The 135,006-nt window shown below is 54.7% G+C and overlaps 11 protein-coding genes and 1 long non-coding RNA gene across 23 annotated transcripts; 7 read left to right on the top strand and 5 right to left on the bottom strand.

Moving 5' to 3' along the window:
* Positions 1–3,669: 3,669 nt before the first annotated feature.
* Positions 3,670–9,077, top strand: vps45 (vacuolar protein sorting 45 homolog). The gene is made up of 15 exons (XM_030121145.1): positions 3,670–3,950; positions 4,118–4,252; positions 4,379–4,439; positions 4,542–4,621; positions 4,703–4,771; positions 4,921–5,058; positions 5,289–5,399; positions 5,490–5,624; positions 5,705–5,818; positions 6,023–6,349; positions 6,431–6,538; positions 6,642–6,763; positions 8,319–8,450; positions 8,886–9,000; positions 9,031–9,077. Exons 1-14 carry the CDS (start codon positions 3,858–3,860, stop codon positions 8,962–8,964), a joined length of 1,704 nt encoding a protein of 567 aa, XP_029977005.1. The 5' UTR covers positions 3,670–3,857; the 3' UTR covers positions 8,965–9,000; positions 9,031–9,077.
* A 505-nt stretch (positions 9,078–9,582) lies between these two features.
* On the top strand, positions 9,583–10,554 carry LOC115409705 (early nodulin-75-like). The gene has a single exon (XM_030120978.1). The coding sequence runs from the start codon at positions 9,583–9,585 to the stop codon at positions 10,552–10,554; it is 972 nt and encodes a 323-aa protein (XP_029976838.1).
* A 4,827-nt stretch (positions 10,555–15,381) lies between these two features.
* plekho1a (pleckstrin homology domain containing, family O member 1a) lies at positions 15,382–26,296 on the top strand. Its single transcript, XM_030120977.1, has 11 exons — positions 15,382–15,563; positions 16,865–17,014; positions 19,409–19,549; positions 22,269–22,373; positions 22,464–22,565; positions 22,637–22,914; positions 23,366–23,461; positions 24,513–24,678; positions 24,792–24,904; positions 25,501–25,921; positions 26,015–26,296. The coding sequence occupies exons 1-11, from the start codon at positions 15,537–15,539 to the stop codon at positions 26,294–26,296; spliced, it is 1,881 nt and encodes a 626-aa protein (XP_029976837.1). The 5' UTR covers positions 15,382–15,536.
* Positions 26,297–35,957: 9,661 nt separating this feature from the next.
* anp32e (acidic (leucine-rich) nuclear phosphoprotein 32 family, member E) lies at positions 35,958–41,491 on the bottom strand. 2 transcript variants are annotated; one of them, XM_030120608.1, is made up of 6 exons: positions 41,279–41,491; positions 40,078–40,227; positions 37,760–38,045; positions 37,573–37,685; positions 37,285–37,327; positions 35,958–37,200 (listed from the first exon to the last, which is right to left on the bottom strand). In XM_030120608.1, the coding sequence occupies exons 1-6, from the start codon at positions 41,330–41,332 to the stop codon at positions 37,115–37,117; spliced, it is 732 nt and encodes a 243-aa protein (XP_029976468.1). In that variant the 5' UTR covers positions 41,333–41,491; the 3' UTR covers positions 35,958–37,114. The 2 variants fall into 2 exon arrangements, with proteins under 2 accessions (XP_029976468.1, XP_029976469.1); XM_030120609.1 differs by having other exon boundaries at positions 37,609–37,685; positions 41,279–41,490.
* Positions 41,492–42,374: 883 nt separating this feature from the next.
* gabpb2a (GA binding protein transcription factor subunit beta 2a) lies at positions 42,375–47,052 on the bottom strand. Its single transcript, XM_030120607.1, has 8 exons — positions 46,837–47,052; positions 45,652–45,759; positions 45,383–45,550; positions 44,496–44,690; positions 44,237–44,390; positions 43,974–44,150; positions 43,056–43,174; positions 42,375–42,959 (listed from the first exon to the last, which is right to left on the bottom strand). Exons 2-8 carry the CDS (start codon positions 45,757–45,759, stop codon positions 42,642–42,644), a joined length of 1,239 nt encoding a protein of 412 aa, XP_029976467.1. The 5' UTR covers positions 46,837–47,052; the 3' UTR covers positions 42,375–42,641.
* Positions 47,053–47,768: 716 nt separating this feature from the next.
* On the bottom strand, positions 47,769–52,600 carry mllt11 (MLLT11 transcription factor 7 cofactor). Of its 2 annotated transcripts, none has more exons than XM_030121132.1 (3): positions 52,439–52,600; positions 51,143–51,327; positions 47,769–48,339 (listed from the first exon to the last, which is right to left on the bottom strand). In XM_030121132.1, exons 2-3 carry the CDS (start codon positions 51,314–51,316, stop codon positions 48,247–48,249), a joined length of 267 nt encoding a protein of 88 aa, XP_029976992.1. In that variant the 5' UTR covers positions 51,317–51,327; positions 52,439–52,600; the 3' UTR covers positions 47,769–48,246. The 2 variants fall into 2 exon arrangements, with proteins under 2 accessions (XP_029976992.1, XP_029976991.1); XM_030121131.1 differs by lacking the exon at positions 52,439–52,600 and adding an exon at positions 52,108–52,199.
* Positions 52,601–52,679: 79 nt separating this feature from the next.
* Positions 52,680–70,398, top strand: cdc42se1 (CDC42 small effector 1). Of its 2 annotated transcripts, none has more exons than XM_030121133.1 (5): positions 52,680–52,753; positions 53,248–53,474; positions 57,731–57,835; positions 58,295–58,355; positions 69,924–70,398. In XM_030121133.1, coding segments are annotated over exons 2-5 (222 nt in total). In that variant the 5' UTR covers positions 52,680–52,753; positions 53,248–53,420; the 3' UTR covers positions 69,926–70,398. The 2 variants fall into 2 exon arrangements, with proteins under 2 accessions (XP_029976993.1, XP_029976994.1); XM_030121134.1 differs by lacking the exon at positions 52,680–52,753 and adding an exon at positions 52,760–53,016.
* Positions 70,399–82,712: 12,314 nt separating this feature from the next.
* Positions 82,713–86,381, bottom strand: LOC115409850 (uncharacterized). Its single transcript, XR_003934025.1, has 4 exons — positions 86,244–86,381; positions 85,277–85,434; positions 84,982–85,103; positions 82,713–82,772 (listed from the first exon to the last, which is right to left on the bottom strand). It is a non-coding gene; the product is annotated as an uncharacterized LOC115409850 (long non-coding RNA).
* A 2,627-nt stretch (positions 86,382–89,008) lies between these two features.
* Positions 89,009–96,420, top strand: LOC115409424 (gastrula zinc finger protein XlCGF57.1-like). 9 transcript variants are annotated; one of them, XR_003933947.1, is made up of 4 exons: positions 89,009–89,098; positions 89,576–89,752; positions 94,357–95,681; positions 95,806–96,420. XR_003933947.1 is itself a non-coding variant. In XM_030120600.1 (4 exons), the coding sequence occupies exons 2-3, from the start codon at positions 89,578–89,580 to the stop codon at positions 95,628–95,630; spliced, it is 1,449 nt and encodes a 482-aa protein (XP_029976460.1). In that variant the 5' UTR covers positions 89,009–89,098; positions 89,576–89,577; the 3' UTR covers positions 95,631–95,640; positions 95,765–96,420. The 9 variants fall into 9 exon arrangements, 8 of the variants coding, with proteins under 8 accessions (XP_029976460.1, XP_029976461.1, XP_029976459.1 ...); XM_030120600.1 differs by having other exon boundaries at positions 94,357–95,640; positions 95,765–96,420; XM_030120601.1 differs by having other exon boundaries at positions 94,357–95,671; positions 95,855–96,420.
* A 1,556-nt stretch (positions 96,421–97,976) lies between these two features.
* Positions 97,977–101,667, top strand: LOC115409422 (zinc finger protein 316-like). Its single transcript, XM_030120596.1, has 2 exons — positions 97,977–98,111; positions 98,906–101,667. The coding sequence occupies exons 1-2, from the start codon at positions 98,069–98,071 to the stop codon at positions 101,293–101,295; spliced, it is 2,433 nt and encodes an 810-aa protein (XP_029976456.1). The 5' UTR covers positions 97,977–98,068; the 3' UTR covers positions 101,296–101,667.
* Positions 101,668–104,441: 2,774 nt separating this feature from the next.
* Positions 104,442–124,771, top strand: LOC115409423 (zinc finger protein 316-like). Its single transcript, XM_030120598.1, has 2 exons — positions 104,442–104,861; positions 123,314–124,771. Exons 1-2 carry the CDS (start codon positions 104,576–104,578, stop codon positions 124,657–124,659), a joined length of 1,632 nt encoding a protein of 543 aa, XP_029976458.1. The 5' UTR covers positions 104,442–104,575; the 3' UTR covers positions 124,660–124,771.
* Positions 124,772–125,281: 510 nt separating this feature from the next.
* Positions 125,282–126,223, bottom strand: LOC115409703 (vegetative cell wall protein gp1-like). The gene has a single exon (XM_030120976.1). It carries the CDS (start codon positions 126,221–126,223, stop codon positions 125,282–125,284), a length of 942 nt encoding a protein of 313 aa, XP_029976836.1.
* Positions 126,224–135,006: the final 8,783 nt, after the last annotated feature.

Here is a 135,006-nt window from a genome sequence, read left to right as displayed (position 1 = left end):
ACATGGCGTCTGGGCGTAGTGATTTCAACAGAAAAAGTAGTTCCCAGTATTTGCTTTACAGTATTATTTGTTGGTGTTCCACAGCGTAGTGAGTGTGTGGATTATAACGTGTCACCAAAGTGTTTTGGGGTTGTTGGATTGTGTATTTGATGAGTTTGACGAGGGGGAACAAAAATACCGTCCACTTCCATTGTGTCCGTCCTGAAAACCTTCCTGACTCACCTCTGAATAAACAACAGCTCAACCTCAGAAACAGTCAGTCTGCTGCTCTGATGACTGAGGAGTTGAGCTCAATGGGCCAATTTGCCACAATGTTGAAGTATGGCTTTAAACTGATGACAGGGTTTGTTTACATCTGTTTACTGATATTTATATCTGGTGTTCTTATTGTTGTTGACTGATTTCACCTGTGGCGGAGGTCTGCGCTCTCTGAGTGCCAAATTCTACTTCTTCTTTTTTCTACTATTACAGTGTATACAGAGTTCTATTGTTACCTCCGCCAGGAGGTTATGTAATCATGTCGGTTGGTTTGTTGGTTTGTTGGTTTGTTAGCAAGATCCCGGAAAAAGTGATGGACGGATTGCAATAAAACTTAGTGGAAAGGAGGGTCTTGGGCTAACTTAGAATTGATTAAATTTTGGTGAAGATCCGGATCACTGTCTGGATCCAGGAGTTGTTTAAAGGATTCTTTATCATTGAGAGATGGGGAGTCTTTCACATGGTTGGGCAGCCCGCCGACAGGGGGGACAAACGCCTGGTTCACAGGACGCGCCGCGCACCGACTGTCAGGTCGGCGCCCTGTTAACCTCTCTGATGGTTCATACATGAGGGTCGCGGCTCGCGCTGTGGACCGCCGGCTGTACAGCTGGACAGAGCAGATCGCTCCAGACAGGAAGTCGGGAACGGAAAATACGAGAGAATCCGGTCAATTTTCAAATTAAAATGAAGTAAAATAACATAAATTATGTTGCTTTTCGGTTTTCCTTTTCAGATAAACACACACACACACACACACACACACACACACACACACAGGGAGAGAGGGCGACAGGGCGAGAGACAGAGGCCCCGCACGCTGCAGCGCTCCGCTCCGATCACACCCGATCACAGTGTTTGATTATATCTGGTGTTCTTCTGGTTGTTGGCGACTGATTTGAGCTGTGGCGGAGCTCTGCCTCTCTGAGAGCCAATTTCTAGTTTTTAATTTGGTTTTCCTTTCGTTCTTGTGAAGCGACACCGCCTGCCGGGTACAAATCCTTGTATGTCTTGAACGTACTTGGCGAATAAAGAAGATTCTGAAAAACTGGCCATCAGAGGAAAACCCAGAGACCGGAGGAAGAAACGTCCAGAGACGGAGCTCCGATCAGCTGGTCACAGCAGGGGCCCCGGGGCTCCTGCATCTGTGGCCTGAAGCAACAGGCGAAGAACAACAGTCACACAAGACAGAGACAGAGAGGACGGACAGCCAGGGGCCACAGGGGCCACAGGGCCAGAGAGCCAGAGAGCCAGGGGCCACAGGGGCCACAGCAGGGCCAGAGAGCGCTCCTCTAATTCCTCCAGTGGAGCTGAGATCAGCCAATCAGCTCAGAGTCACCTGACCACACCCTCCTGATAAACCCCCTGATTGGCTGAACAGCTCCGCCTCTCCAGGTGTCGATGCTGCTGCTCTGAAGATCCTCTCAGCCAGCAGGGGGCGCCAGAGAGCAGAGAGCAGCTCCTCCTGGATCAGCTGGTTTCCCTCCATTCAGACCCGACTCCACCTGCTCCGCCCGACTCCACCTGCTCCACCTGCTCCACCCGACTCCACCTGCTCCACCCGACTCCACCTGCTCCGCCTGCTCCACCCGACTCCACCTGCTCCACCCGACTCCACCTGCTCCGCCTGCTCCACCCGACTCCACCTGCTCCACCCGACTCCACCTGCTCCACCTGCTCCACCCGACTCCACCTGCTCCACCTGCTCCACCCTGACTCCACCCTGACTCCACCTGCTCCACCTGCTCCACCCTGACTCCACCTGCTCCACCTGCTCCACCCTGACTCCACCTGCTCCACCCTGACTCCACCTGCTCCACCTGCTCCACCCGACTCCACCTGCTCCACCCTGACTCCACCTGCTCCACCCTGACTCCACCCTGCTCCACCCTGACTCCACCTGCTCCACCTACTCCACCCTGACTCCACCTGCTCCACCCGACTCCACCTGCTCCACCTGCTCCACCCGACTCCACCTGCTCCACCTGCTCCACCCGACTCCACCTGCTCCGCCCGACTCCACCTGCTCCACCTGCTCCACCCGACTCCACCTGCTCCACCTGCTCCACCCGACTCCACCTGCTCCGCCCGACTCCACCTGCTCCGCCTGCTCCACCCGACTCCACCTGCTCCACCCTGACTCCACCTGCTCCACCTGCTCCACCCGACTCCACCTGCTCCACCCTGACTCCACCTGCTCCACCTGCTCCACCCGACTCCACCTGCTCCACCCGACTCCACCTGCTCCGCCTGCTCCACCCGACTCCACCTGCTCCACCCGACTCCACCTGCTCCACCTGCTCCACCCGACTCCACCTGCTCCACCCGACTCCACCCGACTCCACCTGCTCCACCTGCTCCGCCTGCTCCACCCGACTCCACCTGCTCCACCTGCTCCACCTGCTCCACCCGACTCCACCTGCTCCGCCTGCTCCACCTGCTCCACCCGACTCCACCTGCTCCACCTGCTCCGCCTGACTCCACCTCTCCTTCTGGAATCCCAATGTTGTAATTCATTCCATCATTAACTACCATGGAAGAATGTAAAAATAATAAATAAATAAATAAATAAATAAATAAATAAATAAATAAATAAATAACTGCTCAAAGCCACGTCTGCGTCCCGGAAGACCTGGAACCATCTGTCTTCTCGTGTCTTCCATACGGTGGCCGACCGGTGCAAACGGCAAAAAACGCTGCAAACAGAAATGATCCAAAACTCACTGATAAAACACACAAGAAAAACTGCTGCAAATATATAAAAACACACAAAACCCAAAACAACAACAAGAGAAACGCTGCAAATTCAGTCCACAACAGGAGAGCTCCAGACACGAAGAGGAGAAGGAATCGTGAGATCTGATATATATGATGAGTATAAATGATGTCTATGGAATTGTGCGCCTTCTTCTTCTTCCTTCTTCCTCTTCTTCTTCTCCTCCCTCTCCTGTTCGGTCTGGACCTCCCGCTGTGGACTGAATTTGCAGAGTTTCTCTTGCAGTTGTGTGTTTATATGTCTGCAGTGTTCTTTGTGTTTTGTGATTTTGCGGGTCTTTGTTTCTCCTGTGTGTGTTCGATGTGTGTGTGAGTTTGGGGTTTTCCATCACTCCTGTGGTTGCAGCGTCTGAACCTGTCGGCCGCCGTACTTCTCGTGCGTCTCTGACTCGGGGGAGACTGGCTGGACCCGGACGGACCTGGCTGGACCCGGACGGACCTGGCTGGACCCGGACGGACCTGGCTGGACCCGGACGGACCTGGCTGGACCCGGTCCTCACAGCGCGGGCCTGACGGTGCGGTTCTACCACTCCGGCTCGACAGGCGGCGCTGCCCCGCAGCATCACAACACACACACACACACACACACACACACAGCGCTGTCTCTCTCTACGTAACAACGCTTGACGTGTTGACGTCACACACCCGGAAGTCAGACAGCGAGCGGAGCTGCTGTTTTCACATCATCGGGAGAGAAAGAAGCCCGACAGGAGACAGGAGACAGGGGACAGGAGACAGGGGACAGGGGACAGGGGACAGGACGCAGGACGCCCGGCTGGCTGCCTGTTTGTTTGTTTGTTTGTTTGTTTACTCTCTGCGCCGCAGCCATGAACGTGACGCTCGCGGTGAAACAGTACATCTCCAAGATGATTGAGAACAGCGGACCCGGGATGAAGGTTCTGCTGATGGACAAGGAGACGGTACACACACACACACACACACACACACACACACACACACACACACACACACACACACACACTGACCTGCAGCCAAACGCTTTACCGCAGCTATTTTTTAAAATGATGCTGTCTGTTGATTTTGGTTTTGTGTGTGTGTGTGTGTGTGTGTGTGTGTGTGTGTGCAGACCAGCATCGTCAGCGTTGTGTACACTCAGTCTGAGATCCTCCAGAAAGAGGTTTATCTGTTTGAGCGGATCGACTCTCAGAACCGAGACAGTATGAAGCACCTGAAGGCCATCTGCTTCCTGAGGCCCAGCAAGGTGACACACACACACACACACACACACACACACACACACACACACACACACACAGATCATCCCCAGGGAACACCAGGGTCCACTGCTGGTTTGTGTGTGTGTGTGTGTGTGTGCACGCACTCGCAGGAGAACGTGGAGCACCTGATCCAGGAACTCCGGAGGCCCAAGTACAGCGTCTACTTCATCTGTGAGTTACCATGGCAACCGTAGACACACCCGCCGTAGATGCGCGGGACTGGGACTGAACTGTGTGTGTGTGTGTGCGTGTGCGTGCGTGCGCGCCGTCCAGACTTCAGTAACGTCATCAGTAAGAGTGAGATCAAGGCGCTGGCGGAGGCCGACGAGCAGGAAGTGGTGGCTGAGGTCCAGGTGAGGCTGAGGCTCCGGTCGTCATGGCAACGCAGCGTTGATCCCAGCACGGCCGCTCAGCAGTGTGTTCGATTCCCGCAGGAATTCTACGGAGATTTCATCGCTGTGAATCCTCACTTGTTCTCCCTCAACCTCCAGGGAGTCACACGGGTACGGGAGTCTGTGTGTGTGTGTGTGTGTGTGTGTGTGTGTGTGTGTGTGTGTGTGTGTGTGTGTGTGTGTGTGTGTGTGTGTGTGTGTGTGTGTGTGTGTGTGTGTGTGTGTGCGCGCTGCTCATGTGTGTGACGTCTGTGTTTCAGGGCCGGGGCTGGGAGCCCGCCCTGCTGTCCCGCTGCACTCAGGGTTTGACCTCCGTCCTCCTGGCTCTGAAGAAGTGTCCCATCATTCGCTACCAGCTGTCCTCCGACGCGTCCAGGCGTCTCGCCGAGAGCGTCAAGGTTTCCACGGCAACGCCTCACTCCCATCAGTAGAGCAGGAGACACATCGTCCAATCAGCTCACAGGAAGCCCAGACCCCTCCTCAAAGCACTCTAACCTGTGTGTGTGTGTGTGTGTGTGTGTGTGTGTGTGTGTGTGTGTGTGTGTGTGTGTGTGTGTGTGTGTGTGTGTGTGTGTGTGTGTGTGTGTGTGTGTGTGTGTGTGTGTGTGTGTGTGTGTGTGCGCTGCAGCAAATCATCACTAAGGAGTACGAGCTGTTTGACTTCAGGAAGACGGAGGTTCCTCCCCTCCTCCTGATCCTGGACCGCAGCGACGACGCCATCACGCCGCTGCTCAACCAGGTGACCAATGACGGCTCTGCGTCGCCGTGACATCACGGCAGCCTCGCTAACGCGCCGTCTCGCTAACGCGCCGCCTGGCCTGTGTTTCAGTGGACGTACCAGGCCATGGTCCACGAGCTGCTGGGACTCAACAACAACCGCATCGACCTGTCCAGAGTCCCCGGCATCAGCAAGGACCTGAGAGAGGTGGTGCTGTCCGCCGAGAACGACGAGTTCTACGCCAACGTGAGCCTGATGGTGGGGGGATGGGGGACGGAGGACGGACCGTCAGACACACATAACACCGTCTCCGATTGTTTCTACAGAACTTGTACCTGAACTTTGGTGAAATTGGAACCAACATCAAGAACCTGATGGAGGACTTCCAGAAGAAGAAGCCTAAAGGACAGCAGAAGCTGGAGTCCATCTCCGACATGAAGGTCAGGGTCCTCCGCGTCAGGACCCGTCGCCGTGGCGACGGACGGCGCTGTAACGAGCCGTCACCGCGGCGATGGGGCTGTACCGACCTGTTACCCTTGAGTGAAGAGGGAGGAGGAGGGAGGGGGAGGAGGAGGGGGGAGTTGAAGTTGTCTGGAAGTGGGCGGAGCTACAGACTGAGCGTCCGGTGTTGCTGCCCCCTGCAGGCCTTTGTGGATAACTACCCCCAGTTTAAGAAGATGTCTGGCACCGTGTCCAAACACGTGACGGTGGTGGGGGAGCTGTCCCGGCTGGTGGCGGAGCGGCAGCTGATGGAGGTGTCGGAGGTGGAGCAGGAGCTGGCCTGTCAGAACGACCACTCCAGCGCCCAGCAGAGCGTGCGGCGCCTGCTGCAGAACCCCCGCCTGTCGGAGCTGGACGCCGTGCGCCTGGTCATGCTCTACGCCCTGCGGTACGAGCGCCACAGCAGCAGCGTCCTGCCGTCCCTGATGGACGAGCTGAGCCGCAGGGGCGTGTCCGAGCGCCACCGCAGGGTAAACGACCCCGCCCGTCCCCGCCCGTCCCCGCCCGTCCCTGCCGTCCGTCCTCCGGTTGACGCCTGCGCTCTGCTTCAGATGGTGCAGGCGGTGGTGGAGTACGGAGGGAAGAGGGTCCGAGGAAGCGACCTCATCACGCCGACGGACGCCGTCGCCATCACCAAACAGTTCTTCAAAGGCCTGAAGGTACGAAGACGCCGTTCAGGACGGCCCGGAGCCGAGTGACCACATCAGAGAGTGTGTGTGTGTGTGTGTGTGTGTGTGTGTGTGTGTGTGTGTCTCCACTTAGGGGGTGGAGAACGTCTACACTCAGCACCAACCGCTCCTCCATGACACCCTGGACCAGCTGATCAAAGGACGACTCAAAGACAGTCAGTTCCCCTACCTGGGAGCAAGCAGCCTCCGAGACAGGTAACACACCTGAGAGAGGGTAACACACCTGAGAGAGCAGTAACACACCTGAGAGAGCAGTAACACACCTGAGAGAGCGGTAACACACCTGAGAGAGCGGTAACACACCTGAGAGAGCGGTAACACACCTGAGAGAGCGGTAACACACCTGAGAGAGCGGTAACACACCTGAGAGAGGGGTAACACACCTGAGAGAGCGGTAACACACCTGAGAGAGCAGTAACACACCTGAGAGAGCGGTAACACACCTGAGAGAGCGGTAACACACCTGAGAGAGCGGTAACACACCTGAGAGAGCGGTAACACACCTGAGAGAGGGTAACACACCTGAGAGAGGGTAACACACACGAGAGAGGGTAACACACACGAGAGAGGGTAACACACACGAGAGAGGGTAACACACGAGAGAGCGGTAACACACCTGAGAGAGGGTAACACACACCTGAAAGAGGGTAAGGCCCAGTCCCATTTCTCTTTCTCGCCCTCCCCCTTGGCCTCCCCCTATGAAGCGGAGTGCTGAGGGGTGGGGCAGAAAGTAAACCCTCCGAATTGGAACACCCCTCCGACAATCGCGTACGTCATCAGTAGTCGCCGCTGCCGATGACGCAGCAGATGCGACAGTTGTTTGCCGAAGAAGAATGTTTTTCTTACATTTTAAAACTTTATTAATTGACAAAATACTGACATTTATGAACTTCTTTCGTAGCGGACGCCGCCATCTTGCTGTTCTTGGAAGGCTTTCTGAGAAATCTGTCATCCAGTGACGGCCGGTGGCGAGGGGCGCTTGTTTTGGTCGCCTGGACCGTCAGTAGCGGACGGGGCCAGTTCACTTCCGCATTGGCAGGAGCGCTCGTTTCCCACCCGCGCATTCCAGGCGGGCGGTGTTGAAGAAACCAGTTTATTGAAAATAATCGTCTATCTGTTGTGTTTGGAATGCGCCTGGAATGCGCAGGTGTGGAAACGAGCGCCCCCACCAATGCGGAAGTGAATTAACCCCGCCCGCCAGTCATGGTCTACGGTGACAGAACAGGCGCCCCTCGCCATCGGCCGATACCCCTCCGTTTGGAGTGTGCCTCTTGAGAATCTCCTTTTGGAGGGGTGACTGGCCCTCTTTCTTGGCCCTACCCCTCCGTCATCATGACAGTCGGGACACTCCTACCCTCCACGTGAACGCGCAAAACGAGGGGGAGGGTCAGGGGTGAAATGGGATTCAGCCCAACACACCTGAGAGAGGGGTAACACACCTGAGAGAGGGGTAACACACCTGAGAGAGGGTAACACACACCTGAGAGAGGGTAACACACACCTGAGAGAGGGTAACACACACCTGAGAGAGCAGTAACACACCTGAGAGAGCAGTAACACACCTGAGAGAGCAGTAACACACCTGAGAGAGGGTAACACACCTGAGAGAGGGTAACACACACCTGAGAGAGGGTAACACACACCTGAGAGAGCAGTAACACACCTGAGAGAGCAGTAACACACCTGAGAGAGAATGGTAACCTATGGTGCGTGCGTGCGTGTGTGTGTGTGTGTGTGTGTCGGTCCTCAGGCCTCAGGACATCCTGGTCTTTGTCATCGGTGGAGCCACATATGAAGAAGCTCTGACGGTCTACAACCTGAACCGCAGCACTCCGGGGGTCCGCATCGTGTTGGGGGGCAGCAGCATCCACAACACCAAGAGGTGGGACTGTGACCCCAGGGCCCAGACTAGGGCCAGGGCCAGGGCCAGGCCTAGGACCAGGGCCAGGCCTAGGACCAGGGCCAGGCCTGAGACCAGGGCCAGGCCTAGGACCAGGGCCAGGCCTGAGACCAGGGCCAGGCCTAGGACCAGGGCCAGGCCTAGGACCAGGGCCAGGCCTGAGACCAGGGCCAGGCCTGAGACCAGGGCCAGGCCTGAGACCAGGGCCAGGCCTAGGACCAGGGCCAGGCCTAGGACCAGGGCCAGGCCTTGGGACCAGGGCCAGGCCTGAGACCAGGGCCAGGCCTAGGACCAGGGCCAGGCCTTGGGACCAGGGCCAGGCCTAGGACCAGGGCCAGGCCTAGGACCAGGGCCAGGCCTAGGACCAGGGCCAGAGGACATCAGGACGTCTCTGGATTCATGTTTCTGCTCTTTCAGTTTCCTGGAGGAAGTGATGTCATCAACGGGCCAGAGTGGCGGCGACAGGTCCCACGGTCGCCACGGCAACCGGCGTTGAACCACACACTCCCCGCCTCAGTACCATTCCCTGTGTGTGTGTGTGTGTGTGTGTGTGTGTGTGTGTGTGTGTGTGTGTGTGTGTGTGAGATAATAAAGCTGACCCTGATTCCATCCTGTTCAGTTCTTGTTTTCTTTCAACCGTTTCTCCGGGTGTCCTGCAGAACCAGACCTGGTCGGATCAGTCGGTTCAGGATCAGTCCTCCGGTGACAGGCGTTCAGTCCGCTGTCGTCTCATGACGTTTCACCAACACACACACACACACACACACACACCATCAGGGGACAGCTCTCCACCAGCAGGGGAGAACATGCAAACTCCAGACAGACAGGTCCAGGGCCCAAGAACCCAAGAACCCCAACCCCACTCAAGCAGAGGGCCATGACGGCCCCCCCATGGCGGCTCTGCGCCCCAGGCCAGCGCCCCCTAGAGCCACGGACCCCTACCCCGAGGTCCAGGGCATCACAGACCCCTGAAGGAGTTCCACGGCGGGGAAACGAGCCGGCAGCCGTCCCTCCAAAGCACAGGGAGAACATGGAGGTTCAGAGGAACTCAGTAAGACGGGGTCCCGTTTCAGACCGTGTTATGAAGACGGGACCGGGACCAGGACCGGGACACATGGAGGACGCTGCTGAGGACTTGGCTGAGCTGGACCAGCAGGGAGGGACGACTTGCAGAGACACGTCCAGCTCTGCAAAGCTGCAAAGAGACGGTCCGGCCGTCCAGAAGACCCCCCGCCACCGGAAGACCACCGCCACCGGAAGACCCCCCGCCACCGGAAGACCCCCCGCCACCGGAAGACCACCGCCACCGGAAGACCCCCCTCCACCGGAAGACCCCCCGCCACCGGAAGACCCCCCACCACCGGAAGACCACCGCCACCGGAAGACCCCCCCGCCACCGGAAGACCACCGCCACCGGAAGACCCCCCCGCCACCGGAAGACCCCCCGCCACCGGAAGACCACCGCCACCGGAAGACCCCCCGCCACCGGAAGACCCCCCGCCACCGGAAGACCACCGCCACCAGAAGACCCCCCGCCACCGGAAGACCCCCCGCCACCGGAAGACCCCCCGCCCCTGGAAGACCACCCGCCACCGGAAGACCACCGCCACCGGAAGACCCCCCGCCCCTGGAAGACCACCGCCACCGGAAGACCACCGCCACCGGAAGACCCCCCGCCCCTGGAAGACCACCCGCCACCGGAAGACCCCCCGCCCCCGGAAGACCACCCGCCACCGGAAGACCCCCCGCCCCCGGAAGACCCGCCACCGGAAGACCACCGCCACCGGAAGACCACCGCCACCGGAAGACCCCCCGCCCCCGGAAGACCCGCCACCGGAAGACCACCGCCACCGGAAGACTACCGCCACCGGAAGACCCCCCGCCCCCGGAAGACCACCCGCCACCGGAAGACCACCCGCCCCCGGAAGACCCGCCACCGGAAGACCCCCCGCCACCGGAAGACCACCGCCACCAGAAGACCCCCAGCCACCAGAAGACCACCGCCACCAGAAGACCACCGCTACCAGAAGACCCCTTTGTATCTTCCTCCTGGAGCAGGGGAGGGAGCCCCCTGCTGGAGGACTGAGGAGCGCATCAGGTGGTGGAGAGCTGGACTTTTTGGTTTGATGCCTGAGAGACAAGTTGTGTGTTCTTTCCTTTTCCAGTTAAACAATAAAAGAAAAGCGTTGAGCTGACGGTTGTTGGAGTGTTTCTTACGGTGCGTTCACACCGGACGCGTCGCAAGCGTCGTGAGCGGCGCTTTTCTATGCAAAGTCTATGGTGGACGAGTGTCGTGGAGCGGTGGGGCGGCACGTCAGGAGCGTCAGTAGCGTCAGTAGCGTCGCTTTTCGAGCGTTTCGAGCGTCGACGCCCACTACGCGTATCCCCGGCGTCAGGAGCGCCGTGAGCGTCGCTTTTTGAGAGTTGGGAAAACTGAACTTTCGACGCGCTGCCGCTGGGCGTCAACCAATCAGAGACGATCCCTCCGCTGCTACGTCACTACGAGTGATCCGAGCACCGATGCGGGCCGGCCAGTGTTGCTAACTTGACGACTTTTTCACTAAATCTGGCGACTTTCCAAAGCCTCTTGGAGACTTTTTATTTGTCAAAGGCGACTAGCGACAAACCTAGCGGCCGTTTCTGGTGCTGTGGAGACGTGACAGGACGTCTCGCTGCTGTCGTCAACGAGCAGCGGGTGCTGCGTGAGCCCCTCCCCCGTCCCAAAGCTCTCACAGCGGTCAGTCTCAGCAGCGCCCCCTGCTGCAGGCAGAGCAGAGAGGAGCAGAGCAGCCAATAGCCACTTTTCCGGCGACGACGTGGTCTAGCTTTATTTAACAAATAAAGCCGAGCCGCTCTGCTGATGCGATCCGCCAGAGCTGGAAACAGAAATCAGCCTCCGGCGCGCCAATAACCTGACGTGCGTCGCGAGCTTTGTGACCACCTGGTGTCAAGCGTCTTGCTTGAAGCGTCACAAGCGTCAGCTTCGAGGCGTCCCGAGCGTCGACGACGCCCGCGACGCGTCCGGTGTGAACGCACCATAGTCTTTCAATCTTTTCGGAATGTTTCCTAATTTGTGTCGTTTGGATTTTTGCATATTGTGTTTATTTTGTTTAGATTTATTATTTGTTTATTTGCCATGTTTGTTTTGGGTAAATGACTCATTATTTTACCAGCATGCACCGGGGTGGGCCGTGGGACCAGCATGCACCAGGGTGGGCCGTGGGACCAGCATGCACCGGGGTGGGCCGTTGGACCAGCATGCACCAGGGTGAGCCGTGGGACCAGCATGCACCAGGGTGGGCCGTGGGACCAGCATGCACCAGGGTGAGCCGTGGGACCAGCATGCACCAGGGTGGGCCGTGGGACCAGCATGCACCGGGGTGGGCCGTGGGACCAGCATGCACCAGGGTGAGCCGTGGGACCAGCATGCACCAGGGTGGGCCGTGGGACCAGCATGCACCGGGGTGGGCCGTTGGACCAGCATGCACCAGGGTGAGCCGTGGGACCAGCATGCACCGGGGTGAGCCGTGGGACCAGCATGCACCGGGGTGGGCCGTGGGACCAGCATGCACCGGGGTGAGCCGATGGTTTTTCACCAGTGCAGAGAGGCAGCAGGAAGTGAAGACCAGTTAGTTTGTTTGCTTCGGAAAAAAACCAAGATGAAAACTGACTGGAATTTTGTGGACATTGCTTTTCTTGACCGTGTAAACCTCTACCCATGATGCATCAGTGGCAATTTGAAGCTTAGAGCTCGTGTCCGGAGTTTTGAAAGAGAGAGGTTTTTTTAATCCAACGTCTTGAGGTTCCCCTCCCTCTGCGTTCATGAGCGACCAAGCCACGCCCCTTTAATTGTCCATGCGCGGAAGCCATTACCTGTGGGGTGAAAATGAGAGCCTCCAGTCCTGCAGCATCCTCCATGTTGAGCTGTTTCCTGGATGTTCAGCAGACGGTGGATATATCTGCTGTAGCTAACTCTCCTCTGCTGGGCGAGCGACGTGCTCTCTGGCTGCTCCACACTTTGACTGACAGCAGGACAAGGCGGAAGCTCGAAGCCTATTGGCTGATGCTGACCGGCGCTTTTTCGGATAACATGGGGGTCTATGAGACGAAGGCGGGGCTCATAAATACATCTTTATATTGCTTTATGCTGATATTATATTGTAGTATGAACCAGACTGACACACTGAAGCTCTGTTGAAAAATGATTCATACGTTGGAAACGAACGGAAACTCCGGACACCAGCTTTAAGTTAAGTTTAGATTTTTGTTGTTTGTTCAAGACAGAAAGCCACGACAATGGTTAAAAAAAAAACACCTGACAGCATTCCTTCATTTTCAGTCATTAGCTGTTAGCAGTCAGCAGTTAGCAGTTAGCATGGCGCCTGTACGGTCGAGTCATGCTAACAGTAAAATGTGTTCTGTTGTCTGTTGTAAATTGATAAAGCAGCGAACTGGTGGATTCATGTGACCAGAGCGCTGGGGAGTGAGACGCCTGCAGACTCACTGCTGGTCGATGGTCAGGGTTCTCACCTGGTGGTCAGGGTTCTCACCGGGTGGTCAGGGTTCTCACCGGGTGGTCAGGGTTCTCACCTGGTGGTCAGGGTTCTCACCTGGTGGTCAGGGTTCTCACCTGGTGGTCAGGGTTCCTGGTGGTCAGGGTTCTCACCTGGTGGTCAGGGTTCTCACCTGGTGGTCAGGGTTCCTGGTGGTCAGGGTTCTCACCTGGTGGTCAGGGTTCTCACCTGGTGGTCAGGGTTCTCACCGGGTGGTCAGGGTTCCTGGTGGTCAGGGTTCTCACCGGGTGGTCAGGGTTCTCACCGGGTGGTCAGGGTTCCTGGTGGTCAGGGTTCTCACCTGGTGGTCAGGGTTCCTGGTGGTCAGGGTTCTCACCGGGTGGTCAGGGTTCTCACCGGGTGGTCAGGGTTCTCACCTGGTGGTCAGGGTTCTCACCTGGTGGTCAGGGTTCCTGGTGGTCAGGGTTCTCACCTGGTGGTCAGGGTTCTCACCGGGTGGTCAGGGTTCCTGGTGGTCAGGGTTCTCACCGGGTGGTCAGGGTTCTCACCGGGTGGTCAGGGTTCTCACCTGGTGGTCAGGGTTCTCACCTGGTGGTCAGGGTTCTCACCTGGTGGTCAGGGTTCCTGGTGGTCAGGGTTCTCACCGGGTGGTCAGGGTTCTCACCTGGTGGTCAGGGTTCCTGGTGGTCAGGGTTCTCACCGGGTGGTCAGGGTTCTCACCTGGTGGTCAGGGTTCTCACCTGATGGTCAGGGTTCTCACCTGGTGGTCAGGGTTCCTGGTGGTCAGGGTTCTCACCTGGTGGTCAGGGTTCCTGGTGGTCAGGGTTCTCACCTGGTGGTCAGGGTTCCTGGTGGTCAGGGTTCTCACCGGGTGGTCAGGGTTCTCACCTGGTGGTCAGGGTTCTCACCTGGTGGTCAGGGTTCCTGGTGGTCAGGGTTCTCACCTGGTGGTCAGGGTTCTCACCTGGTGGTCAGGGTTCTCACCTGGTGGTCAGGGTTCTCACCTGGTGGTCAGGGTTCCTGGTGGTCAGGGTTCTCACCTGGTGGTCAGGGTTCTCACCGGGTGGTCAGGGTTCCTGGTGGTCAGGGTTCTCACCTGGTGGTCAGGGTTCTCACCTGGTGGTCAGGGTTCTCACCGGGTGGTCAGGGTTCTCACCTGGTGGTCAGGGTTCTCACCGGGTGGTCAGGGTTCTCACCTGGTGGTCAGGGTTCTCACCTGATGGTCAGGGTTCTCACCTGGTGGTCAGGGTTCTCACCTGGTGGTCAGGGTTCTCACCGGGTGGTCAGGGTTCTCACCGGGTGGTCAGGGTTCCTGGTGGTCAGGGTTCTCACCTGGTGGTCAGGGTTCTCACCTGGTGGTCAGGGTTCTCACCTGGTGGTCAGGGTTCTCACCGGGTGGTCAGGGTTCCTGGTGGTCAGGGTTCTCACCTGGTGGTCAGGGTTCTCACCTGGTGGTCAGGGTTCTCACCGGGTGGTCAGGGTTCTCACCTGGTGGTCAGGGTTCTCACCGGGTGGTCAGGGTTCTCACCTGGTGGTCAGGGTTCTCACCTGGTGGTCAGGGTTCTCACCTGGTGGTCAGGGTTCTCACCTGGTGGTCAGGGTTCCTGGTGGTCAGGGTTCTCACCGGGTGGTCAGGGTTCTCACCTCGACGGTTCTCCGTTCCTCCGGAGTCTCAGCAGCAGGGCGGCGCCTCCAGACCGGAGAGCAGGGAAGCGAGCACTGCTCCCATTTAAACCACGAACGTTCTCTCCATCATGCAGCCATAAACATGTTTCTTCACTGTGGCAGTTCTGCGTTTCTGCAGCTCAACAGAAGTTGTTGTTCTGATGATGATGATGATACTGATGCTCTCTGCTCTCATTATTCATCAGTGTGCAGAGTGAGAACAGCTCTGAAGGAGCAGCTGCCCGCAGCAAGATGGCCGCTCCGCTGGCACACCTTCGCTTTTATGTATGGCCCGAGTGCTGACGTCACGTTAGCCCCGCCCATCTTTCCATATCCAGTCAGTGAACAGTAACTTTAAATTATTAACAATCAGCTTCACCGGGACTTCTCCACCCTCCTCTCTCCTCCTCCCTCCATCCTCCCACCATCCTCCCCTCCCCTCTCCTCCCCTCTCCTCCCCTCTCCTCCTCTCTCCTCCTCCCTCCCACCATCCTCCCCTCCCCTCTCCTCCCCTCTCCTCCTCTCTCCTCCTCTCTCCTCCTCCCTCCCGCCATCCTCCCCTCCCCTCCCCTCTCCTCCTCTCTCCTCCTCCCTCCATCCTCCCTCCATCCTCTTTCCTCGCCAGTCCCCGTTCCGTCCACCGGGCGGCACTGTCGGGCTTCTCTTTCATATGTAGGCTACCGTGCGTGTCCGCGTGAGCGAACGCGTGCGCGGAGCGGGAGAGCATCCGCCTCCGAGCGGTCGTGCACGCGCAGAGACGATGCAGCCTCGGCGGAGACAAGAGAGGAAGCAGAAGAAGAACCGGAGGACCGACACCGACCCGACGCTGCTGCCGCCGCCGGCCCTCGAGGCGTCCTCCCCGGCCTGACAGAGCGAGGAGCCCCGCAGGATGAAGCGGAGCAGCCACAGCAGGCGGGTGGGTGACGAGCTCCACCCGGCGAGGAGCGGACGGTGCTGCCGCTGCTCCGCTGGGGTTCAGCCCCCATCACCTCCTCCATCCTCCCCCATCACCTCCATCACCTCCTCCATCCTCCTCCACCCTCCATCACCTCCACCCTCCCCCATCACCTCCTCCATCCTCCATCACCTCCTCCATCCTCCTCCACCCTCCCCCATCACCTCCATCACCTCCTCTACCCTCCTCCACCCTCCCCCATCACCTCCATCACCTCTAGCAGATGACGGCTGTCTGTAAGCTCTGTGGTGGTCTATGGGGGTCTATGGGGGTCTGTGGTGGTCTGTGGTGGTCTGTGGGGTCTATGGGGTTCTATGAGGGTCTGTGGGGTCTATGGGGGTCTATGGGGGTCTGTGGTGGTCTGTGGTGGTCTGTGGGGTCTATGGGGTTCTCTGAGGGTCTGTGGGGTCTATGGGGGTCTATGGGGGTCTGTGGTGGTCTGTGGTGGTCTGTGGGGTCTATGGGGTTCTATGAGGGTCTGTGGGGTCTATGGGGGTCTGTGTGGTCTGTGGTGGTCTGTGGGGTCTGTGGGGTCTATGGGGGTCTGTGGTGGTCTGTGGGGTCTATGGGGGTCTGTGGGGGTCTGTGGGGTCTATGGGGGTCTGTGGTGGTCTGTGGGGTCTATGGGGGTCTGTGGGGGTCTGTGGGGGTCTGTGGTGGTCTATGGGGTTCTATGAGGGTCTGTGGTGGTCTGTGGGGTCTATGGGGGTCTATGGGGGTCTGTGGGGGTCTGTGGGGTCTATGGGGGCCTGTGGGGGTCTGTGGTGGTCTGTGGGGTCTATGGGGGTCTGTGGGGGTTTGTGGGGTCTATGGGGATTTGTGGGGGTCTATGGGGGTCTGTGGTGGTCTTTGAGGTCGGTTGAGGCCTCTGGGGTTCTGTGAGGTTTTGCAGGGTTAATGGGGGTCTGTAAGGTCTGTGAGGGTCTGTGGTCATCTGTGGGCATCTGTAGGGTCTATGGGGTCTGTAAGCTCTGTGGGAGTCTGTGGTGGTCTATGAGTTTCTGTGGGGATCTGTAACCCCTTAGGCGGTCTCTGGTGGTCTGTATGGTTAGTGCGGGTCTTTGCGGTCTGTGGTCTTGTGGGTCTGGTCCATGATTCACCAGTCCTGTTCCTTCACCGGTTCTCTGGAGGAAGGTTCTAGAGCAGAGGTCTTCGTCGTGGTTCTGCTCCTGGAGGAAGGATCTGGGACTCTGTCCTGGTTCCCCATGTCTCTATGGTCCACTGTCATGACTCCTGGTTGTCGGTTCTCTGCCGGGTTCCAGGGCCTCCAGGACTCCAACCCGCCCGCCTCGCTGCCGCCGGACAAGGTGGGCTGGATCCGCAGGTTCTGCGGCCGCGGGATCTTCAGGGAGCTGTGGAGGAACCGGTTCGTGATGCTGAGAGGAGAACGTCTGTATATCTCCGAGAAGGAGGTGAGTGTGAGTGTGAGTGTGAGTGTGAGTGTGAGCGTGTGAATGTTGTTGCTAACTTCCATCCGACAGACACTCTGCTCTCTGATTGGCTGGCAGTGTTGAGTGTAACCATGGAAACGAGTGTGTTTGGGAGCTGCCGTGTGTGTGATGACATCAGCAGTGTGTTGTGTGATGATGTCAGCAGTGTGTTGTGTGATGATGTCAGCAGTGTGTTGTGTGATGACATCAGCAGTGTGTTGTGTGATGACATCAGCAGTGTGTTGTGTGATGACGTCAGCAGTGTGTTGTGTGATGATGTCAGCAGTGTGTTGTGTGATGACGTCAGCAGTGTGTTGTGTGATGACATCAGCAGTGTGTTGTGTGATGATGTCAGCAGTGTGTTGTGTGATGACATCAGCAGTGTGTTGTGTGATGACGTCAGCAGTGTGTTGTGTGATGACGTCAGCAGGTGTGTTGTGTGATGACATCAGCAGTGTGTTGTGTGATGACATCAGCAGTGTGTTGCGTGATGACGTCAGCAGTGTGTTGTGTGATGATGTCAGCAGTGTGTTGTGTGATGATGTCAGCAGTGTGTTGTGTGATGACGTCAGCAGTGTGTTGTGTGATGATGTCAGCAGTGTGTTGTGTGATGACATCAGCAGTGTGTTGTGTGATGACGTCAGCAGTGTGTTGTGTGATGACGTCAGCAGGTGTGTTGTGTGATGATGTCAGCAGTGTGTTGTGTGATGATGTAAGCAGGTGTGTTGCGTGATGACATCAGCAGTGTGTTGTGTGATGACGTCACCGGGTGTGTTGTGTGATGACTTCAGCAGTGTGTTGTGTGATGATGTCAGCAGTGTGTTGTGTGATGACGTCAGCAGTGTGTTGTGTGATGACGTCAGCAGTGTGTTGTGTGATGACATCAGCAGTGTGTTGTGTGATGACATCAGCAGTGTGTTGTGTGATGACATCAGCAGTGTGTTGCGTGATGACGTCAGCAGTGTGTTGTGTGATGATGTCAGCAGTGTGTTGTGTGATGATGTCAGCAGTGTGTTGTGTGATGACGTCAGCAGTGTGTTGTGTGATGATGTCAGCAGTGTGTTGTGTGATGACATCAGCAGTGTGTTGTGTGATGACGTCAGCAGTGTGTTGTGTGATGACGTCAGCAGGTGTGTTGTGTGATGATGTCAGCAGTGTGTTGTGTGATGATGTAAGCAGGTGTGTTGCGTGATGACATCAGCAGTGTGTTGTGTGATGACGTCACCGGGTGTGTTGTGTGATGACTTCAGCAGTGTGTTGTGTGATGATGTCAGCAGTGTGTTGTGTGATGATGTCAGCAGTGTGTTGTGTGATGACATCAGCAGTGTGTTGTGTGATGACATCAGCAGTGTGTTGTGTGATGATGTCAGCAGTGTGTTGTGTGATGATGTCAGCAGTGTGTTGTGTGATGATGTCAGCAGGTGTGTTGTGTGATGACATCAGCAGTGTGTTGTGTGATGACGTCAGCAGTGTGTTGTGTGATGATGTCAGCAGGTGTGTTGCGTGATGACATCAGCAGTGTGTTGTGTGATGACGTCAGCAGTGTGTTGTGTGATGATGTCAGCAGTGTGTTGTGTGATGATGTCAGCAGGTGTGTTGCGTGATGACATCAGCAGTGTGTTGTGTGATGACGTCACCGGGTGTGTTGTGTGATGACTTCAGCAGTGTGTTGTGTGATGATGTCAGCGGTGTGTTGTGTGATGATGTCAGCAGTGTGTTGTGTGATGACATCAGCAGTGTGTTGTGTGATGACATCAGCAGTGTGTTGTGTGATGACATCAGCAGTGTGTTGTGTGATGACGTCAGCAGTGTGTTGTGTGATGACGTCAGCAGTGTGTTGTGTGATGACATCAGCAGTGTGTTGTGTGATGACATCAGCAGTGTGTTGTGTGATGATGTCAGCAGTGTGTTGTGTGATGACGTCAGCAGTGTGTTGTGTGATGACATCAGCAGTGTGTTGTGTGATGATGTCAGCAGTGTGTTGTGTGATGATGTCAGCAGTGTGTTGTGTGATGACATCAGCAGTTCGTTGTGTGATGACATCAGCAGTGTGTTGTGTGATGACATCAGCAGTGTGTTGTGTGATGACATCAGCAGTGTGTTGTGTGATGACGTCAGCAGTGTGTTGTGTGATGACGTCAGCAGTGTGTTGTGTGATGACATCAGCAGTGTGTTGTGTGATGACATCAGCAGTGTGTTGTGTGATGACATCAGCAGTGTGTTGTGTGATGATGTCAGCAGTGTGTTGTGTGATGACGTCAGCAGTGTGTTGTGTGATGACATCAGCAGTGTGTTGTGTGATGATGTCAGCAGTGTGTTGTGTGATGACGTCAGCAGTGTGTTGTGTGATGACGTCAGCAGTGTGTTGTGGTGCAGGTGAAGGACGAGCGGAAGGCGGCGGAGGTGTTCGACCTGCGGGACTTTGAGCGCTCCGAGGAGCTGAGGAAGGCCAAGAGCCGCAGCAAGAAGAACCACAGCCGCTTCACCGTGCTGCGCTGCCGCAGGCCCGGGAACACCGTCAGTACGCCTGTCTGGACCCCCGTCTGTCTGGAACCCCGTCTGTCTGGACCCCCGTCTGTCTGGACCCCCGTCTGTCTGGAACCCCGTCTGTCTGGACCTCCGTCTGTCTGGAACCCCGTCTGTCTGGAACCCCGTCTGTCTGGAACCCCGTCTGTCTGGAACCCCGTCCGTAACTCTGTCTGTACGCCTGTCTGTAACCCTGTCAGTACGTCTGATTGAAAACCATAGAAAAGAACTCATCTGTGTAGATGCACGGCAGGTAAAGCGGTCCACCATCATTCCTGGTCTCAGGGTCCTGGTCTCAGAGTCCTGGTCTCAGGGTCCTGGTCTCAGAGTCCTGGTCTCAGGGTCCTGGTCTCAGAGTCCTGGTCTCAGGGTCCTGGTGGAGCCCAGCTCCTGGGTTCTGTCAGGACCGTTGAGGTTCTGGTCTTCCTCTCTGCTCAGAGAGCCCCTCCCCCGCCCGGCGCCACGCCTCCGCCCCGCCTGCCGGTGTTCCAGATGAACTGGTGTCCGTGTTAACTGGTGACCAGCAGGTGTTGAACCTGAACCTTGTAGAGGTTCTAGTGACGCCGGTTCTCTACAGCTCCAGTAAATTCATCAGTTCAGAGTCTTTAGTGAGTCTGATTCTAACATCTGCTGCTTCCAGCATGTTTACAGGAACCGTCACTCGTTACCATGGCAACCAGTTCATCCGTCACACCGGGCGGCGGTCCGCTGGTAGTCTACCACCGAGCTCTTTCAACACCCGGCTCCACCTCTGCTCTGCAGCGTTTCTTCTCTCAGGGTTTGATTAGAAAGTGTTTCTCAGCACCGTCCAGCTCGTCTCTTCTTGGTTCCATGTAAACGAGGCCGCTGGTGGTTTTTCAGCATGAAACACCTGAAGCGGTGAAATAAGAACAGCTTTCAGACACACAACAGCAGCAACTCAAATCTGACACAAACACACACCGTGTGACCCGGACCTCCCTCTGACCGACGTCTCCCTGCTGCCTCTCCATCAGTGTTCTGAATGTGTTCTCCCATGATGCACCTGTCCCAGCGTTCTCCCATGATGCACCTGTCCCAGCATTCTCCCATGATGCACCTGTCCCAGGGATCTCCCAGGATGCACCTGTCCCAGCGTTCTCCCATGATGCACCTGTCCTAGCGCTCTCCCATGATGCACCTGTCCCAGGGATCTCCCAGGATGCACCTGTCCTAGCGCTCTCCCATGATGCACCTGTCGAAGGGATCTCCCAGGATGCACCTGTCCCAGCGTTCTCCCATGATGCACCTGTCCTAGCGCTCTCCCATGATGCACCTGTTGAAGGGATCTCCCAGGATGCACCTGTCCCAGCGTTCTCCCATGATGCACCTGTCCCAGCGTTCTCCCATGATGCACCTGTCCCAGCGTTCTCCCATGATGCACCTGTCCTAGCGCTCTCCCATGATGCACCTGTCCCAGCATTCTCCCATGATGCACCTGACCCAGGGATCTCCCATGATGCACCTGACCCAGGGATCTCCCATGATGCACCTGTCCCAACGTTCTCCCATGATGCACCTGACCCAGGGATCTCCCATGATGCACCTGTCCCACAGGCCCCAGCCATGCTACGTTTCATTTTATCATTTCTGCCACAAATTCCTGAAGTGCATCACTGCATCCTTGTTGTGTTCTTGTTGTGTTGTGTTGTGTTGTGTTGTGTTCTGTTGTGTTGTGTTATGCGGTGGTGTTGTGTGGTTGTGTTGTGTTGTGTTGTGTTCTGTTATGAGGTTGTGTTGTGTGGTTGTCTTGTGTTGTGTTGTGTTCTGTTATGAGGTTGTGTTGTGCGGTGGTGTTGTGTTCTGTTATGAGGTTGTGTTGTGTGGTTGTGTTGTGTTCTGTTATGAGGTTGTGTTGTGTGGTTGTCTTGTGTTGTGTTGTGTTCTGTTATGAGGTTGTGTTGTGCGGTGGTGTTGTGTTCTGTTATGAGGTTGTGTTGTGTGGTTGTGTTGTGTTCTGTTATGAGGTTGTGTTGTGCGGTTGTGTTGTGTTCTGTTATGAGGTTGTGTTGTGTGGTTGTGTTGTGTTGTGTTCTGTTATGAGGTTGTGTTGTGCGGTTGTGTTGTGTTCTGTTATGAGGTTGTGTTGTGCGGTTGTGTTGTGTTCTGTTATGAGGTTGTGTTGTGTGGTTGTGTTGTGTTCTGCGGTGTTATTTAGTTACTGTTGTGTTCTTGTTGTGTGGTTTCGTTGTGTGCATGTTGTGTACTTGTGTGTGTCTCTCCTGTCGTCCTCTGAGCTCTCAGATTACATCGTCCAGGCTGACTTTCTCTGCCGCCTCATTGGTGGATTATCCTCCACAAGACCCGCCTCCTCTGTCCAGGCTGTTCTGATTGGCCGATCCCCTCTGATGAAACTTAATCTGCAGAATCCAGTTAGACCAAATCCAGCCGATAATCCCAGAAAGACACACACACACACACACACACACACACACACACACAGTACAGGCAGAGAGAAAGAGACAAACATGCACATAGAGTAGGGGAGGTGGAAATGCCCCCCCCCCCCCCCCCCCCCCCCCCCCCCCACATGGCTGCTGTCATTGTCATTCTCCCCACTAGAGGGAGACAGACCGAGACCGGCCTGCTGGTTTCTAAACCGTGGAGTTTAGCTGGGCACCTGGGGGGACATGAGGATCTGGACTGTCCCCCTTCAGGTTGCTAACCTGGTAGCTGGACTGTCCCCCTTCAGGTCCCGAACCTGGTGTTCCTGGCTGTGAGTCCTGAGGAGAAGGAGTCTTGGGTCCAGGCGCTGAACGTTGCCATCGTCAGGGCCAAGAACCGGGTCCTGGACGAGGTACGGCTGTGGTGCAGTGGACGTTCTGCTGGGCTCACCCTTCACGGCGTCGCTTCCAAAGACGTCTCAGAGTCTGTTCTGCGTGTCCAGGTGACTATCGAGGAGGACAGCATCCTGGTCCATCCCACCAGGGACAGGGCGAAGATCCCGGTCGGCCGGCGCCTGCCCACCAGAGGACACCTGCTGGCCGCGGTACGGAGGACGCCGTCCGGCCGGCGCCGGTCCCACCGTCGGTCCCTCTGACAGTGTCTCCGACCCCCCAGGTCTCCACCTCGTCCCGCGGCACGCTGATGCTGGACCTCGTCGCTGAGGAGGACGACCCTCAGGACCCCTGGGACCACGGCCTCCAGGTGGACCCGCGGGACTCCCCCCGGGGGGTCGGAGGTCGGCAGCGAGCCGGAACCGACGCGTCGAAGCTGCGAGCCGCCCTGAAAGAGCCCCGGCCGAAGACGGGCAGCCTGCCCCGCGGCAGCGAGCGGTCCTGGGGAAGACAGCGCCCCCTGGAGGTCTCCAAGGCCTGCAACGCTCCGCAGGTCCAGGTGAGGGACCAGACCTGGACCTGAACCCACAACCACATCCTGCGGATGATCATAGCAGCACCACCAAACCTGAGCTGAGACAACTTCCCACCCCACCCGCGCCCCCCCCGACCCCACCCGACCCCACCCGACCCCCCCTGACCCACCTGACCCCACCCGACCCCCCCTGACCTTCCCTGACCCACCTGACCCCCCCTGACCCTCCCTGACCCACCTGACCCCCCCTGACCCACCCGACCCCCCCTGACCCACCTGACCCCCCCTGACCCACCTGACCCCACCTGATCCCCCCTGACCCACCTGACCCCACCTGACCCCCCTGACCCTCCCTGACCCACCTGACCCACCTGACCCCACCTGACCCACCTGACCCCACCCGACCCCCCCTGACCCCCCTGACCCACTTGACCCCACCTGACACCACCTGACCCGACCCGACGCCCCCTGTCTCCACCTGCAGGTCCAGTCCAGAACTCCACAGCCTGGAAAACGCTTCAGCATGCAGGGACGGAGTCGCTGTGCCTCCATGGACGAGGTCCTGTCCTCCAGGTACACACACACACACACACACACACACACACACACACACACACACACACACACACACACACACCTGGTCCTGGTCCTGGTCCTGGTCCTGGAGGGACAACCAGGTTCCATCTGCCTCACTGTAGCCCCTTTCCCACCAGCCAAAAAACCGGTTTAAACCCGCTACACCCGGCTCCTCATGGCAGAGTAAAGGGTTTAATCAGATTCAGACCCGGGTCTTTCAACCCTGCAGCCGACCCGGGTTTTTAACGGGTCGCTGCTACCGGCCTTTCGTGGGAGGGACACATCCGGGACCTTACGTGATGACGTCGACGCAGCGCGGCTACGTTAGCCAGGCTACGTTTGCATGGCTATGTTAGCGCAGCTACGCTAGTGTGGCTATGCTAGCGCGGCTACGTTAACATGGCTATGCTAGCGCGGCTACGCTAGCGTGGCTACGTTAGCGTGGCTATGCTAGCGCGGCTATGTTAGTGTGGCTATGTTAGCGTGGCTACGTTAGCGCGCTAAGTATTGTTTGTGGACACAGCGTGAGACCAGCACTGCAGGACAGGAGACCAGAGAGCTCCTGATCCAGGAAGAGGAGACTCGTCTCCCGGTGACGGGGACGGTGCTCCGCTGCATTGTTTGCTTTCATTTTGCTCCGTCACACTGATGATGTCATCAACGTGGGACAGCATCAGCGCGGGAAAACGCGGCTCGCCAGCAGGCGGTGAGACGCGGGCCTGCAGGCGGAGGGGGAGGAGCCTAGAAGCCGGTTGTTAGCGGGTCGAAAACACGGGTCGACCCGCGAGCTGCAGTGGGACAGGGGTGTGAGAGGAAACAAAAGGCTTGAGAATCAAAGACACCATGAAAACTTGCAGGACCAGGACTGGACCAAGACTGGACCAGGACTGGATCAGGACTGGACCAGGACTGGATCAGGACTGGATCAGGACTGGACCAGGACTGGATCAGGACTGGATCAGGACTGGATCAGGATTGGACCACCTTGGTCCTGGAGCCGGTGTGCCTTCTCTGGACTTGCTCAGACCTCGTCTTTCTTGCTGTACAGGCCAGCCATGATCCGGTCGGAGCTGCGTTCGGAGCTGCGTTCGGAGCTGCGGCGCCCCCCGGAGGCGGCGGCGGCGGCGGCGGCGGCGCCGGTGGGACAGCTGCAGAGTCTGATCGCCCAGCGAATGCAGAGAGCCCAGGAGCTGCTGGAGGAGATGAGACTGCAGGTCTGAGCTTCTCCTGATGGCTGGAGGCTCCACGACGAGCCCCGCCCACAGACCCCGCCCACAGACCCCGCCCACAGGCCCCGCCCACTGACCTGTGATACTGTGACTGACAGGAGCTGCAGAAGGCCAAAGAGCAGCGCGAGCGAGGAGGCGGTTCGCCACACCCGAAGGCCGTCGACTCGCCCAGACTGCACCACCTCCGGGGGTCCGACTCCCCCCAGTCCAGGTAGGACCAAGGGGTCCTGAAGGGTTTCCTCAAGACTCAGAGGGTCGTAGGGGGTCTCAGAGGGATGAGAGGCTCCCAGGCGGTCTCCAGGGGTGTCAGGAGCCAAGTTTCAGGAGGGTTTGGCAGTCTCACAGGGTCTGATGGGGTCTCTGGGGGTCTCTGGGCTGATGTGGCCTCAGAGGGTCTGATAGGGTCTGTGGGGGTCTTATAGGGTCTGTGGGGGTCTGATAGGGTCTGATAGGGTCTGTGGGGGTCTGATAGGGTCTGATAGGGTCTGTGGGGGTCTTATAGGGTCTGGGGGGGTCTGATAGGGTCTGATAGGTCTGTGGGGGTCTGATAGGGTCTGATAGGGTCTGTGGGGGTCTTATAGGGTCTGTGGGGGTCTGATAGGGTCTGATAGGGTCTGATAGGGTCTGTGGGGGTCTGATAGGGTCTGATAGGGTCTGTGGGGGTCTTATAGGGTCTGTGGGGGTCTGATAGGGTCTGATAGGGTCTGTGGGGGTCTTATAGGGTCTGTGGGGGTCTGATAGGGTCTGATAGGGTCTGTGGGGGTCTCGGAGGGCTGTGTGGTTCCATCTTTGTGGTCTCCCCTGCAGGTCTTCAGGATCTCCCAGGAGCAGGAGCAGCGACTCTCCTCGCCTCCGGACGAAGGACTCTCCTCGTCTCAGAGGACGGGAGTCTCCCCGGTCCCGGGCCAAGAGGAGCCGCTCCAAAGCCTCTGACTCTCCTCGCTCTCGAGGCTCCGCCTCCCCTCGCCTGAAGGCCCCGCCCCATTCCGCTGACTCCTCCTCTAAATCCAAAGAGTCTCCGGGCGAGGGAGGAGACGGGTCCCCCCGGGTTGACGGTTGTCCGATGGACAGCGAGTCCACGTCCCCGTGTCTCAGCAGCACCGGGGACGGTCCCGGTCCCGGTCCGGACCTCTCCGGTCCATCCGGATCCTCCGAGCCCACCCCGCCGGAAAGCCCCGACGAACCGCGGCCGCCGTCGGACTCGCCGCCGTCTGAGGAGGACGAGGAGGTGGAGCGGCGGGGCGCCGAGGCGGAGCGCCTCCTGGAGGAGGACGGGGAGGTGGAGCGGCGGCGCGCCGAGGCGGAGCGCCTCCTGGAGGAGGACGGGGAGGTGGAGCGGCGGCGCGCCGAGGCGGAGCGCCTCCTGGAGGAGGCCGTGTCGTCCTGGAAGGAGGCGCAGGAGGTTCTGCAGGAGGTGAAGGAGCTGCAGAGCCAGACGCTGCGGCGGCAGCGCCGCAGAACCTACGAGAAGATGACCGCGGCGGCGGCGACCGGGGCACCGGCGGCGCCCGCAGCAGCGGAGGGAGACGACACGCCCGCCTCGCCCGCCTCGCCCGCCTCGCCGGCGTCCCCCATGGACGAGGACGAGTCCGAGACACCGTGACGAGCTCATCCAGTCACTGAACTTCCAGCGTGGCGGCGTGCGGCCCCGAGGGCGGCGGCGAGACCAGAAACTAATGATGTCGACGTTTCCACACCAGCACCTGCAGGACTTCCTGTCTGGCCCGCAGGACTTCCTGTCAGACCCGCAGGACTTCCTGTCTGGCCCGCAGGACTTCCTGTCGACCCGCAGGACTTCCTGTCTGACCCGCAGGACTTCCTGTCTGGCCCGCAGGACTTCCTGTCTGACCCGCAGGACTTCCTGTCTGACTGCAGGACTTCCTGTCTGACTGCAGGACTTCCTGTCTGACCCGCAGGACTTCCTGTCTGACTGCAGGACTTCCTGTCTGCACTCCTTTTTAATCTGCGTTTACGTCTTGGTGTCATGTTCTGTAGGCGTGGCCATTCTGGTCAGCTGGTCTGTGACGTCACAGCATCGTCACAACCACGAAGTGGAACTGAAAAGCAATAATGAGCACACACACAGAGACACACACACACACACACACAGAGACACACACACACACACACACACACACACACACACACACACACTCGGTTCAGTCACCAGTTTTTTCTCGCAGAAGCTGAATTTCTTCCTTTTCTAACTGGATGTTTTTCTACGTTCCGTGTCGGCAGCCTGTTATGTGACGTGAAGCGTTCTGCTGACTCGGCGTTCTGCTTTAGTGAACAGACTCTGGCCTGAAGCTAATGCTACTCATAGCTACTGTGGATGAAAGCTAATGCTAATGCAAATGCTACAGCTGAGTTCGTTTTGGAGTATTCAAGCTCCAGTTCAGAAGGACTTTAGCCTCTTTGCTAATGCTACTGCTGAAGCTAACTGAGCCGAACAGAGAGACAGCGGCTCTGCAGCTCTTCTGCTTCTTCCAGAGAGGACAAACGTTACGGTGCGTTCACACCGGACGCGTCGCGGGCGTCGTGAGCGGCGCTTTTCTATGCAAAGTCTATGGTGGACGAGCGTCGTGGAGCGGCGGGGCGGCGCGTCAGGAGCGTCGACTTTTCAAGTGTTTCGAGCGTTTCGAGCGTCGACGCCCACGACGCGCATCCCCGGCGTCAGGAGCGTCGTGAGCGTCGCTTTTTGAGAGTTGGGAAAACTGAACTTTCGACGCGCTGCCGCTGGGCGTCAACCAATCAGAGACGATCCCTCCGCTGCTACGTCACTACGAGTGATCTGAGCACCGATGTGGGCCGGCCAGTGCTGCCAACTTGACCACTTTCTCGCTAAATCTGGCGACTTTCCAAAGCCTCTTGGCGACTTTTTATTTGTCAAAGGCGACTGGCGACAAACCTAGCGGCCGTTTCTGGTGCTGTGGAGACGTGACAGGACGTCTCGCTGCTGTCGTCAACGAGCAGCGGGTGCTGCGTGAGCCCCTCCCCCGTCCCAAAGCTCTCACAGCGGTCAGTCTCAGCAGCGCCCCCTGCTGCAGGCAGAGCAGAGAGGAGCAGACCAGCCAATAGCCACTTTTCGTACTGGGGAGTTGGCGACACTGGGGCCAGCCGGTCGTCAAAATGGGCCCGGGAGAGACGAAAGTAGCCCTGGAAGCGACCCTCATCCTCACGCAGCTCCTGGAGCACATGGTGAAACTCCCCAAATTCAGAAGGCCTCTGAATCACGGGATGAACCCAGAGACGACGCCCGTGTGCCCGACGACGACGCGGTCTAGCTTTATTTAACAAATAAAGCCGAGCCGCTCTCCTGATGCGATCCGCCAGAGCGGGAAACAGAAACCAGCCTCCCGCGCGCCGATAAACTGACGCGCGTCAAGAGCGTCGTGAGCTTTGTGACCACCTGGTGTCAGCGTCGTGCTTGAAGCGTCACAAGCGTCAGCTTCGAGGCGTCCCGAGCGTCGACGCGTCCGCTGTGAACGCACCATTACTGTCTCTTAGCTTCTCATGAGGCTCAGGCTACCCGTCAGGTTACAGTAACGTGACCACTGTGCCGGTGTGGTCACAGGTTTCCCCTCTGCGTTTGACTCATTCACAAAAACTTCTGAAAAAATATTTGAATTTAGTGTGTTAGCCTATTAGCATGCTCTGCTGTTAGCGTGTTAGCTTGTTGAACCTTCACGGACCCAGTGAAGCCTGTTCCTGCAGTCTGTGGCATTCAGCAGTAGCATCAACAGCAGATGGAGTATTAGCATTAGCATTAGCATTAGCATTAGCGTGTTGCCTGTTGCGTTTATTTGTGTTTGAAAGTCACTGCACTTTTAACGACTTCTTCACTTCTTGCTGTGTTTGCTGTTCTCACTCCTTTTTTCACTTTTCTTATGACTTTAAATCTCTGGGTTGATGTTTTTGAACGATATCCTCTTGACTTCCTGTACTCTGCAGTGCATTGTGGGTAAATTGCACTGAGACACAATATTGTTGTTGCACTCTGAAAATAAGCTAAAGGTCGCTCAGCGGCTCTTCTCTTTGAATAAAAACGAAGTGGACACTCAGCCAGCCTGTGATTGGTCACCTGTCTACGTGGCGTGGGCGCGACTCTGGGTGAAGTGGGCGGGGCTTTTAGTCTGCTCACCTGTGCGGGCGGTCATGTGACAGCAGGACGATGAGCTTTAGACGGCGCTGCAGAGAGGAAGCGGCTCAGTGAGCCGTGAGCAGCAGAGCAGATGTAGGCCATCGCACACACAACGGCTCATTACACTGCTCCACCGCGCACACACACACCCACACACACACACACACACACACACACACACACACACACACACACACACACACACACACACACTCTTCCTGATGATTAATCTGCTGCATTCGGCTGCATCCAGAGCGTGTTTAAAGGGACGGTTCCCCCGGGCTCTGGGTCTGGAACTCGACGTTCCTCACAGCAGAACGTTTGGAGAACAGAGAGCGGAGCAGCTCTGAGGGGCTCAAGCGTTTCCCATCACCCTGCTCAGGCTGGACGCCCAAGGAACCTCTGTTCTCTGGACGGAACCTCTGTTCTCTGGGCGGAGCCTCTGTTCTCTGGGCGGAACCTCTGTTCTCTGGGCGGAGCCTCTGTTCTCTGGGCGGAGCCTCTGTTCTCTGGGCGGAGCCTCTGTTCTCTGGGCGGAGCCTCTGTTCTCTGGACGGAACCTCTGTTCTCTGGACGGAACCTCTGTTCTCTGGGCGGAGCCTCTGTTCTCTGGACGGAACCTCTGTTCTCTGGACGGAACCTCTGTTCTCTGGACGGAACCTCTGTTCTCTGGGCGGAGCCTCTGTTCTCTGGACGGAGCCTCTGTTCTCTGGGCGGAGCCTCTGTTCTCTGGGCGGAGCCTCTGTTCTCTGGGCGGAGCCTCTGTTCTCTGGGCGGAGCCTCTGTTCTCTGTCACAGCAGCGCTGCCGGACCGTTCCGTGCAGCTCGTGTTCTGAGCAGGTCAGATGATGGAACGTCAGAGAACGTCACAGCCTCTGTTCCGCCGGGGCGGTGACGTGTGTGTTTGGTGAAATGTGGAGCTCCGATCAGAGAACAGGTTTCCAGGAACCCCGTCCGATCGGACTGGAGCCGAGGCGGATTGTAAACGGTTCATATAAACACTGAGAGATCCGCTGCTCTCAGTGGATCACATTCCAGATCCCACTGATCCACCCGATCGATAATCCGCTCTGCGTCTCATACAAACAGAACCTGACAGGGGAGCGGATTAAACGGGGGATTATTCGTTCTGAGCAGGCGTTCCCCCGTACGGAGTGACGTGATGACGTGACAGGAAACAGGAAGCAGGAAGCAGGAAGCAGCAGAGCTGGACGGTTCTGAGAAACACTTTCTAATCAAAGAAACGCTGCAGAGCAGAGGTGGAGCCGGGTGTTGAAAGAGCTCGGTGGTAGACTACCAGCGGACCGCCGCCCGGTGTGACGGATGAACTGGTTGCCATGGTAACGAGTGACGGTTCCTGTAAACACGCTGGAAGCAGCAGATGTTAGAATCAGACTCACTAAAGACTCTGAACTGATGAATTTACTGGAGCTGTAGAGAACCGGCGTCACTAGAACCTCTACAAGGTTCAGGTTCAACACCTGCTGGTCACCAGTTAACACGGACACCAGTTCATCTGGAACACCGGCAGGCGGAGCGGAGGCGTGGCGCCGGGCGGGGGAGGGGCTCTCTGAGCAGAGAGGAAGACCAGAACCTCAACGGTCCTGACAGAACCCAGGAGCTGGGCTCCACCAGGACCCCGAGACCAGGACCAGGAGACCAGGACTGATGGTGGACCGCTTTACCTGCCGTGCACGGATACACAGGCGTTTAACACGATTGTTTTCAGTCGGACTGAAAAAACACCCTGGAACCTGGACCAATGAGAGCAGCACTGACACAAAGCGTCTGACCTCTGACCCCTCCAGGAGGTCAGGAACACCTGGAGCTCCACCCGCTCTGAGGCGTCAACGTCCTGAGTGAGCGGCGGACAGCTGGAAAACAGGTCCTACCCAGGGCGGCAGGCGGAGCAGGCGGAGCAGGCGGAGCAGGCGGAGCAGGCGGAGCAGGCGGAGCAGGCGGAGCAGGCGGAGCAGGCGGAGCAGGCGGAGCAGGCGGAGGTTCCTCAGGTTCCCTCTTTCTTCAGTTTCAGTCCGTGCTCTTAGGCCCCGCCCACACGAAGCCAAAACGCTCATAGTTCCAAAATCGTTTGCCCGTAAAGACGGAGTTGATTCAATGTTTATGGCCGTCCACATGACTGTTGTCAAAACGGCTGAAACGTTGCAGTAACATGCCAGGCCGCCAGGTGGCGCCAGAAATACATGGCAATAGCAGCTCCTCCTGGCAGCCATGGTCTTCTCCTGGTCGCTTCATGACAGAATTAAAGGGACTGATGTGAACTGCTCTTTCTGCGGCTCTTTGGACTCGTGACGACTCCAGGATCTTCTGGAGGGATTTCTGCGCTTTGTAGGGGAGAGCGAGGTGAGTTGAGCCAGTGGGTAAGTTGACCCACCCCTAGTATCTAGGCAGCCGTGCACATGTTTTGTCATGTGACCATAAATCCAGGAAGCACCCATCATTTCCATCTTGCTGTGATGCAGAGAAGCACATGGGAGAAGGGGAAAGTATATTTTTGCACAAAAAACTTTTTTGCTTGTCAGAGTAAATTTTCTGCATATCAGGTAAAATGACTGTGATGTCAAAGCAAATTTATCCAGGTCTAAAATTATATATTACACATGTTGGTGATTTGCTAACATATAAAATCATGTGAATCACTTCACTAAAGATTGGCCTGAATTTCTAAGCAAGCCCATTTTTTTCCAAAATGGTGGCTATAGGGCAAAGTGAGCCAAAGGTCATGGGGTAAATTGAGCCAATGGTTGATGAAAGAAGTGAACCAGATGTCTCCGATCTGGTAGTTGGTGACTTTGTCACCGTAAAATTTGCATCCAAATGCAGGAGCCTTGACAGCCTTTCGGGCAATGGAGTGAGTGCCAGATTCCTCAGAAGAATCCGAGGGATCGCTGCCAATAAGAAACCCACCTTTGCATTCAAGGAAAAGGATGAGGCGTCTTTCCCCTGGAGTGACGTGCTGAAGACCACCTCAACCTCGACGGGCTGGAGGAACTGCGAGGACGGAGAACTGTTCATTTCCCCTGCAACCTTGACACTTGGAATATCGAGTAGTTGTTTTGATCAAATAGCTAAACGGTCTTGGGGACGGCTGTGGATTAGTGGGGAGCGCAGTCGTCTTTCAATCGAGAGGTTGTTGGTTCGATTCCCATCTCCCCCTGCCTGCATGTTGCAACCCCCCAGCTATGGGTAAAACACCTCCCCTGCCTTGTGGTCGTCACGGGAGTGACAAAGGCTGAGGGAGACCCCCCTACAGATACAGTCCCGAGTGGAGCGCCGAAGGCGGTTGGTCCTCGCGTCGCGGCAGCATGTGGCCGAGCTGGTCTGCTAGCACAACATGCGCAGGTTTACATGTTAAAACTCAGATGGTCAGTTTACCCCCAGGTGGCTCAACTTACCCCGAACCTGGGGCAAGTTCAGCCACCGGAGCACAGTTTTTGTGAAGCCATTATTTTGGGCAGTTTTGTCAGAGATGCATTCTGATCATTTCATTTAATAGGAGACATCCTGAAATAAAGGGATATGTTTTCATTCTTTTTCTGTGTCATTTTTCCTTCCCTCTAGGACAACATAAGTAAAAAGTGGCTCATCTTACCCCGCTCTCCCCTAATTAAAGGTGCTGTAGGCAGGATTCCGCATCTCCGCCATCTTGCTTAGGTTTACCTAAGGTTTGACCCATCTGAGATGGCGATTTGAAACCCAGCACAGCCAATCCGGTCCTGTTTTCTCTGACATCACAGTAAAAACTCTCAGTATCTGTGAGAAATTTAAAGTGTTTGAAAGAAGCTGATGGATTATTGTTCCCCTGGCATCATGGCTGCCATGTACGTGTACATTTACAATAAAAAAAAAAAGACATGAAGCTTGGCGTTCTCCAGGCTGATCTGTTGCTCCGGCGGAGCTGAAGGAGAGCAGAGCTCTGCTGTCCAGACTGGCGTCTCCAGCAGGACGTCTGCTCAGCGCAGCGCATTGTTCCTGTTCTTTACAGAGTTCTGCGCGTTTGTTACGACGTAGCGCGACGACGCAGCCAATCAGGAAACGCTCCAGAACAGGAGGAACTACGGAGACGTGGATTCAACAGTGTTCCTGTTCACCCTGGGACCCGGTTTCAGCTCCACGGAGTGCTGGATTGGTGTGGATGACAGGGTGAATGGATCAAATATGTTTGAGTTTTGGCCTGGATTCGTCTTCGTGTGGATGGGGCCTCAGAGTGTCTCCAAACCAGACGGCGTTGGACGTTATAAGCTCCGCCCCCGGCAGCAGCAGCCACCAACCAGCTGGTTGGTTTAGCTTCATGTCAGTCATCTGTTGTCTGTCCTGATTGGTGGAGTGGCTCCTAAAGCCCGCCTCCCGCTTGAGGCTGCCGGTGCAGCTCCGGTCAGACTTCATTCACTTTGTATTCACTTGGACTTTCAGGTTGGGGGCGGAGCCAAGCCTCACCAGACTCACCGCTCAGCTGATCTGAAGGAGACGGGTGCAGCGCCCCCCGGTGTGGACTGGCTGGACACAGAGGGACAGTCTGATGCTCCTTCCTGACGTCTCGTCCCTCCGACCGTCTCCACCTGGAACCGGTGTCACGGACGAACCGGGCTCCGCGTTAACCGCTGATCGCCACACACACTGACCAACGTTAGCTTCATGGCTTAGGCCCTCCACACACTACAGGATAATCGGGCCGAATTTTGCCCCGATCTTCTCCTCCCGATCGAGGCCGACAGGGTCCGATTGTCGGGAGTATGCAAATGAGTTCGGGTCCGATCTTCGTGTGGTGTGCGGTGTGTTCCGAGAGATGTTTTCCGGTCGGAGCCTCTCGGGAGGCGTCGGAAGGGGAGATCGGAGATAATGAACATGTTTAATATTTCCGATCGCAGATCCTGTGGTGTGTGGAGCTCCGAGAGGCGCCGATCAGCTCTGAGTAGAGCTGTCCACACCCTCCAAATAAAGCTCTCTGATTGGCTGAACAGCTCCGTCTCACCAAGGTGCCGCTGATTAAAAACATCCACTCACAGCTGTCAGAGCTGGATGATGAATATATGTCTGTGAAATATATTCACTATATATGACAGTGAAACAGAAAAGCCAGAGCTCCTAAACTCAGCTGTGCAGAAAGTGATGGTTCATCCTGTCGCTCCTGGATGAACTGGATCCTCCATTCAGACCCAAACTCCGATCTAATATCTGCATCTCCGCCAGTCCTGCAATAATCCCAATGTTTTAATTCATCTCCGTTATTAACCATCACGGAAGAATGGGGAAGAAAAAAATAATAATAAAAGAAAAAAAAAAACTTTCCACTGATTCCGTGCCCTCAGAGACAGAGCGGACTATAATGAAACTTTCCTAATCAACGTATTTTTACTCTGATTTAAACTATCAAATCTGTGGACATAAAGAATGATTTAAGATATTTGATGATTTAAAAAAGATTTAAAAAAGTAGCTTTTATTTGACACGGTCTGCTAATAACTTTATTCTACTGCTGCACTCGGGACTCAAAAGTAAAAAAGAAAAACAAAAAAAAAACACACAAACAGATTAGCTAATAAGCTGAATTATTATTAAATGTAAATTATAATAAAATGATCTGAAACTATGTTTCCCTCTTCTGTACTGGAACATTTAAATTTTCTAACAAGGTGCTGACAGTCCGTGCTCTGTGCGCACGGCGGGTGGGGGGGGGATCTGCACTGAAGGAGCGATACCAATGTGAATGAATGAACTGAGGGAACGAATGAGTTCTCCACTTATTATTGAAAGTGGAGATGAATGTAAAAACAGCAATGAAGGGAAACAGCACGAAGTCACGTCGGACGACGTGAGATTTGGAGGAGTGAGGAGCCGATTCTTGGCTGAAGAATCTGCTGGTGTGTGTTCTGCTCCAGAGCGACACCACATACTAGAAGATCAGGAGAGGAAGATCGGGTATGATCTGTCCTCTGCTGTCTTGTAGTGTGTGGTGTCTGAACCGGGGAAGATTGAAAAAATCCTGTAGTGTGTGGCCGGCTTTAGAGTCAGGAGTCGGGGTGAGGGTCAGGGGTCAAAGTCAGGGTCAGGGGTCAAAGTCAGGGTTAGAGGTAGGGGTCAGGGCCAGGTGGTTCTCTGGATGATCTGAATTGTGTTCTTCAGGCTGATCGAAGCTTCGGATCACTGAAGAAGATTAATCGTGTTTTCACTGAATGACACCACCCTGCTGACACACACACACACACACACACACACACACACACACACACACACACACACACACACACACACACACACACACACACACACACACACACACACACACACACCCCTGGGAGTCATTACGGTTGTCTTGCTCAAGGACACTTCAGCATACTGACAGAGACGGAGAATCAAACCAACAACATTCCAGTTGTGAGGCGTCTCTGCCAGCCGAGCCTCAGCCGCCGCACAGACGTGTTATTTACAGACTGGAGGGATGAATTATTCACGCTGTGTGTGTGTGTGTGTGTGTGCGCGCGCGCGCGTGCAACTTCCTGTTTTCAAACTACATTACCCAGCATGCTCCGTTTCCCGCCTCAGAACGAGCGGCGCCCCCTGCAGGATGACGTCAGAACGTTTGTTTACAAAGTGAACCGTGTTGCCTTCAGGGCCTCCTGACACAGTGCGTAAATCACAGCTCCAGGTTCAGAATCCGGCAGCTGTTCCGGTTTCTGCGGGGGCCTGTTATTTCATGCACCTGTAAACAAACAAGTCACCTGACAGCACCTGTAAACAACACCTGTAAACAACAAACAAAGCAGAGCAACCACACGGGTAAACAAACAGACTCGTCCAACACACTTCAGTTTGTGTTTTTTATTCAAATCCTCTCCAGGGCTCTCTCTCTTTTTTTATTTTACACCACAAAAGGTCAAACAGATTATGGAGAAGGTCAAAGGTCAAACACGGGGTCAAACTAACATCTGGTGGCAGAAAATAAACAAATTTACTGGAAATAAAAGCTGTCTATTTACAGGTTTAAAAATCAGAGTTCACCTCTACCTCAGACTGACCTTTGACCTGTCACACTCTGACAAACTGCCCTCGTCACCATGGTGACAGGTTCGATTCCTGGCCAGCCTCCCACCGAGCCACCAGTCCGTTTCTCAGAGTGTGAGCGCGGCGAGAAGCAGGCGAGACGTTCCAGTTCCCACCTGAGTCAAACACCACCGCTGTGTCCGCCTCAGACTCCGCCCCTTTTTTTACAACCAAAGAGATCGGCTGCAGGAGTCAAAGGTCAAGTGGGCGGAGCCTGCAGCATGGCACGGTGATGGGGGAACATCACGACATCAAACTAAAAACATGTTAAACAAAAGTACACAAAACTAATAACTCCTCCCACCCACACCGTCCCCCTGGACGTCCCCTGCAACAAATCAAGCACACCCTGGGAAAAGCTATGAGGACCTGAGATCCTGCAGGTCTGACGAGTCCGCCTCCTGCTCCAGAACCCGGACCGGCTGGGAGGCCCTGAAGGGGGCGCTCTGCCCTGCTCACATCCGGGATGTTCCGTCAACGAACCCAGTCCAGACCAGACCAGACCAATCGAGTCCAGGCCAGACCAGTTGAGTCCAGATTAGCCAAATCCAGGCCAGACCAGACCAGTTGAGTCTAGATGAGTGGAATCCAGAGCAGACCAGATGAGCCGAGGCCATTAGAGATGCGTCAAGTTCATATAAGTCGAGACCAGACCAGACGAGCGCAGAACAGATGAGTCGATTTGAGACAAGTCCAGATGAGTGGAGTCCAGACTGGACCAGATGAGTCCAGATGAGCCAAGTCCAGACTATACGAGTAGCGACCAGACCCAACCAGACGAGTGCAGATGAATGGACTACAGACCAGACAAGTTCAGACCAGACAAATCAAGTCCAGTCCAGACGAGTCGAGTGGAGTCCAGATCAGACGAGTACAAACCCACAGAGTCTGCCAGTCCGGCTGAGTCCGGCTGAGTCCATCAGGGTCAAGCAGAGTCCGTCAGGGTCTAGGAGGCGGAGTGCAGCACACAGGTCTTGATCAGGTCTTGAAGGAACGCGGAGTCTTCAGACAAAATGTCAGTAAAATCTCTAAAACAATCGAGTGACTCTATTGGAACAGCTACGGTCGGGGGGCGGCGCTACGGTCGGGGGGCGGCGCTACGGTCGGGGGGCGGCGCTACGGTCGGGGGGCGGCGCTACGGTCGGGGGCGGCGCCACCATCGCTGTGGTTACGGTGTGACGCAGGTCGGTCCAGAGGCGCAGGTGCAGGCGGAGGACAGGACTAGTCATCTTCGTCGTCATCCTCATCTTCGCCCTCATCGTCCACGTCCCTCTTCCTCTTCAGTCCCTGAACGCCAGCCGCATCCTCTGTGGACACACACCCGACCAATCAGAGCACTGCGTGGCTCAGCTCACTCACAACCGACCAATCAGAGCTGCCCTGACCCTCACCTTCCTCGTCTTCGCCGTAGTCCTCCTCGTCTTCTTCCTCGTCCTTAAACAGAGGAAGAGGAAGGAAGGAGGGTCAGTCTGAGGGGCTGTGATTGGTGGATAATCTGACCAATGAGACCTGAGTCTAGAGAGACACCCGGGTCTGGAGACAGACTGCGGTCTAGAGGTAGACCCGGGTCTAGACAGTCTATCAATGGAAGGATCTGGGTCTAGAGATGGATCTGGGTCCAGGTAGGGCTCTGATTCTCTAGCACAGGTGCATGATGGGAGGTGGCCTGAGCTGCCCACCTGATTGGCCCGGTTCACCTGATAGGGCAGCCCCACCTTTCCCTCCGAGCCTTCCTCATCCTCCTCTTCGTCGTCGTCGTCGTCGTAGACCCCGGCCGGCGCCGTCCCGTCGTCTGTGACACAGAGAGCCGTCAGCCAATCACAGGCCGGCAGTGTGTGTGTGTGTGTGAGAGAGAGAGACAGAGACCGTCGTCGTCCCCCTCGGAGTCCGGCGCCTCGTTGTCCTCCTGGTCGAAGCCGTCCAGGAAGGTGACCTGCGGCAGCAGCTGGAAGACGCTGTCCCGGTAGTCCTCCAGGCAGGTGATCTCGCAGTTGAAGAGGTCCAGGCTCTGCAGGGCCTTCAGCTGCTGCAGCGCCTCCACGCTGCTCAGGTCCTTGATCTTGTTCCCGCTCAGGTTCAGGTAGGTCAGGTTAGGACACTTCTGGGACAGCGTCTCCAGGGAACCCGACAGGTTGTTATCGCTCAGCTCCAACTGGAGACACACAGGACAAGCTGTGAGAACCGCCGGCACAACCGGCAAACACCATCACAACCACGGCAACCACCGTCACAACCGCCACAACCACTGGAACCACCGGCACAACTGGGAAACACCATCACAACCATGGCAACCACCGTCACAACCGCCACAACCACTGGAACCACCGGGAAACACCATCACAACCATGGCAACCACCGTCACAACCGCCACAACCACTGGAACCACCGGCACAACCGGGAAACACCATCACAACCATGGCAACCACCGTCACAACCGCCACAACCACTGGAACCACCGGCACAACCGGGAAACACCATCACAACCATGGCAACCACCGTCACAACCGCCACAACCACGGGATCCGCCTTCACAACCGGCACAACCACTGGAACCACCGGCACAACCGCAGGAAACACCGTCACAAAAAACAGGAAACACTGTCGCAACTGCAGGAAACACCGGCACAACCACGGAAACCACCGGCACAACCACTGGCACAACCGCAGGAACCACCATCACAACCACAGGAAACACCGTCACAACCACGGAAACCACCGGCACAACCGCCACAACCACGGGATCTGCCTTCACAACCGGCACAACCACTGGAACCACTGGCACAACCGCAGGAAACACCGTCACAAAAAAAAAGGAAACACTGTCGCAACTGCAGGAACCACCAGCACAACCACAGGAACCACCGTCGCAACCACGGAAACCACCATCGCAACCACGGAAACCACCGTCGCAACCACGGAAACCACCGGCACAACCGCCACAACCACGGGATCTGCCTTCACAACCGGCACAACCACTGGAACCACTGGCACAACCGCAGGAAACACCGTCACAAAAAAAAAAAAAAAACACTGTCGCAACTGCAGGAACCACCAGCACAACCACGGGAACCACCGTCGCAACCACGGAAACCACCGTCGCAACCGCCACAACCACGGGATCTGCCTTCACAACCGGCACAACCACTGGAACCACTGGCACAACCGCAGGAAACACCGTCACAAAAAAAAAAAAACACTGTCACAACTGCAGGAACCACCAGCACAACCACGGGAACCACCGTCGCAACCACGGAAACCACCGTCGCAACCACGGAAACCACCGGCACAACCACCGTCACAACCACAGGAACCACCGTCACAACCACGGGATCCACCGTCACAACCACGGGATCCACCGTCACAACCACGGGATCCACCGTCACAACCGCGGGAACCACCGTCACAACCGCGGGAACCACCGTCACAACCACGGGAACCACCATCACAACCGCAGGAACCACCGTCACAACCGCGGGATCCACTGTCACAACCACGGAAACCACCAGCACAACCGCAGGAACCACCGTCACAACCACGGGAACCACCGTCACAACCACGGGAACCACCGTCACAACCGCGGGAACCACCGTCAAAAACCGCAGGAACCACCGTCACAACCGCAGGAACCACCGTCACAACCGCAGGAACCACCGTCACAACCGTCACAACCGCAGGAACCACCGTCACAACCGCAGGAACCACCGTCACAACCGCAGGAACCACCGTCACAACCGCAGGAACCACCGTCACAACCGCAGGAACCACCGTCACAACCGCGGGATCCACTCTCACAACCGCGGGATCCACTCTCACAACCGCGGGATCCACTGTCACAACCACGGAAACCACCAGCACAACCGCAGGAACCACCGTCACAACCACGGGAACCACCGTCACAACCGCAGGAACCACCGTCACAACCGCAGGAACCACCGTCACAACCGCAGGAACCACCGTCACAACCGCAGGAACCACCGTCACAACCGCAGGAACCACTGTCACAACCACGGGAACCACCGTCACAACTGTTAGAACCACCCTCAGATTCATGCGAACCACCAGGAGGACTCCTCAGAAAACCTTCAGCTCAGCGAGTCTTCCTGTTGGCAGTAAGTGGGTGGAGCCACGGCTGCGCCCTGCACTGTGCCCGGTGTCTCGGGGTCCCGCCCACGGTGACCTCTGACCTTGCGGAGGCGGGGCAGGGAGGGCAGCTTGGCCAGGGAGCTGAGGCCCACGTTGACCATGCTGAGGAACTCCAGCTGGCTGAAGGCGTCCGACAGACCCTCCACCTCGCCGTCCGTCGAGCGGCAGTTGTCCACCACCAGCTCGGCCACCTGAGGACAGAAGACAGAGGCCCGGCCAATCAGCTGCCGGCTCACGTTATCCCCGCCCATCTTCTCGCTCCTTTGGGTTCTGGAGAAAGGAACCCGGTCCCACATTCAGGGACCTTTCAGTCTGAATGTGGTCGAGCAGCGCTGAGTTCCTGGGGGCGGGGGGGGGGGGGCGGGTGGGGGCGGGGGCGGGGGAGGGGGGGAGGTGCAGGGGGAGGGGGGCGGGGGGGGAGGAGTCCTCCCTCCGGTCACCATCTGTCGCTTCCCCGATTCATAAAACATGACAGCAGCTTTACAACGAAGAGTTATTTAACCGTTATGTAACACACACACACACACACACACACACACACACACACACACACACACACACACACACACACACACACACACACACACACACACACACACACACACACACCTTCGCGCGGATTAACGTTACTCCCTCTCTGTGTAGTAACGGCGAGCAGGGGCAGCGATAATCCAGCCTCTAATCTACTTTAAAGTAACGGAGGAACGACTTCTCCCGTTACTGAACACGAGCCGCTGGTACCGAGTCCGGTGTTACCCGGTAATCTCGTTACAGTAACGCGCTGCCCTAACAGCCGGTTATCACCGGGGAATAACGGGGATTCCTGTGCAGTGGGACGGTGAGCGCCCAGCGGGGGGGCTCCGGGTCCGAGACCCCGACCCGGTGGGTGGGGTGGGGGGGTGGGGGGGGGGGGGCGCACGGCGGGAAAATGTCGGCTGAGGCTCGTTGGAGTCCGGGGGAGATTTAAAATGTCCGCCCTGTGTGAGTGACCCTGAACGCAGCAGCCCGGTACCGACCCGCCGAGCCGCGGCTCCGGTACCGGGCTGTGGGCAGACCGTGAGACCGCGTCCGGCTTATCTGGACACGCGGGGACGAGCGGCTCTCCCGCGGAGCCGGACCGGGACCGGCGCTCTGAGCCGGGGAGCCCGGTCCCTCCGCCCGCCGAGATGCCAGCTTACCGCTTTATCGACCGAGTAACGGGAGGCGCAGGGTCCGGGTCACGCGCTCCGGTTCGGGGCTCACCTCCGCCGGGCTCCGGTTCCGCAGCTCCAGAGTGATCCTCTTCTTCATCTCCATGGTGTCCGGTTCGGGCGGGGTTCGGCTGGGCTGGAGCGGCGGTCAGCGGTGCAGACGGTCCCGGAGCGGATCAGCGCGCTGCCCTGCTCTGATGGCCGCGGTGAGCCGACTGATCCTCCATGATACCCCGAGCCCCGCCCCCTCCGCCCAGGCCCCGCCCACCGCAGCTCCGGGTTGGCTGCCTGGCGCTCCGCGGCCGCTGATTGGACCGCGGACGTCAGTCACAACTGATCGCGTATTATCCACCGGAGGGGCGGGGCCTAAGGACGCGTCGCGGCGCACAGCCTCACGGGAGTTGTAGTCAAGGTTAACGCTGACCTCTGACCCCACACAGGCATCAGGATTCTCCACCTTCAGACTGGTTTCAGTTCCAGGAAGACTTGTGGACGTCACCGCTGTCTGATGACCTATGACCTTTCACCCTCAGCTCAGAAACTCTAATTTTAACGTAATTTGTTTTTTCCTGTTAGAAACAGACGTGAACGCACCACAGCAGGTACGGTCAGTGAACGCCTCACGCACCCTGAAGGCAACAGACAGAACACACTAAAAAAACAAGAACTGAGTGTTTATCATGAAGGCAGCCGCCGCCATCATCACCATCATCATCATCATCATCATCATCATCACGAGGCGTTCAGGTACAGTTAAGAAAAATACAACTTTATATGTACATAGAAAACATATAAAAATATCCAGACGGCTGTCTGTCGCGAGTCCCTGAATGTCTCACAGGCGCTGTCCTCCACCAATCACAATAGGGTCAGGCAGGAGGCGGAGCTTCCAGGAGACACACATCAAAGGGATGCACAATGTGGCAGGGATAGCCAGTCCTGTCCAAACGCCCACCTGTCCCCAGGTGACCTTCAGGACCCGGAGGCGGACCGGAGGTCGTGCCCCCCTCCCCCTGCGCTGGGAATCGCCATGGCGTCTTCTTCACGTCCAACTGTGTTGAGGAGGGTTACAATCTGTACAACTCCAGGAAGAGGGATGCCATGCCCCCCCCCCCCCCCCCCCCCCCCCCCCCCCCCCCCCCCCCCCCCCCCCGGTCCCCTCCTGCCATGTGGCCCGTCAGGAAAAAGTAACCAAAACTAGCATGAACTCAAACTGAAGCACATCTCCCATGATCCACCTGGTGGAGCAGAAGATCCACAACGGCTCCTCGGTCCAGTCAGCCCCCCCCCCCCCCCCCCCCCCCCGCAAGAAAACATCCTGCTTCCCCGAAGACTCCACCTGCCCGCACTGACGCCCTCCATGGCTGAGTCTCAGGGCTGCCCAGGGGGCGGGGCTAAGAGCTGACGGGGCGGGGCTAGGAGCTGACCTCCGTCGCCTCTCCTCCCGCCTCCACCAGCGTCACCTGGCCCTCCTCCCCCTCCATGATGATGCCCCCGCCCTGCAGCACCACCATCTCTCCCTCCTCCTCCACCACGCCGCCGGCCGCCTCCTCCTCGTCCTCGTCGCCGCCCACCACCTCGTCGGGGCTGGCGGCGGCGGCGGCGGCGCGGCTCTGGGCCATGGCCTCCAGCTTCATGCGGTACTCCTCCGCCTCCTGCTCCTTCCGCAGCAGCTGCTGCCGGTACTCCTGCGCCTTCCGGTTGGCCTCCTGCAGCTGGCGCTGCAGCAGCTCCTGGGGGCACAGCGGGGGGTCAGCGGGGGGTCAGCGGGGTGGGTGTGTGTGTGTGTGTGTGTGTGTGTGTGTGTGTGTGTGCGCGTGTGCGCTCACCGTCTCTCCCGTCTCGCTGTGGTTGTTGGTCACCTCCAGCTTCCTCTTCCTGGACGGCGGCGGCGTCGGCTCCTCCGTCACCACCTCCTCCGTCACCGTGTTGGCCGGCACCGCCAGCACTGCAGGCAGCAGAGGGACAGTGAGGGGCGGGGTCGGGGGTCGGGGGTCAGGGCTGAGGGGCGGGGGTCAGGGCTGAGGGTCGGGGGTCAGGGGTGGGGGTCAGGGCTGAGGGTCGGAGGTCAGGGTTGAAGGTCAGGGGTCAGGGCTGAGGGGTGGGGGTCAGGGCTGAGGGGCGGGGGTCAGGGCTGAGGGTCGGGGGTCAGGGTTGAGGGTCGGGGGTCAGGGGTGGGGGTCAGGGCTGAGGGTCGGAGGTCAGGGTTGAAGGTCAGGGGTCAGGGCTGAGGGGCGGAGGTCAGGGCTGAGGGGCGGGGGTCAGGGCTGAGGGTCGGGGGTCAGGGCTGAGGGGTGGGGGTCAGGGCTGAGGGTCGGGGGTCAGGGCTGAGGGGCGGGGGTCAGGGCTGAGGGTCGGGGGTCAGGGCTGAGGGTCGGGGGTCAGGGCTGAGGGGGGGGGGTCAGGGCTGAGGGTCGGGGGTCAGGGCTGAGGGGGGGGGGTCAGGGCTGAGGGGTGGGGGTCAGGGCTGAAGGTCAGGGGTCAGGGCTGAGGGGTGGGGGTCAGGGCTGAGGGTCGGGGGTCAGGGCTGAGGGTCGGGGGTCAGGGCTGAGGGTCGGGGGTCAGGGCTGAAGGTCGGGGGTCAGGGCTGAGGGGTGGGGGTCAGGGCTGAGGGGCGGAGGTCAGGGCTGAGGGTCGGGGGTCAGGGCTGAGGGTCGGGGGTCAGGGCTGAGGGTCGGGGGTCAGGGCTGAAGGTCAGGGGTCAGGGCTGAGGGTCGGGGGTCAGGGCTGAGGGTCGGGGGTCATACTCTGCTGTCCGTGCTGCATGGTGACGAAGAAGGGCTGCGTCATGCCGCCGGCGGTCTGCAGGTTGCCGTGCTGGTCGGTTACTATGGTGATGACCCGCTGACCCCCCTCGTTGACCACGGCGGCGTGCTGGATGTTGGAGTCCAGGGCGCTCGCCGCCATCGCCTCCTCCGAGTCTCCTGCAGGGACAGGCTGGGGCTCGAACCGGGGGCGGCCGCAGGTGCGTGTGTGTGTGTGTGTGTGTGTGTGTGTGTGTGTGCGTCACCTGTGTTGGCCTTGTTGAGCAGCTCCGCCAGGTTGACCACGCCCCCCTGGATGGCAGGGATCCCCTGGATGATGAACTGAGGCTGGGTGGTGGAACCGCCGCCCTCCATGTTGACGCTCACCTGGTTCATGTTCACCTGGTTCTGCATGCCCTCCTGCACACGCACGCACACACACACGCACACACACACACACACACACGTCAGCCTGAGCTCGGCCTGCCTCTGGCCCCGCCCCCGGCCGCTGGCCCCGCCCCCTACCTGCAGCAGCAGCATGAGCTCGGTGTTCTGGATGTCGGCGGCGATGTCGAAGGGCGTCTTGTCGAACTTGCTGAGGGCGTGCACGTCGGCGCCGTGCTTGATGAGCGCCTCGGCCACGCCCTGGTGGCCGTGCTGCGCCGCCCAGTGCAGCGCCGTCATCTTCAGCATGTCCTTGGCGTTGATGTCGGCGCCGCTCTGAGAGGACGGCCGCGGCAGGTCAGTCTCACACACACACACACACACACACACTCTTTCACTTCACCGGACAAGCGTGTGATTTCCCGGTCAGAGGCGGCGTCCCGGACGGCTCCCGTGACGACGGTCAGGATCGGCACCTGGACAGCGACTCACCTGGCTCCACCTCACCTTCCTCCTCTGAAGCATTTTGTTTAGTAAAAAAGTCTTGAAGTTTCGCCTGTTTCCGAGCGTCTCCCGCTTTGTCGGAGTACGTTTGGTTCCACGGAGACCAGATTTGGGGTTTTGTTGTTGTTTCTTAATAAAATGAGGTGGAAATTTAAACTTTGCTTCAAAGTCTCCCTGTGCAGGAGTGCGCTGGCGGCGCCTATCTCCGTTCGGTAACCCCGTGGCAGCTGCAGTGGGGGGGTCGGCCCTCTGGCAGCTCCGTGTGCCCCCCCCACCCCGTTCTGTACAGGCCGAGCTGGAAGGCAGCGGGACCCGGCCGGGACGCGAACCCACGACCTCCCGGTGTGAGGCGGAGGCTCTGCCACGAGACCATCGCTCCGCCACCGTGTCTGGAGGGAATGTTTTTTACCGGACATTTTGACCGGTGGTGTTACAATGTGTCAGACTTCGGCAGATTTTACCGGGCAAAGTCCGGTAATTACCGGATAACGGAAACACACACACACACACACACACACACTGACCCGGACCAGCAGCTCCACGATGACCGTGTGTCCCTCGGCGGCCGCCATGTGCAGCGGCGTGCGGTCCACCTTGGTGCGGGCGTCCCGGCTGACGCCCGCTCTCAGCAGGACGTCGGCGGTGGAGTAGTGGCCGTGCTGCGCCGCCAGGTGGAGCGGGGACGTCCCCAGCTGGGGGTGGGGGTGGGGGGGTGAGTGGAGGTGTGACAGGAGACTGTGTGTGTGTGTGTGTGTGTGTGTGTGTGTGTGTGTGTGTGTGCGCGCGCTCTCACCCAGTCCGTGGTGAACGGCGCTCCGTTAGCCATCAGATTCCTGACCTCATCGTCGTGACCTTTTCTAGCCGCATCCAGCAGCCGCTTCCCCAAGTCCACCAGAGACATCTGTCTCACACACACACACACACACACACACACACACACACACACACACACACACACTGCTGAGAACAACACACTCTCAACATCAACAATGGAAAACACACTAATGTTTATACTGGAATGTCCCAGCAGACTGTGGACCGGGACCGGGACCAGCAGACTGTGGACCGGGACCGGGACCAGCAGACTGTGGACCGGGACCAGCAGACTGTGGACCGGGACCAGCAGACTGTGGACCGGGACCGGGACCAGCAGACTGTGGACCGGGACCGGGTTCTCTGCGGGGTCCTCCGGCCCTCTCAGGTGTTTTGAAACGGTTCAAGCGGACCCGGATCTGTTCCCGTCGTTCACGGTTTTCTCCTGATCGAGTCGTGTCAAGGGGACCGAACCGGACCGGGAGCCACGGTCTGATGACCACACATCAACGGCCGCGCTGGGACGCGCACCACACATTTCTCCACAGCCAGCTAACTGCAGCTAAAGCTAACAGCTAGGTCTCCATCATCGGACACGGCCCCTGGTCGCCTCCATCGGCTTCATCTGAGGACAGGGAGTCGAATCTGAAGCCGGTACTCTCCCGGTGGAGCCGGTTCTGCTCCAAGCCGAGCTGGACCGGGTCGGACTGACTGATCCGGACCCAGATGTTTAGAGCTAAACAGTGCGTCCGATAATGGAAGCAGGCTGTCGCTCGGCGGAGCGGGACGAGGAGCCATTTTACGCGCCTTCACGCGAAGAAAGAGTCCGCCATGTGCAGCGCGCGGCCCCGCTGCGCCCCGCTCAGCCCCCGGCCCGGATGCCGGTCCCGGCCCGGTACCGGAGCAGGAAGCCCCTCGGTGTGGAGCAGCCTGTTTTTCCGGGGGAAGTCACACCGAAATTTCCTATTTTACACCGAGAGAAAAAAACCACTTCCACATCCGGTGAACGAGCGGCTCGCAGCGCGGAGCGGAGCCGGCTCGAGCACCGGGGAACACCGGGGTAACACCGGGTTAACCCCGGGAGGGGAACAACGGGCACCCGGCGGGAGAAAGCGCGGCGGCCCGCGGGGGGTCGGCGCCTCCGGGCGGCAGAGCTGCGACTCACCGTGCCCGGGTGTGCGGGGCGGCAGCCGGGCTGCTCCGCTTCGTGTGCCGGCGGGTGGAGGTGCGTGCCCGGGGCGGGTGGAGGTGCGTGCCCGGGGACAGTGGCGCTCTCTCTTTCTCCACTCTGACGGGAAAATGTGCAACAGTTTGCGCTTTGACGAGCCGCGGCCTCTCGAGCCTCCGTTTACCACAGAAGACCGGAAGAGAAAAAACAGGCCTTCACAATAAGATCCAGGGCCCGGAGGTTGGAAGGAACAATTCGTTTTCATTAATTGCACATAAATTAGACTGTAATGAACACTGTATCTTTAGCTGGGTTTCAATATACGGTCCGACAGCCCGTTGCATTCTAACAGAAGGCTAACGAAACATCAGTATTAAAAATATTTCGTGTTTGTAGTTCCTTCAAAGTCAAAGAAAATATCTACAGAACAGAACACTGAGGGTATGAGTTTCACGGTATTTTACACCAGGAGCCTTCACTATACATGTGATAGTAGTGCAGGGAATGGTGCTCAGACTTTAAATCTGCTGAAAAAAATTAAAACATCGATCTCTGAATCCTCGTCTTACCTATATTTTGAAAGGTGTAACCGGATGTGGGTACAGTGCGGAGGCTAGCTGTTAGCAGTTAGCTCACGGTGCGTCACGTCGCGTCCGCGGGGAGCTCAGAGAAAAACACACCGCAGCAGAACGTTGACTCTGCGACAGCGGAGCTGCACGCGACCGTTAGCCTGCCGGCGGGCGGGCCGAGACAGCGTGTGAGACTGGACATTGCTGGTTTTCATTGTTGAATGACAATAAAAGAAACGAGGAAGTGAGTTTTATTGTGACAGGATGACTGACCCCACCAAGACACAGTGGCCAATCAGAGGCCCGCTCAGGTTGTAGCTCCGCCCCTGGAGGCAGCTCTCATTAATAAAGACACTGCTGATGGTTTCATAGTTTTATTGGTGTGCAGTCTGGACGCACAGGTGAGACCCGCTCACTGACGGCAGCATGAATAAATAAACCAACCAATAAATAAATCAATAAATAAATCAATACACCAATAAATAAACAAACAGCAGCTGGGGATCAAAGCAAAAATAAAGGCACCAACCAAAGGTGAGCATCACGTCAACAGGGTTCTGGTCTCAGGTCTGGGACCAGGAGGGACTGACTGCACTGAAGAGGAGTGTAAAACATGGACCAGAACTGGACTTTGATGGGGAGGTTCTGTCATGTGGCCCGACGTGGTCTGGATCCACAAACAGGAAGTGAACGGGACTCAGACCTGCTGGTTCTGATGAGTGTTTTGTGAGGGACTCATCAGATCCAGGCACACTTCAGGGGTCCAGAGTCCACCTGGACGAGGACCGGGGTCAGGAAGTCCTGGTCCAGGAGGACTCTGGCTCTCCAGGATCAGGTCTCAGAGGAGCAGGTTGAGATCAGCCAGCAGGGAGTCCACTTCACCGATCGGAGCTCTCCAGAAGTTAAAGGACGAGAACTGCGACAGCTCCGCCTGTAGGGGGCGACAAGAGCAAACAACAACAAGCATGAGTCAGCTGTTCACAACAACCACGAGTCAGCTGTTCACAACAACAAATATGAGTCAGCTGTTCACAACAACCACGAGTCAGCTGTTCACAACAACAACAAGCATGAGTCAGCTGTCCACAACAACCATGAGTCAGCTGTTCACAACAACCATGAGTCAGCTGTTCACAACAAGCATGAGTCAGCTGTTCACAACCACAACAAGCATGAGTCAGCTGTTCACAACAACAAATATGAGTCAGCTGTTCACAACAACCACGAGTCAGCTGTTCACAACAACAACAAGCATGAGTCAGCTGTTCACAACAACCACGAGTCAGCTGTTCACAACAACAAATATGAGTCAGCTGTTCACAACAACCACGAGTCAGCTGTTCACAACAACAACAAGCATGAGTCAGCTGTTCACAACAACCACGAGTCAGCTGTTCACAACAACAAATATGAGTCAGCTGTTCACAACAACAACAAGCATGAGTCAGCTGTTCACAACAACAACAAGCATGAGTCAGCTGTTCACAACAACCATGAGTCAGCTGTTCACAACAACCATGAGTCAGCTGTTCACAACAACAACAAGCATGAGTCAGCTGTTCACAACAACCATGAGTCAGCTGTTCACAACAACCATGAGTCAGCTGTTCACAACAACAACAAGCATGAGTCAGCTGTTCACAACAACCACGAGTCAGCTGTTCACAACAACAAATATGAGTCAGCTGTTCACAACAACCACGAGTCAGCTGTTCACAACAACAACAAGCATGAGTCAGCTGTTCACAACAACCACGAGTCAGCTGTTCACAACAACAAATATGAGTCAGCTGTTCACAACAACCACGAGTCAGCTGTTCACAACAACCATGAGTCAGCTGTTCACAACAACAACAAGCATGAGTCAGCTGTTCACAACAACCACGAGTCAGCTGTTCACAACAACAACAAGCATGAGTCAGCTGTTCACAATAAAACCACGAGTCAGCTGTTCACAACAACAACAAGCATGAGTCAGCTGTTCACAACAACAAACATGAGTCAGCTGTTCACAACAACAAACATGAGTCAGCTGTTCACAACAACAAACATGAGTCAGCTGTTCACAACAACAAACATGAGTCAGCTGTTCACAACAACCATGAGTCAGCTGTTCACAACAACCATGAGTCAGCTGTTCACAACAACAAACATGAGTCAGCTGTTCACAACAAACATGAGTCAGCTGTTCACAACAACAAACATGAGTCAGCTGTTCACAACAACAAACATGAGTCAGCTGTTCACAACAACAACCACGAGTCAGCTGTTCACAACAACAACCATGAGTCAGCTGTTCACAACAACCATGAGTCAGCTGTTCACAACAACCATGAGTCAGCTGTTCACAACAACAAACATGAGTCAGCTGTTCACAACAAACATGAGTCAGCTGTTCACAACAACAACAAACATGAGTCAGCTGTTCACAACAACAACAAACATGAGTCAGCTGTTCACAACAACAAACATGAGTCAGCTGATTACAACAACCACGAGTCAGCTGTTCACAACAACAAACATGAGTCAGCTGTTCACAACAAACATGAGTCAGCTGTTCACAACAACAACAAACATGAGTCAGCTGTTCACAACAACAACAAACATGAGTCAGCTGTTCACAACAACAAACATGAGTCAGCTGATTACAACAACCACGAGTCAGCTGTTCACAACAACAAACATGAGTCAGCTGTTCAAAACAACAACAAACATGAGTCAGCTGTTCACAACAATAAACATGAGTCAGCTGTTCACAACAACAAACATGAGTTGGCTGTTCACAACAACCACGAGTCAGCTGTTCACATCAACGAACATGAGTCAGCTGTTCACAACAACAAGCATGAGTCAGTTGTTCACAACAACAACAAGCATGAGTCAAATGTTCACAACAACAAGCATGAGTCAGCTGTTCACAACAACCACGAGTCAGCGGTTCACAACAACAACAACAAGCATGAGTCAGCTGTTCACAACAACAAGCACGAGTCAGCTGTTCACAACAACCACGAGTCAGCTGTTCACAACAACAGCAAACATAAGTCAGCTGTTCACAACAACAACCACCAGTCAGCTGTTCACAACAACAACAACCATGAGTCAGCTGTTCACAACAACAAACCATGAGTGAGCTGTTCACAACAACAACAACCATGAGTCAGCTGTTCACAACAACAAACCATGAGTCAGCTGTTCACAACAACAACAACCATGAGTCAGCTGTTCACAACAACAAACATGAGTCAGCTGTTCACAACAACAACCATGAGTCAGCTGTTAACAACAACAGACGAGTCAGCTGTTCACAACAACAAGCATGAGTCAGCTGTTCACAACAACAAACATGAGTCAGCTGTTAACAACAACAGACGAGTCAGCTGTTCACAACAACAAGCATGAGTCAGCTGTTCACAACAACAAACATGAGTCAGCTGTTCACAACAACAACCATGAGTCAGCTGTTAACAACAACAGACGAGTCAGCTGTTCACAACAACAAGCATGAGTCAGCTGTTCACAACAACAACCATGAGTCAGCTGTTCACAACAACAACAAACATGAGTCAGCTGTTCACAACAACAACAACCATGAGTCAGCTGTTCACAAAAACAAAGGAGTCAGCTGTTCACAATAAACGAGTCAGCTGTTCACAACAAGTAAACAGACTGTATATAACATAAACAGATTGTCACATTGTGTAAACAGGCTGTGAACATGAACGTGGTCTCACCTCGTCCTCAGGACTCCACACCTTGGACTTGTCCCTCCCTTGGCTGCCATTGGCCGGCTGGCTGTTGGTCAGAACCAGGTCCAGGTCCAGGTCCAGGTCCTCCAGCTCGGACAGCTCCAGCTCCGGGATGGGCTGCCTCCAGAAGAGGAAGGAGTCGTACTGACTGTTCTCCATGGGGTCTCGGTCTGAAAACAACAACCGGCTCGTCAACACGGACCACTGCCGCTGAGGGGCGGAGCCTCAGGCGCCTTCACTACAGCGCCTTACCGAGGGGCCGGATCTGTTCCTGAGGGTCTGGTTCTGGTTCTAGTTCTGTTGTTGAGGGTCTGGTTCTGGTTCTGTCACTGAGGGTTCGGTTCTGGTTCTGGGGTCTGGTTCTGTCTCTTAAGGTCTGGTTCTAGTCCTGCCTTTTAAAGTCTGGTTCTAGTTCAGTCTCTAGGGGTTTGGTTTTGGTTCTGGGGGTCTGGTTCTGTCTTTTAAGGTCTGGATCTGGTTCTGTCTCTGGGGGTCTAGTTCTATCTCTGGACATGTGCAGAGTCTCTGAAACTGAACCCGGGTGCTGAGGACAGTAGGACTGAAATAAACCAGTCCTGGAGTCCATCCTGGTCTTTCTGGGGTTTAATTTCGGGGTCTGTATTTTAGTCTGGGGGGCCTCAGCAGGTCACTGGGCTGGAGACAGGGACTAGGGACAAGGGCCTGGGCTGGACCAGGTCCAGACCGGGACTAGGACCTGGTCCAGACCGGGACTCAGACACTGCCTGGGTCCGGACCGAGTCCAGACCGGGACGAGGACCCGTGAAGAAACCTGAACGTGATTCTTTTCAACGCAACATGACGTCATTCCTTCACGAGAAAACCACGTCCGCATTTAACACAAAACCAGAAGTGGTCGGTCAGAGGTCAGAGGTCAGCGCTAGCTAGCTGCTAGTTAGTCGCTCGTTAGCAGTGGTTAACCCGCTGCTTACCTGTCTGTCGGCCGGTCACGATCAAACGATGCTCTTTGTCCTCGAGCCGGTGCGGCTGATAGCGCCTCTGCGCATGCGCTAGGTTCACGTCGATGCTCTACGGCGGCACTTCCTGCCGTGCATTTCACATTAAAAGTCCAAGAATTGGCTGTCTTTTAACGACTTCAGTCTGAAGCTTTCCAACATTTTCTCAAGTAACGTCTGGGAGGTTTTGTGGTCTGGATTTTGTTTTCTCTTCAGGAGAACCGCAGGTTGTGCTTCTGACCCGAGAGAAGCGTCTTCTCTCATGATTGAACGAACAGGGCTACGCGCGGTTTTATTTTGAAGTTACCTTTTTACATGTGTATGAGCTGAATGTGATCCGATCCGGGCATCTTCCGTCCCGCCGCCGCTGCTGTTGCTGCTGTTGTTGTTGCTGTTGCTGTTGCTGTTGCTGTTGCTGTTGCTGTTGCTGTTGCTGTTGCTGTTGCTGTTGCTGCTGTTGTCTGGGAGTTCTGCCGGGAGCAGCGGGCTCTGGGGCGGGATGGCGGAGAGGAGGGGAACAGGGAGGGGCAATAGGAGGGGGGGGGGGGGGGGGCAGCTGGATTTCCTGGTTGGAGCCACACCTCAGAGCCGCGGACACCGAGCAGATCGTCTCCTCGTCCCGGTGAGTCTGACCTCCTGCTGCTGCTCCTTCTCCGCCTCCTGGCCGGTTCGGCTCTCTCAGCTCTCGGCGCTCGGCCCGGTGGAGCAGTGGGTCGCTGTGCGCCCGAGCTCCTGACAGGAACTTCCTCCTCCTCCTCTCCGCTTCTCTGCCTTCACTGACTGTGAGCAGCTAAAAGCTCAAAACTCCTCCAAGTTCACTCCAAGCCACACATCTGGAATCATCTGACAACATCTGGACAGACTTGGACACTTAACGAACTTTTGGTAACATCTGGAAACTTCTGCTAACATCTGTATGGTGTGTGTTAACATCTGTAAACATCTGTAGACGTGTGTTAATGTCTACAAACATCTGTATCGTGTTTTAACATCTATGAACATCTGTCCGCTCAGACCTTTAATATAAAAACATCTGGAGAGATGAGTTCTGGGGAGAAGTGAAGTGAAAAGTAATGAGAGTAGTTTGTTTGTAATCTCATTACTGTGTGTCCACAGGTGGAGGCTGCAGTGTCTGGATTCCATTGTCCTCTGTGAGGAACCGGCCGGACGCTGCCGTCTGATTGGACGATTGCCGCCCGGACTGTCGGCAGGGGCAGGTGGGGATCGAGCCCTCCGGCCTGCAGGGGGCAGCAGAGCGGCGCTCGGCCGCCGGCTGGAGGAGCGGCAGCATGAGCGACTTCTGGCACAAGATGGGCTGCTGCATGGCCACCAAACCACCGCCGGTAACACACACACACACACACACTCCCCAGCAGAGCGCGCTCCCGGGTCGGTGCGGTGGTTGTTGCCAGGTCGGTGCGGCGGTTGTTACCAGGTCGGTGCGGTGGTTGTTACCAGGTTGGTGCGGTGGTTGTTACCAGGTCGGTGCGGTGGTTGTTGCCAGGTCGGTGCGGTGGTTGTTGCCAGGTCGGTGCGGTGGTTGTTGCCAGGTCGGTGCGGTGGTTGTTGCCAGGTCGGTGCGGCGGTTGTTGCCAGGTCGGTGCGGCGGTTGTTGCCAGGTGGGTGCGGTGGTTGTTGCCAGGTCGGTGCGGCGGTTGTTACCAGGTCGGTGCGGTGGTTGTTGCCAGGTCAGTGCGGTGGTTGTTGCCAGGTCGGTGCGGTGGTTGTTGCCAGGTCGGTGCGGTGGTTGTTGCCAGGTCAGTGCGGTGGTTGTTACCAGGTCGGTGCAGTGGTTGTTGCCAGGTCGGTGCGGTGGTTGTTGCCAGGTCGGTGCGGCGGTTGTTACCAGCTTGGTGCGGTGGTTGTTGCCAGGTCGGTGCGGTGGTTGTTGCCAGGTCGGTGCGGTGGTTGTTGCCAGGTCGGTGCGGCGGTTGTTACCAGCTTGGTGCGGTGGTTGTTGCCAGGTCGGTGCGGTGGTTGTTGCCAGGTCGGTGCGGTGGTTGTTGCCAGGTCAGTGCGGTGGTTGTTGCCAGGTCAGTGCGGTGGTTGTTGCCAGGTCGGTGCGGTGGTTGTTGCCAGGTGGGTGCGGTGGTTGTTGCCAGGTCGGTGCGGTGGTTGTTCCCTGGTCGGTGCGGTGGTTGTTGCCAGGTCGGTGCGGTGGTTGTTGCCAGGTCGGTGCGGTGGTTGTTCCCTGGTCGGTGCGGTGGTTGTTCCCTGGTCGGTGCGGTGGTTGTTGCCAGGTCGGTGTGCTGGTTCTTCCCAGAGTTGTTCTTGGCAGCCTATTTTGATTTAGTTTTAGTTTTGTCTTTTGGACGAAATGTTTATTAGTTTCAGTCACATTTTAGTCATTTCTACACTTCGTAGTTTTAGTCCAGTTTTAGTCGACGAAAATCAAACGGGTTTTAGTCATAAAAAAATGGGGGAAAAAGGAAACTGTAAACCAAACAAAGATAATAAAATATACTTCAATGGCACAAAACCAGCAGAACACACTGATGCCTTTGAATGTTAAGTAATAAACTGGACGAGTCTGATGCAGAGCTGATATGAGCTCTGCAGACAGATGAGAGGACTGAAGGAGTTCTGCTGAGACGTTCAGCCTGTTTCTATAATGTCTGTACTGATATAAAGGCTGAGATCTTTATTAAAACTGGTCTGTTATGTTTCTATGTTCCTGATCTGGACTGGTCAGAGTAACTGATGTTATTACTTTGGAGGAGCGATAAAGCCAATAATAAGATGGTTTTTAGGAAAATAAGACCATTAAAACAACTGAAATAAACTAAATTAATTCCTCGGGTTCACTTGATGGTATGAAACACTGGAAGTCTTCAAAACTGAAATGACAAACACAACTTGAGTTTGATAAACTTTGTAAGAATTCCTTACCTGAATTCTCTCTATACAAATATAATAAAAAGTGAAAATACATTTCTTCAAAATAAGACCACATCTGAATTATTTTTCAAAAAAGAAAGAAAAAGTAAAGATTTATTCAGTACTTGGGGCAAAAATAAACCTTCACTAATCAGTGGTGGACTCTTACTGCAGCTTCACAGTCAGAACAAGTCAAACTGGATCAGATCCTCCGTCTGCCACTAGGAGGTGTTCTGTTTCATTTTCTGCTGGATTCTGATTAAAGTTCATCCGTAAATCGCTGCGTCTTTTCCTCCCGCCGAGCCCCTGCAGAAAGCTGCTCCACGCCCTCTAGTGGCCGCTGCTGCAGCGCAGGCTGCTCAAACAGGAAGCAGCTGTGAACTGCTGATATTTTCAGAGGAAAGCAGCCGATCTGCGTGAACAAGCTGGAGAATCGCATTTGATTTCATTTATTTTGAAAGTCAAAATACTGACATTTCCATCTCGTCTCGTCTCGTTAACGAAAACAACAGATCCGTCTCGTCTCATTTCCGTCTTTAAAGAGATATTTTTAGCTCGTCACGTCTCGTTTAGTCACGGAGAAAAGGGGCGTTGATGAAATATTTAGTTGTCGTCATCGTTAACGAGAACAACACTGGTTCTTCCCAGGTCAGTTCGGTGGTTGTTGCCAGGTTGGTGCTGTGGTTGTTCCCTGGTCGGTGCGGTGGTTGTTGCCAGGTCGGTGCTGTGGTTGTTGCCAGGTTGGTGCTGTGGTTGTTGCCAGGTTGGTGCGGTGGTTGTTGCCAGGTTGGTGCGGCGGTTGTTGCCAGGTTGGTGCGGCGGTTGTTGCCAGGTTGGTGCTGTGGTTGTTCCCTGGTCGGTGCGGTGGTTGTTGCCAGGTTGGTGCTGTGGTTGTTCCCTGGTCGGTGCGGTGGTTGTTCCCTGGTTGGTGCTGTGGTTGTTGCCAGGTTGGTGCTGTGGTTGTTCCCTGGTCGGTGCGGTGGTTGTTGCCAGGTTGGTGCTGTGGTTGTTCCCTGGTCGGTGCGGTGGTTGTTGCCAGGTTGGTGCTGTGGTTGTTCCCTGGTCGGTGCTGTGGTTGTTGCCAGGTCGGTGCGGTGGTTGTTGCCAGGTCGGTGCGGTGGTTGTTGCCAGGTCGGTGCGGTGGTTGTTGCCAGGTTGGTGCGGTGGTTGTTCCCTGGTCGGTGCGGTGGTTGTTACCAGGTCGGTGCGGTGGTTGTTGCCAGGTCGGTGCGGTGGTTGTTCCCTGGTCGGTGCGGTGGTTGTTGCCAGGTCGGTGCTGTGGTTGTTGCCAGGTTGGTGCTGTGGTTGTTGCCAGGTTGGTGCGGTGGTTGTTCCCTGGTCGGTGCGGTGGTTGTTGCCAGGTTGGTGCGGTGGTTGTTCCCTGGTCGGTGCGGTGGTTGTTGCCAGGTTGGTGCTGTGGTTGTTCCCTGGTCGGTGCGGTGGTTGATGCCAGGTTGGTGCGGCGGTTGTTGCCAGGTTGGTGCGGCGGTTGTTGCCAGGTTGGTGCGGCGGTTGTTGCCAGGTCGATGCGGTGGTTGTTGCCAGGTTGGTGCTGTGGTTGTTCCCTGGTCGGTGCGGTGGTTGTTGCCAGGTTGGTGCGGTGGTTGTTGCCAGGTTGGTGCGGTGGTTGTTCCCTGGTCGGTGCGGTGGTTGTTCCCTGGTCGGTGCGGTGGTTGTTGCTAGGTTGGTGCTGTGGTTGTTCCCTGGTCGGTGCAGTGGTTGTTCCCTGGTCGGTGCGGTGGTTGTTGCCAGGTTTGTGCGGCGGTTGTTGCCAGGTTGGTGCTGTGGTTGTTGCCAGGTTGGTGCTGTGGTTGTTGCCAGGTTGGTGCTGTGGTTGTTGCCAGGTTGGTGCGGTGGTTGTTCCCTGGTCGGTGCGGCGGTTGTTGCCAGGTTGGTGCGGCGGTTGTTGCCAGGTTGGTGCTGTGGTTGTTGCCAGGTTGGTGCTGTGGTTGTTGCCAGGTTGGTGCGGTGGTTGTTCCCTGGTCGGTGCGGTGGTTGTTGCCAGGTTGGTGCGGTGGTTGTTCCCTGGTCGGTGCGGTGGTTGTTGCCAGGTTGGTGCAGCGGTTGTTGCCAGGTTGGTGCGGCGGTTGTTGCCAGGTTGGTGCAGCGGTTGTTGCCAGGTCGGTGCGGCGGTTGTTGCCAGGTTGGTGCAGCGGTTGTTGCCAGGTTGGTGCGGCGGTTGTTCCCTGGTCGGTGCGGTGGTTGTTGCCAGGTTGGTGCGGTGGTTGTTCCCTGGTCGGTGCGGTGGTTGTTGCCAGGTTGGTGCGGTGGTTGTTCCCTGGTCGGTGCGGTGGTTCTCTGTGACTCTTGAGCTCACTTCCTGTTGTTGAATGGTTGGAGTCGTTCTTCCAGTGGTGAACTCCTCTTCCTCATCTTCTCCTCTTCCTCCTCTGACCTTTGACCTTTGACCCAGTGGCAGCTACATGGCCCATTGTTTCATACAAACAGAATTCTGCCCAGTGTTCTGACTTAAATGCTCTGAGGTGTGTGTGTGTGTGTGTGTGTGTGTGTGTGTGATATTACAATGCTACAATAGAACAAACAGAAAGCTCTAAATATACAGAGAGGAAGCACACACACACACACACACACACACACACACACACACACACTCGGAGCCAGCCATGACTTCACTCAGGAAGTTACACTGAGCCTCTTTGTGAAGCTGAAGTGTGTGTGTGTGTGTGTGTGTGTGTGTGTGTGTGTGCGTGTGTGTGTCCAGAAGAAGAAGGGGAGGAGGATTGATCGCAGTATGATCGGCGAGCCGACAAACTTCATCCACCTCACACACATCGGATCTGGAGAGATGGCCGACGGGCTGCAGCCGGTCAGCGAGCACACACACACACACACACACACACACACAGACACACACACACACACACACACACACACAGACAGACATACAGGTTCGTATTTCTATCCTCGTGGGGACCTTCCATTGACTCCCATTCATGTCTAACTCCTAACCTGACCCTGACCCTAACCCTGACCCTGACCCTAACCCTGACCCTGACCACCACACAGCCGAACCCTAAAGAAATGTTTTGACCTTTGACTGTTTTCAGTAACAACAACATGGTGAAGAAAACACTGTTTCCCTCATGAGGACCGGAAGAAGGTCCCACAAGGCACATCGTGCAGGTTTCCTATGCTTGTGGGGACATTTGGTCCCCACAAGCATAGGAAAACGCGTGCGCGCACACACACACACACACACACACACACACACACACACACACACACACACACGTCTTGAATGTGTGTTTCTTGTGGATGGTTTCAGTCGGGATCCGTTCAGGAGCAGATGAGATCGAAAGGACCGAACATGAACGTCAGGAGCTACTGTGAGCAACACACATTACACACACTACACAACACTACACAATACTACACACATTACACAACACTGCACACTCGGGGTGTCCTCAGATACTCGACTATTCGATGATTGTTGGAAGGGGCCTGATTCGACGGCCATTATACAGTCGAAGCATCGCAAAATGTGGTGATGAAACGAGGACCGTTCCATTCCAGCTGTATGGGGGTGCTGAAGGACTGATCTTACATAGAATTGCTTGTTTTTTTTTCCAAATAAACATGATATAAACCCTATTTGATATACATGTTAGCCTATCAAATACACTGTGGATAAATGTACTTGTACTTTTATTCAATATTCTGTCTATTTAGTGTTTATGAATGAACCACCGTGGCGAGTGGCACAACCATAGATATCTTATAGAACACTAGACGCCTCACGGCAGATTCCACGACGTCCGCAGAGGTCGGCCATCTTTGTACGGGAAAGTTGTCAGAGTTTCTGTGGAACGCAGTGTGAGGTTGGTGATCTGTGCAGATTTTTATACTCTTATTTCACTGAATTTTTTTTAATGGAACATCTTAAAGCACTATAAGGTAATTGCTGTTGTGACTCTGAGTTATATAAAAATTGACTGATCAAGAGATTCACTCAGTTGCCTTTTATTCGTTTACCTAATTATATTGTGACTGTAATTCCATTATTTGACTTGAAACTTTCTGAGCTCCTTTTATACGTTTTTACAATGCCTAATGAAATATATTTTTTTAAACAATGTGTTTTCTGCTGCACTATTTCATGTTTAAATAATCAATGGGGGGACATTATACATTCACAATAGATTTAATAACGTGGAAGGTTACTGTTTAATGTTATATATTAATGAAAAATAATATAATACATTCAATATAATGAGGTTCATGAGATTTAAGTATTTCTGAAGTTTCAGGCGGGTAAATAGTTTATCTTCAGCCTCCACTGCAGCCCTGCCACGTCTTAAAACATTTTCACACAAAACTAAAAACATGGACATGTATTGCTTGTCTAAATTATTCGTAAGTGCTATAAATATATCTCAGTGTCAGGATTTGAACATGGAGCCTAATATGAAGAATATTATGAATATTTAGGATATGATATATATTTATGATATATATTTAAGGCATGCCATACTCATCAAACATCTGTCATGTCATTAACAGAGATTTGATGTTTATTACAAACCAAACTGTTTGAAAATCGGTAAAAATTTGAGCAAGTTACAGCTTGTTAAGCAGTTCATGTCTCATCAACACGATGTCATGAGCGAGCCAGATTCCCGCACAAAGATGGCCGACCTCTGCAGACGTCCGACTTCATTGGCCAGCAGCGTGACGAGGCATCTAGTGTTCTATAAGATATCTATGGTCACAACCCCATTTTGCTCAGAGCTCCGTCACAGAGCAGCGTCTCGGTGGTGATTTGGCTGAACTTTAAAAGGCTCAGAGTGTCGGGAAAAAACAACAGAACTTCAGACCAAGTCAAAGATGATCCAAAAAAAGTCAAATGCAGATTGTGTCCTTTCATCTCACTCCACAGCAACATGGCTTTCCACCTTAGACGGGTCAGTAGCCAGATAACTGGGCTAATAAAAGACGGTTCTGTTACTCAATTCTCATTTTTAATGCTGACTTTTATTTCGTTTGATTGTAATATTTTAGGTTATTATTATATTATTATGTTTATTGATCTAAAAGGCTAATTCTATTTAATTTAGTGTTTGTTTTGCGTGGATGCTGCGCTGCGAAACGGACCGACACAGTGCAATTAAGCCTTTCATTTAATTTGAGCAGATAATGTGAGAAACTGTTTAGCCAAAAAAATGTGAGCTTATCTGCAGAGATTATAGATATAAATAAATGACATGCTTTAGCCCGTTTGTTAGAAGAGGGTTTGGTTCTGCTCATTTGAACTATACTTCATTTATTTGATGTTTAGAGTCACCGACACTTTGTTCCAGTCTGTGTTTCAGTGTGGAGGAAAAAAAGAGTGTTGTTTTACCTGCCTGCGCTGTTTTATATAGATATATATGTATACATATATATATATATATATATACATGTACACATTAGTGCAATCGGGGCCGGCTGTAGGCCTAGGCGCCCGACGCTCTGTGTGCCGTGTGAGCGCCGCTCTGCGCTGCTCCGACGCCCCGTGTAGCAACGCCCCCCCCACCCCCCCCCCCACCCCCCCCACCCCCCGCCCCCCACCCGCTCCGCCAAACAAGGTGATAGGTTCGACTATCAGTCAATGATTGGCAGGATCGGACGAATCAGATTCGACTATGGAAATTCTTAGTCGGGGACACCTCTGCTGCACACACTACACAGCTCGGGCTGTGGCGGTGAACCGGGATTGACGATAATCGTGGTATTAAAAAATGAAATTTCAACATCGTGTTCAAAATGCGCACATGATAATATCGTAAAGAGGATCTAGAGCCACTTGAAACGTGTTGAAGTGTATTTTCAGAATCTGCTCCTGTTCTTCCGCCCTGCTTCGTCTCCCTCCGGCAGCCCCCCCCCTCCCCCTCACGGCTCCCAGCTAGCGTGGCTCCCAGTTAGCGAGCGTCACGAGTGAACTAAACATGTCGGCGGTGGCCGACAGCGACAGCGAGACGCTCCATAACCCGAAAAAAGTGTGTTTAGCAACACTGACTGCAGGTTGAAGCTAGCCGGGTAGTAGTGGGGCCCCATTAGGTGGGTTCCAGACGTGTCATTGTAATGTGTCCGGGGGGTTTCAAGTTGTGTCGCTGATATCCGCCGTCTTCTCCGCCGGCCCCCTTCTAGCAACTAACTGCTGAGCACTCGGAAAAGGGCCCCATGCGGGGGATTTTTGACACGTTGTCGTTGCAGCGTCTAGTGTGGCGCCTTAAATTTGTCTTTGAAATTGACTGATGTCAGCCGTCCCTCGGGGCCCCCTTCAGCTCAGGGCCCTAGCCAGTAGCGGCGCCTCTGCTGGAGAGAAGCAGCTGCTGCTCATTCTGCCTCGGAGTTAAACAAACAAACAACAATCCTCGGCAGTGTGGTGGTGGGACAGGATTTCACCCCAACAGGGCCGAGGGTTTTCAGAACCCACCAACCCGACGGAAGTGACGCCTCTGCTGTGGATCCTCTGTTCATCAGTTCGTCAGATTTTAATTAGTGGAGTGTAACTCCACTTTTGGTATGCAGCTGTACAGTTACTGTTCTCATGTTGTTTCAACACCTCATTTGACAGGTATTCTGACTGTAATTCATCTGGGAAAAGAGAGAAAACAAACAAAAATACAATTAAAGATGAATCTGAATGTTTGAACCATTATTAGTTCCAGTTTTGCTGATATCGTGATAATATCGTTATCGTGATATTTTTTGCCCACGATAATCGAGAAGAGAAAATTTGACATCGTGACAGCCCTATACACAACACTGCACTGTGCTACACAACACAGCAAATTCGATAGTGTTGGTTTGCAGGGTGAAACATTTGGAGTTGCCGGGTGTTCGGCTGGGTGTTTTTACGCCTGCAGTGCCGATGAAGCCCTGGTGGTGGAGCTGTTTCAGGGTGTCGACACTCCTGCCTGAGTTAAACTCTACATCCGGGTGTTTCACGCCCTCTGCTGCTCACTCTCCAGCAGTCACGTGATAACAATGCTTTTTTCCAGTGGTTGTTGCATTATTGTAGCCCCGCCCCCTTCCTGTTTTGATTGGCGGGGTAGGAGACGTGTTTCCTCCCGGTTCCACCGCAGCGGCGCACCAGACAGATTTACTGGATTTTTCTTTTTTCAGCGTGAGAACTACAATGTGTGGCGTGAGTGCGTGACAGAAGACCGAGCTGCGTGACTGTCGCATGGTGCAGCGGTTGGCGCTCTTGCTTCACAGCAGCACGGTCCTGGGTTCAAGCACCGGCCGGGGCGCGGGGCTTTTCTGTGTGGAGTTTGCACGTTCTCCCTGAAGACAGTCACACCCCTCTGGGTTCTCCGGCTTCCTCCCACCGTCCACACACCTGTCAGGTGATAGGTCACCCTGAATTGCCCCTGGGTGTGGATGTCTGTTTGTCTCCCTGTCCAGGGTGACCCCGCTGGGGTCGGCGGCGGCCTCCCGCGACCCTGAGAAGGAGAGGCGCTTTAGAAAATGGATGGATGCTTACCTTGTGCTCCAGGAGGGTCGGGGTATCCCGTCCCGGAGCGTTGAGCCGAGCAGGTGAACCAGGTGAACCAGGTGAACCAGGTGAACCAGGTGGACCAGGTGGACCAGGTGGACCAGGTGAACCAGGTGGACCAGGTGGACCAGGTGAACCAGGTGGACCAGGTGAACCAGGTGGACCAGGTGGACCAGGTGGACCAGGTGGACCAGGTGAACCAGGTGGACCAGGTGAACCAGGTGGACCAGGTGGACCAGGTGAACCAGGTGGACCAGGTGGACCAGGTGAACCAGGTGGACCAGGTGAACCAGGTGGACCAGGTGGACCAGGTGAACCAGGTGGACCAGGTGAACCAGGTGAACCAGGTGAACCAGGTGAACCAGGTGAACCAGCTGCTCTGTTCCTCCTCAGCAGCTCCGTGTTGCTGGAGGGGGCGGAGCCATCAGGTCCGGGGTTCCCTCGTAGTCGTCTCCAGCCTGAGGGCTTCGGGTCGAACTGGAGAACGTCTCTTGTCGGATGTTCTGGGGGGGGACGGAGGACGTGGTCCAGCCAGCAGGGCGGCGCTGTGCGACCAGGGAAGATGCTCGGGGCTGGCCTGGCTCTGAGACCTTCACTGGAGACTGGCTGGGCCGCCTGGTGTTCTCCATGGTCCTCAGAGTCCTGATGTTCTCCATGGTTCTCAGAGTCCTGATGTTCTCCATGGTCCTCAGAGTCCTGGTGTTCTCCATGGTCCTCAGAGTCCTGATGTTCTCCATGGTCCTCAGAGTCCTGATGTTCTCCATGGTCCTCAGAGTCCTGATGTTCTCCATGGTCCTCAGAGTCCTGATGTTGTCCATGGTTCTCAGAGTCCTGCTATCAGAGCCAGACTGTGGTTCAGGGGCCTCGTTTCTGAGCCATACAGCAGGACGGAGAGGACGGCCGGGCTGTAGACCCGGAGCTTGGTCTTGGTGAGACGGTCTGGATCCAGAGTGGTTCCAGAGGGACTGCAGAGCAGAGGCTGCCAGGACTCGTCTGCGGTCAATCTCTGGTTCTAGGTCCTGCTGTCTGTCACCGTGGACCCCAGAGACACAAAGTTCTTGACAGGCTCCACGATGTCGCTCCCGGTTTGCATGGGAGGTGGATCTGGTCCATGGGAGGTGGATCTGGTCCATGGGAGGAGTATCTGGTCCATGGGAGGAGGATCTGGTCCATGGGAGAAGGATCTGGTCCATGGGAGAAGGATCTGGTCCATGGGAGAAGGATCTGGTCCATGGAAGGAGGATCTGGTCCATGGGAGAAGGATCTGGTCCATGGGAGAAGGATCTGGTCCATGGGAGGTGGATCTGGTCAATGGGATCTGGATCTGGTCCATGGAAGGAGGATCTGGTCCATGGGATCTGGATCTGGTTAATGGGAGGAGGATCTGGTCCATGGGATCTGGATCTGGTCCATGGGAGGAGGATCTGGTCCATGGGAGGTGGATCTGGTCCATGGGAGGAGGATCTGGTCCATGGGAGGAGGATCTGGTCCATGGGAGGTGGATCTGGTCCATGGGAGGTGGATCTGGTCCATGGGAGGAGGATCTGCTCCATGGGAGGTGGATCTGGTCCATCACCGACATGCATGGACCTGGTTTCAGTCCAGCTCCCCTGGAGCCGAGCTGTGCTCCTCCTCACGGTGAAGCCAGAGCGTCTCAGCTGACTGCAGGCTGTCTGAGCAGGATGGGGTCGTCAGCGTGTTCCAGGTCCGTCAGGTGGTCGCTGTTGAAGGACGCTCCGGGGACGCCTGCAGACCCGGGACCTCAGACGGTCCATGATGCAGTTAAAAGATCAGGAGCCACACGGCCCTGGAGAACGCCGCTGGAGACGGTGAACCAGCTGGAGTCAGACCGTTCATACGGACTCAGCTCTCTGCTGCAGAGCAGCTGGAACACAGCGGTGGTCTTGGGCGGAGCTCCGAGGGTTTGGAGGATGTTCCACAGAGAGGAGTGGCAGACGGTGTCGAAGGCGGCTTCAGATCCATGAATCCGTTATACAGATGGCGGTCTTTATGGAATCCACGGGTCTTCTCTATCAGCAGACGTACGGCAGAGATGTGGTCGACTGTGGAGTGATTGGGCGTAAAGCCAGCCTGCTGGGGACGGCGGCGGCTTCTGGTCGCTGGAAGGAGACAGTGAAGCCAGATCCTGGTGAAGACCTGGCCAGGGATGGAGAGCAGGGTGATGCCTCTGTGGTTTCCACAGACAAGCCGATCACCCTTCGTCTCCAGAAGGGCAGGATGACCCTCTGGTCCAGGCGGTGGTTCGTCTCCAGAAGGGCAGGATGACCCTCTGGTCCAGGCGGTGGTTCGTCTCCAGAAGGGCAGGATGACCCTCTGGTCCAGGCGGTGGTTCGTCTCCAGAAGGGCAGGATGACCCTCTGGTCCAGGCGGTGGTTCGTCTCCAGAAGGGCAGGATGACCCTCTGGTCCAGGCGGTGGTTCATCTCCAGAAGGGCAGGATGACCCTCTGGTCCAGGCGGTGGCAGCTGCTCTGTTTCCCACACCTGATTGAATCGGTTAGCCGCTCCACCGTGGCATCGCCGCCGGCTGTGAGCATCTCACCGGTGATGGCACAGACGCCGGGGGCTTCCCTGATGTTCAGCTCTCACTTCCCCGGGTGCTACAGGGTCTGTGCAGCAGGGGGCGCTAGGGGGGGGCAGCGTTGGCAGTCTCTGGGAGGGCGGGATCAGCCGGGATGGTGCTGTGCTGCAAGAGGAGGCTGAAGTGTTCCTTCCTGCGCTCCAGGCAGGTGGCTTCAGTTGTAATGAGATTACCGTCAGAATCTTTTACCCAGGCTGTCTTTATGTGTGGACCGCTACGGGCTTGGCGCAGTAGACTGAATACGCGGCTCAAGTTATTGTTGTTGGCGGCGGACTCAAGCTGTCGGGCTTCTGCTTCAGAACCTCTCCCTGTCCTCAGCGATGGCCGCACTGCGCCGGCGGTTCAGTCGCCGATCCTCCGTGAGGTGGCCTCGGAGCCGGGCCTCACGCCGCCGGTCCATGATGTTTAGAGTCCTCTCTGATGTCCAGGGCTTTCTGGGGGACGGTCGTAGCGTCCGAGGACATTGTGAGCAGACTGGAGGACACTTTCCTTGAAGGTCGCCCAGTCCGTCACTTTGTCGGAAGCCAGGGCATCAAGAGTGCGGCGGGTGGAGCGACTGAAGTCCGTGGCGGTGTCGGGGTCGTTGAGTCGGGAGGAGTCGGGGCGAGGCAGGCTCTGGTGCTGGTTGGCTCGGAGCTTTAGCTTCAGCCGGGCCACCAGCAGACGGCGGTCTCCTCTGTACACCCGGCAGCTGGTGACAAACGACTTCCAGCGTTGAGAAATGAGGATGTGGTCCAGCGCCTTCCTGGTTCTGCCATCTGGGCCGTACCACGTCCAGAGATGGATTTGTTTCCGAGGAAACCAGGTGTCGGCAACACAGAGGCTGTTATGGTGGCGGAGGAGGAGGCGGTGGCCGTCGTCGTTTGTTTTCCTGTGGATGAAGGTGGTGCCGACAGGCGAGCCGGGGGACCGGTCGCTGCTGGACAGAGTGGCGTTGGCGTCAGTGAGAATGATGGCGGCGTGGGGTGGAGCTCGGCTGACCGCCTGGTGGAGTTGGTCGAAGAACCCGTCCTTCACAACCTCATCAGCGACGTCCGTGGGGGTGTAGGCGACAACCGCTGTCATCTCGCCGTGGTGGTGGAGGAAGCCAGCAGACAGTAGGCTGGCGCCTCACAGCGTCCCGCCACGCCGGGGTTTCAATCAATCAATCAATGTATTTTTGTACAGCCCAGTATCACAACAGCAGCTGCCTCAGAGGCTTCAAGATGTTACATTGGTCGGTAAAAATAAAAACAGTGAATAAGCATCATGTTAATATGTCAAATTCACAGTAACGAGACAAAACGAAGCAACCACCGCCTTAGACCCTCACATCCGGCAAGAAAAAACTCCAGAAACCCAGTGGGAGAAGAAGAGATCTTGGGGAGAACCACAGTATGGAGGGATCCCTCTCCCAGGGACGGACAGCTTTGGCAACAGCTAGCATGAGACAATAAGAAGTAAAGCCGAGGACTATGTTGAGGTTTGTAGTCGGACTCGTCCCTCTCCGAGACAGACTGCTTACCAAGACTAACGAGCTCCGTCCCCCCGGGTGGAGTCAGTGTCCCTCTCCGAGGCTGTGTTGGTCCATGGCACCCTATTCCATTTTATTCAGGTGCAACCCCCCCGAAGGAGGACACCCCTCCTGAAGGAGGACACCCCTCCTGAAGGAGGACACCCCCCCCGAAGGAGGACACCCCTCCTGAAGGAGGACACCCCTCCTGAAGGAGGACACCCCCACCGAAGGAGGGCACCCCCCCCGAAGGAGGACACCCCTCCTGAAGGAGGACACCCCCACCGAAGGAGGGCACCCCCCCTGAAGGAGGACACCCCCCCCGAAGGAGGACACCCCTCCTGAAGGAGGACACCCCCCCCGCCACCCAGGGGACGCCTCCAGGCCGTACTGCCCCACCATCGGGCTGTCCTCAGGATGGACGGTGTTGAACATAACATGAAGGTGTTCGTACCAAACATCCTGAGTGAAACAGAATCACACGACTCACAGTTAAACACACACCTTAAAAAGGTTGAAGGAAAAGCTGTGAATACCATGAGTTTACTGGATGAGTGTAAAGATGCATCACTTCCTCGTGTTGATAACACACTGGAAGTGTCAAAAATGTACCCTGAAAATCTAATGAATGTACACACCCGTGTTACAACACAACACACCCTGCTGTGGAAAAGTACACTGTTACTGGAGGTGAAGCAGCAGTGAGGGTGTTGGAGATGTGACGCTGTGAGGGAACAACGTGAACTCTGCAGAGGTGGAGGTTTACCTCGGGGTCCGGGAGAATTCTGTACACACACACAGAGTGTGACACTCAACACCAGGGCAGCTGAAACAACACTTTCCATTTTGCTGTGTACACAACACTACACTACACTACACAACACTGTACTACACAACACTACACAACACTGTACTACGCAACACTGTACTACACAACACTACACAACACTGTACTACACAACACTACACAACACTGTCCTACGCAACACTGTACTACACAACACTACACAACACTGTACTACACAACACTACACAACACTGTCCTACGCAACACTGTACTACACAACACTACACAACACTGTACTACACAACACTACACTACACAACACTACACAACACTGTACTACACAACACTACACAACACTGTCCTACGCAACACTGTACTACACAACACTACACAACACTGTACTACACAACACTACACAACACTGTCCTACGCAACACTGTACTACACAACACTACACAACACTGTACTACACAACACTACACAACACTGTACTACACAAAACTACACAACACTGTACTACACAACACTGTACTACACAACACTACACTGTACTACACAACACTACACAACACAACACTACACAACACTGTACTACACAACACTACACAACACTGTACTACACAAAACTACACAACACTGTACTACACAACACTGTACTACACAACACTACACAACACTGTACTACACAACACTACACAACACTGTACTACACAAAACTACACAACACTGTACTACACAACAGTACACTGTACTACACAACACTGTACTACACAACACTACACAACACTGTACTACACAACACTGTACTACACAACACTGTACTACACAACAGTACACTGTACTACACAACACTACACAACACAACACTACACAACACTGTACTACACAACACTGTACTACACAACACTGTACTACACAACACTACACTGTACTACACAACACTGTACTACACAACAGTACACAACACAACACTACACAACACTGTACTACACAACAGTACACAACACAACACTACACAACACTGTACTACACAACACTACACTACACAACACTGTACTACACAACACTACACAACACTGTACTACACAAAACTACACAACACTGTACTACACAACACTGTACTACACAACACTACACTGTACTACACAACACTGTACTACACTACACTGTACTACACAACACTGCACTACACTACACTGTACTACACTACACTGTACTACACAACACTGCACTACACTACACTGTACTACACAAGACTGTACTACACAACACTGTACTACACAACACTGTACTACACTACACTGTACTACACAACACTGCACTACACTACACTGTACTACACTACACTGTACTACACAACACTGCACTACACTACACTGTACTACACAAGACTGTACTACACAACACTGTACTACACAACACTGTACTACACTACACTGTACTACACAACACTGTACTACACAACACTGTACTACACAAGACTGTACTACACAACACTGTACTACACTACACTGTACTACACAACACTGCACTACACTACACTGTACTACACAACACTGTACTACACAACACTGTACTACACAACACTGCACTACACTACACTGTACTACACAAGACTGTACTACACAACACTGTACTACACAACACTGCACTACACTACACTGTACTACACTACACTGTACTACACAACACTGCACTACACTACACTGTACTACACAAGACTGTACTACACAACACTGTACTACACAACACTGCACTACACTACACTGTACTACACAACACTGTACTACACAACACTGTACTACACAACACTGCACTACACTACACTGTACTACACAAGACTGTACTACACAACACTGTACTACACAACACTGTACTACACTACACTGTACTACACAACACTGTACTACACAACACTGTACTACACAAGACTGTACTACACAACACTGTACTACACTACACTGTACTACACAACACTGCACTACACTACACTGTACTACACAACACTGTACTACACAACACTGTACTACACAACACTGCACTACACTACACTGTACTACACAAGACTGTACTACACAACACTGTACTACACAACACTGCACTACACTACACTGTACTACACTACACTGTACTACACAACACTGCACTACACTACACTGTACTACACAAGACTGTACTACACAACACTGTACTACACAACACTGCACTACACTACACTGTACTACACAACACTGTACTACACAACACTGTACTACACAACACTGCACTACACTACACTGTACTACACAAGACTGTACTACACAACACTGTACTACACAACACTGCACTACACTACACTGTACTACACAACACTGCACTACACTACACTGTACTACACAACACTGTACTACACAACACTGTACTACACAACACTGTACTACACTACACTGTACTACACAACACTGTACTACACAACACTGTACTACACAACACTGTACTACACTACACACTACTGAAGGAAACACTCTAAAGGCTGATTTTTTTTTGTTTCAGGACCACAATGACCAGCCTCAGACCAGCTGACCTCCTCCTCCTCCTCTGCTTCCCATCATGCCCCTCTGCGTCTGGAGGAGGAATCTCCCATCATGCCCCTCTGCGTCTGGAGGAGGAATCTCCCATCATGCCCCTCTGTGTCTGGAGGAGGATTCTCCCATCATGCCCCTCTGCGTCTGGAGGAGGATTCTCCCATCATGCCCCTCTGCGTCTGGAGGAGGATTCTCCCATCATGCCCCTCTGCGTCTGGAGGAGGATTCTCCCATCATGCCCCTCTGCGTCTGGAGGAGGAATCTCCCATCATGCCCCTCTGCGTCTGGAGGAGGATTCTCCCATCATGCCCCTCTGCGTCTGGAGGAGGATTCTCCCATCATGCCCCTCTGCGTCTGGAGGAGGATTCTCCCATCATGCCCCTCTGCGTCTGGAGGAGGATTCTCCCATCATGCCCCTCTGCGTCTGGAGGACTTCTGTCAGTGTTCGATCATTCCCGGACTCCGTTTCCCAGCATGCCGTTCCACATGACAGAAAGTCTGTATGCGAGCATCAAAGTGTTAAACCGTTTCCCAGCATTCATAGTGGCATCCTCTGACCTGGAGCGCCGCTCCAGACCACATTTCCCAGCATGCCGCGGTGCACTGCCTGTCAAACAGGCAGACTGTGCTGAGCCCCGCTGCACTGGACCAGGCTGTGTGTGTGTGTGTGTGTGTGTGTGTGTGTGTGTGTGTGTGTGTGTGTGTGTGTGTGTGTGTGTGTGTGTGTGTGTGTGGTGTGTGTGTGTGTGTGTGTGTGTGTGTGTGTGCTTGTCTTCAGCTTCTCTCTCGCTGCTCCTCACTGTGGGGTTCAAGCTCTGGTCTGGGGTCCAGATCGTGGTCAGTCCAGAGTGTGTTTCATGTTTTTTTACCAGAATATTTTTTATCAGAAAATCTTTGTGACTTTTATGTTTTGAGTAAAAAGAAAGTTCAGTTGCAGCACTTTGAATAAACAGACTCTACCGGAGGGCCCTGAACCCACCACGCCAAAACCCGCCTTTTATTCATCACAATCACACACACACACACACACACTGACACACACACACACACACACACACACACACTGACACACACACACACACACACACACACACACACACACACACACACACACACACTGACACACACACACACGGCAGAGTTTTGAGCTTGTTGGCAATTTTATTGTGTTGACATAAACAACTTCCTGTCAGTGGTTCTTGCTGGACCAGCTGCTGGACCAGCTGCTGGACCAGCTGCTGGGTCACCTGCTGGACCACCTGCTGGACCACCTGCTGGACCACCTGCTGGACCAGCTGCTGGACCAGCTGCTGGGTCACCTGCTGGACCACCTGCTGGACCACCTGCTGGACCACCTGCTGGACCACCTGCTGGACCACCTGCTGGACCACCTGCTGGACCACCTGCTGGACCAGCTGCTGGACCAGCTGCTGGACCAGCTGCTGGACCACCTGCTGGACCACCTGCTGGACCACCTGCTGGACCACCTGCTGGACCAGCTGCTGGACCACCTGCTGGACCACCTGCTGGACCAGCTGCTGGACCAGCTGCTGGACCAGCTGCTGGGTCACCTGGACAGACTGTCATCGTACCTGCAGTCAAGTAAACACATGAAGATTAATAATAATAAACCACATTTTGTTGCACTTTATATAATGAATGAATGAATGAGTGAATGAGTGAATGAGTGACTGACTCTCTGACACAGGTTGGAATCTGCACATGTTCAGTGGGGATGAGGAGAGAGAGGTCCTGCAGGGTGTGGACGAACTGCAGCTTCCTGCTGAACTTTGAACTGAGGAGGAGGAAGAGGAGGAGGAGGAAGAGGAAGATGAGGAGGAAGAGGAGGAGGAGGAAGAGGAGGAAGAGGAGGAGGAGGAAGAGGAGGAAGAGGACACTTGAAGAACAGTAGCATAAACTCGGTGATGATGATGATGACGCGATGAAGAGCAGACCTGATGAAGGGCTTGATGACGGTGATCAGAGCCCTGATGAACCAGGAGGGGTGGACCACCAGGAGGCCCTTCAGGTTCTTCCTCAGGCTGCAGACACACAACAGCACAACTACACACTGTGACACAACTACACACTGTCACACACAACTACACACTGTCACACAACACACTCGCACACAACAACACACGACACACTGACACAACAGTAACACTTTTTTTGTGTTTGCGTGCGTGTGGGAGTGTGTGTGTGTGTGCGTGTGTGTGTGTGTCTCAGTGTGTGTGTGTGTGTGTGTGTGTGTGTGTGTGTGTGTGTGTGTGTGTGCTCTCACCGCCAGGCGATGGTTGTGTAACACTCCTTCAGCCAGCTGATTGCAGGAAGTCTCTCCTTCTGGCCTCCAGCACACAGATACACAATCACATAGTCCTGAGACACCATCAGGTCCAGCGTGCCCACCACAAACCTGACACACACACACACACACACACACACACACACAACAGTGAGTCAGGGACACACACAAAAACACAACATCAAGGTAGTGTGTGTGTGTGGAACCTGAACAGCTGGTCCATGATGTACTGGTAGTTCTCCATGGAGTTCTCAGGCAGGTAGCAGGAGGAGAAGACGATGATGTCATTCATGCCGTCTCCATAGTAACCTGAGTTGGGTCAGGGGAGTGAGTAGTGGGCGGAGCCAGCGCGGTGGCGGCGTGCGGCGGCGTACCTCCGTGGGACAGAACCCTGAGGAAGGGCTGCAGGACGCTCATGTTGACCCGGCTCTCCGCGGGAGGCTCCCCGCTGGAGAAGCGGCGCCACCGGGTGCCGTGTTCGTCCACCTCGTCCTCCGGGTCGCCGGCGAGGTCGGCCCACGGACCGGGACCGGGACCGGACCGGGCCCCGGGCCGCGCCCCCGGGGCGGAGCCCCGCCTCCGGCGGCGGCCGGTCGCCACGCCGAGACGCAGCAGGTCGGCTGGAAGACAAGAGCGGCGCGTCTGAGGCGTGACGTCACGGGACGTCATCACGGCCCGACCCCTGACCTCTGACCTTCCAGGTCGTGCAGCGGAAACGGCAAGGACTCTGTGTCGGACGGCGTCTCCATGGCGTCTAGGTCCAGGGTCCAGCCCCGGGTCCTCGTCCTCTGGCGACGGAGACAGGAAGCTGGCGGGAAAGTCCTCGGAGAGCATGGACCCGCCTCCAGCTGCAGAGGAAACACGGGCGCCATGGTGACAGCTGTTACCACGGCGACCGAGCCCAGAGCCCTGCGGTTGTCGTTACCGAGCGACAGGCTGAGGGGCGGAGCCACCAGGATCTTCTTCTTCTTTGTTGGTGCTGACAGCGGCAGGCTGGTGGGAGGAGCTAAACGAGGAGGAAGGAAGTAAATCCAAAGAAGGCTCTCTCTCACACACACACACACACACACACACACACACACACACACACACACACACACGTTTGTACAGCTATATGTTGTGAGGACACTCATTGCCATAATGCATTTCCTGGCCGCCACCCTGACCATCAAAGACGGAGCCTGACCCTGACCTGTGCCCTGAACCAGACCTGAACCAGACCTGAACCAGACCTGAACCAGACCTGAACCTCACTGTGAGCCTGAATCAGAAACCAGGTCTGAACCTCAACAAGGTCAAAAAAGGCCTTTTGAAAAGTGAGGACCGGCAAAAATTTCCTCGCTCTGTTAGTGAAAAACGAATTTGGTCCTTACTTTTGGGTATGTACAAGAACACACACACACACACACACACACACACACACACACACATACACACACACACACACACACACACACACACATTTGAATTTGAGGGGCCGTACAAGACACCATTCATTCTGGCCCTCTCACACACATATTCTCGTGCTTACACAAACATATATTTTCCTTACACACACATATATTCTCCTTACGAGAATCTGTAATCTGGATGAATGTGTGATTTGCGTTTTGAGCCTCATGGGCTTCCGTAGCTGCTTGCTGCATGTCATGTCAGTGTTTTTATTATTGTCTGTAATTTTCTGAATGAGGAATATATATATGCCAGTTATTATTGAAATAATTGGAGTTTATTCTTTTTATTAATTGAAATGTTCAATTTGTTCCAGTAAGTTCTGTGACTGTTATGCTAACTATTAGCATATCCATTCTATTTTCCATTGACGTTAGCATTAAGCTAGCGGAGTTTTATTCCATAATGTATGTTTATTTACTGTGTCCTGAGGAGTCATATCCGTACAGAAAGCATCATTCACTCTTTACATGACGGCACAGGGGCTGAAAAACACTGGCCTCCTCCTCCAGCTGGGCCTGTGTCGCGTTAGCGTGTTAGCGTGTTAGCGTTAGCTGCTTGTCCTGCTGAAGCCACTTGGCAGGTCTGAAGAGTTTCTGACTTGCACCCTGCTGTGAGTCCAGCCTGGAGCAGATGAACCTGAAACCAGCTCAGGCCATGAGGATGAGGACCTGGCCGCTTCTGAAGGATGATCAAATATTTCCCAACAGCCCAGAGGCTCGGAGCGGCGCCGACTCCGCCACACCTGCAGTGTTGACTGAGCTGAACAAGACCGCCTGCTTGAGCTTCTCAGCCAATCACAGTGCACTTCCTTTTCCACTATCTCACTTCCTTTTCCACTATCTCACTCGCACACACATATATTCTTCTCTTACATACAAATATTTTCTTTGTACACATGCATATATTCCTATTTATTTAGGTGAATGTCTGCATGTGAAAGGAGAACGTGTGTGTGTGTAAGCTTGACAACATATGATTTATCTTTAGATGGTGGGTTTTCTGATTCCTTGTTTATCGAAGTAGACACAAAAAATGGGGAAAACATCGTTGTTGGAGAGCTATATCGACCTCCAGACTCAGATGCAAATCTTTTTCTAAACTGCTTGGCAGAACTTCTTAATAAACTTAATAATTGTAACAAAAATTGTTTTATTCTGGGAGATTTTAATATCAACCTTGCCACGGAAAATACCTCCAAACACGAGTTCTTAAATTGTTATAATAATACACTGGTTTTATACAGCACTTTTCAGGACACTCAAAGACACTTTACACTACATTCCCTCCATACTGGGTGGAGGTGAGCTGCTGCTGTAGCCACAGCTGCCCTGGGGGGGGCAGACTGACGGAAGCGAGGCTGCCAGTCTGCGCCATCGGCCCCTCCCACCACCAACCATTCACTCTCACAACTTTCATACTAGGCAAGGTGGGTGAAGTGTCTTGCCCAAGGACACATCAGTTTTACGCCTGTGGGAGTGGGGATCGAACCGCCAACCTTCCGGTTATAAGACGACCTGCTCTACCAACTGAGCTGCTGTCGCCCCAGTATATATGCCTCATCTTTTTTCCCTACAATGAATCTTTACACTGGAGAAGCAGGATCCAGTAAATCCATCATCGATAACATCGTTACAAATATACAAACACTTGCTTTGACTCTGGTGTCATACTGTCAGATATCTCTGACCACTTTCCTGTTGTACTCTTTGCTAACCTGACACGACAATTAAAGGAACCATCCCAAAAGACTAAATCTAAAATATTGTCTGAAAAAAACTTAACTCTACTCAAAGAACATCTTAAAGTAAAAACATGGGATTCTGTCTGTCGCTGCAACGCACCAGAGGAAGCTTATAATGCATCCACACAAGACATATCTGACAGCATGTACAAAACAATACCTGAAAAAATAAACACATTTGTCCTCTAATAAACAGGACAAATGGCTCACCGAGGACATCCTTAAATCCATTAAACAAAAAACAGGCTTTATAAATTATTCATTAAAAATCCCACAGAGGAAAACAAAAACAGATATCTCATGGTGACCAAAAGCAGTGCTGGAAAGTACTAAATAAAATTCTCTGCCGGGGAACAAAACAACTGTGCTTCCTGACACCAAGTGCACACTAGAAACTGAAGATCTTGCAAACAGCTTTAACAATGTTTTCAGTTCCATTGGAGAATCGCTATCAAAGCCCATAAGGCCACCAGGGGGCGCCTCATGTCAACAATATCTGAAAGGGAATTTTACAAGTTCTATGTTCCTGAAGCCAACTGACAAAGCAGAAGTACTTAAAGTCCTAATGGGCCTGAAGAGCTCCTGCACAGAGGGGACGGATGGATCTGCAGCAAAACCATCAAATGTGTTGCTCTTGAAATGGTTGAGCCGCTGACATATTGCACTAATATATCGTTAATACACGGAGTAGCGCCTAAAAATATTAAGACTGCAAAAATAATCCCAATATTTAAATCTGGAGACAAAAACAACAAGAATAATTTTCATCCAATTTCTGTTTTAAATTCCTTTTCAGAATTACATGAAGGAATTGTCTACATCAGGCTGTATTTGACCAAACTTCCTGTTCCCCCCTCCCAGTATGGCTTCAGGACAAAGAGCACAGCAGGCCCGGCTCCTCTCCGTCTGAGTGAAGAGGTGAACGGTGCGGTGGATCAGGGCGAGGGCCAGGGGGCGCTCTCCTTGATGTATCGAAGGCCTTCCGTACAGTAGATTTTGAAATTCTGCTGGGAAAACTGAGCACGATGGTGTCAGAGGCTCTCTGTCTGAAAGACAGCGTCACGTACAGATACACAAAACTACATCACAACACACAGTTACTGAGTGTGGAGTTCCCCAGGGATCTATTTTAGGTCCGCTTCTATTTATTATTTACATAAATGACTTACCAAACTGTACAGATACTCTGCACAACATGATCTTTGCAGATGACTCTAACCTTTTCTTCACTCATAAAAATCCTGAGTATCTTCAAAACACAGTTAATCAAGAATGAACCAAAGTAGACATCTGGCTAAAGTGCAATAAATGATCTTTAAACTGAAATAAAACCCACTACATTTTGTTCCGTTCTAATAGAAATCGTAAAAATATAGATAACATACATTTTGAAATCTGTGGGAGGAATATTGAACGAGTCCAACACACGAGATCTTTAGGGATATTGATCGATGAATCTCTGAATTTCAAACAGCACATTGATGAAATGACAGCTAGATTATCTAAACATGTAGGCCTGTTTTATAAAACTCGACATGATCTCCCTCTCGAAGCTCTTAAAACCTTGAATCAAACACTGTTCGAACCACATTTAAACTACTGCAGTATCACATGGTGGAACACGTGTCCGAGCTGTCTCACTGAACTGCTTGTCTTACAGGAAAAGGTGAAACGTGCTTCATCTGATCCTCTTTTCTACAGGCTCAAGCTTCTGAAGCTCACTGAGTGCAACGCTTTTCAAAACGCGTGTGTGACGTATAATGTAGTACATGGTCTGAATGAAAGACTGTCAGCGACTCCCAGTAACATCCATCTCATGGCTACGACACAAGAAGGAAAAATCTGGTGAAGGGCAAAAAGCGTAAACTCAAAGTACTAGCTTTAGCATCTCGTGCAAAGGCCCGGAGATCCGGAATGAGACTGACACCACAACACAAACTCTGTGTCTTTACATGTATTTAAGAAAAAGTTAAAAGAGGAACTTTTACTACATTATACTGAAACACAACCCTGATGGCCGAGAACTAAAATATCAAACTGAATACAACAAGGTAGTGTGCTGTTGATGAAACTGTCCCTGTCTCACTGATTGATCTGATGTGATGAGCAACGAACCACGATAAACTGACTGTGAGAGTGTGAGTGTGTATGCAATCTAGAAATATGGAAATATCCACACATTATAATAGGAGAAACAATGAAAAGTAATGTGTGTGTGTGTGTGTGTGTGTGTGTGTGTGTGTGTGTGTGTGTGTGTGTGTGAGATTTGGTAAGACAGGAATGGTAATGGGTTGGGAGGAATAACTAAACCTGTATTGTAGTAAATGTAATGAGCGTACTGTGTGTACTGTGTGTACTGTGTGTACTGTGTGTACTGTGTGTACTGTGTGTACTGTGCGTACTGTGTGTACTGTGTGCCTGGGCCGCTATCAGCTGGGCAGCTTCTCGGGAGTTCTCTTGACACACACAACTGAAACACACTTTTGTAAATTATCTGGTTGCAATTATATTTGTGAATAAACAGAATTGATTGATGGATTGATTGATATACTGTATGTATGTGCAAGGCCCCTCCTCTTCTTCATACACCTCCTTCCCCTCGGTAACATTTTCCGGAAGTTCGGTACTAACTCACTGCTACGCGGAGACACCCAGCGCTCTCTCTCCAGTACACCTGACTCCTCTCTCGCCCCTCCTCCCTCACCCTCTGCATCTCTGGATCAAATCCTGGCTCACCTCAAACTTCCTGAAATCAAACGGTGATGGAACTGAACTCCTTCTTGTTGGCACCAAGTCCTCAGTGTCCAGATCCACCAGGCTGTCCCTCACAGTGGACAGGTCCTCAGTGTCCAGATCCACCAGGCTGTCCCTCACAGTGGACAGGTCCTCAGTGTCCAGATCCACCAGGCTGTCCCTCACAGTGGACAGGTCCTCAGTGTCCAGATCCACCAGGCTGTCCCTCACAGTGGACAGGTCCTCAGTGTCCCCGTCCCCTCAGGTCAGAGTCTGGGTGTCGTCCTCCAGCTCACTCTCTTTACACTCCACATTAATAACATCACTCGGTCTGCACACTTCCACCTGCGCAACATAAACCGCCTCCACCCCTCTCTCACCCCTCTCTCACCCCTCTCACACCTCTCTCGCCCCTCTCTCACCCCTCTCTCGCCCCTCTCTACCCCTCTCTCGCCCCTCTCTCACCCCTCTCTCACCCCTCTCTCGCCCCTCTCCACCCCTCCTCTCTCACCCCTCTCTCACCCCTCTCTCGCCCCTCTCCACCCCTCCTCTCTCACCCCTCTCCACCCCTCCTCTCTCACCCCTCTCTCACCCCTCTCACACCTCTCTCACCCCTCTCTCGCGCCCCTCTCTCACCCCTCTCTCACCCTCTCTCTCCCCTCTCTCACCCCTCTCTCGCCCCTCTCCACCCCTCCTCTCTCACCCCTCTCTCACCCCTCTCTCGCCCCTCTCCACCCCTCCTCTCTCACCCCTCTCTCACCCCTCTCTCGCCCCTCTCCACCCCTCCTCTCTCACCCCTCTCTCTCCCCTCTCCACCCCTCCTCTCTCACCCCTCTCTCTCCCCTCTCCACCCCTCCTCTCTCACCCCTCTCTCGCCCCTCTCCACCCCTCCTCTCTCACCCCTCTCTCTCCCCTCTCACCCCTCTCTCTCCCCTCTCTCACCCCTCCTCTCTCACCCCTCTCTCTCCCCTCTCTCACCCCTCCTCTCTCACCCCTCTCTCTCCCCTCTCTCCCCCCTCCTCTCTCACCCCTCTCTCTCCCCTCTCTCACCCCTCTCCGCCCCTCCTCTCTCACCCCTCTCTCACCCCTCTCTCACCCCTCTCTCGCCCCTCTCCGCCCCTCCTCTCTCACCCCTCTCTCGCCCCTCTCCGCCCCTCCTCTCCCCTCTCTCTCTCCCCTCTCTCACCCCTTTCCTCGTCACACTCCCCCCCCCCCCCCCCGCCAGGTTTTCCCACAATTTCCCACAATCCCCTCCATCAGCTCCAGCTGGTCCAGAACTCAGCAAACCCCTTCCTCTCACCGCATCACCCGTCCTCCAGCAGCTCCATGGGCTCCCGGTCAAATTCTGGATCATCTTCAAGATTCTTCTGTTTACATTCAAAGCCAGACCCCCCCCCCCCCCCCCCCCCCCCCCCCCACATACCCCCCCCCATCTGTCTGATCTCCTTCACGTTGCCCTCCTCACGTTCCCTCAGGTCCTCCACCTCTCTCCGCCTCTCCATGGCTCCGCCCTCCTCTCTCCGCCTCTCCGTGGCTCCGCCCTCCTCTCTCCGCCTCTCTCTCTGTGGCTCCGCCCTCCTCTCTCTGCCTCTCCATGGCTCCGCCCTCCTCTCTCCGCCTCTCTCTCTGTGGCTCCGCCCTCCTCTCGCTGCCTCTCCATGGCTCCGCCCTCCTCTCTCCGCCTCTCCGTGGCTCCGCCCTCCTCTCTCCGCCTCTCTCTCTGTGGCTCCGCCCTCCTCTCTCCGCCTCTCCGTGGCTCCGCCCTCCTCTCTCCGCCTCTCTCTCTGTGGCTCCGCCCTCCTCTCTCCGCCTCTCCGTGGCTCCGCCCTCCTCTCTCCGCCTCTCTCTCTGTGGCTCCGCCCTCCTCTCTCCGCCTCTCTCTCTGTGGCTCCGCCCTCCTCTCTCTGCCTCTCCATGGCTCCGCCCTCCTCTCTCCGCCTATCTGTGGCTCCGCCCTCCTCTCTCCGCCTCTCTCTCTGTGGCTCCGCCCTCCTCTCTCTGCCTCTCCATGGCTCCGCCCTCCTCTCTCCGCCTATCTGTGGCTCCGCCCTCCTCTCTCCGCCTCTCTCTCTGTGGCTCCGCCCTCCTCTCTCCGCCTCTCCGTGGCTCCGCCCTCTCTCTCCGCCTCTCTCTCTGTGGCTCCGCCCTCCTCTCTCCGCCTCTCTCTCTGTGGCTCCGCCCTCCTCTCTCTGCCTCTCCATGGCTCCGCCCTCCTCTCTCCGCCTCTCTCTCTGTGGCTCCGCCCTCCTCTCTCCGCCTCTCTCTCTGTGGCTCCGCCCTCCTCTCTCCGCCTCTCTCTCTGTGGCTCCGCCCTCCTCTCTCCGCCTCTCTCTCTGTGGCTCCGCCCTCCTCTCTCCGCCTCTCCGTGGCTCCGCCCTCCTCTCTCCGCCTCTCTCTCTGTGGCTCCGCCCTCCTCTCTCCGCCTCTCTCTCTGTGGCTCCGCCCTCCTCTCTCTGCCTCTCCATGGCTCCGCCCTCCTCTCTCCGCCTATCTGTGGCTCCGCCCTCCTCTCTCCGCCTCTCTCTCTGTGGCTCCGCCCTCCTCTCTCTGCCTCTCCATGGCTCCGCCCTCCTCTCTCCGCCTCTCTGTGGCTCCGCCCTCCTCTCTCCGCCTCTCTCTCTGTGGCTCCGCCCTCCTCTCTCCGCCTCTCCGTGGCTCCGCCCTCTCTCTCCGCCTCTCTCTCTGTGGCTCCGCCCTCCTCTCTCCGCCTCTCTCTCTGTGGCTCCGCCCTCCTCTCTCCGCCTCTCTCTCTGTGGCTCCGCCCTCCTCTCTCCGCCTCTCTGTGGCTCCGCCCTCCTCTCTCCGCCTCTCCGTGGCTCCGCCCTCCTCTCTCCGCCTCTCTCTCTGTGGCTCCGCCCTCCTCTCTCCGCCTCTCCATGGCTCCGCCCTCCTCTCTCCGCCTCTCTCTCTGTGGCTCCGCCCTCCTCTCTCCGCCTCTCTCTCTGTGGCTCCGCCCTCCTCTCTCCGCCTCTCTCTCTGTGGCTCCGCCCTCCTCTCTCCGCCTCTCCGTGGCTCCGCCCTCTCTCTCCGCCTCTCTCTCTGTGGCTCCGCCCTCCTCTCTCCGCCTCTCTGTGGCTCCGCCCTCCTCTCTCCGCCTCTCTCTCCGTGGCTCCGCCCTCCTCTCTCCGCCTCTCTCTCTGTGGCTCCGCCCTCCTCTCTCCGCCTCTCTCTCTGTGGCTCCGCCCTCCTCTCTCCGCCTCTCCATGGCTCCGCCCTCCTCTCTCCGCCTCTCTGTGGCTCCGCCCTCCTCTCTCCGCCTCTCTGTGGCTCCGCCCTCCTCTCTCCGCCTCTCTGTGGCTCCGCCCTCCTCTCTCCGCCTCTCTGTGGCTCCGCCCTCCTCTCTCCGCCTCTCTGTGGCTCCGCCCTCTCTCCACCTCTCTGTGGCTCCGCCCTCTCTCCGCCTCTCTGTGGCTCCGCCCTCTCTCCGCCTCTCTGTGGCTCATGTTTCAGTCTGCCCATCGTCTGAAACCTCTCTCCTTTAATTCGCTGTGTTGTCTGGTGTTTTTTGTCGTGTGTTTTAATCTTGTGTAAAGCGTCCTTGGGTGTTTAGAAAGGCGCAGTGAAATAAAATGTATTATTATAACTATTATGATGATAATATTTTCTTCATGCGTCCTTCTTTACATCCTAGAGAGCCGAGTCCAAACAATGGTCCTGAGGCGCTAAAGGGCAGCTGTTACTTTCTACTTGATTGACAGAACCCTCCGCGGTATGCGTGCTGTTCCATGGACGGCCGTCTTCTGGACTTCTTGGATGTTGATGCTGCCGGGGATCTCGTCGGTGTGTTTCTCTAATCCCTTCTTCACAAGTCCAAGAGCTCCGATGACCACTGGTATCGTTGTGGTCTTTGTTCCCCACATCCTATTGATCTCGGGGCCTCGTGATCCTTCTGACTTTTTGGGTTTTAAGCAGGAGGAGTCCGAAAAGTTCCCACAGGGAGCACCGGCTCGTGGCGGCCCAGCGTTCATAGCGACGTGGCTTTTTGATCCTCCGATGTCACTTCCTGTCACTGCGAAGCAGAACTCAGCAGGCGGTGGACTGTTCTCCACTAGCAGGGAGCGTGAGCCGGTCAGACCGTCGTGAGGAAGGCGAGTTTGACCCTGCTGACGGTGTGCTGCTGCAGTAGTGATCCTGCTCACCTATCATCATTATTATTATTATTATTATTATTATTATTATCATTATTATTATTATTATTATTATTATTATTAAGGAGAATATATGTGTGTATAAACATGAGAATATATGTATGGGAGAGGGCCAGAATGAATTATGTCTTGTACGGCCCCTCACACACACACACACACACACACACACAAACACACACACAAACACACACACACACACACACACACACACACACACACACACACACACACACACACACACACACACACACACACACACACACACATACAGAGTGGTACTCCTACCTGCTCTGCCTACAGTGCACTGCTGCTGCTCCTGGTCCTCCTGCTCCTCCTGGTCCTGGTCCTGCTCCTGCTCCTGCTCCTGGTCCTCCTGGTCCTCCTGGTCCTCCTGGTCCTGGTCCTGGTCCTGGTCCTGCTCCTCCTCCTCCTCGCCTGCACTCACAGGTAGACGAGTGTTTGTTGAAGCTGTTCATCATTTCAGGCTCAAACACTGAACCAGACTGTCGTCCGGCTTCTGACACAAAACAGCTGATTTAGAAAAACATGTCAAATGGAAACAGGAGAACTCTGAGGCGTGACGGAGCTGACGGAGCTGATCAGACTCAGACTCAGACTCATTTATTGTCCAGGTTTGACAACAAACTAGGAATTGGACTGCGGTGAGCCGCGCTCTCAGCAGGGAACACTAAATAAATATAACGAATGGATAAATACACAGTAAAGACAAGAGACACAAAAGTCAAATTCAATCAAGTTAAATTAAATTAAGGTTAACTACTGAAAGAATAAATACCCAAGGAGAGCGGCAGAACATTAACAACTAGAATGTGGCCCAGAGAGGCAGACCTCCGCCACAGCTCAGATCAGTCGCCAACAACCAGAAGAACTCCACGTGGACTAAAACACCAGTGTGATGGGGGCGTGATCGGAGCGGCGTGCGGTGTGTGCGTGCGGTGCGGCGTGCGGCGCGGCGTGCGGCGCGGCGTGCAGCGCGGCGTGCGGTGCGGCGTGCGGCGCGGCGTGCGGCGCGGCGTGCGGCGCGGCGTGCAGCGCGCTGCAGCACGGTGCCTGCATGCGGCGTTGGACCGGGGGGTGGGGAGGCGAGGTGCCTGCATGCTGCGTCAGGAGCCGTGAGTGGGGTGCTGGATGGCCCCCCCACCTTTCATTCTGGGCCCCCCACACCCTGGGCTCGGGACAACAGACCCGTTCGTCCCCCCTGTCGGCGGGTCTGCCCAGCTAGTCAAAGACTCCCCATCTCTCAATGATAAAGAATCCTTCAAAAAACTCCTGGATCCACACAGTGATCCGGATCTTCACCAGAACTTAATGGATTCTAAGTTAGACCAAGACCCCCCTTTCCACTAAGTTTCATTGCAATCCGTCCAGAACTTTTTCCATAATGTTGCTAACAGGCCAACAAACCAACGTGATTACATGACCTCCTGGTGGAGGTAACACAATAAACAAGTATTTACAATAAAAACAGATAAAAAACTAGAAACTCAAGAATATATCATGCTTATATGGCTAAAACGTGCAGGAAACAGATCATGAGGAGGTGTAGTGCACTTGTTTCCTGAGACTCCGAATCACTGAGAGGTCATCAGGGTCACGGCGCAGGGGAAGAAACTGCTCCTCAGTCTGCTGGTTCTGGTCTGCAGAGTTCTGTAACGCCTGCCAGACGGCAGGAGTCTGAAGAGGGTCTGAGCAGGGTGTGAAGGGTCAGAGGTCACCAGCCCTCTTCCTGACCCTGGAGAGACCCGGGTCCTGGATGGAGGGCAGGCTGACCTCTTCCTGACCCTGGAGAGATCCGGGTCCTGGATGGAGGGCAGGCTGACCTCTTCCTGACCCTGGAGAGATCCGGGTCCTGGATGGAGGGCAGGCTGACCTCTTCCTGACCCTGGAGAGATCCGGGTCCTGGATGGAGGGCAGGCTGACCTCTTCCTGACCCTGGAGAGATCCGGGTCCTGGATGGAGGGCAGGCTGACCTCTTCCTGACCCTGGAGAGATCCGGGTCCTGGATGGAGGGCAGGCTGACCTCTTCCTGACCCTGGAGAGATCCGGGTCCTGGATGGAGGGCAGGCTGACCTCTTCCTGACCCTGGAGAGATCCGGGTCCTGGATGGAGGGCAGGCTGGGCCCTACTGTTCTCTCTGCTGACCCGATTCGTCCTCGCAGCCTGTCCTGTCCTGTTTGGAGGCCGAACCGAACCAGACCGTGCTGGAGGAGCAGAGGACAGACTGGATGATCAGCAGCTCCTGAGGCAGGTTCTACTTCCTGAGCTGTCGCAGGAAGTAGAACCTCTGCTGGGCCTTTCTCCTCACAGCGTCTCTGTGGGGGGTCCACTTCAGGTCTCGGGAGATTGCAGAACCCAGGAACCTGAAGGTGTCCACCGTAGCCACTGTGTTGCTGAGGATGGTGGTGGTGGTGGTGGTGGTGGGGGGGGGGGGGGTCGTGGGGGTCCTCCTGAAAACCACTGTCACCTCCAGAGTCTTCAGAGGGTTCAGGTCCAGGTGGTTCTCGCTGCACCATCGCAGCAGCTGTTCCACCTCCTGTCTGTATGCACAGGAGGACGAAGCTCCTGATGGAGCTGATGGAGCTGATGGAGCTGATGGAGCTGGTTCTAAAGAGACTCAGTTCACCTGTTTGATGACATGAAGAAGATGAAGGAGGATCAGCACTGATGGAGGCCCCGCTGGTCCCGCTGGTGGTCCTGGTGGTGGTCAGACTGCTGGATGTTCGGGTGTTTCCATCAGCCGACGATCTGCACACACAGTCACAGGAGGAGTGGGTGGAGGCTTGCTGTCACCTGTTCACCATGAGGAAACCCCGGGACCCGGGACCCGGGTCCAGGGTCCTGGGTCCAGGAGCTGGTCTGAGCTTCAGCTCTGTGTGAAGCAGCAGCTGAAAGATGGAGGCAAGAGAAACGTTACAAACTCTGGATGGAGTCCAGCCTCATCGGCCTCCGCCCGCTGGCTGGAGGCGGTCTGATCTGGCTCCGCCCCTCGGTGGCTGGAGGCGGTCTGATCTGGCTCCGCCCCTCGGTGGCTGGACGTGGTCTGATCTGGCTCCGCCTCTTCGGTCTCCATTTCTTCCTTGAAAAAAGACATAACATTAATATTTCTAATGGAACCAAAAACGGATCGTCCCCCTGATGGTCCAGGTCCATCAGAGTCCATCAGAGTCCTCCTGATCGTCCCCCTGATGGTTCAGGTCCATCAGAGTCCATCAGAGTCCTCCTGATCGTCCCCCTGATGGTCCAGGTCCATCAGAGTCCATCAGAGTCCTCCTGATCGTCCCCCTGATGGTCCAGGTCCATCAGAGTCCATCAGAGTCCTCCTGATCGTCCCCCTGATGGTCCAGGTCCATCAGAGTCCATCAGAGTCCTCCTGATCGTCCCCCTGATGGTCCAGGTCCATCAGAGTCCATCAGAGTCCTCCTGATCGTCCCCCTGATGGTTCAGGTCCATCAGAGTCCATCAGAGTCCTCCTGATCGTCCCCCTGATGGTTCAGGTCCATCAGAGTCCATCAGAGTCCTCCTGATCGTCCCCCTGATGGTTCAGGTCCATCAGAGTCCTCCTGATGGTCCCCCTGATGCTCCAGGTCCTCCTGACGGCTCGTGACGCCCCCTGCTGGTTGGAGGCCTGCGCTGCATCTCCCCAGCTCAGCTCCACCTGGCTGCTCCTTCCTCTCTGGGAGCTGTTCGCTAATGCTAAATCCATGTTAGCTCAGTTTGGGCCTGAAACTTTCTGACAGTCTCATGAAAACCACCATGAAACAAACAGAAACTACAGCAGGAAACAGTCAGAACGGAACAGAAGGACGAAGTTCAACGGCTGAAGAGTGGCAGTTCCTGAACCAGGACAGAAAGAACAGCCGACAGACGAGCCTCGCCTCAACCCACCTGACCGCCGGCAAGTCAACCGCTGCTGAAGACAGGCGGACGGCTGAAGACAGGCGGACTCGCCTGGAGCTCACCTGAGAGAGGACTCTGACCCGCAACCCTGTACGGGCCGGGGCGCGGTGCAACAACGGCCCCACCTGGTTACCGTGGAAACTATGACTGTTCAAGCAAGCGCTGACCTGCCCCGTGTGTGTGTGTCTGTGTGTGTGACTGGAGTTCTCTGTGGACTCTGTTTTAGAGAGTTTTCTCTTCTTTATTGAAGGAACTGAAATGTTTTGTGCTTTCAGCTGAACTGAAGACGTGATTAACGACAGCAGGACTCTCCTGACGCTGTATCTCTACCTGCTGACTGATCAGGCTCTACGGCTGTATCTCTACCTGCTGACTGATCAGGCTCTACGGCTGTATCTCTACCTGCTGACTGATCAGGCTCTACGGCTGTATCTCTACCTGCTGACTGATCAGGCTCTACGGCTGTATCTCTACCTGCTGACTGATCAGGCTCTACGGCTGTATCTCTATGACATCATTTAGAACGTTGCTGACAGGAGTTGCAACATTGTATAAGTTTAAATGATGTCATCATCTAATTTGAAACAGATATGCAAATGAGATGATGACATCATTTAGAACTTTCCAGACTGAGGAGTTGGAAACAATGTATCTGTTTATTATGACATCATGGTCTGTGCAGCACAAGTCAGCATCCTGCTCAGCTCAGCTTCTATGTCTCCCGTCCCCTCCTGTGTCCATGTGTTCATGTCTGTCCCTCTGCATCTGCCTCTGAGCGTGTGTTCGTGGGTGTGTGTGTGTGTGTGTGTGTGTGTGTGTGTGTGTCCTCCCAGCCAGGCCTTCCCTGTGTTCTGTCCACCCTCCTGTGCTCCAGCTGTCCTGCTGTCCCCGTGTGGACGGGGGTCTGTCCCCGGGTTCTGCCTTGGTGTCCTCCAGTGTTCCGCCGGCGTTTCAGTCCATGACGCTCCGCCCAGCACCGGAGCCTCCGTCACAGCAGAGGGGACGGCTGTGGGACTGCAGTGGACCGAGCGCTGGATCCATCAGGACGGCTCCTTCTCCTCTGGACGTTCCAGAGTCCCGACGGACCCGGCGGTGGCCCTAGGCACGTACGGGGGGGGGGCTGTACAAGGGACACTTTGACAGCACTCTGCGCCACTCCGATGGTTTGTGTGAGTCGGGGCGCTTGTGATCTGGCTCGCCCAGGTTGCCTGAGAAGCCAGGCCCTGGACGGACCTTCAGGAGGAACGTCAAGCTGCTCCTCAAACCATGTCAAGACTAGGTCTGGACTCCTGTTCAGGGTCTGGTTTTTCTTCAAACCTGGTGGAGCTCCTCCTCCCTCCTCCCTCCTCCCTCCTCCTCCCTCCTCCCTCCTCCCTCCTCCTCCCTCCTCCCTCCACCCTCCTCCTCCCTCCTCCCTCCTCCCTCCTCCCTCCTCCCTCCACCCTCCTCCTCCCTCCTCCCTCCTCCCTCCTCCCTCCACCCTCCTCCTCCCTCCACCCATTTCCTCAGACACTGTGACCCTGCAGGCGGGTGGAGGCCCCAGCTGAAGTGTGACACTCTAACCAGGAGGGAGCAACAGCTCCCAAGATGACTACTGCTACTACACACACACACACACACACACACACAGACACACACATCTTGCCGTGTGAATCTGGAACCTCCCTGTTGGAGGAAGTGGGCGGGGACTTCATGTTTCCACAGGATGAATTCCAAACATTCATGTGAACGGTGACATGAGGAGACACCAGACTCATTCCGTCTGCAGGGTCTGGAGGCATCATGTGACTCAGAATCAAGATCAGTCATCACTCATCCAAACTGCATTGTCATTTTCAAGGCTGCTTATTCTGGGACTTAATTGAAATGAAAAAGAAAAGAACATTTCACTTTAATTTCAAAACATGCCCCAGCAAAAAGGAACTGAAATTCAATGTGAAATGTCAGATTTGAAAGTTAAAATTCATTTTAGCCAAACGTTTTTTCATTTTACGGTTCTGGCCGCGTTATGCTTTAAATTAAGAATCAATCGAACAAACATTTTAACTTTCACCACAGCGACAAAGAGGAAGCAGAAACCAGACGGCTTCTGGGTTTTCGAACCAGACCTCGGGTCTGCGGAGGCTCAGAGGGCTGCGGCGGCGTCGCACTCACAACTGTCCGCAGGAGAACGCCGCGCTGTGAAAGGAACTACGGTTCTTTACCCAATGTTCAGCAGTGGCGTTGCTGGTCACATGACCTGAACGGAGGAGGGAAAGATTCTGGAGGTGCTGCATGTCGGTCTGGACCCGGGATCTGTCAGGGGGGCTGGGTCTGGACCCGGGATCTGTCAGGGGGGCTGGGTCTGGACCCGGGATCTGTCAGGGGGGCTGGGTCTGGACCCGGGATCTGTCAGGGGGGCTGGGTCTGGACCCGGGATCTGTCAGGGGGGCTGGGTCTGGAACTGCAGGACGGACATGAAAACCAAAGAGAAATGTGTTTTTTCTTCTTCTGTGTCGCTGTGATACAGTGTTTTGCTGGAAGCTGGAAGTTAAACTGCAGTTTGTTTGATTGGTTGTTCATTCTGATTCTGAGTCACGTGATGAGCCCGGAAACTCAAAATAAAAACAGCAGTTTGACTAAAACGCATTTTAATTGGAGTTTTGGTCCAAATCGGCTTCCATAGGCCACGGCTGACGCTGTGCTCCAGAACAGCAGGGGGCGCTGTGTGTGTGTGTGTGTGAGAGAGAGAGAGAGCGAGAGAGAGAGAGAGAGAGAGAGAGAGACCCGGATGTGATCACAGTTGTTTTTTGTGCTCAGAGAGAAAAATTCGCTGCTTCTGGAGGATCTGGACACAGGAGAGGGTGAGTGTGTGTGTATGAGAAGTGTGTGAGTGTCTTGTGTGTGTGTGTGTTTGTGAGTGTTTTAGAGATGAGTGTGTGTGTATGAGAAGTGTGTGAGTGTCTGTGTGTGTGTGTGTTTGTGTGTGTGTGTTTGTATGAGAAGTGTGTGTGTGTGTGTTTGTGAGTGTCTGTGTGTGTGTGTTTGTGTGAGTGTCTGTGTGTGTGTGTGTTTGTGTGTATGTGTGTGTGTGTATGAGAAGTGTGTGTGTGTTTGTGTGTGTGTATGTGTATGAGAAGTGTGTGTGTGTGTGTGTGTGTGTGTGTGTGTGTGTGTGTGTGTGTGTGTGTGTGTGTGTGTGTGTGTATGAGAAGTGTGTGTGTGTGTGTGTGTGTGTGTGTGTGGTGTGTGTGTATGAGAAGTGTGTGTGTGTGTGTGTGTGGTGTGTGTGTGGTGTGTGTGTGTGTGTGTGGCTCTGACTCTGGCACCCTGCCCTCCAGCCATGCCGGGGCTGCAGGCTCTCAGGACCTTCATCAGCCAGCGTCTGACTGCGGCTCTGGAGGACATCCTGGACCAGCTGGACTCGTCCCTCCAGGACTGGGAGCAGGAGGCGGAGCGCCGGCAGCGGGACCTGCTGGAGGGGCTCCGGGCGGCCGACCCGAGGCCGAGGACCACAGGTGGGACCACATCACACTGCTACATCAGCAAGACTGCAGATCCTCTTCTGCTTCACACAACCTGTTAGCATGAGCCCAGCTGTTAGCATGAGCCCAGCTGTTAGCATGAGCCCAGCTGACTGAGGTCTCGGAGGAGGACTGAGGTCTCGGAGGTGGACTGAGGTCTCGGAGGAGGACTGAGGTCTCGGAGGAGGACTGAGGTCTCGGAGGAGGACTGAGGTCTCGGAGGTGGACTGAGGTCTCGGAGGTGGACTGAGGTCTCGGAGGAGGACTGAGGTCTCGGAGGAGGACTGAGGTCTCAGAGAAGGGCTGAGGTCTCGGAGGTGGACTGAGGTCTCGGAGGAGGACTGAGGTCTCGGAGGAGGACTGAGGTCTCGGAGGTGGACTGAGGTCTCGGAGGTGGACTGAGGTCTCGGAGGTGGACTCGTCCATCACCCAGGCTGAGGTCTCGGAGGCGGTTGGCGTGGCGACCCGGGGTTGGTGGAGGTCTTGGGGAGTGTTCCCGTGGGGGGAAGCGGGTGATGAGTCACACCTGGACTTCATGCGTCTCTTGGGGACGGATGTTGATTGCTGGTTCTCTTCAGCAGGCCTGGAAACCAAAGCGGATCTGCATGAACTTACCTTGTTGGAACAATTGAAGAGCTGGGTGTGTGAGCGGCCTGCCGGGGGTGGAGCCTGGCGGAGGCTGCTGCTCTGCCGGGCGATTACCTTCCTATCTCATTCACTGGGATTCTGGCTGCTGGGACACATTTAAAAGGTCCGATGGAGCAGAGTTTTAGACGGGTCATTTTCATGGCTCTGATCACATCTGCAGTTATTGTCAGAAGCGTGGGCTCTGGAGGAGGGTTGTTGTACGCTGGAGTCTCGTTTGAAATCTACACCCTCCAAGCCCGTGATGCTGCTGCTGGTCCTGGTTTGTCGGAGGCCGCCGAGGTTCTCCGGAGCTGAAATCCTGAATCCGTCCATCACTGAGGGCCGGTCTCTCTGGTGGGCCGTAGTGAGCGTGTGCGGGTGAGGATCCTGGCTTGGCATGTAAAAAAGACTCATGTACATATCTTTCTTATTTTTTTCACACTTTTTAACTTAAGTTTTTGAAACTGAAGTTTCTAAAATCGTTCCTTCATTTCATTCTGCTGCTGTAAGATTGGAATTTCCCCATGGGCAAAAAATAAAAAAAGGTCTCATCTGTCTATCTTGATTCCTTCATCGTAGCTTCTGTGTTACCGTTTTCTGAAAAAACCTCTCTTGGTACTTGTGCGCCTGTAGTGGGTCTGGGCAGGAGTGTTCTGAGTGTGCTACAACGTGAACTGATGCCTGACTGTGGTTTCTTTCAGGGTGAAATCTCCATGGTGTCCGTCCAGCATTGCCAGTGGACGGAGTAGCTCGGATTTTGGGGAATGAGGCTGCCGGTAGCAGAGTGTGGCCGGTGTCCCTCCTCCAGTCAGAGTAGTCAGTGAACCAGGAGAACGCTGCACTCATGAGGATGGAGTTCAGCTTCTGGAGCTCTTGGGGCTTGTGTGGTGACTCGGTCAAAGGAGAGCGTGAACACGGACGGAGATGAGGATCCGGCAATGATTTTGCGCTGCCCGTTGCTCCATGGTCCATTTCTGGCAGTGAGCTGGTGAAGCAGCAGGAGGCGAGTGGCACCTTGAGGAGCTCTTGGATCGGGTCGTTCTCCTGAGGTTAGAAGCCGTTCTCATCGTTACTTTTTGCACGAGGGCGTGCTAATGAGAAAGTGGACGCCTCAGTTTGAAGGGTTTGTGGGGAACCTGTTCACCAGGCTGTTGTGCCAATGCAATTTCGTAGGATTGTCTTGCAGATTTCTCAGGACCGGTGTGGCCATCTTGGGGTCAGGAAGACGTATGACAGGGTTCTGAGGTACTTCTTCTGGCCTTGCCTGAGAAGAGATGTCTCTGCATATTGTAAGTCTGGCCGTACATGTCAGGTGACTAGTAAACTAACCAGGTTCTCAAGCCTTTGCCACTCAGTCCGATTCCAGCTGTTAGTCAGCCTTTTGAGCATCTGCTGATCGACTGTGTTGGCCCGTGGCCACCGTCCACATCAGCTGCTGGATACCTGCTGACCGTGACGTGCCAGAGTGCACGGTGTCCGTCTGCCTGTCCTCTGCACAGCATCACAGCTAAGTCTGTGGTCTCAGTTCATTTCTGTTTTTGGGTTGCCTCGTGTCATTCAGTCAGACCAAGGGTCTAATTTTTGTTTAAAACTGTTTGACCAGGTCCTGAAGATGTTAAAGCAACACTAAGGAACTTTCAGTTTTCGTTGATTTTGGCGGCGCCAGTGGACAAAGCGGTAGTGTTTTGCCTGAAGGAATACTACAGTTCCCATAAGGCCTAGCGTGAGGCGTCGTAAAATGCTGCTCCTGGTGGCGTGCTGTCGGACTGAACTCGCCTTCATTTGTTTCCAGTGGCTGTGTGAAGGACGGACAGCGACGAGCTAATGAATCTAATGGATAAACAATGTTCTATCATGATGTGACGCATGCCGTAAAGCAGTCTGCACAATTGGAGTTTTTTAGTGTGCAGGGTTCCTACCACCCTCCTCACAGCTGCTCAGTCCAAGTGAAAGCAACACTGACGCCCTCAGGCCGTGACAGAGGGCCATTCAGCTAGTTGTAAGTCGATGTATCATCACAGAAGATATTAAAATGTTTTATTAAGGTTGAAAAGTTCCTTAGTGTTGGTTTAAAAATAAAAAATAACTTCTGTTCTGCTTATCATGCTCTGAGTCAGGAGCTTTGTAGAGGTTTCATCAAACGTGTCCAGATGCAGGGCGGCTGGGAGGAGGCGTGGCCCTGGGTGCTGCTTGCTGCTCGTGAGGCGGTTCAGGAATGCACCGGGTTTAGCCCAAACGATCTGTCTTCAGTCACAGGGTTCGGGGGCCCCTGGCGCTTTTGCAGGACAATTGGAAAGACTCTGATCCTCCAAGTAACTTGATTGATTTTGTCAGTGGCTTCAGGTGTGGACTGTACACGGCTCAGAGCAGCTAAGAAGAAGTTAGCTGGTGTCCAGGGGGAAATGAAGACTCGCTATGATGCGCACGCAGCACATCGAGAATTTTTGCCAGGAGACCAAGTTCTTGCTCTTTTGCCTTTAATTTCGTCTCCATTTCAGGCCAAGTTTTCGGGTTCTTATACGGTGGTGGAACAGTGCTCTGATCTGGATTATTTGATCTCACCTCCAGAGCGTAGATCTAAGACTCGGCTTTGTCTCGTCAACTTGTTGAAACTTTCTTCTCTCCAGATGCCGGGTTACAACAGGAGGAAAACCGTCGGAAGGTCATCCTCAGTGTGTTGCTTCGGCTCCGGTGGTGGCGGAGATGGGGCCAGGTTGGGCCGGGGTTGAGGGGCTTGGTGGGTTGGATGCGGCAGCTAGCAGCTAGCGGTAGCAGCGGCTAGCAGTAACGGCAGCGGGATACGTCCACGGACCGGGGCCATCCATTCGGGGGGCTTGTGTCCGTGCTCTTTGGCCCGAGGAGGGTACGTGCGTGCGTTGGAATCCAGTCGCGGGCCAGATTGGACGGTTTGGTGGGCCAGATTTGGCCAGCGGGCCGCCAGTTGCTGACCACTGGTGTAGACCAAGTGGGGGGGTGAGCTATGTGACCAAGCTGGATTTGTTGGAAGGTTTCTAGCAGGTGCCGCTTACAGCGCGGGCAAAAAAGATAGCAGTGTTTGTCACACCGAATGGACTGTACTCGTACAGTGTCATGCCTTTTGGGTTACGGAATGCACCGGCGACTTTGCAGTGCTTGATGAATGGAGTTGTTGGGGGTCTAGACGGTTGCGCCGTCTACTTTGATGACTTGGTCGTGTATTCTAATACATGGGAAGAGCACCTGTCTCGTGTGCAAGCTGTTTTTGTCCTCTTAGCGGAAGCTCGGCTAACCATAAATCTAGCAAAGTGTGAGTTTGCTAAAGCCACTGTCGTCTATCTGGGTCGTGTTGTTGGTCACGGTGCTGTTCGGCCAGTGAGGGCAAAGGTTGAAGTGCTAGATAAGTTCCCACAGCCCAAGAGTAAGAAAGATCTGATGCGTTTTCTCGGGATGGTGGGTTACTAACTGCCGTTGCACCTCTGACAGACCTGCTGAAAGCCAACGCTATGTGTGGTCGCCTGTGGCTCTGAAAGCTTTCGAGCGGGTCAAAGGACTAGTTTCTAATGCTGCTGTTTTGGCAGCCCTCAGTGGGACAGGGAGTTTAGGTCGGAGCTGCAGGCAGAAGAGGCAGGGCGTAACAGACCAGTGTGCTTCTTTTCTAGGAAGTTCAGTCGTCAGCTGAACTATTCTGTCATTGAGACGGAGACACCGGAACTCGTGTGGGCCTGCACCACCTTGACGTCAATGTGGGGGGTGGCCCGGCGGTGGAGGGCTTTCTGAAGCAGGACTGTAGGAACCAAGCTGCTGTCAGTGGTTTACTGTATACAGGTGATGAACAGGTGCAGTGGATGAGTGCTGTGTGTGCTGTGATGATGGGGGCAGTGGTGACCAGGCCGACTTGGATCTGCGGTTCGATTCCCACAGCAGGCAGGTCACCGCGGAGCAGCTCCACAGGGTCGTCCCCCTCTGACAGATGTTTCCTCCCTGTGTTGCAGATGTGCAGCAGCAGCAGCAGAGCAGGAGCTGCACCCTGGAGCCCATGGGGGCCCTGGAGCTTCGTCCTATCAAACAGGAGCAGGAGGAGGTGTGGGGCGGTCCGGACGGAGGTCCGGCGCACCAGGTGGAGGTCACTGAGTTCGCCTTCACCCCGGTCCCCGTGAAGAGTGAAGACGAAGACAAACCCGAACCGTTTCAGCTTCACCTCAGCACCGTCTCTGGAGAGGGACCCCGTGGTGGACCGCCGGGACCACCTGATGTACCGCCGGGACCTCACAGCGGACCACCGGGACCCGGTTCTGGAGCGGAGTCCCAGGCCGGTGTGGCAGACTGGAGGTCTGCCTTGGACGGTGAAGCGTCCGGTGATTCCTTCAATCTGTGCAAATCGTTCCGCTGCACCGAGTGCGGGAAGAGGTTCGGGTTCCAGGGCCAGCTAAGGGCCCACATGAGGGCTCACACAGGCGAAAAGCCCTTCAGGTGTCCGGTGTGCAGGAAGTGCTTCTCCTGGAGCGGCCGTCTGCAGAAACACATGCGGATCCACACCGGCGAGAAGCCCTTCACCTGCTCTGTCTGCGGCAAGACCTTCAGCGAGAGCGGCAACCTGAAGGTGCACCTGAGGATCCACACCGGCGAGAAGCCCTTCACCTGCTCCGTCTGCGGCAAGAGCTACACCCAGAGGGGGAACCTGAAGCAGCACATGCTGCGCCACCGCGCCGGCGCCGACGCCGCCTTCAGCTGCACCGTGTGTCACCAGAGGTTCCCCCGGGTCCTCCAGCTCCACCGTCACCGGTGTGAACCCTCCACGCGGACCCCGGAGATGGGACCGGAACCCCAAACCCTCCCCGTGGGAGACCGGCAGACTGGGCGCTGCCCCGCGCACGAGGGCGACCGCAGTGACCTCCACCTCAGCTGCTCGGGCTGCGACCTCTGCAGGAAGTCCTTCAGCTGCTCCGAGTGCGGCAAGAGGTTCGGGTTCCAGGGCCAGCTGAGGGCCCACATGAGGGCTCACACAGGCGAGAAGCCCTTCCGGTGTCCCGTCTGCGGCAAGTGCTTCTCCTGGAGCGGCCGTCGGCAGAAACACATGCGGATCCACACCGGCGAGAAGCCCTTCACCTGCTCCGTCTGCGGCAAGACCTTCAGCGAGAGCGGCAACCTGAAGGTGCACCTGAGGATCCACACCGGCGAGAAGCCCTTCACCTGCTCCGTCTGCGGCAAGAGCTACCGGCAGAAAGGGAGTCTGACACAACACCTGGAGGTCCACAGGGGACCCTGACCCCGTCCAGGTCCACACAGGACCCCGCTGACCCCGTCCAGGTCCACACAGGACCCCGCTGACCCCGTCCAGGTCCACACAGGACCCCGCTGACCCCGTCCAGGTCCATACAGGACCCTGCTGACCCCGTCCAGGTCCATACAGGACCCTGCTGACCCCGTCCAGGTCCACACAGGACCCCGCTGACCCCGTCCAGGTCCACACAGGACCCCGACCCCATCCAGGTCCACACAGGACCCCGCTGACCCCGTCCAGGTCCACAGGGGACCCTGACCCCGTCCAGGTCCACTGACCACAGGTCTCCAAAAGACCAATCCTGACTCAAAGTGAGCACCGAGTTCCCACAGCAAGGGGCGGGGCTTCATCTTCTGGGTCCTTCAGTCTATCTACTGTGTTTTCTATTGGAGCTGAGAGAGCAGAGAGACAGCCGGCGTCATGTCCGTCCAGTCCGTCCAGCCGAGGGACATTCAGCAGAACACAGCCGTCATGAGAGAAGGACCGGAACTGGGAGCTGAGGGAACCCCGTCAAACTCACCTGGGGACGGGCCGAGGGAACCCCGTCCCACAGCAGGACTACGCAGCCAGACTTTAGTTTATTATTACAATGGATTACAGGCAGAGGAGCTGTTGCCGTGGTAACCAGTGGTGTGTGTGTTTTCTCTGAATGTTTGTGCTTCTGGTTTTGGAATGGCAGATTGAAATAGTGAGTGTCCTTCAGAGAGTGGAAGGAGGCGTGGCCTGCCGCCGCCGCCACGTCAAGGCCCACGCAGATGAAATAAAGACGTATGAGAAGCGGCACGCTGTCTCGGTGTTCTGCTTACAGTGACTTCCTGTTTCAGCTGGTGATCACGAATTCCTGTTTTGTCTGGCCATCACATGACTTCCTGTTTCAGTTGAGAAAAGAACACTGTAGGGTTTGTGGGGGTCAGATCGGGTGACAGCGGAGTTTTCTGTCACTGAAGTGAATCTCAAGGTTGAATGTTCAGGAAATGCTCCGCCTCCGTCGAAATGGAGGAAAACACGACTGTTCTGAAAGACTTCAGCACATGACCCCCAGTCCAGATGGTCCTGGTCCTGGTCCTGGTCCTGGTCCCAGTGCAGATCGTCCTGGACTTGGTCATTTTAGGCCTGCTGGTTTGTCCATACCAGTGTCTGTGTTCATGACTCCGGTTGTTGTTTCCACTGAGAAGAGGCGCCTTGTTAAAGGTGACTACACCCGGAGAAAACTACAGCAGAGAAAACTACAGCGGCTACACCCGGAGAAAACTACAGCAGAGAAAACTACAGCGGCTACACCCGGAGAAAACTACAGCAGAGAAAACTACAGTGGCTACAGGTGGAAAGTAACACAAACAGAACAACAAGAACAGTCATAAATGTTCAACAAAAAAAATCAGGCAGTGCGATTTTCATTAAACAAAGCAGGTAAAACAAGTCAGTAAAGTACAGCTGAGTACAGTGGAGAAGAGTAGAATACAGAACAGTACTCTAGAATAGATTACACTACAGTAGAGAACAGTAGAGTGCAACTAGAGTACAGTGCAGTACACTGGAGTACAGTAAAGTACAGTAGAGTACAGTGCATTAGAGTACAGTACAGTAGAGTACACTACAGTACATTGCAGTAGAGTCGAGTGGACGACAGAGTCCGTGCCGCAGTGGAATCGGAGATGAGAGGATGAACGCTGACCGCGTCCAGGTGAAGAAAGCTTCAGCCTCACGGCGCTCTATGGACACGCGCCCGACCGGCGCGCACGGCCGTGTTTGTCTGATGCACCGGAAGTCGTTGCAATGTGCATTTAAATTCCACAATAAAAGCCCGTTGTGAGTACAGTGGAGGGGTACAGTACAGTGGAGGAGTAGAATACGGAACAGTACTCTAGAGTAGAATAGATTACACTACAGTAGAGAACAGTAGAGTGCAACTAGAGTACAGTGCAGTACACTGGAGTACAGTACTGCACTGTAATCGTTTTCATTTTAAAGATCTGAGTCCTAGTTTCAACCTGTTTGTTTCATTTTTGTTCGTTTTCTTTGGTTTAATTCTCTTATTTCTTCAGCATCTTTTATTTTAAACGACTTTCTTTCTGCTCTGCAGTTTTCTGACAAGCTGAACATCTGTAGAAAAACCCTAGTTTTTCACAAGTCGAACAGCAAAAACTCTCGAATTTTAACAAAGTCTTTATAACATTCAAATCATATATTTACACTCTGGCAGGGGTACAAATAACATCCCATAATACCAAACGACACCTTCCTGACAGTAAAGCGAACAGAAGAAAACAAAAAGAGCGGCGGCCTGCTTTTACTTTGACAGTGACCCGGAAGTGGAGTGTGTGTCCCTGGTGAGGAGTGTGATCGTGCGTGTTCCTCAGCAGCTCGAGGCAGAACCTCCTGCTCTCGCCGCTCACCTGGCTCACGAGGACGCTTCAGGACGCATGGACCGGAACCGGAAGTTACCGAGAGCTGTGGCTTCTGATGGTCAGCACGCACGCGCGCACACACACACACACACACACACACACACACACACACACACACACACACACACACACACACACACACACACACACACACGCCTGGGTGTCATCGTGTGTGGTTGCCATGAAGCCGATGTGTTCCGGTCCAGATCTGGACCCCTGGGTTCCAGGCTCTGGGTTGCGGGTTCTGGGTTTCAGGTTCCGGGTTCTGGGTTCCGGGTTCCGGGTTCCGGGTTCCGGGTTCCAGCCTGTGTTGACTGTTGATGGTTTGTTGAGGAGCCTCGGTCTGATCAGCTGATGAACTGAAAACACCTGGAGGGTCAGTGGCTTTAACTGGTCCCAGTCCCAGTCTGGGTCTGGAAGGACCCGGTCCTGGAGAGGACCGCTGACTGACTGAGGCTGGAGTCTGCATCAAGACCTAATTCCAGTCCTCAGTTCTAGACCTGGGAGGCCAGACCTCAGTCCCAGATCAGGGAAACCAGACCTGGCAGACGAGACCTCAGTCAGAGACCAGACCCGGGAGAGAAACCCAGCTTTCCTTGTGTCAGGAAATCCTGAACCAGAGACCACGTCACTGGAGTCTTAACTGGACTGTGTAGAAAAACACCTGCACTGATTGTGAATCTTGGTCCCCGAGCCTGGAAGCAGACTAGAGGCTCAGGATGCTGAAATCCAGGACCAGAGAGCCGGTCTGTATATCCGGTCTGTGGAGCTGTCGGGTAGAGTTCTCTGCTAGAGCTGCTGGTTTTACCTGAATCCGGCTCTGAATGTTCATGATCTGACTTGGTTCTGCAGGCAGCCTTGAGGAGCCTCGGTGTGGTCCGGTCCGGTCCCAGTCCCGGTCCCGGTCCCAGAGCAGCTCTGGTCTGGAGGAGGAGGGGGACGGCGCTGTAGACGGACCCTCAGAGACCGACTCTGATGGTTTGGGCCGGTCTGACGAGGGGCTGGGGGGCCGGCGGGGCCGGCTGTACTGCGGCAAGACCTTCCTGCAGGAGGGCAGCGTCCGCTACCACCAGCTGATCCGCGCCGGCGCCCAACCCTACGGCTGCGGCCGCGGGTTCCGGTCCAAGTCCCAGAGGAAGGTCCACGTGTGCGCCGCGGACGGGAAGAGGATCAGGAAGACCCGAACGCTGCGCCGCTCGGAGTGCGGCGAGACGTTCGGCAGCCGGCCGCTGCTGACGGTGCACGAGCGCGTGCACGAGGGCATGCACGAGGGCGTGCACGAGGGCAAGCGGCTGCACACCTGCGGCTTCTGCGGCCTGCGGCTGCTCTTCAGGTCCTGCCTGGAGAAGCACCTGCGGGGCCACACCGGGGAGCGGCCCTTCGGCTGCACCGCCTGCCACAAGCGCTTCCGCTGGGCGTCGCAGGTCAAAAACCACAAATGCGCCCCCCCTCCGGACCCCGGGAAACACCCCTGCCCCGACTGCAGCGCCGCCTTCCCCACCAAGGCCCGGCTGCTGGTGCACCTGCGGGGACACCAGGGGAAGCAGCTGCACACCTGCAGCGTCTGCGGGACGCAGCGCCGGTTCAAGTCCCAGCTGGACGTCCACATGAGGAGCCACACCGGCGAGAAGCCCTTCCGCTGCTCCGTGTGCCAGAAGGGCTTCGCCCAGCCCAGCCGGGCCCGGCAGCACCAGCGGGCGCACGCCCGGGACCGGCCCTTCAGCTGCCGCCGCTGCGGCGCCGCCTTCGCCTGGAGGTTCCAGGTCAAGACGCACCGCTGCCGGGCCGGGGAAGCGCCGGCGCCGCGCGGGAGCTCTCCTGAACCTGCTGACGGCGAGTCCTGGAGACGGACCCAGCAGGTCCGGTCCCGCTTCACCTACTACAGAAGGAAGAAGGACAGGAGCCAGAACCCGGGCCAACACCCCGCCCTGGAAACATGCACCAAGTCCAGACCTCCTCAGTCCGCAAACAGCCAACGCCAGACCAGCACCGGGCCGCCGGAGTCTGGCTCACCGGGCCAGAGGACCGGCACCTGGGGGTCCAGACCCGACGGAGGTGGATCCCGGATCCATTCTGAAGTCAACCAGACGGCAGATTCGGCCCCTGAGGGTCTCCACCGAGCCCCGCCGGCGCCTCCTCACATCAAGGAGGAGCCGCAGGAGTCCAGGATCAGCCAGTCCTCCGGTCCTGATCCGGTCAGGAGGGATCGCAGTGGACCGGCAGGAGCCGTCCCCGTGAAGACCGATGGCCACGAGAACCCTGAGAACCCTGAGAACCCTGAGCCAAGCTCTCACCATCCTGCTGGGCCGTGGACGGGTGGAGGTTCAGGGTGTAGCGAGCGCCGGCTGCTGGATCACAGCTGCCTCCGCCCCGCCTCCCCGCCGCGCCCCGCCTCCGGCCGCCTCCGCCCGGCCTCGCCGCCGCGCCCCGCCTCCGGCCGCCTCCGCCCGGCCTCGCCGCCGCGCCCCGCCTCCGGCCGCCCCGCCTCGCCGCCGCGCCCCGCCTCCGGCCGCCTCCGCCCGGCCTCGCCGCCGCGCCCCGCCTTCGGCTGCCCGCTGTGCCGCCGCGGCTTCGGCAGCCGGGAGGAGCTGAGCGCGCACGCCGCGGCCCACGTCTCGTGCTCGGTGTGCGACGCCGCCTTCGCCGACGCCGACGCGCTGATGCTGCACATGAGGAGTCACGGCGCGCAGACGCGCTTCAGCTGCTCCGTCTGCGGGAAAGACTTCGCCTGGAGGCGGCTCCTCGCCCGGCACATGGAGGTCCACGGCGGGGACCGGGTCCAGCGGGCCCGCCCCGCACGGCGCCGCACAGTCCTCCGCCGGAACAACGCCGACTGGCCTGCAGGACTGGGACCAGGACCGGGACCGGGACCGGGACCGTACTGCCAGCCGGACAGTGAGGACACTAAGGACAGTGAGGACAGCGACTTCTGGAAGGACCGGCGGACGCCTCCGGGCTCTCCGGGCGGCGCCGGAGCAGCAGAGGTGAAGCGGGAGAATCAGGAGGAGCCGATCCGCATCAAAGAGGAGCCGCTGGAGGCCCCGGGGGGACGGTCCACCTTCGGCCCCGTCCGTCTGACGGGGGACCGCCGTGGACCGGAGGCGGGACCGTTGGACTCCTCGGAGACAGACGTCAGTGATGAGGACTGGACTCGACCGGTGGGCTGGAACCAGGTGGACGGCGGGGACGGTGTGGACGGTGGGGACGGTGTGGACAGCGACTTCTGGAAAGACGAGTGGTGACCCGGCTCTGGTTGGACTGGTCCTTGGTGAGGAGGTGGGACGGACGGCGGTCTGAGGACAGCGACTGGTTCAGCATGAAGACGTCTCAGGCGGGTTCGAACCCCAGGACGTCCCTCAGGTTCCCCCGAGGACGTTCAGAAGACGTCCGTCCCTCTGCACGCTCTACACACAACACACAGCAAGAAGACACAACAGGACAGACAGGAGACACACAGCAGTACACTGTTCAACTCACAATTCTCTGTGTACCAGTGTGTGTGTGTGTGTTTTCCTTGTGGGGATAGGAAAACCTGCACGATGTGCCTTGTGGGACCTTCTTCCGGTCCTAATGAGGGAAACAGTGTTTTCTTGACCATGTTGTTTCTGAGAAAAGTCAAAGGTAAAAACATTTCTTTAGGGTTCGGCTGTGTGGTGGTCAGGGTCAGGGTTAGGAGTTAGACATGAATGGGAGTCAATGGAAGGTCCCCACAAGGATAGAAATACAAACGTGTGTGTGTGTGTGTGTGTGTGTGTGTGTGTGTGTGTGTGTGTGTGTGTGTGTGTGTGTGTGTGTGTGTGTGTGTGTGTGTTCCTTTACACCAGGGGTGGGGAACCTGGTCCTGGAGGGCCGCAGACCTGCATGTTCTCCACGTCTCCCTGCTTCAACACACCTGAATTGAATCAGGATTCATGGCCAAGTCCAGCAGAAAGCAGATGACGTGCCTCACTGCAATCAGCTGTGTTGAAGCAGGGAGACGTGGAGAACATGCAGGTCTGCGGCCCTCCAGGACCAGGTCTGCGGCCCTCCAGGACCAGGTTCCCCACCCCTGCTTTACACAGTGAACACTGAGGACCAGAATGAGTCTTAAACCAGCAGACTGGGGACTTTCTAGCAGGTCTTCACTTCCTGAGAGACGCAATGAGGGTCAAGACTGGATGTTTGGGTTAGAGCTAGGTTTAGGTCAGGTTTAGGGTCGGGGTCGGAGCTAGGTTTAGGGTCCTGGTTCGGGTCAGAGGTTAGTTTCTGGTGGTTGGGGTCGGGGATGAGGGCGAGGAAACGCAGTATGTTGAAGGTCCTCGCAACTTTAGAAAGACAAATGTGTGTTAAAATGCCAGATGTGCTGTTTCTTCCAGAACAGCTGGGACAGGTGAACATGGAAACAGGAAGTAATGAGGTGTGACCTCTGACCTCACAGACTTTGATCCAGAGAATTCATGTTGATGAAGGAAATAAAGCTTCAGTGGAAAAGACGACTAGTCTGCATCTCTCACCTTTGACCTTTAACCTGGAGCCACTCGCCAGGTCTGCTGACAGGAGGTAACCATGGTAACCGCTTAACCACTGGGTGTAGCCATGGTAACCACAGTGAAAAGTTAACACTCTGGTAACTATGGTGACCTGTTAGCAACAAGCGGGAACCATGGTGGACGACCAGGTCCCCTCCAGACTCAGTCCTGGACCAGGTCTGTCTCCTGACCTCCCCCCCTCCAGCTGTTCCTCCCCCCCACCTGTTCCCCCCCTCCAGCTGTTCCTCCCCCCCACCTGTTCCCCCCAGCTCTTCCTCCCCCCTCCAGCTGGAGGCCCCAGCTGTTCCTCCTCCTCCCCTCCAGCTGTTCTTCCCCCTCCTCCAGCAGGAGGCTCCAGCTGTTCCTCCCCCCCTCCAGCTGTTATTCCCCCCCTCCAGCAGCAGGGGGCTCCAGTTGTTCCCCCCCCGTCCAGCTGTTCCTCCCGCTGTCCCTCCCCCCCTCCAGCTGTTCCGTCCCCCTCCAGCTGTTCCTCCCCCCCTCCAGCAGGGGGCTCCAGCTGCCCCCCCCCCCGTCCAGCTGTTCCTCCTCTCCTCCAGCTGTTCCTTCCCCCTCCAGCTGTTCCTCCCCCCCTCCAGCTGTTCCTCCTCTCCTCCAGCTGTTCCTCCTGTCCTCCAGCTGTTCCTTCCCCCTCCAGCTGTTCCTCCTGTCCTCCAGCTGTTCCTCCCCCTCCTCCAGCTGTTCCTCCTCTCCTCCAGCTGTTCCTCCCACCTCCAGCTGTTCCTCCTCTCCTCCAGCTGTTCTTCCCCCCGTCCAGCTGTTCCTTCCCCCTCCAGCTGTTCCTCCTCTCCTCCAGCTGTTCCTCCTCTCCTCCAGCTGTTCCTCCTCTCCTCCAGCTGTTCCTCCCCCCTCCAGCTGTTCCTCCTCTCCTCCAGCTGTTCCTCCTCTCCTCCAGCTGTTCCTCCCCCCTCCAGCTGTTCCTCCCCCCTCCAGCTGTTCCTCCTCTCCTCCAGCTGTTCTTCCCCCGTCCAGCTGTTCCTCCCCCCCTCCAGCTGTTCCTCCCCTCCTCCAGCTGTTCCTCCCCTCCTTCAGCTGTTCCTCCCCTCCTCCAGCTGTTCCTCCCCCCCTCCAGCTGTTCCTCCTCTCGTCCAGCTGTTCCTCCCCCCCTCCAGCTGTTCCTCCCCCCCTCCAGCTGTTCCTCCTCTCCTCCAGCTGTTCCTCCCCCCTCCAGCTGTTCCTCCCCCCTCCAGCTGTTCCTCCTCTCCTCCAGCTGTTCCTCCCCCTCCTCCAGCTGTTCCTCCTCTCCTCCAGCTGTTCCTCCCCCTCCTCCAGCTGTTCCTCCCCCTCCTCCAGCTGTTCCTCCTCTCCTCCAGCTGTTCCTCCCCCGTCCAGCTGTTCCTCCTCTCCTCCAGCTGTTCCTCCTCTCCTCCAGCTGTTCCTCCCCCTCCTCCAGCTGTTCCTCCTCTCCTCCAGCTGTTCCTCCTCTCCTCCAGCTGTTCCTCCCCCTCCTCCAGCTGTTCCTCCTCTCCTCCAGCTGTTCCTCCTCTCCTCCAGCTGTTCCTCCCCCGTCCAGCTGTTCCTCCTCTCCTCCAGCTGTTCCTCCTCTCCTCCAGCTGTTCCTCCCCCTCCTCCAGCTGTTTCCTCCTCTCCTCCAGCTGTTCCTCCTCTCCTCCAGCTGTTCCTCCCCCTCCTCCAGCTGTTCCTCCCCCTCCTCCAGCTGTTCCTCCCCCTCCTCCAGCTGTTCCTCCCCCTCCTCCAGCTGTTCCTCCTCTCCTCCAGCTGTTCCTCCTCTCCTCCAGCTGTTCCTCCCCCTCCTCCAGCTGTTCCTCCTCTCCTCCAGCTGTTCCTCCTCTCCTCCAGCTGTTCCTCCCCCTCCTCCAGCTGTTCCTCCTCTCCTCCAGCTGTTCCTCCTCTCCTCCAGCTGTTCCTCCTCTCCTCCAGCTGTTCCTCCCCCCGTCCAGCAGGGGGCTCCACGGCTCCTCCACGGCTCCTCCGGACCGGAAGTCGGAGTGTTTACGTCTCCGTCCCGGGCTGCAGAGAGCGGAGAAGCCGCAGAATGTGCGCCGTGCAGCTGCTGCGGGCGTCGGTCCATGAGCGGATGGGCGCCGCCGCCGCAGACCTCCTGCTGCGGCTGGAGGAAGGAGGAGAAGCGGCGGAGCTCCCGGCGCTGAGAGCGCTGCTCCCCGAGCGGCTGGCGGCGGCTGCGGAGGAGATCGTCGCTCTGCTGGAGGAGACCGTGGCGGAGTACGAGGAGCGGCTGGAGCGCTCCGAGCGGGAGCTGCGGGGCCAGAGGAGGCTGCTGGACGCCGTGCTCCAGCCCCGAGTGCTGCTGAGCAGAGCAGGTCAGTCCCCGCCCGCTCAGCTCGGCGCAGCCGGGACGCGCCGGTCAGCGGCGAGCGCTCGCCGTCGTGTCGGTGCGTTTGTGTGCGGACCGGCTCCTGCCGGAGCGCGGAGCAGTGTTGCCAACTCCCCAGTGAGAAAACTCGCTATTGGCTGTCCTAAAAGTCGCTAGAAGTCGCTATATGACGTCATCGCCTAATTTGCATAATTTGGCAATTTGCATGTAATTGTAATGGACGCTGTAGGAGAGAGGAACAACGTCGTGGGAGAAGCAAAAATGAGCTAAAAACAGCCTAAATATGTTTAGAACTGCAAATTAACTGACAAAAGTGTGACAGTGGAGAAACATTTACATGTCCATCCGGCTCTGTGGCCCAGGACGGGAGCAGCGGCGGATCTGCGCACGCTTGATTCATTTGAAGCGTGGAGGCGGAGCGGGGGGGGGGGGGGGGGGTGACACTGACCGCTTGTGAGTGCTTTGAGACGGGGGAAGGGCTCACGCAGCACCCGCTGCTCAGCAACGACACGTCCTGTCACGTCTCCAGAGTACGGAGCCCCGGACATGACATGGTAAAAAAAAAATTAAATTGTGGCCACGAATTACTAATTCGTTCCCACGAATTAATAAATCGTGCGCACGAATTACTAATTCGTTCCCACGAATTACTAATTCGTTCCCTCGAAATAATTAAATCGTGCGCACGAATTACTAATTCGTTCCCACGAATTAGTTCTATCATTCATATACTGAACAGTTCAGTAAAGTTGGCAGCATATTGACAGATACGGACTTTCAGTCTCAATAACTCTTTAACAAAATGTCAGTAACATACAAAGGGCGCTGCATCCCATCGTTGTGAGGTGGACGATATGCTACAAGTTCATTTTTATTAAAAATATCTGTCTATCAAGCAGCAGAAACAATATTGATTTCAATCAGCACCCGGTAGTGCTGCGGGATTCAGGGACCGTCTACAACTTACAAGACGCTGCAACAGTGAAGACAAACACCATATCCAATAAATTTGATAGGAGACAAATGAAGGTTGTAGCGATTATGGTGACACTGTAGTAAATCCCAGTGGTGGTATTACGTTTGTTTTGTTGTTGTTGTTTTAGTTGTTGGGTTTTTTTTTGTTTTTTTGTTTTTTTGAGCTATTTGTCTTCACTGTTGCTGCGTCTTGTAAATTGTAGACGGTCCCTGAAGCCCGCAGCACCACCGGGTGCTGATTGAAATCAATATTGTTTCTGCTGCTTGATAGACAGATATTTTTAATAAAAATGAACTTGTAGCATATCGTCCACCTCACAACGATGGGATGCAGCGCCCTTTGTATGTTACTGACTTTTTGTTAAAGAGTTATTGAGACTGAAAGTCCGTATCTGTCAATATGCTGCCAACTTTACTGAACTGTTCAGTATATGAATGATAGAACTAATTCGTGGGAACGAATTAGTAATTCGTGCGCACGATTTAATTATTTCGAGGGAACGAATTAGTAATTCGTGGGAACGAATTAGTAATTCGTGGCCACAATTTAATTTTTTTTTTTACCATGTCATGTCCGGGGCTCCGTACCAGAGCGCCAGAAAAAGTCGCTAAATTTGTCGCTAGTCGCTTTTTAAAAAAAAGTCGCTGGAGGAGTCTGAAAAGTCGCTAAATATAGCGACAAAGTCGCTAAGTTGGCAACACTGGTGCGGAGTTAAGCCTGACAGTGAATCCTCCCTTCTCTGAAGAAACTGATGAATCCTCAGAACATTCTTCCTTCCTGGCATTTCTCTGGTCCAGTCCGGGATGATGGTCGGGTTTCTGTCAGGATCCTGACGTGAGGAGCCGGGTCGGGTCGGGTCGGGTCGGGGCGGGGCGGGGCGGGTCGGGTCGGGGCGGGTCGGGGCGGGGCGGGGCGGGTCGGGTCGGGGCGGGGCGGGTTCTGGTATCCAGACTCAGCAGATCGCACCATCATTAATGTCAGTCTTTAATTTGCACTGCAGTCAGTGGAAGAGCCTCCTTCAGTCTGGTCTTTATTAGTTTTGGCGCCGCTGAGGCCCAGTGGGAAGACCTTTCACACAACAGGATCTTCTCGTTTTGAAGAAATACTGCCGCACTCAGAAAGGAGGATCACAGAAAGCAGCTCGCAAGCGAGACCTGAACAATCCCACAATGCAACAGCGTGACGACAGCTGCAAAAAGAAACGGACTTCCCCGCACACACCAGCAGCTCGCTCCCAGCCTCGAGCTTCTTCTGGAGAGATTCTCATTGGTGGGGACACCTGTCACTCAAACATGGCCGACCAGCGGAGAAGCTCCGCCCACTGCGGGACGTTTGCGTCAAAACGATTCAATCAAAAAACAGGCTTCAAAACTTTTTTCACTTTGATCGGAAAAAAAAGGTGTTTGAATGTCAAAACAAAGTCGAAACACTCCGAACATCTTTTTTTTTGCTTTGATTGAAAACATTTTTTTTGATTGAAGTTACATCTTAATAATAAAGAAACAAATGTCCTACTAGGGGTGAGCCGAATACTCGTTTTAAACGAGTACTCGTTACGGATAATGCATTTTTTCCGAATCCGAGTATAACCCGAGCTTTGTCCGTCATGATTCGTCCTCGTGCTGATGGGAGATCCTCATTGGTCCTTCATTCTGCTCCTGCTCCACTGAGACTGAGAGAGAACCAATCAGTGCTGCTAAATTAAAAATTACGCATTTTATTTCTTTGTAGCTGCATTGTGCCAGAAGAAAACCTTTTAAGGTCGAAACGTCGCGCGATTGTGCACGCTCGGTTTTTTTTTTCCCGGGGAGGGGGTTAAGTTTCGTTTTCCCTCGCGGTTTTGTTTCTCCTTTTTTCTCTTCTTTTTCATAATAATGTGGGCTGGTGCTCCAGCGGGAGGCTGATCTGTGGGAGACAGATGATAACTGGACCAGGTCCACTACGATCGGGCTGCAGCCGGACAGGACCAGGAAGCTCAGCAGGGGGGATCACAGATTTTCCGGGACACCGGGGAGATTCCGGTGGGGACCGTGGGGGGAGGCAGTCCCAAACCAGGAAGACCTGTTCCTTTCCTTGGACTCCAGCTGGAGTCCAGACAGCATTTCTAGAGAAGCTGTTATGTAAATTCATTCATACAACTAAAAATATTCATGTTCTGACTCAATAAAATACTTGTTCTGTAAATAGTTCCTTCACTATTGTGACCAAAAATATTCAAATCTTTATTCTGAGGCTGTTGTGTGAATAAATAATCATTTATATAACTTTAAAAATGTTCATGTTCTGACTAAAATAAAAAAAACAACTTGTAAATTGTATCATTGAGACAGTTCTGTAAATAGCTTTCAAATGAACAATAAATACAGCAACTTCTGAGCAATCCATATCAATTTCAGACTTAAGAGTGTGCCAATTTCTGCCCCACCCCATTTCCGGTTAAACCACGCCCACTTCCGGTTCAGACCACGCCCCCTCCGAGTACAGATACGAATACAGATAGTTTGGATGGGTGAACAGATAGTGGTGTACTCGCTCGTCCCTATGTCCTACCCATAATATGGCTCAAATCCAAAAATAGGACTTCAATCAAAAAATGTATTTTCAACCAAAAAGAAAATTTCTAAGAAAAAACGTGTTTATATGCCGTTTTTTGGGGTATCCAATTCTTTTTTGGGGTTTGAACAAGTTTTTTCTTTGATTGGAAACGGTTTTTTTTAATTTTTTTTATTGAAGTGAAGTTTTTTCTGATTGAAAACTTGTTTTGCGATTGGAGAAACTTTTTTTTGATTGAAAAATAAAGACACAAATTTCCCTCCATACCCGTCTCCCCCTGTCTGCATGTCAAAGTGTCCTTGAGCAGGACACTGAAAGCTGCACTGTCCTCAGTCTGGTACGTTGCTTCGGACAAAAGCTCTGCTGAACTGAAGGCCTCCACACACCACAGGATGATCGGGCCGAATTTTGCCCCGATCTTCTCCTCCCGATCGAAGCCGACAGGGTCCGATCGTCGGGAGTATGCTAATGAGTTCGGTCCGATCCTCCTCCGGTGTGCGGGGGTTCCCAGAGATGTTTCCGGTCGGAGCCTCTCGGGAGGCGTCGGAAGGGGAGATGGTAGATCATGAACATGTTTAATATTTCCGGTCGCAGATCCTGTGGTGTGTGGAGCTCCGAGAGGCGCCGATCAGCTCCGAGTAGAGCTGTCCACACCTCCAAATAAAGCTCTCTGATTGGCTGAACAGCTCCGTCTCACCAAGGTGCTGCTGCTTAAAAAAATCCCCTCTCAGCTGTCAGAGCTGGATGAATGTATGTCTGTGAAATATATTCACTATATGTCAGTGAAACAGAAGAGCCGGAGCTCTGAACTCAGCTGTACAGGAAGTGAAGGTTCATTCTGTCGCTGCTGGATGAACCGTTTCCTCCATTCAGACCCAAACTCCGATCTAATATCTGCATCTCCGCCAGTCCTGCAACAATCCCAATGTTTTGATTAGGGATGTGCGATACCACTTTTTTTCAGACCGATACCGAGTACTTCATCTTCAGTACTCACCGATACCGATACTCGCAAACCGATCCTTTATATACATAAAATTTAAAATAATGCAATGACAGATTATTTTTGAAAATGAATGTTATTTCTAATAAAAAGGCAGCCCAGCCACGATGTTTAAGTCCAAAATAATAGTCTGAAAAATAAAACAAACAGCTCTGAGTTCACACTTATTTAAATGAAATTAAGTGCAAGATAAAACAGTTTCTCTGAATTTTAAGTTTTTTTTAAATGAACTGAATTACAAGACGTAAAGAAACAACTCTAAGTTCTACACTTTTTAAAATGAACTTATTTTAACGGTTTTCAAATGAAATTAAGTGCAAGATAAAACAGTTTTCCACTTTACATAAACTAAGGTTTTTAAATGTACTAATTTTAATGATTTTTTTTATGAACTAAAGTCAAAGATAGAAGTTTAAAGAGCTGCTGGTGTTCTCTGTGCTGCTCTCGGATCTCTGCTCTTCAGTTTCTCGGTCTTCTGCAGAGTTTGCCGTCGAGTTGCTGCAGGAGTTTTCTTTTTTTCCAGCTCAACAGCGTCAGACTCTCGTCCACAAGCTTCCCTGAGGTGTTTCAACAAATTACTAGTGGGAAATGAACAACATCGCGCTCCTCCTTTAGCAATTTTAGCATTGCAGAGTTAGCATTCTGCAAAGCTCGGCTCGTTTTCACTGATATAACAGAATTTCCACCCCGGCGGTTCTGGTGAGACGAGCAGCCGTTCTGGATTCATCCTGTTGTCTCTGCTCTGGATGAGACTCATGGAGAATCAACCCGCTCAGTGTAGCCCTGCCTGTCAGCTCCAGAGAGGAGCTTCTTCCTCTGTCATGTTTGTCGGCAGCTTGCATCCCATTCGGCTGCACTACCGCCACCTGCTGGTGAGGAGGGCTCACTACGCGTGGGGGTTTTCTTGCCGTGAGTATCGGCGGCTGGTATCGGGAGCCTTCACGAGTACCCGATACTTTGAAATAAGGCCAGTATCGGCCCGATACCGATACCTGGTATCGGTACTCGCACATCCCTAGTTTTAATTCATCTCCGTTATTAACCATCACGGAAGAATGGGGAAGAAAAAATAATAATAAAAGAAAAAAAACCTTTGGGCTGACTCCTGCCTTCAGAGAGCGGACTGGAATGAACCTGACCTCATCAGAGCTCAACGAGTTTTTATTCTGGTGTGAACTATCCAGTCTGTGGACATAAAGAATGATTACAGATATTTGGTGATTTAAAAAAGTAGCTTTTATTTGACCCGCTCTGCTGATAACTTTATTCTACTGCTGCACTCGGGACTCAAAAGTAAAAAAAAAACAAAAAAAACACACAAACAGATTAATAAGCTGAATTATTGAATGTGGAGGGTAAATGATAAGAAAATGATCTGAAACTGTTTCCCTCTTCTGTACGGCAACATTTACATTTTCAACATTTACAGTCCGTGCTCCGTGGTGGTGGTGGTGGGGGGGGGGGGGGGGGGGGGGGGGGGGGGGGGGGGGGGGTGGGGGGCACTGAAGGAGCGATACCGATGTGAATGAATGAACTGAGGGAATGAATGAATATTATTGAAAGTGGAGATGAATGTAAAAACAGCAATGAAGGGAAACAGCACACAGTCACGTTGGAGTGAGGAGCTGATTCTCGGCTGAAGGGTCTTCTGGTGTGTGTTCTGCTCCAGAGCGACACACACACTGGAGGACGGGGTGCGATCTGTCCTCTGGTGTCTCGCAGTGTGTGGTGTCTGAATCGGGGAAGATTGAAAAAGTCCTGTAGTGCGTGGCGGGCTTAAAGCGTAGAATCCTGGTCTGGTCTCCCAGAACCATCAGGACTCTGTTTTACCAGGACTGAACATCCGCTCGATGGCGCCCCCTGCTGGTCCTGGGGATTTGTTGCGCCTGTTCTCTTGTCTCGGTTCTCTGAGTGGTCTCCGGTTTGGAGACGTTCTTTCTCTTAATTAAAAAAGAAAATACTTCTCCTTCTTCCTCTGTGGTGTTTAAAGGACCTATGTCATGCAGATATAGAAGACAACATACGGTAAACATAAGCACTGAATGAAAACAGAGTAAATAAACGACCTTATTAAACACCACCTGAGTCCTCGCTCTGTGCCGCTGCTGGAGCTCATGCAGGCCAGAGATGGAGGACAGTCTGCAGGCCAGACTGTGTGTAATGCGCTGTCTGATGAAGCAGGGCCACAGCGTGGTTGAAAAACCCTCTTCCTGCTGCACAGCTACAGGAAAACGCCATCAGACGTCCACTGTCAACAGCAAGCGTCATCTGTACAGAAATGGAGAAGAATGATGAACAAGACGTCATGGAGATACGTCACTGTCAGTGGTCAGAGATGGTAACAGCTGATGGCGAGGGGCTCTGTAGTGCACCACCACCACCCTTTTTATCCCCCAAATAACTAACTTTTACAATATATTTTCACACACAGACACGACTTTATTCAGTACAACAGAAACACACCACACACAGCTGGTTTGGTTGAGTGGGGATGCTCTCCTCTGGCCACAGGTCTGTTATAGAAACAGATAACAGCAGTAGAGACTTATAACCTGTGGAATGAAGTGAAATAAAAGGACAAAGAAAAGAGCGGAGTCGAGGCTGCTGTATAAGATAAGGCTGGGATGGACGGCAGTCAGCAGAGAGCTGCAGCAGCAGGAACTTCTGCTCTCTGTGGTCAAACCTCTGGTTTGAGGCTCCTAGCTGTTCCTCTACGACCGGCAGCACCTTGCCCTCACTGTCAGCTGGCTTTTTAATGCATCTGATACTATGATGACGATAAGACACGCACTAAAACACGTTAGCTGAGAGCTAACGCTGTTAGCTGTTGGGCTAATCAATGACAGCATCCGTCTAATATCATATCTGAAAGACGTTCACTGAAACAGCCAGGAAGAGAACAGACGGTTGTCGTCATGCTGCAAATGAAACTTAAATGTTCGGATACGGTTATCAGGATCTACACATGAAAGAGTCTGTCTCAGTACAGTCGCTAGGGTTCAGTAGCACTTAGGCTAACATGCTAACTCTCTACTTACCTTCGTGTTTTTCTATGAAGTTTTCGTGGAAAAACCTGTATCCTTTCTTCATCTTTGACTTTTTGTCACTGACTTCTCTTCCACCATCCTCTCCACATCAGCGAAGGAAATGCTGGAGAAATGTTGGAGACATGGACTGAAAACACGACCCGTCTCGGAGAAAGTGAACGGACTTGGCGCTGGACCGGAAGAAAAGTTGCTCACTGATTGCGTATTTCCGGTTTTTGTGAAAAAGGTCTATAAAAAGGTCTAATCACATTTTCCACTGAGGAGACCCCCCCCATCCCCCCCCATCCCCCCCCCCCCCCCCCCCCCCCGACCGCAGGCCCTCTGCTATCAGCGTTGCTGATTTTTTGTATCTTACGGACTACGGAGATAAACTTTGACCATCGTCTGAAAGCAACAATCAAGCAAGAGCAAGAGTCTGGAGGGTCTGGAGGGTCTGGAGGGTCTGAAGAGTCTGGAGGGTCTGGAGGGTCTGGAGGGTCTGAAGGGTCTGGAGGGTCTGGAGGGTCTGAAGGGTCTGAAGGGTCTGGAGGGTCTGAAGGGTCTGAAGGGTCTGAAGGGTCTGAAGGGTCTGAAGGGTCTGGAGGGTCTGGAGGGTCTGGAGGGTCTGGAGGGTCTGAAGGGTCTGAAGGGTCTGGAGGGTCTGGAGGGTCTGGAGGGTCTGGAGGGTCTGGAGGGTCTGAAGGGTCTGAAGGGTCTGAAGGGTCTGGAGGGTCTGGAGGGTCTGGAGGGTCTGAAGGGTCTGGAGGGTCTGAAGGGTCTGGAGGGTCTGGAGGGTCTGGAGGGTCTGAAGGGTCTGGAGGATCTGAAGGGTCTGGAGGGTCTGAAGGGTCTGAAGGGTCTGAAGGGTCTGGAGGGTCTGGAGGGTCTGAAGGGTCTGAAGGGTCTGAAGGGTCTGGAGGGTCTGGAGGGTCTGGAGGGTCTGAAGGGTCTGAAGGGTCTGGAGGGTCTGGAGGGTCTGAAGGGTCTGGAGGGTCTGGAGGGTCTGGAGGGTCTGAAGGGTCTGAAGGGTCTGAAGGGTCTGGAGGGTCTGGAGGGTCTGGAGGGTCTGAAGGGTCTGAAGGGTCTGAAGGGTCTGGAGGGTCTGGAGGGTCTGGAGGGTCTGAAGGGTCTGGAGGGTCTGGAGGGTCTGGAGGGTCTGAAGGGTCTGGAGGGTCTGGAGGGTCTGAAGGGTCTGGAGGGTCTGAAGGGTCTGGAGGGTCTGGAGGGTCTGAAGGGTCTGGAGGGTCTGGAGGGTCTGGAGGGTCTGAAGGGTCTGAAGGGTCTGAAGGGTCTGGAGGGTCTGGAGGGTCTGGAGGGTCTGAAGGGTCTGGAGGGTCTGGAGGGTCTGGAGGGTCTGAAGGGTCTGAAGGGTCTGGAGGGTCTGGAGGGTCTGGAGGGTCTGAAGGGTCTGGAGGGTCTGGAGGGTCTGGAGGGTCTGAAGGGTCTGGAGGGTCTGAAGGGTCTGGAGGGTCTGGAGGGTCTGAAGGGTCTGGAGGGTCTGAAGGGTCTGGAGGGTCTGAAGGGTCTGAAGAGTCTGGAGGGTCTGGAGGGTCTGAAGAGTCTGGAGGGTCTGAAGGGTCTGGAGGGTCTGAAGGGTCTGGAGGGTCTGGAGGGTCTGAAGGGTCTGAAGGGTCTGGAGGGTCTGAAGGGTCTGGAGGGTCTGGAGGGTCTGGAGGGTCTGAAGAGTCTGGAGGGTCTGAAGGGTCTGGAGGGTCTGGAGGGTCTGGAGGGTCTGGAGGGTCTGAAGGGTCTGAAGAGTCTGGAGGGTCTGAAGGGTCTGAAGAGTCTGGAGGGTCTGAAGGGTCTGGAGGGTCTGGAGGGTCTGGAGGGTCTGAAGAGTCTGGAGGGTCTGAAGGGTCTGGAGGGTCTGGAGGGTCTGAAGAGTCTGGAGGGTCTGAAGGGTCTGGAGGGTCTGAAGAGTCTGGAGGGTCTGGAGGGTCTGAAGAGTCTGGAGGGTCTGAAGGGTCTGAAGGGTCTGGAGGGTCTGGAGGGTCTGAAGGGTCTGGAGGGTCTGGAGGGTCTGGAGGGTCTGGAGGGTCTGAAGGGTCTGGAGGGTCTGGAGGGTCTGGAGGGTCTGGAGGGTCTGCGCTTGGTGAGTTTCTAACAGGAAAAGACGTTTTCATGTGTATTTGCGTGTAGAGAAGCTAAAGCTAAAGAGCTAAAGCTAACCCTTGGAGACGCTAACAAAGCTCTGATTGGTCGAAGTTCGCTGTCAGTCAAAGTCCACAGGGGGAGAGGCGGGATTCAGTGAAACGGAGCGTTTTCTCTTCCAGGTTTCAGAATTAACCTCAGAAAATCCTTTGTTTAACACAAAATGACTTTTTCTTACCGCCAAAGATAAACTATTACCATGTTAGAGCCATTTCTAGGGTTTGGACGAGCTAAAAATGCAGGATACAGGTCCTTTAAGGGCAGCTTGCGCCCCATTCAGGGTTTCCCCCAGAAAACTTGCGAGGCCTGGTGGTTGGACTGCTCCAGAAGCCCACTGTGTTTATTTAAAGCTCCTGTCCGGAGTTTTGACAGAGAGAGGTTTTTTTAATCCAACGTTCTGGAGGCTCCGCCCTCCCTCTGCTTTCATGAGCGACCAAGCCACGCCCCTTTAATAATGTACGCGCATTATCTGTGGGGTGAAAATGAGAGCCTCCAGTCCTGCAGCATCCTCCATGTTGAGCTGTTTCCGGTGGATGTTCAGCAGACGGTGGATATATCTGCTGCAGAGCTAACTCTCCTCTGCTGGGCGAGCGACGTGCTCTCTGGCTGCTCCACACTTTGATTGACAGCAGGACAAGGCGGAAGCTCGAAGCCTATTGGCTGAAGCTGACCGGCGCTTTTTCGGATAACATGGGGGTCTATGAGACGAAGGCGGGGCTCATAAATACATCTTTATATTGCTTTATGCTGATATTATAGTAAGGTATGGAACCAGACTGACACGTTGAAGCTCTGTTTCCCCCCACAGGGATTCTGAAAAACAGTTATTGAGGTAAAGATGTTGCATAGTTCTGCTTTAAATACAGAGTCTTACAAAAAGGCACAATCTTAAAATAAATTAACAAAAGATACAATTAAAATAAAGCCGCAAGCGGCATTGGACGGGACCTCGCCCTCTGGCAAGGTGGCCCGACTGAGGTCGTCCTCGTACCTTGATGACCGAAGTCCAGGTCACTGGGAACCTTGCTCCTCCATAGACTTCCAGCACTTTCTCACCCACTAACATGGAGTTGTTAGCATCCCCAATCCACTGACGTGGAGCTTTTAGCATCTGTCATCCGCTAACATGTAGCTGTTAGCATCCCCCATCTGCTAACAGGTAGCTGTTAGCATCTCTCATCCGCTAGCAAGTAGCTGTTAGCATCTCTCATCCGTGAGCAAGTAGCTGTTAGCATCTCCCATCCACTCACATGTAGCTGTTAGCATCTCCCATCCGCTCACATGCAGCTGTTAGCATCTCCCTTCCGCCATCATGTAGCTGTTAGCATCTCCCGTCTGCTATCATGTAGCTGTTAGCATATGTCATCCGCTAACATGTAGCTGTTAGCATCTCCCATTTGCTAACATGTAGCTGTTAGCATCTCCCGTCCGCTAACATGTAGCTGTTAGCATTTCCCATCCGCTAACAGGTAGCTGTTAGCATCTCCCATCCGCTAACATGTAGCTGTTAGCATCTCCTATCCACTGACATGGAGTTGTTAGCATGTCCCACCCACTAACATGTAGCTGTTAGCATCTGTCATCCGCTAACATGTAGCTGTTAGCATCTCCCATCCGCTAACATGTAGCTGTTAGCATCTCCCATCTGCTAGCATGTAGCTGTTAGCGTCTTCCATCCGCTAACATGTAGCTGTTAGCATCTTCCATCCGCTAGCATGTAGCTGTTAGCATCTCGTATCTCTCACCCGCTAGCATGTAGCTGTTAGCATCTCTCACCCGCTAGCATGTAGCTGTTAGCATCTCTCACGTGCTAGCATGTAGCTGTTAGCATCTTCCATCCGCTAACATGTAGCTGTTAGCATCTCCTATCCGCTAGCATGTAGCTGTTAGCATCTTCCATCCGCTAACATGTAGCTGTTAGCATCTCCCATCTGCTAGCATGTAGCTGTTAGCATCTTCCATCCGCTAACATGTAGCTGTTAGCATCTCTCATCCGCTAGCATGTAGCTGTTAGCATCTCCCATCCGCTCACATGTAGCTGTTAGCATCTTCCATCCGCTAGCATATAGCTGTTAGCATCTCGTATCTCTCACCCGCTAGCATGTAGCTGTTAGCATCTCTCACCTGCTAGCATGTAGCTGTTAGCATCTCTCACCCGCTAGCATGTAGCTGTTAGCATCTCCCATCTGCTAGCATGTAGCTGTTAGCATCTTCCATCCGCTAACATGTAGCTGTTAGCATCTCCCATCCGCTAGCATGTAGCTGTTAGCATCTCCCATCCGCTCACATGTAGCTGTTAGCATCTTCCATCCGCTAGCATATAGCTGTTAGCATCTCGTATCTCTCACCCGCTAGCATGTAGCTGTTAGCATCTCTCACCCGCTAGCATGTAGCTGTTAGCATCTCTCACCCGCTAGCATGTAGCTGTTAGCATCTCTCACCCGCTAGCATGTAGCTGTTAGCATCTTGCATCCGCTAACATGTAGCTGTTAGCATCTCTCATCCGCTAACATGGAGTTGTTAGCATGTCCCATGCTAACATGTAGCTGTTAGCATCTCCCATCCGCTAACATGTAGCTGTCAGCATCTCCTATCCGCTAACATGGAGTTGTTAGCATGTCCCACCCACTAACATGTAGCTGTTAGCATCTGTCATCCGCTAACATGTAGCTGTTAGCATCTCCCATCCGCTAACATGTAGCTGTTAGCATCTCCCATCCGCTAACATGTAGCTGTTAGCATCTGTCATCTGATTCAGCAGGGGCCACTTCAATGGATTGCAGTGCGGGAAGCTCCATTGCCGTGGCCCCCGCTGAATCGGTTGGATTTAAATAACTTCTGAAGGAATCCAAGCTGCACCATGTTTGTCTGAGTGAGTATATGAGCAGGCACACACCTATAAATAAGGTCCAGGTATCAAAAAAACCGGAGTTGCCCTTTAACACTGTTGAATTTGAAATTATCCCTGTGCTTTGTTAAAAATGTCATATTTTGCAAAAATATGGGGTGTGAGGCTCTGATTTTGATAGTCATGTCTGCTCCACTATGTCAAACACCAATATATCCATGTGAGTGTGATTCCATACATTCATTTGCCTGTTTGAGCAGCAATCCATCACTCGTGTGATTTATGGTCACGGAGCGCCATCTACTGTGGAAAGCAGGGACAACATGCAGAATGTTTTACAGCAGCTCTCAGATCAGCCCTGAGGCTCAATGCCCATATATGGCATAAGTAGGTCACATGATGTTAGAGTGTGACTCGGCAGACACACAGTTTCTCTTTGGTCAAAACAGCTGGGGAAATGCATTTCCGTGGACCAAAGTGAGCAAACAATGTCAGAAAGTGATAGGAAATTTAGTTGTCTTTCACTGTAGAGCTTTTCAGAGCAGTCAGACTTATAGTTTTGAAACGGGAGGCTTAAGTGATGAAGAAGGAGAGAGTTTTTGAGCAAAATTTGAGCAAAATTTTGAGCAGAAAGTGTGAATGACGGACTTCCTGTTGCATTTAGGTCATAGGCACGAGTGAGAAAGTTGTAGATCTCGATGACACGAACGCGTGCATATGTTTCTTTTCTCTGTACCACACTGTGAAGGGTGAAACAGTCCATATTAGTGGTTTTTGAGTGAAAAGTGTTTTGAGGCACATTTGATTTGACAGGAAATAGCGGACTTCCTGTTGGATTTAGGTATAGGTATGTCTCTTGGTAAATTGTAGAGCTCGATGAGACGAACTCATCCATGTTGATTTTATTTCCCTGCGACATTCGTGCGGGTCGCACTGTCCATTGTAGTGTTGCAAGTGCGTTTTCAGACTTCAAACTTTAAGGGTTAATAAAATCCACACCCTGAGACTTTTGAAAAAGTTTTTAACAACTTTGGGAGAGACACTTGTCCTCTTTTATTTGGCACCAACCTGACGTCTCCACGACAAGCGGTCTCGGAGCAGATAATTTTTAAAGGAGGAGTCATTTTTTGCCAAATTTTACACTGAAAGGGAAATAGTGGACTTCCTGTTGGGTTTAGGACATTTTTGTCAATGAGAGACTTTTAGATCTCGAGGAGACGAACGCATCCACATCGATTTGGTCTCTCTGCGACATTCCTAATGGTTGCTGTGGCTATTTTACTGTTTCTAGGTGGCGCTAGAGAGCAGATGAGGTTATAGGGTTAATTTTTTCATTATATCAAGTGCCCACCGGTCCGGATGTCCGTGCCAAATTTGGTGAGTTTTCGTGCATGTTTAGGGGGTCAAATTAGTGCTCGAGTGCGACAGTAAAATAATAAGAAACAAACGGACGAAGAACAATAGAGGCCTTGCCCTCAGGCAAGGTGGCCTCAGTTGAGGCCACCTCGCCCTCGGGCTCGGTCCCTAATAAATAATATCAATTGTTTTCTCTCAAAGCTGGTGTCCGGAGTTTCCGTTCGTTTCCAACGTATGAATCATTTTTTAACAGAGCTTCAACGTGTCAGTCTGGTTCATACCTTACTATAACATCAGCATAAAGCAGTAAAAAGATGTATTTATGAGCCCCGCCTTCGTCTCAGAGACCCCAGTGTTATCCGAAAAAGCGCCGGTCAGCTTCAGCCAATAGGCATCCTGTCCACTGGGTCCTGTCCACTAGCTCCTGTCCACTGGGTCCTGTCCACTGGGTCCTGTCCACTAGCTCCTGTCCACTGGGTCCTGTCCACTGGGTCCTGTCCACTAGCTCCTGTCCACTGGGTCCTGTCCACTGGGTCCTGTCCACTAGCTCCTGTCCACTGGGTCCTGTCCACTGGGTCCTGTCCACTAGCTCCTGTCCACTGCTCTGTCTTTTTCCTGGTGGTGCTCTGTTTTCGTGACACATGGAGCGGATTACTGGTCGGCGTTGGCGACCCAGATCAGTCAGATCTGGAATGTGATCCACTCAGTGAAGTGGATCCTCTCAGTGTTCATATGAACCATTTTCGATCCGCTTCAGCCTGAAATCCGCTGATCAGGAGGTTTTTCGCTCAGCACCATGGACAGCGACGTGGACTCTCCTGAACCGGGTCAGAGAAAGGCTGGAACGTGGAGCAGACTGAACCAGCAGGTCAGGGACATTCAGCCATGATGGACTCACAGTCTGAAGAATGATGAAGATGATGATGATGATGAGCCGGACGGGACGCTCAAGGCCGGATTAACCATTAGGGCAACTGGGCAACTGCCCAGGGGCCCTCCGGGGGCCCTCCGGGGGCCCTCCAGGGGCCCTCCAGGGGCCCTCCAGGGGCCCTCCGGGGGCCCAGGGCAGGAGCATGACCAGAGCAGAGGCGGAGCTACGGGGGGGGGTTATGAAAACCCTCGGGCCCTCTTCTGGTGAAATCCACTGCTGATTTTGGTTTATTTGTTTGTTAGTTTGTTTGTTTAAATCGGAGGCGGAGTGAGCAGCAGCTGCTTCTCTCCAGCCAGAGGTGCCCCGAGCTGAAGGGGGCCCCGAGGGACGGCTGACATCAGACCATTTCAATGACAAATTAAAGGCGCTACGCTAGACGCCGCAACGACAGCGTGTGGAAAACCCCCCTCATGGGGCCCTTTCCGAGTTGCTGGTAGGAGGGCCCGACAGACGGCGGGTATCAGCGACACAGCTTGAAATCCCCAGATAATTTACGACACGTCTGGAACCTACCTAAAGGGGCCCCACGACTACCGGCCTGCATCAACGTGACGCTTTACATGCAGTCAATATTCGGCGTTCAATAGCACGACGCCATGACTGCATTTACACTTCATGCCACTAGGGGCGCTGTTTGCATGTTCAACCTTATTTTACACAGACACCACAGAAGAAGAAGGGCTGCAGGCTCTCTGCATGTTGTGAGAAAAAGCAGCAGGACGTGATGACGTGTTCAGTGAGGCGATGCAGCGTTTTCTCAGTAAAAGAGAAGAAGTGAACCTGTTCCTCCTGGACCCGGGCTGAACCCAGAAAAACTGCTTATAAACAATAACGGTCCACATGTCGCGGGCTGTATGTCTGCACTTATGAGTGTTTCCCATACATCTGTTAACTCGTGATTAGATTATTATCATTATTATTATTATCATTATTATTATTATTGTTGTTGTTATTATTTACTGCAAAACTGCACTTAAGAAACACGGACATGTAAAAATAATTGTCTCTCTTAGAATTCTGAACTCGTCCTTTTTCTTGCTGTGAGACTTTATGTTGGTCATGAAGACACTTTGAGCATTTTCAGGCAAACTGCTGATTATTTCAGATTTTATCTTTTCTTTTTGTCCATGAACTGTGACTGCAATGAAATAATTAAAGTAAAAGTTTTGACCTGCTTTCAGTATCACTGTCCCTGTTATTCAGCCTCCTTTATATGTTTGTTTACCCAAATTCAAGATTTTCACAGGTACAGTATTTGAAGTGTTCAGAGTGGCTGCTTTGTTTGAGTCAAACAGTGTGTTGCTTTCTGTGCAGCCGGAGGCTCATGGACCAGCTGAGACCAGGGGACTTGCTCCTGCTCTGACACTAAATGTGTGTTTTGGGGGCAATAAGTGCTTTAGGATGTTGTAGGCGTCAGAGTTTTAGCTTAGAGGGGGACTTTGAGAGAACTTGCCCAGGGGCACGGCGGGGTCTGAATCTGGCTCTGGGGACGCTGCACAAGCAGGCCGGACCGCCGGCGTCCAGGACCAGCTCAGCCTGTCCTGTGATGTCATCGTGACAGTGGTATCATCACGACGGTGATGTCATAATTACAGTGATGTCATCATGACGGCGATGTCATCATGACTGTCCAGACAGGAAGAACGTGGACTGTAGGAGGGCTGGATGCCCCCCGACAGAGGAAGCTCATTTCAGGGACCTGGTCCTTTGGTTCTGGTCTCGTCTCAGTCAGATGTTCTTCAATCTGCTTTACTTTCAGAGAAGAAGATGTGATCAAGACGTGATCCAAACCCCAGGTGGCCGATGAGCGTTACTACACTGCCTCAAGCGCCATAATACTATAATATTATCTTATATACGAGGGGCAGAGGTGGGAGGTTGGAGCCTGACCACGGCATCTCCAGGCCATGTGTTTGCTCTGACCATGTCTCACTGTAACAGGGTCAGTTATGCTGCTGTACATGTGTATGTATTTAGAATATGTATATTCGTTTTTATTAATAATTACACAAAATCTGGATCTGGTTCTTGTTTGTTTGTTTGGTTGTTTTTGTTTTAGTGAATGCCTGACTGTTTATCCCGCTTCGTCAGCAAGTGGAACTTTTGTTTGGGCGCCATAATACGTGCAACACAGCCCTTTATAAGAAGCGTTCTGGCGCCAATTCTCTCCGTTCCGTCTGATTTCTGCGGGAGAGGGAGGCATCTTTTGAGTCCAGAGAAATTTCTGTTGTAAACTTATTATGAGACATTCATTTTGTCATTAATTGATCTGTTTAGGGGCAGGTATTGTGGCGACTGCTGACAGGAGGATTTTTTTTGTTTCTGCTGTGTGTCAGAAATAAATGGAGACTGCCTCCAAAAAGATAAACGCCTGATTCGTCATGACAACAACGCAGAGACAGATCCACACCGGTCACATCACACCAGGTGGATCTAATCAGCCCTGCTCCTCAGCTTGTCTGTGGTACATGGTCAGAGCAAAAACATGGCATGGAGATGACTTGATCAGGCTCCAACCTCCCACCGCTGACGAGGGGGGACCCCAAAGTCCCCGGACTGTGGTTGAAAAAAAAAAAAACAAGTCTGATTTCAGACTTGTGGCCGTTATATGTGGCTACAGCATAGCCTTAAGCATCACTGTGAAAAATGTCACCTCCCAAAGACACACAGGCAGCTCACAGCCAGTGTTTGTTACTACAGTCCCCCCCCTTCCAAAAATCCCAGAATGCTCCGGCGCCTCTGAACCAGGAGCAGAACCAGGCTGGGTGGACATGTCCAGGAGCTGAAAGGCAGCTGGAGGACGATGGAGGCTGTCTGGAAGATCCTCCCTGCTGCGGCGCTCCGGGAGGCGGTCAGGCTGAAGCGGCGGCGCTGTGGGAGGGGGGGGCTGTTTTACCCACAGGGCTCTGCGGTAAAACAGCTCCTGGTGAGAAACGGCATGGCCCTGCTGCTCCGTCCGCCGTGTCCTCTCCATTCAGCCCCGTCAGACTTCTGTCTCTTCCCAAGAATGAACAGGACCTGAAGGGGCGGAGCTTTGATGACGTGGAAGAGGTGCAAAAAAAATGGAAGAAGCTCCTGAAGGGACCGTTCGGCAGCAGCATGCTGACTGTTCTGAGCAGTGGAAACCCGGCTGCAGCGCCGGATTCCAGCCGAAGGAGACGACTGGGAAGGCGACAGTTTGGATTAAATGTGAAAATAAAAAAATGAAAAGTTAGAACCACAGTCCGGCTTCTTTTGGGCCCCCCTCATATTATAATATATTGTTTACTGAGATGCTGTTTTAAGACTGTATATTTCAGGAATATGTACTGTATGCACTGAAGGCAATACAGGACAGATATACATTAGTTATATAACTTGTCTGATGTGTGAGTTGGATGTTTGTAAAGGCTTTGTCAGTTTTTTATTTTTTTAATGGATGTGGGACTTCATTTGTCTCATACTGAAATGTGAAGACGTGGACTTGATCAGTTGTTGGGACTTCTAGATGCTCCTTTTGAGCAGTTTAAATATCATGATCTGATGAGTGGACGACTGCTGCTGCTGCTCAAATAAAGACATTAAAGACAGACTGACTCTCTGCTCTGCTCCCAGACCTGCAGCTGCCGGGGGAGGACAGGAGCCGTCCGGACCAGAACCCGGAGCAGGACCAGAACCTGGAGCAGGACCAGAGCCCAGAGGAGGACCAGAACCCGGAGCAGGACCAGAACCTGGAGCAGGACCAGAGCCCAGAGGAGGACCAGAACCCGGATCAGGACCAGAACCTGGAGCAGGACCAGTCTGCACCTCCTCTCATCAAGGAGGAGCCCCAGGAGGCCCAGATCAGCGCCTCCTCCTTCAGTCCTGCTGAAGTGAAGACTGAAGAGCCTCAGCTTCCTGACTCAGCAGGGGGAGGGGGCGGGGCTTCGGCAGGGGGAGGGGCCTCAGGTCTGGAGCGGGACTGGGACGGGCGCGGCGACCCGGAGCAGCAGGGAGTGGGCTGCTCCTTCTGCGGGAAGCGTCTGGGCGGCGGCGGAGAGCTGACCCGCCACATGTGGCTGCACACCGGCGAGCGGCTGCTGCGCTGCGTGGTGTGTCACCGCCGCTTCCCCGGCGAGCGCCGGCTGCTGGATCACAGCTGCCTCCGCCCGGCCTCGCCGCCGCGCCCCGCCTCCGGCCCCCTCCGCCCCGCCTCGCCGCCGCGCCCCGCCTCCGGCGGCCTCCGCCCGGCCTCGCCGCCGCGCCCCGCCTTCGGCTGCCCGCTGTGCCGCCGCGGCTTCGGCAGCCGGGAGGAGCTGAGCGCGCACGCCGCGGCCCACGTCTCGTGCTCGGTGTGCGACGCCGCCTTCGCCGACGCCGACGCGCTGATGCTGCACATGAGGAGTCACGGCGCGCAGACGCGCTTCAGCTGCTCCGTCTGCGGGAAAGACTTCGCCTGGAGGCGGCTCCTCGCCCGGCACATGGAGGTCCACGGCGGGGACCGGGTCCAGCGGGCCCGCCCCGCACGGCGCCGCACAGTCCTCCGCCGGAACAACGGCGACTGGCCTGCAGGACCGGGACCGGGACCGGGACCGTACTGCCAGCCGGACAGTGAGGACAGTGGGGACAGTGAGGACAGCGACTTCTGGAAGGACCGGCGGACGCCTCCGGGCTCTCCGGGCGGCGCCGGAGCAGCAGAGGAGCCGCTGGAGGCCCCGGGGGGACGGCCCGTCCTCGGCCCCGTCCATCTGACGGGGGACCGCCGTGGACCGGAGGCGGGACCGTTGGACTCCTCGGAGACGGACGTCAGTGATGAGGACTGGACTCGGCCGGCAGGCTGGAACCAGGTGGACGGCGCGGACGGTGGGGACGGCGGGGACAGTTTGGACAGTGTGGACAGTGACTTCTGGAGGGACAGGTCTTCGTGGGGCGCTCCACAGCGAGTCTCTCCAGAAGCCTACCGGTCCTGTTTACCGTCTTAAACCGTTTCCTGAGAGAACTTCACACGACCGAGGCTCTGTGACCTCTGACCTCTGACCTCTGACCTCATCCTGGTTTCACTTTGAAAAATGTTAATGATTGAATTAAAGCTTCGGAAACAGAGTCTCCGTCTTCATGACCCTCAGTCCGCCAGACCTGCTCGGTCCGGTCCGGTCCAGTACCGTCCTGCAGACCACACCGTCCCACCGAGTCCAGGCTAAGCTTCGGTTCTGGCTGTAAATCTGTGGTCCTGTGGCACCCTGGGGACCTGGGTCAGGGAGGACCCGGGTCTTCGTCTGTTACAGTGGTGTGCTTTCTGGTACCTGTTTCCCAGCGGCCAAAAAACCCATTAAAACCCGCTGGTACCGGCTCCTGGTACCGGCTCCTGGTACCGGCTCCTGGTACCGGCTCCTGGTACCGGCTCCTGGTACCGGCTCCTCAGGGCAGCGGGACAGGGTCTACCTGGCAGTCCCACCTGGGTTCTAATCCGCTCGCCTCTGCTGGGCTTCAGTGTGAAAACCAGACCCGGGTGACCCGTCGACGCCGTGATTTACTGATGACGTCTCCGGAGCACGGCTTCGTTAGCACGCTAGCTGTTTCTGCTCCGTTGCTCTGATGATGTCATCAACGTGGGACACGACATCCGACTGAGGTCCGATTAAGCACTGCGGCATGCGGGGTGGGGATCTCGGTGGGGATCTCGGTGGGGATCTCGTTGAGGATCTCGGTGGGGATCTCGGTGAGGATCTCAGTGGGGATCTCGGGGTGGGGATCTCGGGGTGAGGATCTCGGTGTGAGGATCTCGGTGGGGATCTCGGTGGGGATCTCGGGGTGAGGATCTCGGGGTGAGGATCTCGGGGTGAGGATCTCGGGGTGAGGATCTCGGGGTGAGGATCTCGGTGGGGATCTCGGTGGGGATCTCGGGGTGGGGATCTCGGGGTGGGGATCTCGGTGAGGATCTCGGGGTGAGGATCTCGGGGTGGGGATCTTGGGGTGGGGATCTGAGGATCTCGGTGGGGATCTCGGTGGGGATCTCGGGGTGAGGATCTCGGGGTGAGGATCTCGGGGTGGGGATCTCGGGGTGAGGATCTCGGAGTGGGGATCTCGGTGGGGATCTCGGGGTGAGGATCTCGGGGTGGGGATCTGAGGATCTCGGTGGGGATCTCGGTGGGGATCTTGGGGTGAGGATCTCGGGGTGGGGATCTCGGGGTGGGGATCTCGGTGAGGATCTCGGGGTGAGGATCTCGGGGTGGGGATCTCGGGGTGGGGATCTCGGGGTGAGGATCTCGGGGTGGGATCTCGGGGTGGGGATCTCGGGGTGGGGATCTCGGGGTGAGGATCTCGGGGTGGGATCTCGGTGAGGATCTCGGGGTGAGGATCTCGGGGTGGGGATCTGAGGATCTCGGTGGGGATCTCGGTGGCGATCTCGGGGTGAGGATCTCGGGGTGGGGATCTCGGGGTGGGGATCTCGGGGTGAGGATCTCGGGGTGAGGATCTCGGGGTGGGGATCTCGGAGTGGGGATCTCGGGGTGGGGATCTAAATGCTCCAGAGCCTCCGCCCGTCATGCCGAAGCGGCCGGCAGCAGGACGAAGCAGGAAGTCCTCAGTCCAGGCAGAACCCGGGCTTCGTTCAGTAGAACCTGGATTGTGATGCACCTGAAGCTCTGAGCAGCAGGAAGAGGAGGCGGAGGAGAGTCTGGTTCTGTACGAAAGAAAATCCGGTTCTGAACCCGGTTCAGCAAAGGTGAGTCTTTCCTCCAGAGGGGGCGCCGCTGTACGGCCCGGTGGAGGAGGCCACTGCCGCCGACCGACATCCAGCCCCCGCAGACCCTTCTGGAGCAGGTCCTACGTCTGTCACCCAAACAGGACCAGGACCCATAAGGACCGGACCCGGGTCTACAGAGACTCCAGGCCTTCAGGCACCAGGAGCTGAATGATCTCAGGAAACTCTGGAAAAGGGAAAGGAGACCGATGGGGAGCGGTTTCCTGGACTCTCTTTTCCCTTCAGTTCATCTTTTCCTCTCTGAAGAGCTGGAAGAGACGTCTGAGGCGAGGCGAAATGTTCCGAGGGATTTCTTTTCTATGAAATATCGGAAATGTTCGGGGCAGTGGAGACGATAAAGACATGGTCGGTGTTTTCACCTCTGCTGCCAGAAGAACGGACTCGGACTGGACAGCAGACGAAGGCCCCTCCCCTCCTACAGGTGAGACCCCCCCCCCCACCCCCCCCCAGGCCCTCTGACAGGGAGGCTGAAGCAAAATCCTCCCGTACAAAAAGATGAGGAAGGAGAAACTGGGAGAATTGCAAAACAAATTAGAGGAAAAAAAACCTAAGAAAAAACGATTAACAGGATTTATTGGAGGAAATCACAAAAACCAGAAATGAAATAATTATTTTGACTATGCATGAAACCAAGAAAAATCAGGTTCTGAAACAGATTCTCCGAAGGAGGATCTCAATATATCAAAGTTCTGGAAACTTAAAAAGAAAACCGAGTGAAGGATCCAGAGACGAGAACAATCAGAGTAACGTTGGTGAAGCGTTTCCAGAGGCCCTTTACTCTCAAAAGATCTTTTTCAGGTGCAGTCCAGCCGAATAGAGTAGATCAGGGATGGACAACTGGCGGCCCACGGGCCGCATTCGGCCCGGTTTAATTTTTTAAAATGATAAAATGTGTCTTTTGCTGCACCGATTCAGTTGTAATGACAGACTTTGGCCACCAGGTGGCAGCCTGCATGGAGACGCCCTTCTCTACACCAGCGAGGAAGAGACAGACCGCCATGGTGAAGAGCGAGGGAGAAGAAAACGAGCCGCTGGTCCGCTCAGAGACCGGTCCGCTCAGAGACCTGGTCCGCTCAGAGACCTGGTCCGCTCAGAGACTGGTCCGCTCAGAGACCTGGTCCGTTCAGAGACCTGGTCCGCTCAGAGACCTGGTCCGCTCAGAGACCTGGTCCGCTCAGAGACTGGTCCGCTCAGAGACCTGGTCCGTTCAGAGACCTGGTCCGCTCAGAGACCTGGTCCGCTCAGAGACCTGGTCCGCTCAGAGACCTGGTCCGCTCAGAGACTGGTCCGCTCAGAGACCTGGTCCGCTCAGAGACCTGGTCCGCTCAGAGACCTGGTCCGCTCAGAGACCTGGTCCGCTCAGAGACTGGTCCGCTCAGAGACCTGGTCCGCTCAGAGACCTGGTCCGCTCAGAGACCTGGTCCGCTCAGAGACCTGGTCCGCTCAGAGACCTGGTCTGCAATGAAGGATTTTAACTGAAGTCGCCGCCATTATATAATATGATGCGCTGCCGTTCGCCTTTGAGATGAGTTGATTTGTATTTTTCGTGTATGAATGTTAAAACGTAAAAAAAAAAAGAAAAAAAAGTGTAGTTTCACAAAATTCACAAAATAATTTCTGTAATTTAATGAATGTTCTGTTTTTCAGCGGCTCCCTGCCGTCTGAAAAGGGTTGATTTGTATGTTTTATTCATAAGAGCCCTTTGCACAAAAAAAAACAAAAAACAGTAAGTGGTTATTTTTTATTGGTTTCAAACTTTTTGTTTTCTCATTTTAAAGAAGATTACAGCTTTTATACTTGCATTTGAGCGTGAAAATGTGACGTCACTGTGCTGTGTGTTGGGCCAGTGAACATATAAAAACGTGTAAAAAGGCAGTTTTATCGCGTCTGGTTCGGTTTGGGTCTGACGCGGCCCTCTGGTGCTGCTGGTTCAAGTCCCCGTCCCTGGACTAGATTCTTTGCATTATTCATATACAAAGAGAAGGTGGCAGCAGGGGTCAGCAGGGGTCAGCAGGGGTCAGCAGGACGCAGGATCGGCTTCGGCTCGGTGAACCGGAGTTTCTTGCGTGATTGAGGCTTCCGTGAAACCATGAAACAGCGTGAGCGTCCCGGGTTCCAGCCGGCGGCGGCTGATCGGAGCTTTCCTCTGGGAAGAGGCACCGGGCTGTGCCCGTTCACCACGGAACCCTTGGAACCACATGTGAGACCAAACAGAGACGTGACGGGGACCGGCGTCCCCGGGAGACGGCAGGAAGTGGCGTGCTGTGCGGAGCAGACCCAAACTGATGCAGTCATTCCCGTCCTTCACTCCGTCATCAGGAAATAAAATGAATATCAGTGAAACTCAACCGCTAGAACAGGACGAGAACCAGCAGAGCACATCAGAACCAGAACCACCTCGACTGGAAGACACAATCTCTCAAACATTCAGGGGTCCTGAAACCAGAAGACGTCCTCCAGCCGGAGACACGTCCAGAGGACGGAGCCGGGTGGACGCTCGGTCCAGAGGGAAAACGTCTCCTGCGGCTCTGACAGGACGCTGGACGTTTTAAAAACTAAATCTTCTCAAGGTGTTGGACTGTTTGTCTCTCTGGACCTTCTGATGGAAGCAGATCCTGCAGAATCGGTTTCGCTGGTAAAGAGTTTATAGAGAGAAGATGCAGAGCTGCTGGTGAAATAACCAGAGACAGACTGAGTCCTCCACAGGAAACAGCTGATTCACATCATTCGCCTGTTCCTGCTGCTGCAGGAAGAACCGAGCGGAGAGCCTCTTCAGGCCCAAATACAGGACTGATGAGTCCTGCTGCTCGGGTTCTGGAACAAACCATAAACATTATCCATCTTAAAGCTGATATGAAATCATCACTTTATTCATTCTGATTCATTTTGAGCTCTCAGTTATTTTATTTTCTCTGTTTAAGGTTTTTTTTTTTGGGTTAAAATAGTACAAGTTGCAGCTTTTATCCTTCCCAGAGGAGGCTGACTTCAGAGGAGGCTAAACCTGACCGGAAGACCGGAGCACGCTCAGACTGGATCTGATGAGACGCTGATGCTGGACGCCGTTGCAGAACTAAACATCAATAAACCAGGAGTTTATAGCTCGAGCAGTTTATAGTAGTTTGTAGAGATGCAGATGGTTTTAATGAGACAGATGTTGCATCCCAGGCTTTACTGTTTATGGTATTTATCATGTTAAAACTCAGTATGAATCAAAATAAAAAATCTAAATAAATATGAGTATAATATGGAAACAGCAATATTGTGACAATTAAAAGATAATAGCAATAATCATCATAAGCAATATAACATTTAAATACAACAATGTTAATTCTAATAATGTGATAACAACATAGAACAATGTAATATAATAATGATGATCAGAATCATACAGTCATATCTAAAACAGTAATTCAATATGCATCCTGAAACCAATTCTCTCAATAAAACCCTAAACCACATCCATACACCCCCCCCCCCCCCCACCCAGCGCCTCACAGACATCAACACATGGATGAATCTCAACTTTCTCAAACGAAACAGTGACAAAACAGACGTCATCATCATCATCGGTCCTCACAACATCACCAGATCTGCACAACAGTTCACCTTCAACTTTGAGAACTCCACGCTCTCTCCATCCCCGCTGATCCACAACCTCAGGGTTCTCCTGGACCCGCTCTGTCATTCCAGAACCACATCAAACACAGAACCCGGACCGCATTCCTCCACCTCAGGAACAGAGCTGGACTCCGCCCATCACTCTCTGACTCCGCCCATCACTCTCTGACTCCGCCCATCACTCTCTGGCTCCGCCCATCACTCTCTGACTCCACCCATCACTCTCTGGCTCCGCCCATCACTCTCTGGCTCCGCCCATCACTCTCTGACTCCGCCCATCACTATCTGGCTCCGCCCATCACTCTCTGACTCCGCCCATCACTCTCTGGCTCCGCCCATCACTCTCTGACTCCACCCATCACTCTCTGACTCCGCCCATCACTCTCTGACTCCGCCCATCACTCTCTGACTCCGCCCATCACTCTCTGGCTCCGCCCATCACTCTCTGACTCCACCCATCACTCTCTGGCTCCGCCCATCACTCTCTGGCTCCGCCCATCACTCTCCTTCTCTGCTGCTGAAACTTTAATCCAGGCTTTCATCACTTCCAGAATCCAGGCCCGCAGCAGCGTTCTCTCCGGTTCTCCATCCAGAACCCTCAATAAACTGCAGTACATTCAGAACCCCGCTGCCCGCCTCCTCACCCACACCCGCTCCGTCAACACATCCCCCCGGTCCTCCACCAGCTCCACCAGCTCCACCAGCTCCACCAGCTCCACCAGCTCCACCAGCTCCCCGTCCCCCAGCGCTCCGCTTCAAACTCCTCCTGGTCACCTTCAGAGCTCTCCATCACCTGGCCCTCCACCCCCCACAGACCTGCTCCACCCTCCATCACCTGGCCCTCCCTCCCTCACAGACCTGCTCCACCCTCCATCACCGCCCTCCACCCCCACAGACCTGCTCCACCCTCCATCACCTGGCCCTCCACCCCCCACAGACCTGCTCCACCCTCCATCACCTGGCCCTCCACCCCTCACAGACCTGCTCCACCCTCCATCACCTGGCCCTCCACCCCCCACAGACCTGCTCCACCCTCATCCTCCATCTCCTCACCTCCACCCTGCTGTCCCTGCCAGGTGGGACCAGGCTCTGAACCTGGGGAGACAGAGCCTCCTCCATCGCCCCCCCACCTGTCTGAGACTGCTCCGACCCCCACCTTCAAGAAAGAACTCAAAACCCCCCTGTTCAGAACTGCTTTTAATGTTTAATGTTTTATATTCTTTCCTGCTGTTGATTTTATGGTGTTGGTTTTAACTTAATTTGCTGTATTGTGAAGCGACTTTGAGTACCTTGAAAAGCGCTATACAAATAAAATTTATTATTATTATTATTATAAGCAGCCTGAACAGTCATCTGGTTCTCTTTGTGTGTGTGTGTGTGTGTGTGTGTGGTGTGTGTGTGTGTGGTGTGTGTGTGTTTGTGTGTGTGTGTGTGTGTGTGCGTGTCCATGTCTGATGTTTATAATAAACTGGAATAGAAGGTGAAAATTGATGGATTTATGATCACCTGATGGTGAAGCTTGTTGTTCTTCAATGTGCTGCGGAAGCGAGGTCCCCACCCAAGATGGCCGCCAGCAGGCACGGTGCTCCCCCCTCCAGCTGTTCCTCCCCTCCTCCAGCTGTTCCTCCTCTCCTCCAGCTGTTCCTCCCCCTCCTCCAGCTGTACCTTCCCCCCCTCCAGCTGTTCCTCCCCCTCCTCCAGCTGTTCCTTCCCCCCCTCCAGCTGTTCCTCCCCCCCTCCAGCTGTTCCTCCCCTCTTCCAGCTGTTCCTCCCCCCTCCAGCAGGGGGCTCCAGCTGCCCCCCCCCGTCCAGCTGTTCCTCCTCTCCTCCAGCTGTTCCTCCCCCCCTCCAGCTGTTCCTTCCCCCTCCAGCTGTTCCTCCTGTTCCTCCTCCCTCCTCCAGCTGTTCCTCCCCCCCTCCAGCTGTTCCTCCCCCCCTCCAGTTGTTCCTCCTCCCTCCTCCAGCTGTTCCTCCCCTCCTCCAGCTGTTCCTTCCCCCTCCAGCTGTTCCTCCCCCGTCCAGCTGTTCCTCCTCTCCTCCAGCTGTTCCTCCTCTCCTCCAGCTGTTCCTCCCCTCTTCCAGCTGTTCCTCCCCCCGTCCAGCAGAGGGCTCCAGCTGTTCCTCCCCCCCCTCCAGTTGTTCCTCCTCCCTCCTCCAGCTGTTCCTCCCCCTCCTCCAGCTGTTCCTCCTCTCCTCCAGCTGTTCCTCCCCCGTCCAGCTGTTCCTCCTCTCCTCCAGCTGTTCCTCCTCTCCTCCAGCTGTTCCTCCCCCCCCTCCAGCTGTTCCTCCCCCCTTCCAGCTGTTCCTCCCCCCTCCAGCAGGGGGCTCCAGCTGCCCCCCCGTCCAGCTGTTCCTCCTCTCCTCCAGCTGTTCCTCCTCTCCTCCAGCTGTTCCTCCTCCTCTTCCAGCTGTTCCTCCTTTCCTCCAGCTGTTCCTTCCCCCTCCAGCTGTTCCTCCTCTCCTCCAGCTGTTCCTCCTCTCCTCCAGCTGTTCCTCCCCCCGTCCAGCTGTTCCTCCCCCTCCTCCAGCTGTTCCTTCCCCCTCCAGCTGTTCCTCCTCTCCTCCAGCTGTTCCTCCCCCCCGTCCAGCAGGGGGCTCCAGCTGTTCCTCCCCCTCCTCCAGCTGTTCCTCTCCCGTCCAGCTGTTCCTCCTCTCCTCCAGCTGTTCCTCCTCTCCTCCAGCTGTTCCTCCCCCCGTCCAGCAGGGGGCTCCAGCTGTTCCTCCCCCTCCTCCAGCTGTTCCTCCTCTCCTCCAGCTGTTCCTCCTCTCCTCCAGTTGTTCCTCCCCCCTCCAGCTGTTCCTCCTCTCCTCCAGCTGTTCCTCCCCCCTCCAACTGTTCCTCCTCTCCTCCAGCTGTTCCTCCCCTCCTCCAGCTGTTCCTCCTCTCCTCCAGCTGTTCCTCCCCCCGTCCAGCTGTTCCTCCCCTCCTCCAGCTGTTCCTCCTCTCCTCCAGCTGTTCCTCCCCCCCTCCAGCTGTTCCCCCCAGCTGTTCCTTCCCCCTCCAGCTGTTCCTCCTCCTCCTCCAGCTGTTCCTCCCTCCTCCAGCTGTTCCTCCCCCTCCTCCAGCTGTTCCTCCCCCCCCTCCAGCTGTTCCTCCCCCTCCTCCAGCTGTTCCTCCTCTCCTCCAGTTGTTCCTCCCCCCTCCAGCTGTTCTTCCTCTCCTCCAGCTGTTCCTCCCCCTGTCCAACTGTTCCTCCTCTCCTCCAGCTGTTCCTCCTCTCCTCCAGCTGTTCCTCCTCTCCTCCAGCTGTTCCTCCTCTCCTCCAGCTGTTCCTCCCCCCGTCCAGCTGTTCCTCCCCTCCTCCAGCTGTTCCTCCTCTCCTCCAGCTGTTCCTCCCCCCCTCCAGCTGTTCCCCCCAGCTGTTCCTTCCCCATCCAGCTGTTCCTCCTCCTCCTACAGCTGTTCCTCCCTCCTCCAGCTGTTCCTCCCCCTCCTCCAGCTGTTCCTCCCCCCCTCCAGCTGTTCCTCCCCCTCCTCCAGCTGTTCCTCCTCTCCTCCAGTTGTTCCTCCCCCCTCCAGCTGTTCTTCCTCTCCTCCAGCTGTTCCTCCCCCTGTCCAACTGTTCCTCCTCTCCTCCAGCTGTTCCTCCTCTCCTCCAGCTGTTCCTCCTCTCCTCCAGCTGTTCCTCCTCTCCTCCAGCTGTTCCTCCCCCTCCTCCAGCTGTTCCTCCCCCTCCTCCAGCTGTTCCTCCTCTCCTCCAGCTGTTCCCCCCCCCTCCAGCTGTTCCTCCTCTCCTCCAGCTGTTCCTCCCCTCCTCCAGCTGTTCCTCCTCTCCTCCAGCTGTTCCTCCCCCCCTCCAGCTGTTCCTCCCCCCCTCCAGCTGTTCCTCCTCTCCTCCAGCTGTTCCTCCCCCCCTCCAGCTGTTCCCCCCAGCTGTTCCTTCCCCCTCCAGCTGTTCCTCCTCCTCCTACAGCTGTTCCTCCCTCCTCCAGCTGTTCCTCCCCCTCCTCCAGCTGTTCCTCCCCCCCTCCAGCTGTTCCTCCCCCTCCTCCAGCTGTTCCTCCTCTCCTCCAGTTGTTCCTCCCCCCTCCAGCTGTTCTTCCTCTCCTCCAGCTGTTCCTCCCCCTGTCCAACTGTTCCTCCTCTCCTCCAGCTGTTCCTCCTCTCCTCCAGCTGTTCCTCCTCTCCTCCAGCTGTTCCTCCTCTCCTCCAGCTGTTCCTCCCCCTCCTCCAGCTGTTCCTCCCCCTCCTCCAGCTGTTCCTCCTCTCCTCCAGCTGTTCCTCCTCTCCTCCAGCTGTTCCTCCCCTCCTCCAGCTGTTCCTCCTCTCCTCCAGCTGTTCCTCCCCCCGTCCAGCTGTTCCTCCCCTCCTCCAGCTGTTCCTCCTCTCCTCCAGCTGTTCCTCCCCCCCTCCAGCTGTTCCCCCCAGCTGTTCCTTCCCCCTCCAGCTGTTCCTCCTCCTCCTACAGCTGTTCCTCCCTCCTCCAGCTGTTCCTCCCCCTCCTCCAGCTGTTCCTCCCCCCCTCCAGCTGTTCCTCCCCCTCCTCCAGCTGTTCCTCCTCTCCTCCAGTTGTTCCTCCCCCCTCCAGCTGTTCTTCCTCTCCTCCAGCTGTTCCTCCCCCTGTCCAACTGTTCCTCCTCTCCTCCAGCTGTTCCTCCTCTCCTCCAGCTGTTCCTCCTCTCCTCCAGCTGTTCCTCCTCTCCTCCAGCTGTTCCTCCCCCTCCTCCAGCTGTTCCTCCCCCTCCTCCAGCTGTTCCTCCTCTCCTCCAGCTGTTCCTCCCCCCTCCAGCTGTTCCTCCTCTCCTCCAGCTGTTCCTCCCCTCCTCCAGCTGTTCCTCCTCTCCTCCAGCTGTTCCTCCCCCCGTCCAGCTGTTCCTCCCCTCCTCCAGCTGTTCCTCCTCTCCTCCAGCTGTTCCTCCCCCCCCTCCAGCTGTTCCCCCCAGCTGTTCCTTCCCCCTCCAGCTGTTCCTCCTCCTCCTACAGCTGTTCCTCCCTCCTCCAGCTGTT

This window comes from Salarias fasciatus, chromosome 22 (assembly GCF_902148845.1).
Source record: "Salarias fasciatus chromosome 22, fSalaFa1.1, whole genome shotgun sequence".
Taxonomy (NCBI): domain Eukaryota; kingdom Metazoa; phylum Chordata; class Actinopteri; order Blenniiformes; family Blenniidae; genus Salarias; species Salarias fasciatus.
Note: the sequence above shows the minus strand (reverse complement) of the source record. Positions and strands in the feature narration are given on the sequence as shown.

Bases quoted from the DNA above. Each gene is read 5' to 3' on its own strand.
- vps45 (XM_030121145.1), top strand. From the start codon at position 3,858: ATGAACGTGACGCTCGCGGTGAAACAGTACATCTCCAAGATGATTGAG. The intron at 4,440-4,541 runs GTGAGTTACCAT...CGCGCCGTCCAG, and splicing joins GTACAGCGTCTACTTCATCT to ACTTCAGTAACGTCATCAGT. The intron at 6,764-8,318 runs GTAACACACCTG...GTCGGTCCTCAG, and splicing joins GCAAGCAGCCTCCGAGACAG to GCCTCAGGACATCCTGGTCT.
- LOC115409705 (XM_030120978.1), top strand. From the start codon at position 9,583: ATGGAGGACGCTGCTGAGGACTTGGCTGAGCTGGACCAGCAGGGAGGG.
- plekho1a (XM_030120977.1), top strand. From the start codon at position 15,537: ATGAAGCGGAGCAGCCACAGCAGGCGG. The intron at 23,462-24,512 runs GTACACACACAC...CTTGCTGTACAG, and splicing joins GACGAGGTCCTGTCCTCCAG to GCCAGCCATGATCCGGTCGG. The intron at 24,905-25,500 runs GTAGGACCAAGG...TCTCCCCTGCAG, and splicing joins TCCGACTCCCCCCAGTCCAG to GTCTTCAGGATCTCCCAGGA.
- anp32e (XM_030120608.1), bottom strand. From the start codon at position 41,332: ATGGAGATGAAGAAGAGGATCACTCTGGAGCTGCGGAACCGGAGCCCG. The intron at 38,046-40,077 runs GTCAGAGGTCAC...GTGTGTCTCCAG, and splicing joins CCCTGCCCCGCCTCCGCAAG to TTGGAGCTGAGCGATAACAA. The intron at 37,328-37,572 runs GTGGGCAGCTCA...CCTCTGTTTAAG, and splicing joins AGGTGAACCGGGCCAATCAG to GACGAGGAAGAAGACGAGGA.
- gabpb2a (XM_030120607.1), bottom strand. From the start codon at position 45,759: ATGTCTCTGGTGGACTTGGGGAAGCGGCTGCTGGATGCGGCTAGAAAA. The intron at 45,551-45,651 runs GTGAGAGCGCGC...CCCCACCCCCAG, and splicing joins CGCCGTTCACCACGGACTGG to CTGGGGACGTCCCCGCTCCA. The intron at 44,391-44,495 runs GTAGGGGGCGGG...GTGCGTGTGCAG, and splicing joins AGCTCATGCTGCTGCTGCAG to GAGGGCATGCAGAACCAGGT.
- mllt11 (XM_030121132.1), bottom strand. From the start codon at position 51,316: ATGGAGAACAGTCAGTACGACTCCTTCCTCTTCTGGAGGCAGCCCATC. The intron at 48,340-51,142 runs GTGAGACCACGT...CGCCCCCTACAG, and splicing joins TGTGGAGTCCTGAGGACGAG to GCGGAGCTGTCGCAGTTCTC.
- cdc42se1 (XM_030121133.1), top strand. From the start codon at position 53,421: ATGAGCGACTTCTGGCACAAGATGGGCTGCTGCATGGCCACCAAACCA. The intron at 53,475-57,730 runs GTAACACACACA...GTGTGTGTCCAG, and splicing joins TGGCCACCAAACCACCGCCG to AAGAAGAAGGGGAGGAGGAT. The intron at 57,836-58,294 runs GTCAGCGAGCAC...GGATGGTTTCAG, and splicing joins TGGCCGACGGGCTGCAGCCG to TCGGGATCCGTTCAGGAGCA.
- LOC115409424 (XM_030120600.1), top strand. From the start codon at position 89,578: ATGCCGGGGCTGCAGGCTCTCAGGACCTTCATCAGCCAGCGTCTGACT. The intron at 89,753-94,356 runs GTGGGACCACAT...CCTGTGTTGCAG, and splicing joins CCCGAGGCCGAGGACCACAG to ATGTGCAGCAGCAGCAGCAG.
- LOC115409422 (XM_030120596.1), top strand. From the start codon at position 98,069: ATGGACCGGAACCGGAAGTTACCGAGAGCTGTGGCTTCTGATG. The intron at 98,112-98,905 runs GTCAGCACGCAC...TTGGTTCTGCAG, and splicing joins GAGAGCTGTGGCTTCTGATG to GCAGCCTTGAGGAGCCTCGG.
- LOC115409423 (XM_030120598.1), top strand. From the start codon at position 104,576: ATGTGCGCCGTGCAGCTGCTGCGGGCGTCGGTCCATGAGCGGATGGGC. The intron at 104,862-123,313 runs GTCAGTCCCCGC...CTCTGCTCCCAG, and splicing joins AGTGCTGCTGAGCAGAGCAG to ACCTGCAGCTGCCGGGGGAG.
- LOC115409703 (XM_030120976.1), bottom strand. From the start codon at position 126,223: ATGACGGGCGGAGGCTCTGGAGCATTTAGATCCCCACCCCGAGATCCC.